This window comes from Neovison vison, chromosome 11 (genome assembly GCF_020171115.1).
Source record: "Neovison vison isolate M4711 chromosome 11, ASM_NN_V1, whole genome shotgun sequence".
Lineage (NCBI taxonomy): Eukaryota > Metazoa > Chordata > Mammalia > Carnivora > Mustelidae > Neogale > Neogale vison.
Genome location: NC_058101.1, coordinates 7772425 through 7916603, shown reverse-complemented (window position 1 = coordinate 7916603; position 144179 = coordinate 7772425). Strand labels below are relative to the sequence as shown.

At 43.9% G+C, this 144179-nt stretch overlaps 1 protein-coding gene across 1 annotated transcript; it reads left to right on the top strand.

Moving 5' to 3' along the window:
* The first annotated feature begins 33503 nt into the window (after nucleotides 1-33503).
* PARM1 (prostate androgen-regulated mucin-like protein 1) lies at nucleotides 33504-133909 on the top strand. Its single transcript, XM_044224292.1, has 4 exons — nucleotides 33504-33620; nucleotides 97019-97738; nucleotides 117551-117629; nucleotides 130037-133909. Exons 1-4 carry the CDS (start codon nucleotides 33578-33580, stop codon nucleotides 130119-130121), a joined length of 927 nt encoding a protein of 308 aa, XP_044080227.1. The 5' UTR covers nucleotides 33504-33577; the 3' UTR covers nucleotides 130122-133909.
* The last annotated feature ends 10270 nt before the right edge of the window (nucleotides 133910-144179 follow it).

Genomic DNA, 144179 nt, shown 5'->3' with positions numbered 1-144179 from the left:
TCTTCTCAACAGGTTTTGGTTAACAATGTTGCTCTACATCACTACGGTATTTTTTTCTGCAACATCAGAATCTAGTTTTTTTATGCTAAACTTTACATTCAGGGAAAGGAAGAATGTTCACAGTGAGCATGAAGCATGTGGAGGCTTTGTCAGTCCTCGGCAAGGATTTTAGAGATTGCCTTTGTGTCTTGTAAGTGAGCATGTGAGAGGGAATATAAATGGGGTCCTCAGAGAATCCAGTGTTCTGTCTAGTTTGTGGATTTTAAGGCTATACTTCCATGATTTACCTCTGAGACAATTTATTAAATATTTTGTTTAAGAGATAATTTGATTTGGAAGGTTCTGCAGAAGAATGAAAAACACTGTCCAGCAGCCCTGAGAAATCTTACTTCCATTCTTTTACGAGGTGCCTCTCAATGAACAATATTGTTTAAGTCAAATGATCCTCAGAGGGGTCATCAAAGGCTCGAATTATTCTTGGTGAAGTAATGCCATTTAGAGATATTGTGGCCTGAATAATGAAGATAAGGACAGTACATATAAGAAATAGGACTTTTCCCTGGAAGAGCAGAGGATTTAGACTTAGAGGATCCAATGAGAACTGACAACAGTAGACCAGAAACAACCCTTACACTCCTTGTGTCTTGGGTCTCTAACCTACTGTGTCTGTCTTCCTTTGAATACAGACCCCAAAATTTTTGTTTCCCCCACCTGCTACTAGCAGGTGGAAAACTAGAGAGAACGCTCTCTCTGAATCAAAACCAAGTTTTCTGAACAAAAGCCAATGCTAAAGGACAAATGTATCAAGTTTCATTGGTGACCAACACCAAAACCTGTCCAAACAGACACTAGACCAGTGAGAACTTCAAATTTCACCCAGCTGTGAGCCTAGCTGGAACTATATATTTGTGGATCTGTGCCTTTTATTCTTTTATTCTCCTTCTTTTATTCTCCTTCTTGTGACAAATAACACTAATAGATAGCACAACACAAAACAGAAGCACGGAGAGAGCAAAAAAGGATGAAAAGAAATGCCTTAATTCTACCAAGGATGCCCAACAAATGGAAACCAATAACAAAACCCATGTACCAATCTGTAAATAAATAACCAAGGCAAAGAAAGCAGTTTCAGACCTTGTACCAACTTAACATTCTGTCACGGACTTGACAAGCCATGAGCAGGGAGGCGTAAGGGGACTTTGTCGTTACTGCACCAGGTAGAAGGCAGGGATCCACAGCTTTGAGCAATGTACACTCATCTTAATGGAAACTCAAAGAAAACACAAATAAAGCTCACCCAATGGGAGCAAACATCGGCTATTTATTCAAAGTCTTCTATATAGCAAAGGAGTCATCCACTTGCGTTTTGGAAAGACTTAAAGATGGGCAAGGGGATATGAAGATTTTATAGTGAAAATAAAAAGGCCTGGCTTCAAGTATGACACGTTTGGAAGGTGTCCGTTTGGGGAAACTAGAGAGAGACTAACTAGAGGGCAGGCATCTTATGTGATTGGTTTGGGAACACATTGTATTTTCTCAGTTGGTCCTGAGATGGAAGCAGGTGCAAAAAAATAGAGAAGTTGTCAGTAATTGACCAAATCCTGACCATTCTGGACTGGTTGATAAAAAGGTTGTGGGTCAAAGTTCGGTGGTCTGGTCATTGTTCATTTGTATAGTTCCTCAAAGCCGACAAAACTATTTTCCCTTCATAAAAGTATTTTATTGTGGCAGAGAGTCTTAATTCAAGCTGCTATAACATAATGCCATAGACTGATGGCTTATAAACAACAGAAATTTCTTTCTCGCAGTTCTGGAGGCTGGGAAGTCCTAGATCAAAATGACAGCAGATTTTACTTCTGGTGAGGGCCACTTTCTGGTTCATAGATGGCTGTCTTCTCTCTGTGTCCTTAAATGGCAGAAGGAAGGAGAGAGCTCTTGGGGTTTCTTTTATATGGCCATTAATCCCCATCTTGAGGTTTCCATCCCAATGATCTAATCACTTCTCAAAGGCCCTACCTTCTAATACCATCACATCAGGCATTAGGATTTAACATAGGAATTTTGGAGTGATGCAAACACTCTGTTAATAGCACACAGACATAACATTTGAGCAGAGAAGACATTTTGTTAAAAAAATTTTTGATAAACCATCAGAAATGAGATGAATTTTTTTTAAATGGAAGATCTTCATCTTTGAGATGTTATTTTCCAGTTACTGCATTAAAAACCAGACTGGTTGACCCTGAAGGCTATAAGTAATTACCTTCAACCAACATGACATTCATTAAGTCAAATTCTTGATTCTTAAATCTCTTGTTATGCTTGCCTTGGGGTAGCCACAGCAAAAAGTAATTTGGAAATATATAATAAAACTTATTAACTGGCTTCTTAAATTCAGAATACTTGATAATTCAGATAAGGAAAATACTGAAGCTATTTGCCCACAAAGAAGTAGTTTGCTAGCTAAGTAAATTATATACACATAAAAGTTTAAAAATCAGCTTTTCCAAAGTGGCGGGGGGGTGGGAGGTTGGGGTACCAGGTGGTGGGTATTATAGAGGGCACGGATTGCATGGAGCACTGGGTGTGGTGAAAAAATAATGAATACTGTTTTTCTGAAAATAAATAAATTGAAAAAAAAATCAGCTTTTCTTATTTATACTTTTCAAGTTTTATCAAAATATAACTGACATGTAATATTGTATTAGTTAAAGGTATAAAACGTAACAATTTGATGTTATGATTACAATTAGTTAACATCCATCACATTTCATAGATGTAATTATTTTTCTTATGTTGAGAATTTTTAAGATCTCCTCTCTAAGCAACTTAAAATATGCTGTAAGTATTATTAACTATGGTCACCAACTGTGTGTCACCTTCAAGAACTTGTTTACCTTATAACTAGAAATTTACACTTTCTGATCCCATTCATTCAGAGCTCTCACCCTTTACCCCATTTCTAGAAACCACCAACTGCTCTCTATTTCTATGAGTTCAAGTTTTTTAGATATCACGTATAAGTGAGATCATACAGTATTTGTCTTTCTCTGTCTTACTTATTCCATAGTATACTGCCCTTAAAGTCCATCCATGTTGTTACAAAAGACAGGATTTCCTTCTTTTTTATGGCTGAATAATATGCACTTATATATTTAATATATCCAGTAATATTCAGTATATCCATTAGGATATTTAGTATATCCATTAGGATATACTGTGTGTGTGTGTGTGTGTGTGTGTGTGTGTGTACACCCTACTTTTTTTCATTGATTAATCATCAATGGACACACCGGTTGTCTCCATATCTTGGCCATTGTAAATGCTGCAATGCATATAAGGGGACAGCTGTCTTTGACATAGTACATCATTCCCTTTGTATATACCCAGAAGTGAAATTGCTGGATCATATGGTAGTTCCATTTTTAATTTTTTGAGGAAACTTCATACTGTTTTCCATAGTAATTCCACCAATTTACATTCCCACCAACAGTGGGCAAAAAACCCGTTTTCTCCACATGCTCCTCAGCTTTTGTTATCTCTTGTCTTTCTGCTGATAGCATCCTGACAGGTGGGATAAAATATCCCATTGTAGTTTTGATTTGCATTTCTCTGATCATTACCATGTTGAGCACCTTTCATGGACGTGTTGGCCACTTGAATATCTACTTAGGAAAAGTGTTACTTTGGATCATTTGCTCATTTATTAATTGGATTATTTGGTTTATGGCTATTGAGTTGTGCAAGTGCTTTATATATTTTGGATATTAACCCCTGATCAAATACATGATTTGCAAATATTTTCTTCCATTTCGTGGATTGCCTTTTGATTTTGTTGACCATTTCTGAGGTTGTGCAGAGCTTCTCAGTTTGATATAGTCACATGTGTGCTTTTCTTGTTTTTTTGTTTGTTTGTTTTGTTTTTTAATTTTGTTGCTTGGGCTTTAGGTGCCATATCTAAAACAAATTGCCAAGAGCATTATCAAGGAGATTTTTCCCCCAAATTTTCTTCTAGAAGTTTTATGGTTTCATGGTCTACATTTAAGTCTTTAATTCATTTAGAGTTAATTCCTGTGAGTGGAGTAGGATAGGGGTTTAGTTTCTTTTTTTCTTTTCTTTTCTTTTTTGTTTTTTTGTTGTTTTGTTTTGTTTTTGAATATCCAACCTTCCTTGCATCATTTAAGGAAAAGCCTTGTCTTTTTTCCTTGAGTATTCTTGTCTCTCTTGTCAAACATTAGCTGGCCACATATACATCAATTTGTTACTAGAATCTAAGTTCTGCTCCATTGGCCTATGTGTCTGTTTTTATGTCAATACCATACTGTTTTGACTCCTGTGGATTTGTAATATAGTTTGAAATCAAGAAGTGTTATGCTTCCAACTTTGTTCTCCTTTGTCAATATTGCTTTAGATTTGGGGGGTCTTTTGTGGTGACAAACACATTTTAGGGTATATTTTCCTATTTCTGAAAAAAAAATCCATTGGAATCATAATAGAGATTGCATCGAATCTAGAGATAACTTTGGATAGTATGGACATTTTGACAATATTAATTCTTCTAGTCTATGAATGCAGAATGTTGTTCTGTTTACTTTGTCTTTCTCAAATTATTTTTCAACGTCTTATAGGTCTCAGTATAGAAAATTTTCACCTACTAAGTTAAATTTATTACCAAATATTTTATTGTTTATGAAGCTGTTGTAAATGGGATTTTATTTGTTCATCAGGTAGTTTGTTGTAAGCATGTAGAAATGCTACTAATTTTTGTATGCTGATTTTTGTATAATGCAGCTACCAAATTAATTAATTATTTCACATAGTTGTTTTTGGTGGAGTCTTTAAAAACTTTCTAAATATAAAATCATGTCTTATTTTTGTTTGTTTATTTATTTATTTATTTTCATTTCTATTTTGATTTTTTACTTAGTTAATATACAGTGCAATATTGGTTTCTGGAGCAGAATTCAGTGATTCAGCACTTACATACTACAACTAGTGCTGCTCACAAAATGTAGCCTCCTTAATACCCTTCACCCATCTATCCCATCATCTGCAAATAGTAAAGTTTGACTTCTTCCTTGCCAGTTTGGATGCCTTTCATTTCTTTTGGTTGTCTGATTGCAGAGGCCTAAGTATTCCACTATATTAAATAGTAATGGTGAGAGTGGACATCCCTTTCTTGTTCCTGACCATAAGGGGTGATATTAGTTTTGTGTCCTTCATATATGGCCTTTGTGATGTTGAGGTCTGTTCTATCTATCCTTACTTTGTTGAGGGTTTTAATCAAGAAAAGATGTTGTATTTTGTCAAATGCCTTTTCTGCATTTATTGAGAAGATCATATGGCTTTTGGGCTTTCTTTTATTAATATGGTGTATCATGTTGATTCATTTGTGAATGTTGAACCACCCCTGCAGCCAAGGAGTAAATCCTACTTCATCATGGTGAATAATCCTTTAACATACTGTTGGATCTGATTAGCTAGTACTAATGTACTGTTGGATCTGATCTTGTTAAGAATTTTTGTATCCATGTTCATCAGGCCATTGGTCTGTAATTTTTTAGTGGGGTCTTTGTCTGGTTTTAGGATCAAGGTAATGCTGTTCTTATCGAATGAGTTTGGATGTTTTCTTTCCGTTTCTATTTTTTGGAACAGTTTCAGAAGAATAGGTATTAATTCTTCTTTAAATGTTTGGTAGAATTGCCCTGGGGAGCCCTGGGCTCTATTTTGTGGGGAAATTTTTGATCACTGATTCAATTTCTTTGCTAGTTATAGGTCTGTTCAGATTTTCTATTTCTTCCTGTTTCAGTTTTTTAGTTTATATATTTGCAGGAATTTATCCATTACTACGAGATTACCTAATTTGTTGACATACGATTGCTCATGATCATCTCTTATAATTGTTTGTATTTCTTTGGTGTTGGTTGTGATCTCTTCTCCTCTATTCATAATCTTACCTTTTGGGTCCTTTCTCTTTTCCTATTGATAATAAATCTAGGAGTTTATCAATTTCATTAATTCTCTGAAAGAACCAGATCCTTGTTTTGTTGATCTGTTCTACTGGTTTTTTTTTTTAATTTCTATATCATTGATTTCTGCTCTGATCTTTATTATTTCCATCCTGCTGGATTTAGGCTTTATTTTCTGTTCTTTATCCAGCTCCTCTAGGTGTAAATTTAGGCTGTGTATTTGAGACTTTTCTTCCTTCTGGAGGTAGGCCTGTATTGCAGTATCTGTCCCTCTTAGGACTGCTTTTCCTGCATTCTGAAGGTTTTGGACTGTTGTGTTTTCATTTTCATCTGCTTCCATGTATTTTTTTAATTTCTTCTTTAATTTCCTAGTTAGCCCATTCATTCATTAGTAGGCTATTCTTTAACCTCCATGTATTTGAAGTCTTTCCAAATTTTATCTTGCAGTTGACTTATGGTTTCATAACATTGTGGTCTGAAAATATGCATGGTATTTTTTCAATCTTTTTGTACTTGTTGAAGCCTGATTTGTGACCCAGTATATGATCTATTCAGGAGAATGTTCCATGTGCACTTGAAAAGACTGTGTACCCTGCTGCTTTAGGATGAAATGTTCTTGAATATATCTGGTAAGTCCATCTGGCCCAGTGTGTCATTCAAAGCCCTTGTTTCTTTGTTGATCTTCTGCTTAGATGGTCTTTCCATTGTCATAAGTGGGGTGTTAAAAATCCCCTACTAATATTATTATTAATGTTTCCTTATGTTTTTTATTAATTGATTTACATTATTTATAATTGTTAGATCTTCTGGATGTATAGACCCTGTAATTATGATATAATGACCTTCTTCAACTCTTGTTTTAGTCTTTCTTTTTTTTAATCTAGTTTATCTAAGTATGGCTACTCCAGCTTTCTTTTGCTGTCCATTTACATGATGGATGCTTCTCCATCCCCTCATTTTCAATCTATGGGTATCTTTATGTCTGAAACAAGTCTCTGGTAAACAGCCTATAGGAATTTTTTTTACCATTCTGAGACCCTATGTCTTTTGATTGGAACATTTAGTCAACTAACATTCAGAGTGATTATTGAAAGATATGAATTTGGTGTCATTTTATTATTTGTAGGGTTGGTGTTTCTGGTGATGTTCACTGTTTTTTTCTAGTATTTGTTGCTTTGGGTCTTTCTTCCCCATTCACAGAATTCCCCTGAATATTTCTTGCAGGGCTGGCTTAGTGGACACAAACTCCTTTAGGTTTTCTTCATCTGGGAAACTCTTCATCTCTCCTTCTATTCTGAATGACATACTTGCTATATAAAGAATTCTTGGTTGCATATTTCCTCATTCAGCACATTGAATATATCCTGCCACTTTCTTCTGTCCTGCCAAGTTTCTGTGGACAGATGTGTTGCAAACCTGATCTGTCTTCTCTGGTGGGTTAAGGACTTTTTTTTTCTCCCCTTGCTGCTTTCAGGATTCTTTCCTTCTCTATGTATTTTTGAATTTAACTATGATATGCCTTGGCAATGGTTGGCTTTTGTTGAATATAATGGGAGTTCTTTGTGGTTCTTGAATTTTGAAGCCTGTATCCTTCCCCCAGATTAAGGAACATTTCAGCTAGAATTTGCTCAAATAAACCCTCTGCCCCTTTTTCTCTCTTCTTCTTCTTCCAGGACTCCTATTATATAAATGTTATTCTGTTTTAATAAGTAGCTTAGCTCCCTAAACCTACCTTTGTGACCCATTACCTTTGTTTCCCTCTTCTTTTCGGCTTCATTGTTTTCCATAATTTTGTCTTCCATATCACTGATTCATCCCTCTACTTTGTCTATCCTTGTTTTTATGGACTCAATTTGTGTTTGCATTTTGGTATAGCATTTTTAATTTCAGCCTCACTAGATTTAGTTCTTTTATCTCTGCTGTAAGGGATTCTCTAGTGTCTTCTATGCTTTCTTTGAGCCCAGCTACTATCCTTATAATTGTTGCTCTAAATTCTAGCTCAGACATTTTACCTATATATGCATTGATTAAATCTCTGGTTGTCATTTCTTCCTGTTCTTTCTTTTGGAATCAATTCCTCTGTGTAGAAAGGGGAAAAAAAGAAAGAAAATAAATTTTAAAAAATGAAAAATGAAACAAATAAAAGAAAAAATTAAAAACACAAGATAAAATAAAAAATATATAGGAAGCTAGATCCTAGGTGTGTTTTGGTCTGCTTGTTATGAGAAGCTTGTTAGGAAAAAAGGTTGAAAGAAAGAAAAGAAAAAAGGAAAAAAGAAAAAAATAGTAAAAATTAAAACCTTATAAAATAAAGTAAAATAATTTTTAAATGCTCTTTCTCTATCTTAAAAACAAAACAACAAAAAGACACAAACAACAAACAAAACCCCAAAGGACATTAGATCTTGTTTCCCTTAGAGCTGAAGCTCTGCAGCACTCTGTGATCAGCAGACTTGGTGTGGGTGAGGAGTTTGTGCTGGTCTTTTGGAGGAGGAACCTGCTGGTTTGATTTCCAAGTGGAATTGCAGTGGACATATGCCTACAGGACGCGGGGCAGGGGGCTGAGTTTGGTGCAGCCACCACATTCTCCACTTGGCGCTGTTTAGCTCACTGAGGTGGACCAAACTCACGGATATGCAGAGAAAATGGCTTCCCCATTCTCTCATCTCTGGAGCAGGAAATGCACGCTACCCCTCTTTAGTGAGCCCTCACAGATGTGCAAACAGTGACCCCTCCTGTGTCCCTGGTTGCCATCAGAGCCCTGCCTTCACCCTGTCTGTGTCCCAGCTCTCTGCCCACCAAATGGTGCAGCACTCCTGTGTTTTTTCTCAGGCACGGCTATGTTTCAAAACCCCACACTTCAGAGACCACTGAGTTGCAGACCCATATTGATCCTCTGAGGGAAGATTTCCTTGCATTGTGGCTGTACTGGCCTGTAGGCAAAGACACTGGCGTGACCACACAGCAGTTCAAAGTTTACAGTGAATCACATCACACAGCTGGCATCAAGGTACACTGCCCACAGCCTTTGTTCCTGGTGGGTGGGCAGCTCGATGGTGCCCACAGAGTTTTTGCCTGTGGACAGGCCATATCATCTCTCCCAAATGCACTCCAAATAGGGGAACCTCATCTTCCCATGTGCCCCTGGGAATCCTCATGCTGCCCCCTGCTAGGGCTTGGCTCTTGTCCCCGACCAGGTCACTGCTCTGTTCCTCAGATGCAAACCTGGCTATACCACAAAACTCCCATACCTCTGACTCTGTCCTCCACTGTGTATAGAAAACTGGTGAAATTGTATCTCTCTCCTTTTCTCCTGTCAGTGGTTTTGAGCAACAGTTTTCTCATTCAGACCCCTGTGTGTGTTTTCACTCTTTTTTTCTTTTTTTCCATGTTTTTTTTGTTTTGTTTTGGGGTTTTTTTGTTTTTGTTTTTGTTTTTTTTTCCTCTCTCCTCTGTCTCCCTCACTAGTCCCTCTTTGTTCAGCGCTCTCTGCCCTGGGGAGCACCCATAACTCTTTTCTTCCATGAATCAACTCTCCATAGTTCCTACCTTCCACAGGTCATTTTTCTGGTTTGTAGACATGGCAGCTTCATTCTCTGAGACTTAGGTATTCAGAAAAATTTGATACTTATCCATCTGTGTTAGAGAGAAGAGGCAGGCTTAGGATTGCCCTACTCCTCCACCATTTTACCTCTCCCCCCTACCCATGTTATCTTTAAATAGAGAAAATTTTACTTCTTTTCTGACTCTGATATATTTTCATTCTTTTTCTTATCTTACTGCCCTGACTAGGACTTCTAGTGCTATATTGAATAGGAATGGCGAGAGTATGCTTGCCTTGTTCCTGATCTTAGATGGAAAGCTTTCAACCTTTCATCATTGAATATGATGTTACCTCTGGCTTGTCATACATGGACTTTATTGCTGTATAAATAAATCTCCCTCCATTGTAACCAACCTAATCTCTGATGGTCAAGTCTAATTCCCTATGATCCCCATGAAGCAAGACCTGGGTGGGCCTCTAGGGAAGCAAGCTACAATGCCAGGGGAGCTGGATATCCACCTTTGGCTCTCTTTTTCCCACCAGAGAAACCATAGGCCCTCTCAGTATGGAGATGTGCCAACCTGGGGGAGGGAAAATGTGGTCAGAGCCCACAATTCCTCTTACCTTCCTAATGCTGTCTCTGGTCTCTGTGGTCCAAGGGGGTGCTCCAGCCTTACCCCATGTTCTGAGATTTTCACAATGGTGTCTTGTGGATGGATAGGTGCTAGCTGGTCTTTCTTTGAGAGGGACAGAAGTCAGGAACAACATATGCTGCCATCTTGATAGCATCATTGCCAAAAAACCTGCTCTTCTGAGCCATTAGTCAGAATTTTTACTAATATTGATCAGTTCCCCCCACCCTCACTAGCCTAAACAAAAGAGGACTTACTAAAATATGATATGTTGTGCTTAAAGTAAAACAACATGACGGTGTAAAATTAAAGATGTGAACAAAGGCATAGTTCCCAATAAGGTGGCTGATTGCTAGTGCACTTATTATAAATGCAAGTTTCACAAGTTGGTAGGAATTTTTTCCTATAAAATGCACACTATTCAACAATATAGGCATTTTCTTAATATATTACTAAATAAAACAGGGAAATACAAGGTGTAGTTAGATTTAAATAATATTTCCCAAAATAATGAAACAGAACTGAACTTGGTAACCTCAAAGATCTCTTTTAGCCCCCAAAGTTTGATTAATATCTCAACTTTGTGTAAAACTTAACATGCTCCAAGCACTTTGAAAAAGTAAAAATTTTTAAATGTGATTATAATATTTATGGAGTGCTTGCTGTGTGCCAGACCCATTTAAACGTATTAACTTTTTAACCTTCTAAGTGGTTTGGTAATGCAGTTATTATTATTATTCTCTTTTTACAAATAAAACAAGTGGAATCCTGGAAAGATTAAGTATCTTGACTCCAAGTTATTCTCCCTTTATTTTGCCAGCCTACTGTTTCTCCCTCACAGGAAAGGGAGTCAGTGGAACTGTAGGGTTGGGATGGTGAGCAGGAGGCCAGATGAGGTAATATCCTGGGGCTGGAGAGTCAGAACTAGGGGTCTTGCCTCCAAGTTATTGGGTGAGGCCGGGTGGCTCAACCCATAAGTGTGTAATCTGTAATCCAAAACCAAAACCAAATCAATCACACCATGGGTTTGAGAACCAAGAAGCTCAAGCAAGAGCTGAGTTGCCAAAACTCATCAAGAGAAACCTAAAACAGCCAAATTGTAAACAAATGATTCACTTAAAAAGCCAGGATTGTTGTGGTCCTGGTGTGCAGCAAAGGGTCCTCCTGGAAAGAGAGGACCATAGCTGGCAAGTGACCAGCTGCCTCAGTTCCTATCAGTTCTTGCAGTGCCAGGTGAGGAGGAATCCAATCAGACTGCAGAAAAAGAAAGCACTCCACAGAGTGAAAGAGACTTGGGGCCATTGGTAAAGGGCAGCTTTAGGAAGCAGCAGCGATTGAGGAAAAAAGTCAGTGCTTAGGAACTTTTTGGACTCTGCCATTCATTGGATGTATGACTTTGGGGAAAGACATTTAAACTCTCTAAGCCTTAGTTTCTTCTTGTATAACCCTGAAATAATAACAACCATACAAGCCATTTGTTATCCAACCTACAATAATCATACTGGCTGAAAATAGTAATTAGAGCAACAGACATCCTCATCCTGTCACTGACCCCAGCCCATTCCTGAGCAGGGCTGCATCAACACAGTGCTATCTAAATGATCTGTTTCGTTGGAGAAAACAAATTTAACAGAACCTGGAACATAATAGGAATGTAATCACCAGTACCTGTTGTAAGTGTTGGGTTTCTTATGCACAAAGGACAAGGGGAAATAGGAGAGACCTCTCTTTAGGGAGTAATTCTCTTGGACTGACAGATATTCAACTGGTTTCTCTCAATTAACTAAAGCCTAATCCGGCTCTAATAAAATTCATCTTGACTGTCTTTTAAGAGACAAATCTTTCAGCTGCTTTGTGCTTTTAGAGGTTTTAAAACTATACAGTAAGATTCAGTACAGATGTTTGCCAAATTGATTTCTTCCCCCTTGAGTTCTGTGCCTGTTTTGTACATGAGGAAATCAATGCCTGGGGAGGGGGTAGCAGGAGAGAGCTCAAGAAGCACTTTTGATATGATAAATATTTCTAGTACACAATTATCCAAGGCTCCTAGACATGAACCACTAGGTGATACAGGGGCTTCCATGGTTCATTGTTAACTGCCTTTTCTTCTTCATGAATTACTAAAGATGTACAGCACAGTGATTTAATATGTTAACTTGCCTATTGTAGTTTTTACCCAAAGAAATATAATAACTGACTTGAGGAAGGAAGGAAGAGAAAGAGAGAGAGGAGGAAAAGGGGAAGAGGAAAACAATTAAGTAGACATGGCCTCATCAACTTTGGTTCTGACTTAAAAGTGCATTCGAAAAAATAATAAGACGAAATATTTAAAACCGATACTCCCGGAGAATCAGAGATGCATCATTTGCCATATCAATAAAGGACAACTGCTAAAAGTCTGCTTATAGTTAGCTGGTTTGTTCCTAGTCTGACACAGCAACAGGACAGCTTACAAAAGCAAAGGAAAGATACAGCTAATCAGGCCATACTAACTACTCTCATTAGTTTCCATTTCAGATAGCACGGAAACCAATTTTTTATGAGAATGAGTGATCATATCAAATTCCTTTGAAAACGTTAGTGCTTTAATTTGTCTGCCTATTAAAAAATAATATACATACAAGAATATATGAGCCATCATCTTCTTTTTGTTCTTAAATTATACGCATTTTTCCTTAGTCTAAAGATTCTCGCATATGATGTTGTGTATGCTTAGAACACTCTCTGAGCTTCCCACCTCTACCTCCATCCTTTACTACTCAGCCTTTGTCTGATTTATTCCTAACAACATTTCCAACTTTATTTTCAGAGTCACTTCACAGAAAGTCCGTCCTGGCTCCCTAGACTGGATGAGGTTCCCCTGCATACCAGTTCTCGCAATAGCCTGTGTCCTTATTTTCACTCATCATACAACTGACTTCTTTTCATTTTTTAAATATTTTTTAAATTCACTAATTTGACGGAGAGAGAGAGAGAGAGCACAAGGAGGGGGAGCATCAGGCAGAGGCAAAGGGAGAAGCAGGTCCCCTGCTGAGGAAGGAGCCCAGCTGGGGCTCAATTCCAGGACCCTGGGATCATGACCTGAATGGAAAGCAGACGTTCAGCCAACTGAGCCACCCAGGCGTCCCTTGGCTTCTTTTAAGTATCTGTATTCCCCTGTTTTTTTTTTCCCCACTCCATTCCAACAAATCCACCCCTCACACTCTAAACATCAGAAGATCCTGCCTATGTTTTCTTTACCATATGCCCAACATACCACCTGTCCTATAATACTCAATAAATATTTGTTGAATGAATGGATCAATAGGGCATTAAAGGAGAGAACGACACAAGTATCCTGATAGAGATACTATATTAGTCAAAATAAAACTAGCTTTGATAACAAAAACATCAAAATTATAATGGTTTAATACAATAGAAGTTCTTCGCTTGCTCACATAATATTTTAATGCAGGTGTTCCTAGTTGGGGAGAGGCTATCTTCTTCATGGTGAGTGAGAAGGTCCCTCTGTCCTGGGAAGGGAAGAGAGGGAGCATTAGAGAAGGCTCATCTGAATCTTAAAAATCTCAGCCTGGAAGGGACACAGATTACTTCTGGTCACACTCCATTCAAAGGGACTAATCATCTGCCATTTCTGGAGGCACAGGTGCTGAGAAATAGAGTCCTCGTCTGGCTTTCTCCTCCCAGTGACAATACCACATATGAAAAAGAGAGTCCAAATTCTCAGTGGACAGCTAACATCTAACTAGCATGAATATACAATGATTGTCTAGGCCAGTCTAGACAATTCAAACTGAAACAACCCTCCCTACCAAAAACACAGAAGCCCAAATTCTCGGGTCCACACATTGCTGGTTAATGACGTAAACTTCTGCTCCATTTTGCACATGAAATCAGGGCCCTATTAAGACCTTTTCCATACTGATATTTCACATTATTAAAAGTAAAGTCCCCAAAGTTCCCTTTAGCCTCCTTGAAGCTGTTGCAGCTTTATTGCGTTATTGTTATAGCTTTATTTAACAGTGTGTCAAAATTCTACATGCAGCAAAAATGACCTTAAGTGTTTTCAACATTGCCTTGGCTGCCAATGTTCTCTTCTAATTGCCAAGCCTGCCCTTATTAAATTGTCAGTGGTATAACCTGGGTATGACTGTATAACCAGAAACAGCTTTGCAATAATATATAAAAGTGTAAATAATTTAAAATAGGATGACACTGGGTTTTAAACTCTAGCTCGGTATATTTTTTATGAGTATCAAGGAGAACTAATACAAGAATCTGTAATTGATTTTAGTGAACTCTTGCCACATCCGAAGACAAGAATTATTAGTTAATGTCTTTGGATGTTTTATAGGCACACAGTGTCAGTTAAATACTAGCAAGTGTACACTCAATGTCAAGTGGAATAAACAGAAAATAACTGCAAGTAATAGTCAAAACAAATGTGCTGAGGATCACAGACTTTCCCTGGATTTACTATAGGGAAATGGATTCCTATTTTAATGCAAATATCAATAAAATCACATTTTCAAAGGAGAATATTCTTGTGAGGTCACATTGATTTAAAAAGTTAACTGTGTGGGGGCGCCTGGGTGGCTCAGCGGGTTAAGCCGCTGCCTTCAGCTCAGGTCATGATCCCAGGGTCCTGGGATGGAGCCCTGCATCGGGCTCTCTGCTCAGCGGGAAGCCTGCTTCCTCCTCTCTCTTCTGCCTGCCTCTCTGCCTACTTGTGATCTCTCTTTGTCAAATAAATAAATAAAATCTTAAAAAAAAAAAAGTTGACTGTGTGGTGTTTACCATCAAAGATAGATGATGCTGATTCTATGACAGTGGCTACCAAGATGACCATTTCTACTCTCCTGAGTTCTCAGGATGCTCCCATCCAATGGTTGCTGATGCCATAAAGAAGTAGTTATTCAGGTCACCACTGGTGACTTGTTATATCCTCTCTATTTCAATGAGTAGACATATTATGCTCTTCAGCCAGAGGCAGCTGAGTTGACATTATTTATGTGGCTTTGTTTTCCTTTCAGACAGATGACTTATTACGACTTTAAAGATTAAGTGAAATGGGAGTCAGTTTTGGTGGAAAAGTTATACTGCTCCAAGTTTGCTCTCTCGCATGAGTTTCGTCTAGAATGTAATAACATCAAACTTGGTTAAATACTGAGGTTAGGTTTATAATAGTGCTGGCATTCCAGTGCTTGCCCAAAAAAGTCTATTTCATTGTCTTGAAAGAGAACAGAGTTATCCAAAGAGTTGTTATCCCAGAAGACGGTAAGGCCATCTTTGTTAGTCTTCTAAGTTTTAGATTTTCACTCCTGAGGTCGTACTGTCTGTTTTTCTTTGGAGACCTCCTTGACCAACAGGCGGCACTTTACACAAATTAAACCAATGAACTCATTTCCCTAAGATTTATAATCCTGTGGGGATAGTCTTAACTAAAAATAGATGAAGAAAAGCCTACTGGAACCTCGTGAGGGTGCTTGCCAAAGAAACAGTTCCTGAGTTCCTGCTGTTCAAGAGGACCCCTGGTTGCTGAGGCCTGATCTATAAATATTCCTTCAATTTCGAGTTGCCAATATCCTTCAAATAAACTGATTTATTGCTTAAGACTTTAAAATTCGTAATCAAATAGTTAGCGCAAGGCACCAGATTTCTGAGATTTGACTGGATGTCATTTTTACAGATTTAAGAGTTGAACAGTTCCACCAAACAGAAGCATATGAAAGAAATTCTGTCAAGTTTAAAGACTTTACAGCTGGGTTAAGAGCCAAAGACTGCAAACGAATATTTTTATGCCAACTTCAGTCAAGCCACCTAGATGACAATAAAGACTTCCATGAGCAGAGCAGAAGGTGGGTTACATGGACTGGAAGACTAAACACTTTGCCTTATGAAGTCCTCCTAATAATTGGTATTGAAACAAGAGTGCTGTCATCACCTTGGCTAATATCTTTAGTCATTACACATGTGAGAAGGTATTCCTAAATAGAATTTGGTAACTGTTTCTATAGTGGGTAAATATTTTAACCCAGGAAGATTTAAAATTAAGAAAAAAAAAACATTTCAGAGAATTATATTTAAAATAAACCAATAATAATAATAATAATATTTGTGGTTTAGGAATTTCCTCATATTTTGACTTTATGTACTACTATTCTAGAAAATTTATCCTATTAATAAAGTTATTTTGTAATTATCTTTTACTTTTTTTCCCATTTTTATAAAAGATTTCTTTATTTCAGAAAGAGATTGCGCGAGCAGGGTTAGGGCGGGTTGGGGGGAAGGGCAGCAGGAGAGGGGAGGCAGACTCTCCGCTGAGCAAGAAGCCCAGGCAGTGGGCCTAATCCCACAACCCCAAAATCAGAACCTGAGCCAAAACCAAGAGTGGTTTTAGAAGAGGGGGGGAAATGGGTGAGCCTAGTGACATAATTTTCTTTTAAAATACACAAATATGTCATTTAAATTGGTGATTTTAAGTAGAAAATTTCTTATTTTATATAGTATTTTAATATTTAAAGGAAGTAAAGAGTCACTGTTTACAAATATAATTTGTTAGACTTAAATACTTAAAAGAATTATTAGACTTAAAAGAATTATTCAAGAATTCAGAGTTTTGTTCACTGAGCCTGACACCAGAAATCCCTAAAAGAGAAATACAAATATTAAATTGATAATTGAAGTTTAAAATGTCATAAGATACTTAACTGGCTTTGTATAAGAACCTGTTACTCCAAAACTTTAAAAATGATACCTAGAATTTGACTAATTAACAAATAGAATAAAATCATAAATTGACATAAAATCATCAGTATTTGTAACTTCAATAAACAGAATATTCCTATGTTCAAAACAACCAAAAACGGTAGGGGAAGGAACATAAGTTTCAAAACCAGTTGGGTTAGCCATGTTCAGAGTGTGACATACAACATATATGTATTATTTAATTGTTTTTGTTTTTGTTTTTTAACTCATCCTCGGAGTTAAATTTCTCCAGTGCTTTCTGAATACATGTTTTTTCTCTGAAGACACACGTAAGGTGATTAGAGCTTAAATCTATTCTCCTGAAGCAATCACTATCAATCTTCATGGATTGCCTACCTTCATAAAGACAAGGAGATGAAACGTGACACTCAGTTAAAGGGTCGGATGAACAAAGCACTGACCCAGAGGTTGTTGGAACTGGGTTTCTCTCTGAAACCAACTATTGTGTTGGTCACATCACTGAACCTCTCTGCTCTGTAGTTTCCTCATCTGCAAAATGAAAAAAGACAATAAAACCACCAAGATTTTTCCACCTTCGACATATCATTAATTGTATTAATCCATTACAGTAATTGTAATTATTCTACTATTCTAACAAGAATTTAGACCAAAGACATTAAATAATATCATAAATTGTGATTAACCCGTAAAAAAAAAATAGTTTTAAAAGGAAAAGTCATGACTCCTAAAATGAATGCCTATAAAACGTTTTACTCAGCTCCCTAGGAAATGAGAGCACCAGCAAGGTGTTACAATGGACTCGAAGAACTCAAAATATCACACATTTCGAGGCAGATGAGGGATGCTGAAGTGGATTTACATATGGATGCAAAATTGGCCAAACTCGTCACTCTCCACAGAGTGAGGTCCCAGTAGAAATCAGAAGTCAGGCTTGATTCCAGCCTCCCCCCTCAACGCCACCATGTTATCAGTTAATAGTCCTATTGCCTTTGCCTCCAAAATATACATCAAGTCTGTTTTTATCCCTCCATCCCCACTGCCAAGTGCCATCAGCTTTCATCTACTATCACCTTTAAAATACGTGGCAGGAGAATATTTTGAACTATTCATCTACTTCTTAAATTGTTGCTGTACTTTTTTTCTTCCTTTGCCCCAATCCAGACAGTCAATCCAGTTTTTATTGCTTGCTGGGTAGGGAGGAGGCAGAGAGAGAAGAACGGTAGCAGAGCGAAAATCAGAAGTAGCTTGGTAACCTCGCAGGGCTTTGTTTCCAAAGACGTAATTCCTACAAGTGGGAGAAAATTAAAGAGAGAACAAAAAAAGTATCTAAGCCGGAATCATCAAAGAAAAATTATTTCCAGGGGCGCTCCAGGCTCAGTCTGTTAAGCATCTGCCTTTGGCTCAGTTCATGATCTTGGGGTCCTGGGATTGAGTCCCTGATCCTTGCTCAGCGGGGGGCCTGCTTTTAGAGTCTGCCTCCCCCTGCTTGTGATTTCTCTCTCTGTGTGTCAAAATAAATAAAATCTTTTTAAAAAAAAAAAAAAGAAAAGAAACGATGAGAAAAATGATTTCCCTAAAACAGGAAAGAAATTCCCAGGATTTTAGGGCATATGCTGCATAAAGAGAACAGAGAAGTCTGAGGGTCTAAATTCAGAGGCAAGACCCTAGGCAAAGTCCAGGGAGGAATGGGGAAGCCTTCAGTCATGAAAAGACTACCCTTGGGCGCCTGGGTGGCTCAGTGGGTTAAAGCCTCTGCCTTGGGCTCGGGTCATGATCCCAGGGTTCTGGGATGGAGCCCCACATTGGGTTCTCTGCTCAGCAGGGAGCCTGCTTCCTCCTCTCTCTCTCTGCTTGCCTCTCTGCCTACTTGTGATCTTTGTCTGTCAAATAAATAAATAAAATCTTAAAAAAAAAAAAAGAGAGAAAGAAAAGACTACCCTTTCAAGAGTCTGGACAGCCTTGCAAAAACTCCTGCGTCCGCACCCTGACAGCGAGCCCCTGGATTTGAACAGCTGTGCTGAAGGGAATGACTGACTCTCAGTAATAACATGGATTTCAAAATAAATGACCCAATAGCCAGAGGCTATCATCTTCACTCCAAACATTAGTATTGCAGAAAATTGGAACAATCCAGAAAGCTGGGGGTAAATCACAGTGACTAGAGTTCAAGTTTTCCACCAGTTTAATGGGATGTGAAGCTTATAACAGAAATCGAGTTAAACAAAGTAAAGAGAATTAAAAAGAGAAAACGGGAGGGGAAACAGAAAATACAAGGAACGTTCGTATCTGTAAATAGGTAAGTCTAGTTATTCTGAAAAAAAAAAAACACCCCCTGCAGCAAACAATTTGGAAGTTGCTGTATAAACGATTGCAAACTTTTCATAAATCTATCACTGGACTCATAAGAAAGCAAAGGCTCCCTTCCCCCAATGACAGTAGAGCTGTGTGTAGAGTGGTCAGCAGTTCCTAAAACTGCAGATGCCCTAGCTTTAACAACCAGCTGGGGAACAAGAGATAAGAGCTTGACTTGCATAAGCTGAAGTAATAGGATTAGATTTCTGACCTCTTGCAGGGGTGATATGTGACCACATATTTTGTTTTCAAAGACGTAATCCCCTTGAAGGGTGACTATAATTTTAATAAAAAGGTAGGCTAGAAAAAACAATATGTCTGTTGGTAAAAGGAAGCAGAAAAGGTAACCCATCAGGGCCTCTGCTCAGCTCCAGGTAAAAAGAAAAGAAAAGAAAAGAAAAAAATTGTAATAAGGAGAAAATAGTCCCTCATGACCAGAACCAGAGCCCTAACCTCACAAGGGTTTGAGGTGTGACTCCACCTTACCAAGTTCAGGAAACTGCAGGCTAATGGTTTGAAGTTGTTATAGGTTAGAACCAATTCCAGGTACCCAGCAGAATCAGATGCAAATGTCTGCTAAAGCAGAGGTTGGTGAACTCTGGTCAGGAGGCCAGATTTGGTTTTGGATAGCCTGTGACCTCAGAATGGCTGAAAAAAAAATCAAAAGATGCTTTCTAAGACATGAAAATCATACGAAGATCAACTTCCAGCTTCTATCACTGACGTTGTATTGGGACATGGCTGGACTCTCTTGTTTACGTGCTGCCTGTAGTCACTTTCACACTAGAGCAGTGTGTTAATTGAGGAATCGTGACAGACTCCTGTCTGGAACACTATCATGGGACACTCTCTGAATCTCTGATACACTCTGGGACACTCTCATGGCTTCACACTGCCACTCAAACCACAAAGATGAAGTCACAGCCAGGCCGAGTTTAGCATATCACACAGACCACCATACCACCACGTTTTGGTTGACTTTTTATTATTATTAAATACCCATCGTGTCAAAACAAATTTAAACAATGAAAAGTAGACTCTAAGCATCATACTGTTAAAGAACAATGAAATGTGGATGATGTTAGCTAATGGAACTGCCAAACATCAGGCTATCGCTGAGCTAAGTTCAATAGTATCAAACTAAATAATCGCCACACTTACCAATACACAGGATCAAACCCCACATTGGGCACCCTGCTCAACAGGGAGTCTGCTTCTCCCTCTCTCACAAATAAATAAAATTTTAAAAAGAAAAAATATAAAATTTAAAACAAATATCTCATTAAAATATAATTTTCCATGAAAATTAAAAACCAAATGAAGCTGCAACCAAAGGAACATTCTCAGTAGCTCATTTGTTAGCCAAGCGAGGAAAACTGTTTACCAATTTTGAGTTAATTAAAGCATATTTGCTTGCAGCAGCCAAAAATAAGTGTCTGGAAAAAGTAAACTAGCTTGGCCTATTAGCCTTTCTGTTGCTGCAAGTGTTGAGGACATTGGGAGCAACAGCAATGGTCAATTTAAAAACCAGGAAAACGATTTCTAATGGTTTTTCCTTGGCTCTTGATGGGTCAGCAGATGCTGCCAATGCTGTTCGGTTGTAGTTATTTGACTAGGTTTGAAATGATGGATAAATTAGCCTCTGTGAATGGACTGAATAAAACTAAAGTCGAGAATATTTTCGAAGAAGATAAAAAAAATCAAAACTCAGTGCAACCTGAGGTAGAATCTACTAAGATGTAATACAACAGTTGGTGGCAAAAGCATACCTAGAGCAGGAAAAAAAAAAGTTTAGTTGCATAAATTTACCAATATTATGAAAATGCGAGGTGTTTACAGCCAAGGTTATTTATTATAGTTTTCATTACAACAATTTGTGGAAATTCCTGGGATTTATCATGTATTTTAAGCCCATCATGTCATTGGTGAACCTCATTTTCTTTTATGAACTTCACCACTTTCAGTTGCATGAATATTTTTTTAATAGAAGCTGAATATCCTAACTTGCTCCATCATACATTGGTTAAATAACTTAGTGTGGTTTTGTGTGATTTTATTTTTTAGCTTAGAGCTGAGAATGGAATTTTCCTGAATCAGAAGACTCCCTTCAATCTCTATTATTGAACACTGAATGACTTTGGAAGTTCGCTTTTGCTGCCCTCTACATGAACAAATTTCTTTTGGTTTCAGGTGACAGAAACCCAATTTAAACTAGCATGACCCAAAGGGGAAATTGACTGAAATGCTCATAGAATGACGAGAAGGGCAAAGGTGTGGTGGCATCACAGAGACAAGTGTGGCTAGGAACCAGAAAGCCCCAGAGAGACCTCATTTCTCCTTTTCTCTGAAAGTCAGTTTTCTGGATCTTACCTCAGACTAGCTTCTTTTCACATGCTAGAGTGGTCCACCAGAATACAAGAACCCCATCATTTCATCTTCAGAGAGCAGCTCTTAATGGCATTCCCTGGTCCCAAGTTTTAAAATTCTGGGAAGTACACTCAGTAAAGCAAACAGAGTCTGATCCACCATATACCAGTTACTGTGGCAAAACAAGCAGGGTACATAGGAAGATGTAGTCAAGGGGAATAAGCATGTCCCTTAAAAAGAAAGAAGAAAAAGGTCTTCTTGGGACAGACAAAACACTTCACATTCTTAGCAAACTTCAAAGTTGTCTGACTACACCAGCACTTCTCAACGAGTGGTCCACTAACTCCTAGGAGTCCCAAGAGCCTGTCAGATCTGCAAAGTCAAAACTATTTTCATAGTAACCCTAAGATGATAGTTACCTTTTTAATTGTATTTATTTATTTATTTATTGGTGGATGTTGACTTATGCATTGGTGCTACAAAAGCAGTTGTAGGTCAAACTTTGGTGTTTTGGAATGCCTAGGTGGCTCAGTCAGTTGTCTGCCTTCGATACAAATCAAAACCACAGTGAGATACTGCTTCACACCAGTTAGAACAGCTGAAGTTAATAAGTTAGGAAATGACAGGTGTTGGCAAGGATACAGAAAAAGGGGAACCCTCCTACACTCTTGGTGGGAATGCAAGCTGGTACAGCCACTCTGGAAAACAGTATGGAGATTCCTCAAAAAGTTGAAAATAGAGTAGTAATCTGTACTACAAAAAATGTAGTAATTTGAAGGGGCATGTGCACCCAAATGTTTATAGCAGCAATGCCCACAATAGCCAAATTATGGAAAGAGCCTAGATGCTTATCAACGGATGAATGGGTAAAGAAGATGTGGTATATATATACAATGGAATACTATGCAGCCATCAAAAAATGAAATCTTGCCATTTGCAATGATGTGGATGGAACTAGACAATACTATGCTAAGTGACATAAGTCAACCAGAGAAAGACAACTATCATATGACCTCACTGCTATGAAGAATTTGAGAAACAAGACACACAGAGGATAATAGGGAAAGGGAAGGGAAAATGAAAAAAAAAAAACAAAAACAAAAACCCAAGACCAGAGAGGGAGAAAAACCATAAAAGATTCTTAATCTCATGAAACAAACTGAGGATTGCTGGTGCAGAGGGGGGTGGAAGGGATGGAGTGGCTGGGTTATGGACATTGGGGAGGGTATGTGCGATGGTGAGTGCTGTGAATTATGTAAGACTGATGAATCACAGACCTGTACTTCTGAAACAAATAATACATTATATGTTAATTTAAAAAAAAAAAAGTATCTGCCTTCGGTTCAAGTCATGATCCCAGGGTCCTGGGATTGAGTCCGCATTGGGCTCCCTGCTCAGCAGGGAGCCTGCTTCTCCCTCTGCCTGCCACTCCCCTTGTTTGTGTGCTCTCTCTCTGACATAAATAAATAAAATCTTCAAAAAAAAAAAAAAGGCAAACTTTGGCATCTTAACATAACTGAAGGCAGCAGCACTGCATTATATGGCTAACCATTATATTCCTCACACTGTGCCTGTTCAGTTTAAAGGTGGAAAAAAAAACAAGTTTCACTTAGGAATGTCCTTAAAGGAGTAGTAAAAATCATTAATTTGATCAAATTTCCATCTTAAGCCCACATCTTTTTATATCCCATGTAATTAAATGGGATGTATGCATAAAGCAAGCTTGTTGCATCCCAAAATGAGATGACTATCCCAAGGAAATGCACTTATGTGATGATTTAAGTTGCAAGATGAACAAACCACTTTTTTGGGGGACACAAATTTTATTTGAAAAAATTACAAAGATAGGCAATGGTTATTCAGACTTGGATATTTACATGACATTTTCTCCATGATGTTAGCCTGTGACTTCAAGGAAGTTGAAGTTGACAGTATTTGGTGCAATGGTAAGATTCAAGCTGTCAAGTGAAAATTAGAATTTGGAGGTACTTGGGTGGTCTAGTCAGTTCAGTATCTGACTCTTGATTTTGGCTCAGGTGATGATCTCAGGGTCATATAATGGAGCCCCTTGTGGAGCTCCCACTGGGTGTGGAGCCTGCTTAATATTCTCTCTCTCCTTCTCCCTCTGCCCTTCCCCTGATCTCTCTTTTTCTCTTGAAAGAAAGACAGAAAGAGATAGAGAAGGAAAGAAGGAAAGAAAGAATGAATGAATGAATGAATGAATGAGAGAAAGGGAAAGGAAATGAAATTAGAATTTGGCCAAACTTGTATCTTCCACCATTAACTTAATAGCTTCCTAATATTTAAAGTTTTTTCTGATGACAGAGGTGGAGATACTAAGAAATGTAACTTTCTGATGTTGTATATAATAAAATGTGTTAAAATTTGGAAGGTCTTCATAACCCTGAACCAGTATTTTCTTTTTTTTTTTAAAGATTTTATTTTATTTATTTGACAGAGAGAGATCACAAGTAGGCAGAGAGGCAGAGAGAGAGAGGAGGAAGCAGCCTCCCCGCTGAGCAGAGAGCCCGATGCGGGACTCGATCCCAGGACCCTGAGATCATGACCTGAGCCGAAGGCAGCGACTTAACCCACTGAGCCACCCAGGCGCCCTGAACCAGTATTTTCTATATGACCAATGCACGATGTTATAAAATCATATGAGTAAAAGATAAAAAGTGCAAGACAGACCAATGGATTTTGATATAATTGAATATGAAAATTTCATTGAGATGTTTTCAGATTCTACATTGCTGCTCATTTATAAGAATATATTGCTTGTTGGGTTTTGGTGCAGAAAAGCCATAATTATCTGAAAGTGTCCTTAAAATGCCCCTCCCACATAAACAAATGGTTTTTGGAATCCTTGGCCCATTTTTAAAATGCAAGCGGGGTCCTGAAACCAAAATGTTTGAGAAATACTTCCTTAAACTCCACTGGCATACATAGACATCTAGAGACAAGCGATCTTGTCAATGCCTCTGAATAGTAAGGAACTTCTAATGCTATAATGCCAATTGGAAAGATTTTACTATTAATAATCATTTTTCATCTTCATTATAACCATTCCTACCAAATAGACAGACTCTGCTCTGTCTAGCGTCTGTTCTAAATGCTTTCTGTGCATTTAATCCTTACAGTAAGTCTTTGAAGCAAGGTATCATTATTTATCATCACCTCCTTTTCATAGGAGGGGAAACTGAGGGTTAGAGAGGTTAGTGAGTTAGTGGAGGGTTAGTGAGGGTCAGAGGCCATGCAGTCAGCAAATCCTAGACTTCTAACTCCTCCACTGTTGGTTAAGAAAGTCCCACAAGCCCTGGTCTGTACTTTCATAGGACGTATCATGAGACAATGCAAAAGATGTGCTTCATTAAGATAGCTGCTAGCCACGTTTGGTTATTGAGTTTTCAAAATGCACCCAGTCTGACTTGAGATGTTATGTAAGTACAAAATATACACTGGGTTTTGAAGGCTTAGAATGAGAAAAAGAATGTAAAATATCTCATCAACATGTTTATATTCATTAAACGTGAAATGGTAAGTATTTTAGAGATATTGGGTTAAAAAACCATATTATTAAATACACTTTAATTGATTTCACCGCTTTTTCCTTTTTTACAATGTGAGTTCCAGAAATTTTTAAATTACATATGCGACTTGTATTTTACTTCTTTTGAACAACACAGGTCTGCAGCATCCATGCAACCAGGTTTCAGGCTTGTTTAAATAAGAGTTTTCATTATGATGCACATAGAGTTTTCATTATGATGCACATTATGATGCACATGGCCTCCAAGAGGCCAGTTTCTTCCTTCCTGACATAGTTTAAGGGCTTCCTTCTTAATTAAAATAAAAATTAGTGACATGTGGTTTTGTGCCCTCAGAGAGCCCATGTAGCTTCAAACAATTTTATTTAAATCAGGGAAGTAATCACATTTTATCACACCCTTTTAAAATTGCTCTTGTTCAAGCAAATACTCCTTGGCTAAGTTCCAAATTTACGCTTTTACACATATCGCATAACTGCTTTTAATCTTTTTTTTTGCCATTAATAGTTAAAAAGAAGGAATCAGAGTTAAGAAGAGAAATGCAAAATGATGGAAGGAAATGTAGCAGAACCCACGGAGACGTTTTCCCAATGCAATGTGAGAAAAGAAATAAAACGAAGACAAAATAGATCAGTGTCTTCAGGCTGCTGCATTCCTGCCTTTGGGGAGGAGAGTAAGGTGGGGAAGGAGCTGTCAGAGCCAGTTTCAAGCCTTCCCCTGCACCTCAGCTGTAGCAGGGGTGGAATTACGGAAGGGCAGAGCCTGAGTCCCATAACCCAATGTGTGAAGAAACAGCTGCAGCAGGCAGGAATGTTTTGCTCCTGTACTTTAGATACAAAAATGCTTTTTTTTTTTTTAAATATACCCCCAAAGTTTCCCCTCTAATAACAGATAGCATTGATTGGCACAGGGAGCATACATATCTAATCCATTTAATCTTCCCAATAATGCCAGGAGGAAAGGGAGATACAGCAGTGCCAAGTAATTAGAGTCATTCAGTGAGTAGATGGTAGAAAGCCGATTCACATCCAGCCTTCAGGGGCCATGGGCGAGACATCAGAAACAGCCTCTAACCACTTCACAATACTGCTTCGCCCAGCTCTCTCCACCAAGTTATTCTGTCTCTCCTAGGCTAGGAAGAGTCCGGAGCCCAAAGGTAATGCTTCTCTATTCTCTAACATACATTATTTGACATTATCTGTAAATTATAATGAATTCAGGATGTTGAAAACGAAGTCAACCAAGGGCAATTTTTTAGAAGCTGGTGGAAGTCTACAACCTTAGAAATTCATTTTGACAGTGATCAAAAAAGAGTGGAAGTCAGCAAAAGGCAGATTTATCTCAGATTTTATCCCAGTGGAGTATCATAAAGGAACTAAGAGAATTCTATGAAGAAACTGGTTTTTGCTATAAGGCGTAACTAAAGAGTAGCATGCAAATTCCATCCCTGGCCCCACTCAGGAGTGTGAATCCCCCTGGTGTAATACATAGAGCATCTTTTGGTTTCCTTCACACTTACAGTTTCTTTAAGTATATCTCAGCTCTTTATTTGTAAAATTAGTATGACCTTATGGGGTACAAAGTTTAAATAGATTACATAAAATGTTTGAAACGATGCCTGATACATAGCAGAAGCCCAATAAATGTTAGTGGGTATTATTATTTCAAGTATTTAATATAATAATTTATTGCATATATTTTAAAACTCTTTACAAATTCAATTTATTTGAAATGCAAAAAGAGTTCACTTATTACTCCCATCCTCCATGTTTAACCTCATAAATTATTGCACATTTTTTTCTGATTGTTCATTCAATGTTTGACTCTCCACTACTCGAATATAAGCTTCCTGATGGCAGAAACAATGAACCACTGTTGTGTACATCACAAATATTCTTGCTCTCTAGCTCTCCTCTCTATCTGGGCAGAGAAAAAGATTGTGCTTCCTTGCTTTCTTGGAGTTGCACATGGCCACTGACTTGCTTTAACCAATGAAATATAAGTGCCACTTCCAAGAAAGAGACATAAAGCCTGCACAGAACTCTCCACTTCTCCTTCCCTGCCTCAGTGAGTGTGGAAGTGGGTTTGGATCTGGAGGTACAACATTGAGTACCTCGACACAGAGGATAGCTACTCTAGGAAATGACCTGGACCCACAGCAGATGTTGGTGAGCAAGGAATAAATCATTATTGCTTAAGTCTCTGAGACTTTGGGGTGTTTTATGACAGCAGCATAACCTAGCCTACCCTGATTATTCCAACCTGTGACACTCCCCCAGCCTAGCATAAGGTCTGGCATTTAGTAGCTGATCAAATATGTTTTTATTAAATTAATAAATTGAAAGTTTTAGGGGCACCTGAGTGGCTCAGTTGGTTAATTCTCTGCCTTCAGCTCAGGTCATGATCTCAGGGTCTTAGGATCGAGTTCCACATTGGGCTTTCTGCTTGACAGGGAGCCTGCTTCCTCCTCTCTCTCTGCTTGCCTCTCTGCCTACTTGTGATCACTCTCTGTCAAATAAATAAATAAAATATTTTTAAAAATAAACAAATAAAATGAAAGTTTTTTTTCTTTGTATGATTTTTATTTATTTTTTATTTATTTTTTTCCAAATTTTTTTCCAATTTATTTATTTTCAGAAAAACAGTATTCATTATTTTTTCACCACACCCAGTGCTCCATGCAAGCTGTGTAAAATGAAAGTTAAAAAAAAAAAAGAAAGTTTTAATCATTAGTAAGATTGAATTATTTCAGTTAAAGAAATCAATCATTTTCAACTCTATTCTGTGTACAGTGAAAAGCTTTGGAAATTTTAACTGATTCAGAAGTGGAGATCACCACCCTTTGGATACCAAACCATCATCTTAGGTATTAAAGTCAGAGTCACATATGCTTTGCACTCCAGGGAGGTTCCATTAAAGTTTTGCTGAATTTCAATTGAATATTTTTTTTCTTTGCAGGGGTTTTGAAAAATCTTTATTTCTGTCATAGACTTACTTACTTAAATGGCCCTTCTTTAAAGGCACCATTACCTTATATAAATTTCACATAGAAATATACAAATTTCAGTTTATATATAAAATTCATCTGTGTGTGGCCCTTGCCCCCATGACAACCAAAACCTAGATACAGAAATTCTTCATAATCATATAGATTATACTAGAAACTGGAAAAACCTCAAGGTCAAAAGCACGTTAAGCACGTTAAACACGTTTAGCAATTAAATTTGCAGTTTCTCTGACCAAGGAGGAGGAAAAGGGAAGAGGTATTTGGTTGTGACATCTTTTACTTTTCATTCCAACAGTGATCAACAAATGAACCAAAACCAAACAACAACAACAACAAACGAACCATCAAAACTATGAACCCATGGGTCACAAATCTTGTCTCAACTAGTACCAAAAGATTGGGATCATTCCCTGCATATTTTCAGACCACAATGCTTTGAAACTAGAAACCAGCCCCAAGAGGAAAGTTGGAAAGAACTCAAATACATGGAGGCTAAAGAGCATCATACTAAAGAATGAATGGGTGAGCCAGGAAATTAAAGAAGAATTTTAAAATTCATGGAAACAAAACACAACTATTCAAAATCTTTGGGACACCGCAAAGGCAGTCCTGAGAAGAAAGTGTATAGCAATACAAGCCTTTCTCAAGAAACAAGAAAGGCCTCAAGTATACAACCTAACCCTACACCTAAAGGGGCCAGAGAAAGAATAGCACAGAAAGCCTAAACCAGCAGGAGAAGAGAAACAATAAAGATTAGAGCAGAAATCAATGAAAGAAACCAAAAGAACAGTAGAACAAATCAACAAAACTAGGAGCTTATTCTTAGAAAGAATTAATAAGTTTGATAAACCCCTGGCCAGACTTACCAAAAGAAAAGAGAAAGGACTCAAATTAATAAAATCATGAATAAAAGAGGAGTGATCACAACCAACACCAAAGAAGTACAATTATAAGAACGTATTATGAGCAACTATATACCAGCAGATTTGATAAACTGGAAGAAATAGATGCATTCCAAGAGAAATATAAACTACCAAAACTGAACCAGGAAGAAATAGAAAATCTGAACAGACCTATAGCCGTAAGGACACTGACCCAGTAATCGAAAATTTCCCAACAAATAAGAACCCAGGGCCAGATGGCTTCCCAAGGGAATTCTACCAAACATTTAAAGAAGAATTAATACCTATTCTCCTGAAACTGTTCCAAAAAATAGAAATGAAAGGAAAACTTCCAAACTCATTTTATGAGGCCAGCACTACCTTGATTTGAAAACCAAAGACCCCACCAAAAAGGAGAATTACAGACCAATATCCTTGGTGAACACAGATGCAAAAATTATCACTAAAATCCTAGCCAATAGGATCCAACAGTACATTAAAAGGATTATTCACCATGACCAAGTGGGAATTATTCCTGGACTGCAAGATTGGTTCAACATCCTCAAATCAATCAATGTGATACAATACATTAATAAAAGGAAGAACAAGAACCATATGATACTCTCAATAGATGCAGAAAAAAGCATTTGACAAAGTACAACATCCTTTCTTGATCAAAATTCTTCACTGTGTAGGGATGAGGGTACATACCTCAATACCATGAAAGCCATCTATGAAAAACGCACAAAGATTATCATTCTCAATGGGGAAAAACTGAGAGCTTTTCCCCTAAAGTCAGGAACATGGCAAGGCTGTCCACTATCACCACTGCTATTCAACATAGTACCAGAAGTCCTTTCCTCAGCAATCAGACAGCAAAAAGAAATAAAAGACATCCGAATTGGCAAAGAAGTCAAACTCTTACTCTTTGCAGATGATATGATACTTTATGTGGAAAACCCAAGGACTCCACTCCAAAACTAATATAGGAGCTCAGTAAAGTGTCAGGATATAAAATCAATGCACAGAAATCAGTTTCATTTCTATACACTAACAACAAGACAGAAGAAAGAGAAAATTAAGGAGTCAATCCCATTTACAATTGTACCCAAAACCATGAGATACCTAGGAATAAACCTAACAAAAGAGGCAAAGAATCTGTACTCAGAAAACTGTAAAGTATTCATAAAAGAAACTAAGGAAGACACAAAGAAATGGAAAAACATTCCATGCTCATGGATTGAGAGAACAAATATTGTGAAAATGTCTATGCTACCTAGAGCAATCTATACATTTAATGTAATCCCATCAAAATATCATCAACTTTTCTCAAAGAAATGTAACAAATAACCCTAAAACTTATATGTAACCAGAAAAGACCCTAATTAGCTACAGCCATGTTGAAAAAGAAAACCAGAGTTGGTAGCATCACAATTCCAGGCTTCAAGCTCTATTAAAAAGCTGTAATCATCAAGACAGTATGGTGCTGGCACAAAACAAACACATAGATCAATGGAACAGAATAGAGAGCCCAGAAATTGACCCTCAACTCTATGGCCAACCAATCTTTGACAAAGCAGGAAAGAATGCCCAATGGAAAAATCACAGTCTCTTCAACAAATGGTGTTGGGAAATTGGACAGCCACATGCAGAAGAATGAAACTAGACCATTTTCTTACATCACACACAAAAATAGACACAAAATGGATGAAAGACCTCAATGTGAGACAGGAATCTATCAAAATCCTTGAGGAGAACACAAGCAGCAACCTCTTTGACCTCAGCTGCAGCAACTTCTCCCTAGAAACAAAGGTAAAGGAAGCGCGGGCACAAATGAACTATTGGGACTTCATCAAGATCAAAAGTTCATTCAAGATCAAAAGGAAACAATCAACAAAACTAAAAGACAACTGACAAAATGGCAAAACGGTAGAAGATATTTGCAAATGACATATCAGATAAAGGGCTAGTACCCAAAATCTATAAAGAACTTATCAAACTCAACACCCAAAGGACAAATAATCTAATCAAGAAATGGGCAGAGGACATGATCAGACATTTCTGCAAAGAAGACATCCAGATGGCCAAAAGACACATGAAAAAGTGCTCCACATCACTCGGTATCAGGGAAATACAAATCAAAAGCACAATGAGATACCACCTCACACCAGTCAGAATGGCTAAAATTAACAAATCAGGAAATGACAGATGCTGGTGAGGATGTGGAGAAAGGGGAACCCTCCTGCGCTGTTGGTGGGAATGCAAGCTGGTGCAGCCACTCTGGAAAACAGCACAAAGCTTCCTCAGAAAGTTGAAAATAGAGCTACCCTATGATTCAGCAACTGCACTACTGGGTATTTACCCTAAAGATACAAATGTAGTGATCCGAAGGGACACATGCACCCGAATGTTTATAGCAGCAATGTCCACAATAGCTGAACTATGGAAAGAACCTAGATGTCCATCAACAGATAAATACATAAAGAAGATGTGGTATATATATATACCTCATATACACACAATGGAATACTATGGAGCCAACAAAAAACCAAAATCTTGCTATTTGCAACCATGTGGATGGAACCCAAGGGGTATTATGCTAAGCGAAATAAGTCAATCAGAGGAAGACAGTTATCATATGATCTCTCTGATATGAGGAATTTGAGAGGCAGGGCGGGGGGTCGTGAGGGACAGGGAGGGAAAAATGAAACAAGATGGGACTGGGGAGGGAGACAAATCTCATGAAACAAACTGAGGGTTGTTGGAGGGGAGTGGGGTGAGGGGAAGGGATAGGGTGGCTGTGTTATGGACACTGGGGAGGGTCTGTGCTATGGGGAGTGCTGTGAATTGTGTAAGACTGATGATTCACAGACCTGTACCCCTGAAGCAAATAACATCTTATATGTTAATTTTTTAAAAGGAAAAAGAGAAGAAACTATGAGTCCAGTTTAATCTGGTTGTGGAAGAGAGACAAACTACACAAGCGGTAATGGTGGGGTCAGGCAGAGGGATGGATGTGGTCACAGGTACAGTGATAAGACCCAAACAAGTGACAAAATGAAACCCGAGGCTCTGGTACAGGAAAAAGAAGCCACAGGAAAAAGAAAGTTGTTCCCAAGGTCTACGAACAGTCCTGAGCTAATTAATTCCTTAAGAAGTCTCGTTAATTCCAGCCACTTCCCAGCTCTGGTGACGAGGGGACCAGCAGGCTCCTACCAGCAGAGAGAGCGCATGTGGATCTGGCATCTGGCCTGAGAGAGGTGTGAGAAATAAGCAAGTGTAAGTTGGTGGGGAGGCCTAAGCGCAAGGTCAGCTTTGATCTGCGTGAATATACAGAAAGCCTGGGCTTTGGAGAGCCAGTACCCTATAGGGATGACCCAGGGTGCCCGGGCAGGCATGCTGTCTGTACCACTGGCTAGTTGCGCGACCTCGGACAAGCAGTTAAACCTTCCTGTGCTTCCACCGAAAATGAAGATAGAATAGTGCCCAGCTCAAAGGATTGCTGTGAGAACTTCACTTGGTTAATACCCGTACAGCACCGTCGCTCAGCGCACAACACTCACTCAGGAAATGTCGGCCCTTGTTTTTATGGCCCTGATACACAAACTGTTCGATTGCGGGGTCCAGTCCTTACCAGCCATGTGACCTAGAGTGCATTACGTATCTTCTCTGTGCCTCGGCCTTCTCATCTATACAATGGAATAGTAGTAATTCTTGTGTCACCAGATTGTTAGAAGGAGTCGTGATATTACACCTAGGAGGTCCCCTGGCTCAGTTACCCCATGATCACTATTACCTGACATTAGTATCATTTCTTCTGGTAAGAAGCTGAAACGGATAAAAGGCATCCTGGCTCAGGCACCAGGAAGTGCAGTGGGGTTGAGTGTGTGGGAGGTTTTGAAGTACACGCAGGAACATTTTGAAGAAATGAAAGGAAATTCCCTGGGAAGTAAAGTGTATTCTCTTTTGCAGTAGTGGGGTCTTGGCTCTTCGAAGGGACGCCTAAGACGGCATATGTTCCCCCGTGGTAAGCTCGCAGAAGACAAGCTGAGATAAATTCCCGGGGGCAGAGATCCGCTCACACTTCTTTGAGTCCCCTGGGTTCCCAGCAGGGTGCTAGACGCCAGGACCTTCGCGGAACCCCGTCCAAACGCGAGTCTCGCGCCCTCTCTGTCCAGCAGAGGCCGCCCTGGGCCGAGGCTCCCGGGACCCGAGCGCCGGGAGAGTGGAGGCCAGGGGGTGGCCTTGTCAGCGCCGCGGGGCCGGGGTGGGAGGGGTTTGGCTGGGGCCGGCGCGGCGGCAGAGGCTGCCCAGGCTCGGGCGGCGGGGATGGAGCAGAAGCGCGCCGGGCGCCGGAGGACACGCCGCTGACGGAGCCGCGCCGCGCTCGTCTCGCTTCTCCGCCCTTCGCCCGAGCAGCCCGAGCCCGAGCGCGCAGAGCCGCCCTCGCCTCCCGGCTCCCACGGCCGCCAGCGCGGCAGAGGAGGAGCCGGACGCGCTCCGAGCGCTCGGTCAGTCGCGGAGCTCGGCACCGCACACCAGGGTACCATGGTCTGCAAGGCTCTCTTCGCTCTCTGCATCTTCACTGCAGGTATTTCGGGGCGCCGTCCTACCGGAGGAGCCCGGTGCGCTTGGGGCCCCGGTGGCCGGCTCCGGGGCTGGGGCTGGGGCTGCCGCGGCGACACCGGGAAGTAAGTCACCGCGCGCGGGTGGCCGGAGTGGGGCGAGCCTCCGGAGTTGCGTGAAGGTATGTGCGCACTTGGATTTGGGGTGGTGCCAGCCTGTCGGGATCCTGGGCCGTGTGGGACCCAGGGGATGGCAGGGTCCCTCCTGCCGCAGCCCGCGCCCACACAAACTCCGGGCGTTGTGGAACAGGTGGCTGCGCGACGCGTTCGAACCCCGGGTGGGCGACACTGCGTGCGACTCGAGGCTTCTCGGGTCTCCGAGCCCACCCGTGCCAGAGTCGGGCAGCACACTTCTAGAGGCGGCCGGACCCGGGGAGGGACGGGAGAAGAGCGGGGAACCGCGTTGGAAGGCTCTCGCCAAACAGTGGCTGCGCGCGCGGCCGGGGCTCGGCGGTCTCCCGGTCTCGGGTCCCCGGCGTCCCTCCGTGGTCGCGCGCTGGGGGCGATGCGGCACTAACAGCCCCGCCGGCCGCTGCCTTCACCCGGCTCCAGCTCGCCTCCTGGGTTTGCAGTTCTACGCTGTGGCCCGCAGCGTCCCCGAAATGTGTGCAGTGGCGGAGACTGCCAAGTTGGCTCAAAGTGCCCCCAGCCTCGACCCTGATTCTGGGCGGCTTCCCCGCGCGCGCCTCGGGTCTCGGGACCGACGGCGGCGGCCGCGGGCAGGGGCTGCGGAGGGAGGAGCAGGAGGACGGAGCTTGGCTGAGTGGGGGCCGGGAGACAGCGCGCTCAGCCTGGTGCTGGGGACCCAGTTTTTCCAGAAAATGCAGCCGCACCAGGACAGCCGACTGTGGATAAGGCGCCAGTGGAACGAGCAGCCCCGAGCGCGCGAAACACGGGTGTTTCGATAAGAATGTTCCAAAGCCGCACAGTACAACCCGGCTTGACTTACGCTTCTGGTCCGTGATTTATTTTTATTTTTATTTTATTTTTCCTCCTGAACTGCCTGGGTTTGTGTTCTTCTGGACACCGGTCGTCTCGGTCCCGTGAAACGAAGCTAGGGGTTTCCCGGCCGCTCAAAAAGGATAATGCAATTTTGAGGAAAAGTTTCCCAACTTAAGACTAGAGCGTGTTCTGTTTCGTTTTTGTTTTCTTCCTTTACTTGCCGAAAAGTCTGAGAAAAAGAAACCGTTTTCGTGTTGGTCTCCGCACTGTTTGCAGTCGCGGCCGCGGACGGTTCCCGAACACTGGGCGGCTTGGCTCGCAGCCTCCCGCGGGATCCCAGCAGGTGTTAGCGGCCGCGTCCCGAACCACGGGACTGTCATGTGAGGCAGAACCAGCAACGCTCCGAGCAAGGGAAACGACAGGAAAGGTGCCTTTACTTTCCCCCTCATAGACCTCTTTTCATGAAGCCCGAGGCGCAGAACTTGAGCGAGCCAGTAGAGCCAGTGGGTAGGTTTCTTTCCTCGTTTTATCCTGCGGCTGGTCTTTTTTTTTTTTTTTTTTTTTTAATCTACAGCTCTGGCAGCTGACAATACCCGGATTAACGCTACCAGGCAGTGTAGTAGCATTTTTTCTAAGGAGCTCATTTTTTTTTCCCCCTTGGTCAATTTTAGAGTTTAGTCCAGCTGTTCTGGGGTGAGAATATTGCCCTTGGGCATCGCTGGAGTGAGCGGGCGGGTGGACCCACTGAACACCTCATCCGTGCACGCATGTTGGGGACTGGTCCAGAACCAAGAGGCTCACAGCCTCCCAGTTCTGGGGCTCTCCTGACCCCGGAAGACATGGCTGTGTTTCTGTGTGCATCTTACAAACAGAGTGATGAAGCTTCAGCCTTCCCTCTTTAAGGATCCTTGTGTTGTTAGAGCTACTTGCAATAAGCTGGGAGAAAATAATATAAAAATTGGCATAAATACCTCATGAGACTCTCTGCATCCTAAAGTTGGGTGTTTTCAGAAACCGAAATAACGTTTTTTCTAGGGAAAAATAATTGCTGTGTTGGTCAAGGAGAGAGGGGGTGAGGGTTCCTGAAATGAAAGTGCCATTCCCCAGCTCCCTGTAAAGCCCTGGTTAGTTTCATGCAGCAATTGCTTCTTTTTTGTCCTCCTGGTCCTCCTCCTCCAACTTTCGGACCCACCCCTCCTCCTTTTCCACCTTCTTTTCCTTCTTCTTTTTAAAAAGAAGTAAAACTCTTAAGGTGATACTTTCTTGAGCCAGGAATGGGGTTTGGCAGGGGACTTTTTTTTAGCTTAATAAATCCACTCATTAAGTACATAGCATTTGCTCCTTCCTGAATAACAGACACTTTCAAATATGTCAGCACTATCAGCAACAATCATCTCTACATTTATTCACTTGTATTTTAAAAAGAAGGAAAGGAGAAAGATCAGACTGTCTTCAGCCCTTTCAAAGTTGATTGTGGTGTAAAACGATCATGGCTGTTTTATAGACCGTTCTCAAACATCTCTGTGTATAAGGCACATTGGAATACTGCCTCCAAATTAAATTATAAGGCAGCACCCCCAAGTTTTGGCTACAGAACTGGTGAGGGAGGGAGGATGGCAGGCTTCAGGAAGCTTCTGTCTTCATCCCTGTCCTCTCTGGGTTCTCTTGTTTTCCCACCATCATCATTGCCCCCCTCTGGTGTTCTATGGCCCCATTTGTTTAAAAACTCCCTCACTGAGACATTGGAGATATACTGGAACTTTCAAAAGGCCTTTTCCAGCACTCAAGGAGGACAATAGGGAAAGAAGCTTAGGTAAAAAGAGGTAAAACCCCATGATCCTACTCTACTGGTACCCTGGATTCTGCCATGTCTGTCCCTACTCTTCCCACAGAGAGACCATGACCTTGGCCATTGGTGATCAAACTCAGGAGAGCTAGACTCCAGCCCGCCACCCAGCTAGAGATCCCATCTGTGGTTCTGGGTTTGTCAGATCGCTCTTCTCTGGCTGACTAACATCTAGAATGTCCCTATCATTGATGGGAGACCCCACCTTACACATTTACAGTTCTGTTGTCACTGCAGATCCTGATATATGTCAACACCTTATCATAAGCATATTAAAGCTTCTTCATGAATCCTATCATAAACATATTTAAAATAAACCAAAAATGCACACACTTTAAGAGAATTGCAAGGTTGCCTGTGGTTGTTTGGGAGCAGGGGTAAAGGGTTACTCCTATTCCTCTGAAATCTGTATCTCAGTCCAAGAAGTGACACTTCCTTCCCATGAAACCTGACCTGAGAAGGTGGAAGGTCTTCATTGTTATCTGATACATGAGCTGAGGCAGTGTTGCAAAGTGGTAAGCGGGTAGTTTCTGCTTCTAGATCATTCTGCTGCTAGATCGCCTAGGTACAAAGCTGAGTTTGACTACTTACTAAAAGTGTAATTTAAGGCAAGTAACTTAACCATTCTCAGTTTTCTCATCCACAACATTGGGGAAATAAAACCTCATAAGATTATTGAAAGTTTTAAATGACTAAATGTACTTGCAGTGCCTGGAACGTAGGAAGCACTCAATAAGCATTAGCTGCCATTGTTTCTATTAATCTTATTAATAATGTTTACTAGTGTTTGGTACCCATTAGGTCATCCTCTCGAAAGTAGGGCTTCTACGTTTGCACTTAAACTATATAAATCAAAGATCTCAACTAATTTACCATCATAGTGCCAGTTGTTTTGGCAAACCTTAATGTGCAAATTAAGAAAATATTCAGCCTAGCCTACTAAATGCCTAATTGGCAAAGGTTAATAATGTGTCAGATTAGATTTAGCACAACAGTCCAAAATAATGCTCTGTAATAAATAGATGGCAAGTCCCATGAAGGACTTTATTTCTTCCACAAAGTCTTTTGTAAACTGGTGTGTTTCAGAAGCCCAACTCAGCTAAACCTTTAAGTCAGGTTTCCAGAGCCACAAATTTTAGATGATTCCAATCAAAGGACTTAGGAAAAGGCAGCTCCTGGTACCTGAATGATCCAGAATGGCTCTCTCGAAAACCCAGAAGCATCAGTAATGGCCAGATCTTTAATTTACCTTGAGCATTTGGGCCAGGTCTAATTGTGTGTGTGTTTTTATAAGGAAAATATTGGCCAACTATTTACCCTGTTTGTTCAGATTTTCTTAAGCAATAATTTTCCCTGTGGGGGTGGGAAGGTGGGGACATGGCTATCACATCCACTGGAAACAATGGAAAGGTACATTTTAGAAATATTTTCAAAAGGGATTGGCTGTCTTAACATCCAAATGAACCGAATCCTGCCATAGTATTTCTATTAATTTGCTTCCTTTCTGAAGTAACTGTCCCTTAACCTGGACATGTTAGTTTAGGAATCAGATATTTGCTTTGCTAATAAGACACTGACTGAAACAGTTGTTTGGAAAAATTAATGTTTCATTAGAAGACATTGGCAGTTCTGAGAAGAGGTGGGCAAGTGGTAAGTGTGTGCCTTAGGCAATACTGGCTTTTTACTTGGAAATGCAAGGCTAATGGGTTATCGTCCAGTTGAGGTGACTATAAAATAAGACTGATTTGCGTGCGGCATTACTTTGCTTTTAGTCATAGCTTAAATTATTCAAATGACAGAATTCATGTAACAGCAGATTTTCTGATGTGTGGATCTTTAAAGGTTCATTATCATCCTTATACCAGCATAGCCCATTTCTTTTACCTGTTTTAATGTCATTTATGAACCTTGAGACCTTTGCCACTTTTAAGTAACAGAAATCTTTACAACAAAATAGACAATTACGTAATTCTTTTTATCCGTGTTTTCCAATGGTACAGGGCAGTATAATGTCAATTGAAAATACGTTGTTTTAATTTTCCTTTGGCTAGTGTTGCCAGATTTAGCAAATAAAAATACAGATTGCCTATTTCAATTTGAATTTCAAATAAAGAGTGAATTCTAAGCATGTCCTATACAATAGTCGGGACAAACTTAAACTAAGTAATTCTTCATGGTTCATCTTGAATCCAAATTTAACTGGGCATCCCGTATTTTATCTAGAAACCCTATGTTTGGCCTTTTATCTACAGCTCATCTATACGATGGGTTTGATATAGGATTCACTTTACTTTGACCCCTGCCCCCAATCTAGGTTAAGTTGCCTGCTCCCTTTCGGTCTGTTCATGGGAAAACTGGGAAATTTCAGGGCAGCTCTCTCTCTAGTCTATGGCAGTTGCCAGGAATGGGGTTCAGAGGCAGCTTTCCAATGAAACATTTTTAATCTGATTGTATTTTTTTTTCAAGATTTATTTGTTTATTTTAAAGAGAGCGTGTGTGCATGCTGGAGTTGGGGTGGGGAGGGTCCGAGGGAGAGGGAGAGAATCTGGAAGCCAACTCCTTGTTGAGTGCTAGAGCCATAGCTGAGCTCAAGTTAAGGCTCAAACCCAGAACACTGAGATCATGACCTGACCCCAAATCAAGAGTCAGACACTTAACCGACTGAGCCACCCAGGCTATCCTCTAATTGCATTTCCATTAACTGTGCATTGTTACATGTTTCTGAACACCTGGGATTTCTATAGGCTTCCTGAGGCTTCCTTACCTTGCCTCTTATGACTTTTCTCTTAAAAAAAAAAAAAAAAAAAAGCATACGTATTTTAAATGGTAGCAATGTTCTTGCCTGGGAGCTGGAACTAGAAGCCCTCTACAATCCAGCTGGCAACTGATTAAAAAAGAAAGTTTTAGAATAGCTTTGGATTTCAATGCTCTTTTCTGTGCCAGGATCTTAATACATCTCACAAATATTAATTATTATAAGGTTTACATAATTCCTGCAGGATAGGTCTATTGGTACACTTGAAATCTGTAGGTATGAAGCCTGAAGCGTCATATTAGAATTTCAAGGCAAATTGGAAAACAGCAACAACAAAAAAAAACCCTTAAGCAATTAGACTGAGGTGGAAATTTGCACTTTTGATGGTATCTATGACAAAATCTGTGAAGTCTCTGAATAGGTAACTGTTAAGTGGGGGGGGGAAATTGTGGCAAGTTACCAGCATGATATTTAGGAAAACACATCTGTTCAATACAAAATAAGATGCATGGTAGACTACAACTTTGATGATAATATCTTCCAATTCCAGTCCACATTCTGCTACCGGATTTTATTTTCTATCAGGGAGGAGATAAGGACATAGAAACTTGAACATAGGTGCTGACCATGAAAAGAACTGGAGCAGAGAAAATTTTGTTTGGTTTTGTGTGTATGTTTTGGCTGTGATTGAATGGGGGTGATCAAAACATGTAGCCTTTTAAATGATGATATTCTTGCCAGTATTGTGTTGTCCAGAAGCATAACTTCATTATGGACAATTTGTTCACTTACTATCATGTCCTGTGATGATGCTTCTGCTTCTTAGGAAATCTTTTCAGTTTCTGTTAGAAAAGCTTTTGTGATCCTACAGATGGACAGCAGACAGATACCTTTCTACTGGTGTTGAACATTTTGTTGATTGTTACACACTCCACACCATGTGATTCTTGCTTTGTACTGTCATTTAGATTCTTTAGGAAGAATGATAACACTTATCTAAGGATAAAAGGATGCGCTCTTTCTTCACTGTACAAAAGCTACAATGCCTTTTCTGTAGGTGTTTAGGGAAATGTTAAAGATGCCATCATTCTATTGAGCTCCTGTAGGGTATCAAATTATGTCAAATTACAGGAAGACTTCAGTATGTCCCAGAATTACAATATAGGGCAGTCCCGATACCCATTTGTTCATCAAAGGGACGTAAAGAAATCTGGGGGACTGAACACCACTTTGTTGGCCTGGGAAAGGGGGCAAGTCATTGGTGAATCACACACTCTGCCAATGGGAAATTCTTGCTCTCCGTGGATCTGCTGCATGAGAGGCAACATCAAGATGAATATGGCCATCACCCAACTGATGAGGAACCCTGGATGTTTTGTCTTAAAAATTACAACTTTGATAGGGACAGCATTCAAGATGAAAGAGCCCTGGAATTCTCCCTTTGAAGGGCTATTCAGACAGGTCTGAGCAAGGACATGATGGTTTTCAAGGACATAAGATCATTCATTATTTACCTTCTAAGAAATGTTGGGGGGGAAGTAAGTGTGATATCAAATTCCGTGTGGAAACTGGTAAGAAATGGTTAGTAGGAAGGAGTCATGGCTGTTCCAGAAATTCTGCATAGGACCATAGGAGAGGTTGGGGGGGGTTGGTCTGTTACATGAGACTGAGTATATGTCAGATGGCTGAATGTGTTGGCTGTGGAAGGATAATTGGGGAGTAATAAGTAAAATTATTGGGGGCTACTAAAGACCAAACCACCCCCTTCCTGCTGCTCCTGCTGGGAATGGAAAATGCATCAAGTTTCGTTTTAGGTGGAGGGGTCGGGGGAGTGGGATAACAGATTCCTTAGAATATAGAGCCTACTTTAGTACACCTTTTTAGGTTTGTGAAAAGTTGCAAATTGAGCCTTTCAGATGAAACTGTGGTGGCCCTTAATGGCAGGTAAGCAAGGTATCCACAGCCTTGTAAAAGGGGACAAAGAATGAGAAAATGCTTCGAAATGTCAAAAGGAATATGCTGCTTAGTTCAGATCCATTAAGGGGGGCTGAGTGGCCTGGGGGTGCTTACTTCAACGCAGCTATCTCAGACCTCCACTTCAAAGAGTTCTATTTTGAGCAGGCCCCCCTCACTTGTTTATAGGATGAGGCACACAGCCCTGATATTTATCAGGTAAGGATGAGATTTTTTTTTTTATTAAAAGATTTTATTTATTCATCAGAGAGAGAAAGAGGGAGAGAGAGAGAGCACAGGCAGACAGAATGGCAGGCAGAGTCAGAGGGAGGAGCAGGCTCCCTGCCAAGCAAGGAGCCCGATGTGGGACTCGATCCCAGGACGCTGGGATCATGACCTGAACCGAAGGCAGCTGCTTAACCAGCTGAGCCACCCAGGCGTCCCAGGATGAGATTTTTTTTAAGAATTTATTTCTTTATTTGAGAGAGAATGAGAGAGAGCATGAGAAACAGGAGGGTCAGAGGGAAAAGCAGCTTCCCACTGAACAGAGAGCCCAAGTGGGTCTCCATCCTGGGACTCTGGGATCATGACCTGAGCTGAAGGCAGATGCTTAACAGACTGAACCACCCAGGCGCCTGAAGATGAGATTTGTGAGAAGCAACAAGGCTGAACCAGGATTTGGCTAAGTCAGGCTGGTATGGAATACCAACTCCAAGATCTCAATCTTCTGCCTTGTTAAGTTATGATATATACATTGATTACCCTGTGAGTAAGCATTCAACAAATGTTTATTAAGCAGGTACACCAACAAATAGAAGAGTTAATTTATTTTACTTCATTTGCTTGCCTGCATACCACTACTAGATTGTAAGGTGCAGGGAGAGCAGAAATTTTAGCTACTTTGTCCCCACTGTGTCCCTAACATGTAGAACAGAGCAAGATACATAACGGGTGCTTAGCAAATATTTGTTAAATTAATTTTTAAATGAGAACCTACATGTACTAAACATTATCCAAGATTCTGGAGAAACAACAATGAAGAAAACAGAACTCTACCCTCAGAGTATTTTCATTCTTTGAGGATGATGAATTTTGACTTGGTCAGAAGGAAATCAATGGTTGACTGTCTAATAGTCATCTTAAACTCAGTATGTCTGAGTCTGAACTCCTGGACCCCCCCACCCCCCGGCCAGGAGGCTAGGCATGAAACCTTCCGCATATCAATTAATGGCAAGTCAACTTTCTCATTGCTCAGGCTGAAAATCATGAGTCCTCTCTGAGTCCCTTTCTCCCAACACCCCTCATCCAATCCTTTCAGATCTCTTTGCCCTACCTTTAAAATAGACTTATATTCAAGCATTATTCGTCGTTTCCACTGTCTTGCTCCAGGTGAACCATGTGTCTTTCCCCTGGAATACAGCAGCGGCCCCCTCTCAGGTCTACCAACTGGACCCTGACCCTACTAATGTCTGTTCTCCTCATGGTAACAATTGATCCAATGGGAATACAGTAGATGATGTCATTGCTCAGTTCACGGCTTTGCAATGGCTTCCTGTTGCATGCAAAGCAAAACCCTGAGTCCTTCATGTGACCATCAAGCCCTACATGAGACCCTGCCCCATTCATTCTTGGACCCGGGCTTCTACCTCTTCTTTGCTCACCCTACACCAGCCACACTGGCTTCCTTAGAGCATACAGCAGCTGGTTCCTCTGTCTAGGACATAATTTTTCAGACAGCTGATTCCCTCACCTCCCTAAAGTCTTTGCTCATTTGTCACCTACCATGAGATTCCTCCTGACCAGCATTTTAAAATTGCAGTCTGTTCCACCTGACAACACCACATTCCCAGTGCCCCTTCACTGCCTTTTGCCTCTACTTTTTTTTTAATGTCAATTTTCCTCCATCCCTTACCCATCCCTGCCCCTGGGATTTTGTCTCTTATTTTCTGTGGTTTCCCCAATGCTAAATACTACATGGCACTTTGGGTATACTCAGAATATATTTGTTGAACCGAATGACTAAAACATATTTTTGAGAGGCACATGTGGCTCAGTGGGTTAAGCCTCTGCCTTTGGCTCAGGCCATGATCCCTGGGTCCTGGGCTCGAGGCCCACCTACTCTCTGCTCAGCAGGAATCTGCTTCTCCCTCCCCCTCTGCCCTTCTTCCTGCTCATGCTCTCTCAAATAAATAAGTAAACTCTTTTTAAAAATAAATTTTTGAAGGTTGGCAAAATGAAGACTCAATTCAAATTTTGCCTTAGATCACCCCAAAATGAGACATTTGCCAACTTGCCTATAATCAGGTGCTTATGCCTAGTGTTTCCAAATAGCTTTTTTAAAAAAATATGAGTCAGCCTTTAGTTTTCTTTGAGGGTTACAAAAGCTAAACTTTAAAATCAGTTTTTTTTTTTTTTGAGCATGCCTTTACAAAACATTTCTTTTAAAAATGTTCATTTTACCCCCCTCCCCCACCCCATGGATATCACTTTGAAATAGCTGAAATGTAGGGAAAAGAAGAAGAAGAAGAAAGAAGAAGAAGAAGAAATAGCTGAAACATTTTAAGTTCTCTGGCCAATTAACAAAATGTCACCTTTGAGCTCAGCTAGAGAAGATAAAGATAAATCTCCACTATTTGAACATTTTTGAGAATTTTCTGAATAAAAATAACCTGATGATAAAAAGTGAATTGAGCTAAATGAAGCATGACGGGCCATTTCCCAGTGATGTTTGAGGACGTTAAGTAAATTCCAGTGCTGAATGTTGAGATGGTAAGAAGAACAAGGCGTTCTCTTGGCCTTAAAGACTGCACTGAGCCCGCACGGGTGATTCTGATGGTGTTGTCGTCCAAGCAGTAGTTCCAAGTGGTGGAAGTGCTGACTGGTATCAGACCCGCATTCCTGTGAATGCTTGTTATCAGCACTGCAGGGCGGCCCCCCTCACGTGGCTGGTGTTACAGTCACCGAGGCTGGCAGGGCTGTCCGCTTCATCATCCAACAAATACTCATGGTACTTTCGGGCTCAAATAGAAACATTTAAGTATTTAGCAGCTGCCAAAAAGAACATGGGTTTAGGAAATAACAACATACTTGTATTGAAGCCTCCGGGACAATGGTATAATTGAAGATAACGCTTGCAGAGCAACCTATAAACAAACTAAAGAACAGAAAAGATGACACTTGTGTGCCTGGGTGACTCAGTTGGTGAAGCGACGGCTTTAGGCTCAGGTCATGATCCTGGGGTCCTGGGATCGAGTCCTGCACTGGGCTTGCTGCTCAGTGGGGAGTCTGCTTCTCCCTGTGACTATACCCCCTCTTGTGCCCTCTCTCTCACTCTCTCAAATAAATAAATAATTTTTTAAAAAAAGAAAATATGACAATTTATATTAAAAACATCTGCCTTGCTTGTTCAGTGAGGTCTGCTTGCCCATTTTTGAGGGTTACAGGTGCTGGGCAGCTTGAAGGAGGACAGCATGGGCTGTACACCGGGAAGTGGCCAAGGGCAGTCAGCCTGTCCTGGTGCTGGGGGGGCCGCATGGGGTGAGATGAGAGCACGACACCAGAGGACTGGGGACCGTTCTGCCACTTCTCCTCTGTGGGAAGGACTGTGTTCCTAAAGGAAATAGAAAGCACGGCTTATGGCAATTCTAGGTTTCATTTTTGAGGAACTGTCAGATGGTTTTCCAAAGTCGCTGCACCGCTTTGTATTTGTGTGCCCTATCTCAATAAAGTGATTCAAGTACATTTTTTTAAGAGAAGAAAGGAAAAGCCACATGCGCTGACAAGAGAAGCCTTCCCAGATCTCAAAGACAAGTGTGGCTACTGAAGGAGGGGAAATTATTACATCACTGAGAACCGTTTGAGTTAGGAGGGATATCAGAAAGTGGAAGATGGGGTTTTTGAAATGAGGAAATTTACAACCAAATTTTGGTTAAAAAAATAAAACGTCATTAAGTGAAAGTCATGTCTTATAACAGTTTTTCAAAGCTTCCCTCAAGCACTTCTTGTTAACCATTATGGAAACTATAGCAGGCACAGAAATTGGCAATAATGTATCTCTCGCCCACCCAGACCTGATTTCAGAGTCTGTTTTGATAAAGAACTTTAAAAATATTAATATATTGGGAATCATATAAATGTCTAACTATAAAGTGCTAGTCAGAAAGACTAGCATACATTCAGTGCTCATTCAAATGGGCAACATCAAGCAGCTGCTTGATGAAGTGTGGGGCAGTTGGTTCATTTATGTACTAACACATTAAGTGGTTACAATATATTGAACTAACAAGTGTGACTTTATATTTCACAATTATATCAGAAAAGCAAGCTACAGAAGAAATGTACATTGTGATGAAATATTCAAAACATTTTTATGTGTGTGCCTGTAGAGAAAATCATTTAGAAGAATACAGTGGTTATTTCTGGCACCTGAGCTTTGGGTTAGTTTCACTTTTTATGACCTTCTCTTTTGTCTGAAATTGTTTAACTAGTTTGTATTGCCTTCACAATTAAAAAAGGAAAGAAAAATGGGATCCAGGTGGTGGGTATTGGAGAGGGCACGGATTGCATGGAGCACTGGGTGTGGTGCAAAAATAATGAATACTGTTACGCTGGAAAAATAAAAAAAATTTTAAAAAAGATTTTAATCCCTCTTTCCCTCTTTATCCACACTTAATGTTGCTATCATAACTGCTGGATAGCTACTTCTAACCTTAAAATCTTGATTCAGAAATCCTTCTGATGGATCCCTCAAAAAATACATCTTAGAAAAGCAAATAACTTCAGAAAGGTTTACAGGATATCACTAAGTAATGGGCGGGGTGGGGGGAGGTTCTGGGAAGAAATTGACTTTAATATTATATTTTATAAAACCAGAGTGCTACAGAAATCATTGATCAGAACAACCGTTTTGGATAGTATTTTAAGAAACTCTGACTTAACTGATCAGTATTTGAGACACTTTGTTTCAATACTTTGGTTGTCATTTATGGGAGCAATTTTTAAATTAAAACATTATTCTAAGCTTTTCTATAATGAAATCTGTCACCTTAGATAACAAATAAGAAGAAATAGCCCTCAGAAGAATATATGATTTGTTTTCCTTTGACAACATTAAATCTGTTATGTTATCTTTTTAATAAAATAATCAATAAAATGTGGTTTAGGCAAATGCTGGAGCATCCGTTACTAATAGTCCATGAGCAGATAGGCCAACCCCTTCATATTCTAGATAAAGCTCAACATGCTGGTATGGGAAGGAGATTCCACATTTGTAACGTTTTGTAGGTATCACACGTTATACGATGTTCATTCCATTTCCAACTTCATTTAATGCCCCTAACAACCCCAAGCGATGGACCATACCAATCCCAAGCGATGGACCATACCAATCCCACAGTGTCACCAAGTCTCGGAAGTAATGAGATGTAGATCACACAGTTGGTAAGTGACTAAGCTAGGCTTTAACCAAGCCTGTCATCTTTTACCCTCCTTCATCCCTACTGTCTTGAATGACCAAATCAGACTATGCAAACTTAGTCTCCAAAGTTTCTCTCAACTCTGATCCATCCCCACACCTACAGACTTGATCGAGAATCTTGTCATCTCTTCCTAGCCTGCCACGGTAACTCCTAAATGGTCACTGGCCACCCTTTCCCTTCTCACAATCTCTCGCCACTCTTTTGGAAGTCATTCAGGCCAAGCCAGACTGCCCGCTCCCCTCCCCCACAAAGGAGCAGAAGCCGACTTAAATCTGCTTCAGAGTTTTCCAGGTGCTTAGACTATGGCTACTAAATCCCATTTCCACCAAAAAAAAAAAAAAAAAAAAAAGAAGACTCCTGGGAGAAGTGGTTACTTCCAGGGGTGGGCTAGAAACCATGTAAGATGAGTCTGAACTCCCTTGTCATACCAGATAGCAAGGAAGCTGTCAAAGACAATGGTGGCTCCGGTGGAAAGGACTCAGAATGCCTTAATGAGGCCCCCAATGGCCAAAGATGGAGCAAACTGAGCAGCAGTGAGGATAACTGCAATGGGCTGAATCACATTGTTCCAACTCACGAGCTAATTATGATACCAAAACAAAGCAATAATAACATGAAACTTCATTTGTCTCCATTAGAGGATACTAACAAACCGACACATTATTTTAAAAAATAATAGATAAATGGGAAGAACTAAAATTCTTGATCGATCGATCCATTGATCTTATTTTTGCCTTTATTTTACGAGGTGTATCCCTGGGCAACCAAATACTAGATGATGGGAGGACCATCTTTATACATGTTTTCCAGCTATAAGTGAAGATGGCCCAGTGGAAGCAGGACAGCATCATACGGCATCACCCAGTGAGTTAGTGGTCTTGGCGTTGACCTCCCGTGACTGCCAACATTATGAAGTGTGACAGCCAGATACCATATCTCCAGATGGGAGGGTGCAATACCCACTGTGAAACAGCCTTGCCACATTGAAAGGAACCCAGATCTGACCAAGCCTCCACATCTAACTATCAAGGCACAGGAAATACAGAGGACCAAAGAAGGTATTAAATAAAACCACAGGAGTGAAATCAGCAAACGCCAGACCACAGAAAACTCTACATGGCAAACAGACCAGCTTCTTCAACAAATAGATTGCAAGGAGAAGAGAGAGATTAAAGAGAAAGATGACAAGGCAGGATTTATTGATGAAAAAGAAACTTCAAGAATCATAGCAACCAATCATAACTGGGGACCTTGTTTGGATCAAACCAAAACTGTGGAAATAAACTGTGATCTTCATGAGACGATTGTGAATTTAATCATTGACTAGACATTTGATGATATTAATGTATTATCATTTTCAGTATGCTAATGACTTAACCTGTATGTTTTCAACGATAGCCCTTATCTTTTAGAGTTACACACTGTTATATTTATATAAGAAGCGCCACTGTGCCTGGGATTTGCTTCAAAATAATATGGGGGTGATATATAGGTGAGGGTATTACAGAAAAGAAATTGTCATGAGTTTATAATTCTTGAAACTGAACAAAGGTACCTAAAGATCCATTATGCTCTCCTCTCCAAATTTATAGATCATTAAATTTTTCCATTATTCAAAGTTTTTAAAAAGAATCTTCTAGAAGCCCCCATTTCTCCAGAAACAAGTCTCAACCCCTTACCAAGGGGCTTACGATCTGAGTTAGGGGCGGAATCAAAGAAAGGTGGTTCAGATAGTCACCATGGGAGAGGCTAGAGAAGCAAATCGATCATTCTTGTTTGGAAGGTCTTTACCAGGACACATAACTTCAGGCCTTTGCCTCTGCCGGTTCCTTGTTCTAGAATGCCATACTCCTTGTTCTAGAATGCCATACTCCTTGTTCTAGAATGCCATACTCCTTGTTCTAGAATGCCATACTCCGTTGTCTGCCGGCCAAAATTCTCTTAGAGAATTTTCACGTTTTGCACGTTCAGTGTTCCCCTCCACTTGTTTGCATAGGTTACCCCTTTAGACTTCTGGCCCTTGGAGAGCAGGGATCTTAGTCTTCGGTTCGTATCCCTCGGGCCCATGTGTGAGTGTGTATACGGCAGAGGCTCCGCACTTACTGAACTGGCCTAAGGAAACAGAAGCTCAAACATGGAGACTGCAAGTTCTCCCAGCGCATTCGTGGCTGAACTTAGATTACACTTCTCATGTATAAAAGAGCAGGAGTCCCCTGAGCTCAAAGACTCCAAACCCCCTTCCCCATTGCTTGCTGGCACGCCAACACTTGAGCGCGACTCGGGAAGGCTCCGTGATCTCGGAGAGAAGATTCGCGTTCACTTAGAGCAGCTGAAAGTGATTTATGGATTGGCAGGTAGAAGGGCAGAGAGCCTTGAAGGGCTGGCGTGTCGGACAAAAACGACCCGAGAGTGGAGAGTGGTCTGGGAGCTGGGATACCACGTGGGGAAGGAGTTGCACAGGGAGAGGCACAGTGGATGCACTAGACACCAAAGGTCCCCGGGAAAGCACAGCAAGGGGAGGAGATCTGGGTAGCCTGCTCATGAAATTTGGAAAGGAATTGTAACCGCTTTCCAAACAAGCCTGCTGTCTTTGGGCAACCATACTTAGCTACACATATTTATGAAATAGAATTTCACTCTAGACCAGGAAATCCAGAAAAGATTGTCCTTTAAATCTTAGAAGGCCTAGGGGGCCTGGGTGGCTCAGTGGGTTAAAGCCTCTGCCTTTGGCTCAGGTCATGATCCCAGGGTCCTGGAATCGAGCCCCGCATCGGGCTCTCTGCTCATCAGGGAGCCTGCTTCCCCCTCTCTCTCTGCCTGTCTCTCTGCCTACTCGTGATCTCTGTCAAATAAATAAATAAAATCTTTAAAAAAAAAATCTTAGAAGGCCTAAGTAGAGGAATTCAAAAGAAAGTGTGCCCTCCTGGGTAGAAGCGGGAACAGGCCCCTGCCCTCTCTGTTACCCAGCAGCAGAGGACACCAGCAAGTGTCCTGCCCCAAACACCACTCCCCCCTTCTGCCGAAGACTGCTTGCTCCCTTGGGCTCTGCCCCACTGCCAAGCTGGGGATAAATATAGATTAGCTATTGTCTTAGTTTCCTAGGGCTGTCACAACAAATTACCACAAACTTGGATGGCTTTAAAAAACAGAAATTTATTCTCTTACTGTTCTGGAAGCTGAAAGTCTGAAGTCAAGGTTTCAGCAAGGCCATGCTCCCTCCGAAGCCTCGAAGGGAGGACCTTTCTTGCTTCTTCTGGTTCTTGGTAGCCCCAGGCGTTCCTCGGCTTGCGGAAGCATTAACCTCAGTCTCTGCCTCCGACGTCACAGGACCTTCTTCTCTTGGAGTCTGTCTCTGTCCAGATCCCCTTCCTGTAAGAACACCAGCCATCCAGTCATACTGGATTAGGGCCCGCCCTAGTCAGTGTGACCTCATCATAAATTGATTCTTTCTGCCAAGACCAGATCTCCAACTAAGGTCCTGTTCACAGGTCCCTAGAGGTTGGGGCTTCATTATATATTTTTGTGAGGACACAGTTGAACCCAAGTCAGATATATTGTTCTCACATTTAAGCCATGTTTATGAAAGACCCACCTGATAAAAGCAGTTAATAACTTAATCAATTATAAGTTACTTTTATTCAAGATAACAGCTGCAATCATTTCAAGTATTTTTTTGGTTAACTTGTTTGCTTTTTTACTTTTTTATTGCTCTCGATGATAGAAGAATGGTTGATACCCTTTAAATCCGGCATTTCTCAGCTAGAGTGCCATGGGCATTTGGAGGGGATGAAGCGTGCAGAGACTGCGTCCCTGGTCCCTGACCACCAAGCAACAGTAGTATCCTACAGACATTGTGACAAGCAACATAGAAGAAAAATGGTGGGGTGCGGGGAATAAAAGGAAATGCCTTGGCATATTTCTAAAGTTATCAGCCTCATTGAAAACCAATGGTGTAAATTAATGAGATTTTTATTGGCTCTCCTTAGGACACAGAGCGGGTTGCACTAATCAATAGCAGTTCTGCTTATGTAGCCAGAATAACTTCAAGAATCCTCTGGATGCTTCCGGAACTTTCTGATACTGGCATGATTTGTAACATGTGTGCTTTGGGGCGGCATGGGGCAAATTTGAGGGCATTGTTTCACTTCTTCTCAGCCGTGGTTAATACAGTATTTTTTCTAACTTTTTGCCTGAGGTAGAGTCAGAAAGAGAGTAGTAACGAGCAAAAAGTTGCAAGGGATAAAAATAGCCTCTGCTCTTTTTTAGTGTTGCTCGTTGCCTGTAGATATGATGCCTTTCCTCTATGAGGAGGGAAAGCTAAAAAAGAAAAAAAAAAAAGCCTCTTTTCCTCTTTCTAGGTAATGCGTTATTGGATGTGGGGCATAGGTCACAGAAATCTTTCATGGGAAACTTGAGAAATTGTGACATTCCAGAACAGTTGATTATTGTCTGCCAGTGTGAAGTGTGTGTGCTTGTGTATGTAACATATGTATATGCATATGCGTGGGTAGCATGTGTGTTTCCCTCCTTTCTCACCTACATCATTCCTTACCAAAGTAATTAGAAGAATTTTAAGAGGAGGAGGCCAGGTAACATGGGGAATAAATTTTTTTTCAGGGAAAATTAATATTCAAGGAATTCTTACATTTTCTATAGTATCTGAAATTCAACTCTTCCTCTCCATAAGAAGCTGAGTATTCTCTATATATTTAATTATCCATAATCATATGCATCCACATCTTCTGATTAGTAACTAGGATATTGGGTAGAATTTGGTTCTATAGCTATTTGGTTTATTTATTTGGTTCTATTTATTTGGCTCTATAGCTACCTAGTCATTTATTTGGTTCTATAGCTACCTAGTCATTTGTTTCGGAATTATAGATTTCCTTACAAGTCAGAGTGAAAAATCAACACTCGAAATTCTTTTCCCTGGAAAAAATACAATTTCTCTTATAGGAGATTTAATTACTCAGATAGTTTTGCTTATATAGGCAAGAGAAATATTCTAAGAGTGAGAGGTGTGCTGTCTAAAGTCATTACTGATTTGGGTTATTCTCAAAGGAATAAAAAATTTAAAGCTATAAACAAAGCTCCTTGATGAGAACTGAGTTCATGCTGAGATAAAAAGTTACAAAGCAAGAGAACGGCCTCATTATATTTTTAAAATCCCAGGGAAAGCCATTGTTTTGCTAAAGCAATGTAGTAAAGCAGCCTGGGACCCAACATCCGTGCCCAGGAGACTAGGAGTAAAGAGCTTTAGAAGCTTTGAATTTTTTTCTAAAACAATTAAGATTAAAGGAGTTAATCAGGAAATCTGAGGTTATATAAGGGTTGAGCAAGTCAAGCAGCTCATATATCTGGTTTGGGGCACATGCTTGGGATGACCAAACTTTTCCATGGAAGATTGTTCTTTATGATAATTCTTCCAGAATGAAAGGAGTGACAAGAAACATTAAAGTCTGAAAAACGATCCCCACCGCTGACATCCGAGAACATCCTGGTCTCTCCAGAGACATCTGACCGAGGAAAGCAGATGAGCCAGCTGGGGCTCGAACCCCCAAGGGCCTGACAGGAAGAGGAAGGAAAGTGGGTCAGGTCTGGTGAAACAGCTTGTCTCCCTTGGCAAGTCAAGCTGGCCACTTTGGAGGCTACCAATCCCATCGTGACTGGCCTGGCCACCCCCTGACCTCCTCTCCAGACTGGACGTGGCAGCTGTATAGGACTGCGAGGCACTTGAGGCAGAAACTGAGAGCAGATCTGGAATGGAAACTCTGAATGTCTAAGGCTCAGTCCCCACAAAAAATTCTTCTCGGGAGAGACGAGATCATTCACTATTTTTACAGGAACTACCCCAGAAACATTAAAAAGCCTTCAGAGATGGTGCATGAAGAGACAGGAGTTCTTGGGGAAAGACCCAGTTTCTCCTTGACCGCATTGTTGTTGGGTTTCTAGGAAGGCACAGAAAACTTGAACTACAGACACAGGCTCCACGACATGTGCCAGGTAGGACTTCACCAGGTCGGTGCTAGCTAGAGTGACCTCCTTTCTCTTCTTTCTTCAGCTATGCCTAGTCTGGTCAGACTATTAACAGTGGCAACTTGGATTCAAAAGGGCACCTGTGTTTTTTGATTACTGCAAAGATTTGTTTTTGTTTTGTTTTGTTTTTCCTTCCAATTTTTAAAAATCCTGGTATGGTTAACATACAGTGCTATATTGGTTTCAGGCATACGATATAGTGATTCAGCAATTCTACACATTACTCAGAGCTCATCACAGTACGTGTACCCTTAATCCCCTTCACCTATCTCACCCATCTCCCCACTCACCTCCTCTCTGTGACCATCTGTTCTCTGTAGAGTCTATTTCTTGGTTTGTCATCTTCTGTTTGTTTTGTTTCTTAAGTTGCCCATTTGAGTGAAACCATATGGTATTTGTCTTTCTCTGGCTGGCTTATTTCACTTAGCATTACACCCTCTAGATCCATCCATGTGGTTTGCAAATGTCAGGATATCATTCTTTTTATGGCTGAGTAATATTCCACTGTGTACATACACCACACCTTCTTTGTCCATTCATCTCTCGATGGACCCTTGGGCTGCTTCCATAATTCGGCTATGGTAAATACTGCTGCAATAAACCTAATAAGGGTGCATGTAACTTTTTGAATTCATGTTTTCATTTTCTTTGTGGGCGGGGAGTGGTTTCCATAGTGGCTGCACCAGGTTGCGTTCTCACCTGCAGTGCACAAGGGTTGCTTTTCCTCCACTCCTTGCCAACACTTGTTTCTTATGTTTTTGATTTTAGCCATTCTGACAGATGTGATATCTCATTGTGGTTTTAATTTGCGTTTCCCTGAGGGTGAGTGCTGTTGAGCACCTTTTCATGTACCTTTCAGCCATCTGTATATCTTCTGTATATCTTCTGGTGAGAAATGTCTGTTCGTGTCTTCTGCCCATTTTTAATTAAAAACTATTTGGATTTTTTGGTGTTAAGTTGTATATGTTCTTTCTGTATTTTGGATACTGACCCTTTATCAGATATGTCATTTGCAAATAACCTTCTCCCATTCAGTACGTTGTCTTTTCTTTCTTTCGTTCATTCTTTTTTTTTTTCATTTCATTTTATTTTATTTCTTTTCAGTGTTCCAGCATTCATTGTTTATGCACCACACCCAGTGCTCCATGCAATACGTGCCCTCCTTAATACCCACCACCAGGCTTACCCAACCTCCCACTGCCCACCCTCCAAAACCCTCAGTTTGTTTCTCAGAGTCCATAGTCTCTCACGGTGTGTCTCCCCCTCCAGTTTCCCCCAACTCACTTCTCCTCTCCATCTCCCCATGTCCTCCATGTTACTCCTTATACTCCCCAAGTAGGTTGTCTTTTACACACTACAAGGTTTTTAATAACCCAAATTTGGCCTGTGTTTGATCCATAATGACTGACAAAATTTTTAAAATTTTGCTGCTATTTTGAAATGGTCCAGTGAGCAATGTGTAGATCAGACTTTGCTGTAAACTCAGTGTTCTAAACCAGCTCATTTGCTTTTCACTTTTGACACTGATGGTATATTCTGGCATCATGTTCAGGAAACATGAGCCAACCCACTGTACCCCAAGAGAGAAATTTCTGTTGGTTGTGATGACAGTGAACAAGTAACAAGCACCAGATCCCCATCTGAGAGTGAAATGTTAGCCTTCATCACCTGGACTCCTTAATGTGGAAATTATATTGTTCACAAATTTTCTTCATTTAATTTTATAAGAATACACTTTTTTAGCATCAGACTTAAGCAACACTCGATTTTTCTTTTTGATGAGGAATCAGGCAAAACATAAGCAATTAGCTAGGTGCTATGCAAATTCAGAAAGCCTGATTAATACTTAGATCAAAATTCATCTAAGAATTTATGTTTAAGCCCTGGTAGATAAAGTATCCTTCTAAAAGCATTACCAGTTTGGCTTTAAATGGGACATTGGATTAATTCAATCTATCCTTCCTTGAGACACAACATCCTTTCAAGGTATAAATTCAATTTATGGTATGGAAAATGGATGAGATATGCATAAGCTTGACTTGCTTAACAGGGATGACGAATTCGATATTTGGGTAAATAAAATACTCCAAATAACTGAGCTTTCTCTTTGCAATACGGGTTGTCGGTTTTTAAAAATGGAAGAACAGTGTTTTTCAAACTATATTTAACATCTGTGGCCAGGTCCCTGATAAGCTCCATGCGTCCATGTGTCATCTTTTAAATAAGTCTTAAATGCAATGACATTTGGCATCTGCTCTTTACGATCTGCAACAGACTTAACCTGAGGTCCACCAAAGCCTAGATGATCCATGAATGAGTACGAGGAAGTCCATGAAATGCCTAAAATTGTACCCAACATTGCATGCTTGGGATTTATGTGTCTTTTTCTCTTGGGAGAAGCTCCATGGATTATATCCACTACTTGAACTCTGGGTCGCAAACAAGGAGAAGGAACATCTGCCGTTCATTCTATGATTCATTTTACACTTTGGTGATTTACTCTTTCTTTGAAGATTCTTAGGCCTCCTTAGGATGGTCTGGTGCTAGAGATCCTAGCCTAACGCCAGAGGATGGCCCTAGCCTAACGCTAGTGCTGCCTCATGTTGACATGGCTTCCAATGTGCAGACTGCTGTTGCATGTATCCATGTCACCCTCGGATCACCCACAAAGGCAGAGATTGCCCTTTCTGATTACAGAGAAGGAAGTCATGGTGGGTCGGGGCAGAAGAGTTCAGAGACGTGTCCCTGAAGTGGTGGGTTGTTGAGAGCCCTGGGAGTAAGTCATGGGTATTCTGACTTCTCGGCTCTGGGCTCTTTCCATGGTGGTCTGTTCTATAGAATGACATAAAAGCCACATTTTAATGCACAGTGTAGTATTTTCAAAACCACTTACATTAGTTGAAGTCTTTAAACTCTAAGCTTCCCAGATACCTGATCCAAAATAAATCAGAGTAGTGGCAAGTATGAAATTCAATTTAAAAATGGAAAATACTACCCTAAGCATATAGGTCTTTCAGACTTTTGATCCTTAACTTCTGATAAACACGTTTCCACAGAGCTTTCTGGTGCAAAACGACAGTCCATCCTCACAAGTTCTCAGCAGTTGGCTCACACCCCCATTATATGGATGAGATAAATCAAGACTCAAAGAAATGAGGCGACATGTCCGAAGTCCCAGTGAAGGTCATGGAGCCAGAATTCATTGCCAATCTCACGACTCCAACTTTGCACCTTCTCATTGTACCGCAGCTGTCTTTACAGTGTCTGAGAGCACTGAGCATAGGGAAGGGATGGGCAGGCTGGGTAATACGATGTCACATGACAACATCTGTGAAAATGTGAGACCACATTTGCGGAGACTCATGCATTGGACAGGAAGCTTTCTGCGGAAGAAATTCCATGGCAGCATCAGCAGTGCATTCCCCAAAGTCTAGATTTGAAGAATTTTTCTAAAAGTCTAGAATCTTCCACCACACCAAGTGAAGAACAATTTTATCTCCAGCCAGCAAGAAAACTACTGAAACTGAAACCCTCTCCAGTCCTCAATGCAGCCTACAACTTTTTACCAAAAAAAATAATATTTTTTTTTCCCAGAAGAATACATAGCCTACTTCAAAGCAGGGGGACTACAAGAGAGATTTAGGGCAGAAAAGCTATTGTCCTCCTGCCATGTCTTACTGGCTTTTAGCAAATTCCGTAGGAACGGAAACCCAATGATTACTCTATTATCTTTTGCCGACATTAAACCTTTTTCCTAAGTAGTTTTATGACATTAAGTGGCTGGCAAAGACATTTTTATGAGCAGGCTGTGCTGAAGGTACCTTAAAATGTAGTGGGAGACGCATGACTTACGTATTTTGATTTTGACTTCTGGAAGACTTACAACTGGGCATAGATATATCAAATAATGGAGAGAGAATGTTTGCCAGACCACTCAAGTTCAGCTAGTGGTAGAGAAGCACCTCGGTCAAGTTCTTATTCCAGGTCTGCAAAGAACTTCGGGTTTGGAGCCCATGACCCTGCGTTTGAACTCCAACTCAGCCATGTAGCAGACAAGGGAAGGGGGAACTAACCTTAAATCTATAAGGTGCCAGATACCACATTAGGCCTTTTACAGAGATTTTCTTGCCCAGCTCTACAGCTGCCGTGGAAGGTTAGTTCTACTGGTCTCTATTTCCAAATGAGAAAACAGAGACGTAAGGAGATCCAACAATTTGTTCAAAACCAAAGAGCTAGTGACACCCAAATTTGAGCCCATTTCCCTCTGCCATGAAGTCCTGCCTCCTTTAATTAAGCATTCTTGTAATGAATAATTGTAATTATTTTAATTATTTAACTATTTAATTATACAGCCCAGCGCCTATATCCTGGGCTTCAGTGTCTCCATCTGTAAAATGTGATCATTGGACATGACCTTTCAGCATTGTTGGGTTACAAGAGATTGATTCACCCCAAAACAATGCTGCTATGCAGGAGGTCTTCAATAGATAATATTTCTCTTCCTACACCTTGTTGTGTCCATAGCTCTGCTTTGTTTTTGTTTGCTAGGTTAATCAGTTAGGGGTTTTGTTTTGTTTTGAAGATCTGGATCTAGCTCAGTTCTTTTTAAAATGCAGAAGCAAATGGTAACTCCAAATGCAGGGGCGTGGGTGACCTTAGAGGAAAGGAGGGCAAGCAGGGCTAAATTTTGGTTCTCCTGCTTTCTTTAGTGGGGAAGAGCTGCAGGGCAGGGAGACCCACGGCAGGGAGTGGGGTCATGCTGTTCTGTTCCTGCAGAGATTGTGTGGGGTTACCAGGTAACTTTATAACTGTGCACTGTGAATAACTTTAACATCCTTCAGAAAGCGCTGCCACCCGTTGCTCTGGAAAGGGTGTGGAGCAAGACAGCAGCCACGCTGCACCCTGAGAGGCCTGCAGGGTTTCTGCATATCCTGGGTCACTGTAGGCACTTAGTCCAGAACAGTGCCCAGGCCTGGGGCCTGGTGGAAAATGTGGATAGGACCTCACCAGCATTGGTAGGAAGCGGGAACATCTCCTTGTCTATAAATGACAGCTTGTTTGCAGAGAGATTCGTCTCCAAAATAATGATCGTGTATGTATGTGTACACGTATTGAACTTTGCACCCTGTCCGAAAGCCCCAGAGCCCCCTGCTTGTCTCTAACCAAATGCATCTAACCTGCAAGTTCCAGGAAAATGGAAAGCATCTCGGTAAGCTGGAGTACTTGGAAAAGGTGGTGACTCTTGTCATCTTAGAAAGATATTTGGTATTTTTGTTCAGAAAACATTGACTCAGCACCTTTCCTGAACTGAGGACATAAAAATGATTGAGGCACAGACTTCATCTTGAATGCACTGACAGTCTAGTAGGAAACCAGACTTGCAAACAGATGTCCTCACAGAACCTCGTGGGCTCTGTGCTTGAGGCATGAATGGAGTGTATCGGAAACCGAAAGCCGACAGGGTGACAGTTTTGCCTGATGGACAAGTGATATTTAAGAAGGATAAACAAGAAGTTGCCAAGCAAAGGAGAAAAGGAGAGGAAGGGCATCGTACATACAGCATGTGGAAAGGCCCCATGTCCACCCCAGGAGAGACTATGAGGAGTCCAAGAGGCTTGGTTTTAAGACAGTGAGACGAGAAATCAAGCTTAGGGCCAGGGTGAAATCATCAGGGGCTCTAGACTGTGACAGTCAGTGGGCTCAAGACCTCCCCCTGCCACTTCCAGGGTGTGGCTCTGAACAACTGACATAGTCACTCCGAATCTTGTTTTCCTCATTTATAAATAGGGAAAATAACAGCCCCTACCTCTAAGGGCTGTTGTGAGGATCAAAGCAAAATAGCTCATTGCACAATTCTAGCAATAGGAGTGCTCAAAAAACGTCAGCTCTTCATTGGTAGCAATAGTTTGTGGTAGCCATTGTTAATTTTACAATAAAATCAATCACTAGGAACATGAATAGTGTTACATTAGACTCCTCAAGAGTCTCCTTCAAAGAAAACGGTCTAGAACGGTGCGTCCAAAAAAGCTTTCTGTAGTGATGGAAACGTTGTCTTTCTGCCCTAGCTATCACCTGCATGGACTGCTGAGCATTTGAAATGTGACTAGTGCAACTGGGAAACCAGCATTTTCATTTAATTGTATTTCATTCAAATGGCCACGCGTGCGTAGCAGCCACTGTATTACACAGTGGAGGTCCAGCATCATGGAATCACAGAAAACTCGAGTTTTTAGGGACCCTAGAGATTGATGTAAACATTCTTCAGACTTCCCCCTCCACACATCATTATCCTAATGTGGAGATAGAGGCTCAGAGAGGGACATTGACTTGCCCAGGGTCACGCAGATCGTTAATGACAAACTTAGTGTTAAAACCCAGCAGGTCTTCGTGCTCCCTGGTTAAGGCTCTTATTATCCTAAAGTTTGGTTGGATTATCTTTTCCACACCACAAAGTTCCTGGTGCATAAGCCTTGTGGGATCAGAGCCTTGGGCCACCTCTCCTTCCCTCACCATAAACATTTCTGCTCTTTTTGTTTCTCAGACACATGCTGCGTCCAGTAGATCCCCAGTAATCCCCAACTCACTGACATATGATATTTAGTCCCTGGTTTTGACAAACGATAATGGGGGCATTAGGTATCAGCAGCAGCTCATTTGGTACAAAATGCTGACCACCACTATCTTTATAACTAGTGATGTGTTGTTGTGGTTGTTATACCATTATGATTTTTTTTGTGTTTTGCCTGGTTATTAATCAAAACCATGGACAAAAACATGGACCTTATTATACTATTTACAAAACACGAGCCTGGACTATCATTGGAAAACTGAGGCTGTTGAACCGTTCATCGGAGTCACGGCTTGAGGAGGGATGATAGGGGGTAGACATGGGGCCTTTGCACATGCTGTATGTAGGATGCCCTTCCTCTCCTTTTACAAGTGGTCTTTTACAAGAACCACTGTGGTTTGTTATCCTTGAATTCAGAGGCAGGCGTGCTCAGGGGACCAGTATGGTGCCAGGTACACATGTAGCTCTTTCCTTCTTCGGAGAGGGCGACGTCTCCCTTTAACTATATCAGATGCTGGTTGGGAATGGTGTCAGGGAGCTGACCTTCGGGTTTCCTGCCTTGCTGTCCTTCCTGAGATGTGGGTGTGGGAAGGAGCAGGGTGGTCAGTAAGGGAGGGAGGGCCAGATGTGTTAGCGTGGACCTACAGTTCACAGGGCTCTTCCACCTGATAACAATTTGAGTGGCGCCTATACTATCAGCTTGACTCCTACCCAGGTGATTTCGTCTCACCCGTCCTCTTGGCATGTTACAGGCTGGCAGCAGAGTCCCCTGTGATTTCCCATCCAGCAGCTGGATCGTGGCTACTGGCATGACTGGGTTGATATTCTATGAGCCAATTTCCTCCCAGATTGATTGGCTTTGGGGTTTGGTAACAGCAAGCTTTGAGGATTTGGAATGCAATTTTGCAAATGCTTTGGTACCCAGATTCTACCCAGCAGTTCTTTCCCAGGGCAGAAGTCCTTTTTCCAAGCAAAAATCCTTATGCAGTCGTAAGAACTTTGGATATAGTACAAACACGAATTCCACAAATCTTCTAGTTTAGGTCAAGAAGATGAACTATAGGAGGCTTTTATTTCCCTCTGTGCCAGTCCAACACATTCATTTGCATTAGCATACCCAGGTGTGCAAGGCTTTGCAAAAATTGATAAGCTCAGTCTCCACTTTGCGTTGCTTTTGGTGGAGAATGTCAGGGTTGTTTGTCATTTGGTAAGTCCCGGAGTGGTGTCTCTCCCTGCAGAGCCAAGCGATGAAAGGGGGACAGCCAGGCCATTTCGAGCAGAACCAGTTTTTGGTTTTGGCCTGCACTCTGACCTAAAATTATCTTCACAACAGTCCCATTTCTCCAGCTGGCTTTAGCTATGGGAACACTGAAGAGCCCAGCCTACGGAGAGACAGACTGGGTCATGGGGATCTCGAGGCGGGACAACCTGTCGTGGGGACTGGCAGAGGTTGACCTTGGCATGTGGGCCACGCAGGTGAAAACTCAAGTTCAAAGTTGTTTTCTTTTTTTTGTTTGTTTGTTTGTTTCAGTTCCAAAAATAATTTCATAAGCTAACACATTCTGACTCTCCCAATGCCTTAAATAAATTCTGAAAGGACATAAAAGAAGGTCATGAAATCCAGCCAAACCCATGTCTACCTGTAAAGTCCTCTTGTTCTGTTATTTAACTTGTGGTTTTTCCTTGGGGAATATTTTAAGATACCAAGAGGGTGAACCAGTGGCTAGAATATTGGGCAAAATGTAGCCATTATTAAGCAACACAGTGATGGGTCGTCAGCTAGTAACCCCAGCACTTGGGTGGGTTACTTAAGTATCTGAACCAGCACAGTGGGCAAGGCAGCAAACACAGGATTCTGATATCCTGGAAGAGGCCAGGGAGGATGTCTAGCTGTTTCCTTATTTCTGAAGTCTTCCCAGGATTTCTTCCTGCTTTTTATTTTCCTTCTTGCAGAACTCTTTACTTTTAACGTCATCTCTTAGCCGGCTTTCAAAATAAAACTCATCTATGTCTATGACTTCATTTCTCTTCAGCAGTTTATGAAGTTTAAAGACAAGCCAACCATAATTTATTTATAGAATGTGATCCCATTTCTGTTTCTCTATTTTGTCTCCTAGAAAGCAGAGGAAAATAGCTCTAAATATATCAGAAAAATTAGACATTGAACTTTCCTTTCCCCCAAATACTACAAGTAAAATTAGAGCATTTGTCTCAAGAAAAATTAAGGAAAAGAACATTGCATCATTTGGAAATCAGATTACTGAAACATCAGGTCTAGATAATTAAGTTTGTACAGGTCAGGAAATAAGAAAGTCGATTTATTCTGGTTTTATGCCTCACCCTTTATGTGGGTATTGTTTTCTGTAATAAGACTTCTGTGCTTCCTGAATTCTATACCATCTCAACCTCAAAAGATATTTGAAATTTTCATATGTCATACTCTAATTATTTGTCAGTGTGCAGAGAAGAAGGAAAAGGAGGGAAAGATAATGCTGGCACTTAAATGAACTGAAATAGTAATTAATTGTGAAATCAGACTCTGTCCCCCTGACATGGTCCTGCCGACTCCAGAGAGAAAAGGCAGTTTAGGATCAGTCATCCATTGTGCGTTCTTTGACCAGTTTTGCATCCAGTTTCTTTCTTCTTCTTTTTTTAAAAGTAACTTTTCCTTTTGATCATTTACTTCTGCCTTCCCATTACTGAAAGGTAGTGAAATACATGATGTGATTTCAGCAGGCTGAATTAAACCAAAGCCGAAGTTTGGAGGGTGTCAAAATCGTATCCTAGAAATACAGGCAGATCTGCAGGATTTGGGTTTCTGCTCCTTCTGAGAGGAGCAGTGTGTTCCCGTAGGAAGCAAGAAGGTCTCCAAGGACACGATTAATGTCTGGAGGTGTGACGCTCATGCCTTCCCGCCCTCCCTGCCCCACGCCAGAACACTTCATCCTGAAACTCTGGGAGTTTGGATCCTGGTACTTTCAGAAAGCCAAACTCAGAGAGCTTGGATCCTGGTACTTTCACAGCATCACCACGTGCCTCTGATGCATACCTCAAGTGAAAAACCACAATTGTAAAAATATTTCTTTGCAAAAGAAGAGGAAGGAAATGCTGCAAAAGACAAGAGTAGATTATGAGCTAGTTTGCCTGAGCTGTTCATGTTCAAAAATAGAAATAACCTTCCAGACAGAGAACAGGACTGGATGGAATTCTGGCCGGAAGTCAACGGCATGTGGCTGCGGGCTCTCAGGACAGGAGGCTGTGCTCAAGGTGGCCTCAGGGGATGCACATAGGGCTTCGGCTGGTGACGAGGTGGAGGGTAGGGAGGAGCGGCCCATAGCCTCCCACTGCTCCGGCTCACCTTCGGGACTACCCAGAGAGAGACCAGCTCACAGGCCCCTTGTGGTCACGTTGGGGGTACAGGGCCCCTTCCTGGCTATTAAGTAGCTTAAAGAGGGTCTGTCAGCGGCATTAGGAAGGAAAGCACAAACCTGAGCTCCTACAGAACATACTAGAAGGCACTTAAACCAGGCCCTCCAGAATGCTGTGTTATCCAACTTGCTGCCGTGCACACATCAGATCTGAACGCCATTGCCACCCCACCTTCTCCAGGTTGGCCCACGTGGCCTGCCTTCCCGAGTCCCGCAGCAGTCCTATAGAGAAGACGGGGGTGGGGGGCGGGGCAGATGACCTCCCATGCCATCCCGGAGCTGAAGGGGCTGCCTTGCTTGTGAAAACAGCGTCTCCAGAGGAATGATACATCTGCTCCAGCAACGGGTAGAAGGCGAGGCTCCGAGGGTGTTTCCTTTCTTCCCTAGGCAGGGAGCACCAAGAAGACAAAGGCCAAAATGCCTGGGGTCGGCTTGATGGGAGCCAATACCGCGGGGAGGCAGGGCCTCGGTTCCTGTCCCGGCAAAGGCCGCCTAGCCGCTCCGTCTCTTTTCGGTGCTCTGGGACCCCTTTCTGTCAGGCCAGGCAACCAGAGAGTGGCCAGGGTCCAGCAGGGTTTTGTTTCCTGGGCTTTTGAGATCACAGTGCACCGCGCTCCCATCTGGAGATCTGTGGGCTCAGCTCCCAGGGCTCCGAACCAGGGGCCAAGTGAATCTGGGTGCGACCTTTTTTTCCTTTCTTGTCTAAGGCCTTGGCATACTCAGGAAAGCACGGTGGTTCACGGCCACATGACCAGCCCTGGGCACAAGGGTGGGGCATGGGGAGGGGGTGAGAGGGACATTATGCACAGTCTCCTGCAGTCCAGGTCTTGGAATGCTCCGAGTTCAAGAAGGCTTGCGCCCCACCCCACCCACCATGAGGAATTAGAGGCCATGCCTCTGGGAGCTAAACTTAGAAATGACAGTATGTAGTTAAGAGGTACACAGAGGTTCTTGGGTACCAGCCAGATGAGACATTCCAGATCATTCTCTTCCAAGCCTAATTTGTGCCTTGATGCCAGCCTGCCCAGAGGAGGCACTGAAGAGGGGGCCATCCCCCCATGTGGCCTTGGCCCTATTACCTGAAAATGAAGAGCTTGGGGAGGCCAGCTCTGAGGTTCTGAGTGCCGCTTCGCTGAATCATACATCAACCCCCGTCCCCTGCCTTCCTCTACAGGTGGGAAGAAGGAGGGGCTGGCTTCACCTTTTAATAACCTTATACGTGACCCTAACTTTCTCCCATCTGGGATTGCCCTCTTCATTGCAGAAGAAAGTCTTCAGGGAGTCCCAGAAGTCAGAGATATCAGAACACGTTCTTCCTGCAGCACAGGTTGGCGGGGCGGCACTCCTCCCTGCTAGGACCCGAGGACAGCCACCAGCAGAATGGTTTCTTGTCACAGATCCTTCTTTATTGACCTACGGCTCCTTGGCGTCAGAAGTCGTAGGGCCTGGGCTGGGGTGTGCAAGGGTGAGCAAGCATGAACGGGGGGTCTTGATGATATCACGCCCCTGTCTCTGAGCAGGTCGGGGGCGGAAACGTTGAAATTCCCGAGTCCTGCCCTGCGGCCTGCCTCCCCTTCCTGAGGAACCATAGAGCCGAGGAGGGATAAGCTAAGGCTGTTCCCTCAGCTCTGGACTCTGCCGACCATCCACATCTTGTGCTCCTGTGAGGGATCCCTGCCCTTTGTCCTAAATATCAGATTTGTGTGCTCTGTTTTTTTACAATGTTAACAAAAACATGTGTGAGGAACACCGTGTTCATCCTCTTGGTTTTCAAACCACACGGTTTCCTTCAGAGCTGCTCTGTGTATCATTGAGTTGTATGTTTAACTGTCTGACCCTGATAAGATACTTTTGGGGCGCCTGGGTGGCTCAGTAGGTTAAGCCTCTGCCTTCGGCTCAGGTCACGATCCCGGGGTCCTGGGATCGAGTCCCGCATCAGGCTCTCTGCTCAACAGGGGGCCTGCATCCCTCTCTCTCTGTCTGCCTCTCTGCCTACTTATGATCTGTCTTCTCTGTCAAATAAATAAATAAAATCTTTTTAAAAAAAAAATAAAATAAGATACCTTCGGAAAGAAGCACAAATCTAAGTTAAAACCTTTTTGAAATCTTTGCCTGTTTAAACAGCGCAGTGGAATCCAAATGGTCTCAGAATTCATAGCGCGGCTCTTCCATACTGGCGTTACTGGGGCTCTGACTTTCTGCTGTAAGTAGCTTCTCAGGAACAAGTGTTATGTTTGAGGGACTTATCTTCCCCTTTTACACCCTTGTGGAAACTCTCCTGAGAAGCATCCAGAGTAGTTGTCCACAATTCCGTCTTCAGATCGGCAGAAACTCTAAGAAAGTGATGCACTCAGGCTGAGCCTCGTCACGTGACCGGTCCTCTGTGACCTCTGGATGACTGCATTTTAAATATAAAGTCCTTGATGATGTAATTTTGATGATGCACTGTGTTTCCAGGCAGAGAGATGAAATGAAAATGTACAGTTTAGGCTTAGGAGAATTGAGGGGCATCTGGGAGCTGGTCCAGAGTCGCAGAGAAGACATGGGTTTTGCTTTCAGGCAGGTGATGGTTGAAAACGCTGGCTCTGCCCCTTATCGGCTAATTGGTCTTTGTTTCTCTGAGCCTCATTTTCCTCATTTGTAAATGACACAATAATGCCTCAGAGTGTTATTCTCTCTCTCTTTTTAAGATTTTATTTATTAATTTGACAGAAAGTGCTTAAGCCTGGGGAGCGGCAGGCAGAGGGAGAGGAGAAGCAGGCTCCCCGCAGAACAGCATCCCCCCCCCACGAGATCATGACCTGAGACGAAGGCAGAGACTTAAGCGACTAAGGCACCCAGGTGAACCTCTCAGAATGTTAGCCTTTTTTTTTTTTTAAAGATTTTATTTATTTGACAGTGAGAGAACACAGAGAGAGGCAGAGGGAGAGGCAGAGGGAGAAGCAGACTCCCCGCTGAGCAGGGAGCCCCCTGTAAGTCTCCATTCCAGGACTCCAGGATCATGACCTGAACTGAAAGCCGATGCTTAACTGACTGAGCCACCCAGGTGCCCCCTCAGAGTGTTATTCTTAAGGTTAAGCAAAGAGTCTACAAATGTACCTGCCACAATCCCATCCCACAGCAGGTACTTAAATTTACTCCTTCTTTCCCATTTCCACTATGCTTTTAGAAGCTTTTAGTCAGTGTTTTTGTTGGTTTGAATTTTGGTTTTGTCTTTGTATTTCAGTCGGCAGAGTGTAAAATCTGGGTATTCTCACAGCAGTACACGTGTATGCAACATAACCTTGAAAGAGAATAAGTAGCAAAACCTGCCATTTAGGCGATGCTGGGGAATATATGTGGAAGAAAGTAACACATTTTTCCAATAAATGTGAACAGACTTTTAAAGAGTATAAAAGAGTAAATGATCTCAGCATATAAAATATCTCTGTTTCCCGCATAAAATTCTCAGCATCTTGAAAGCAGTCAAGTTATTTCCCGGCATTAAACCACAGTGCAGGGGTAGCGCTGGGGACACTGTCTCTTCTGGAGGACACTGGAGGAGAGTCAGGTCTCCTCGTCTGTATCTGAGTCCTGAAAGGGAGGATGAGTTGAAGACAAAGTCCTGCTGTGGCGTCTGGGTCACCTCAGATCCTCCCACAGACCTTCTTGCAGTGGCATAAGCTGGCATAAGTGGCATAGGGGACATTGAGTTGAACATACATTTTTCAGGTGTAGAAAACCCATAGTGTCCACACACTGTGGATTCTGGCTCTGTCCTCTGTCCTGGTGCAAGGGAGACCTGGCCACGTCCCTCAGGTTTCAGGACCCTGAGACCCCCAGCTCCCTCCTGACCTAGCAAAGAAGTGCTGGGAGAAAGACCCCTGGGAAGTGTGGAATAGCATCCAAGAGAGGTCATGTCCAGCTTTCTAGACTTCCACATCTGTGCCGGTCGGGCTCTGTCTGTCCCATTGCAGGAGACGTGGAGACGTAGAAGACGTTCATTGGCCATACCAGCCTGTCAGAAGCTTTTCACTTCCTGTTTGGGTATATCAACAGACACCGTGGAGGTGCCTGCATCCACAGCAGAGTCTCCCGATTTGGTCCCCTGAAGGGGATGCATTTGGGGGCAGCACCGGACACAGCAACGACTCTCTCACCCCACTGCGCCTGTCAGTAAGGCTCTGTCCAGCACTACCCTGAAAGCTGCGTCCCAGCTCATGTTCCTCAGGAAACAACTTGCACATTTCTCCCGTCCCCACCCCACCTTTGACTGTCAGCACAGCTTCTGAAAAGCCAGAACAGGTGAACCATAGCATCCAGTTTTTGAAAGATTTTACAGCCTCTAGCAGAAGCACTAAATCTGGATGTATCATTTTTCTTAAAAGCATCTTTAGCCCAGCGTTAGAGTTCAGTGAGCTCTAATTAGACATGACCAGACAATGTAGTTAATGAGAGCTTGGCACGTCCCAGTCAAGCTAGATTATGATTTTGTTTTTGTTTCTGGAAAATAAAATAAAACAAAAATATGGGATACAAAGCTCCAAGAGCAGTAGTTCACTGATCTCGATTTCCTTGACCTAGTCTGGGAGTTTTGAGGACGTCGAAAGACATAAGCCTGTCTGGGAATACAAAGGAAGGATGTGCCTTACTAGGTTTTGACCCTTACCAGACATTTTATAGGCGTCCAGGTGCCAAAGTTTGGGAAACACTGGTATCAAGTCACCTTTGACTCCATTCATTGTATTGATTAGATTAGTATAGTTAGGAGAGGCAAATGAATTGGTAGTTTACCAAACCCTGTAAAATCAACCTTTCCGCAATGGCTTGGACATAGTTTTTTTTTTCTTTCTTTCTTTCTTTCTTTTTTTTTTTTTAAATGAGCTTTGCATTATTATAGTTGCAGTATATATGTTTTATAGAAAATTAGAAAATTCAGGGGTGCCTGGGTGGCTCAGTCATCTGCCTTTAGCTCAAGTCATGATCTTGGGGTCCTGGAATCAAGTCTCACATTGGGCACCCTGTTCAGTGGGGAGCCTGCTTCTCCCTCTCCCTCTGCCCTTCCCCACCGCTCATGCATGCTCTCTTTCTCCCTCAATCTCTCTCAAATAAATAAAATTTTTTTAAAAAATAAAATTAGAAAATTCAAACCAGCAAACTTTAAAAAAAAAGTTAACTTCCTCTTCCAACCACCCATAGATCACCCCTGTTCAATTTTAATACATGAGTATATTTTTCAAATAAAGTCACTGTGACCTGGAATTAAGGTTTCAAACCTGGCCACCACTGGTGAATGTGAACTTTGGTCCAGAAGCAATGGCCATCCATTTCCAGGGACTTTCAGAAAAACTTCTTTCAGGAATATTTTCAGAGAAGTTCAGTAGAGCTTTAAAAGAAAAAAATTCTAAAGTAATTTCCCCAATGATATGCCTGAATTAAGTTGCCATTATTCCAAGGAGTAGAGTTTAGTTCTAATTCTTTTTATACAGAAAATCATTATCACCTCTGGAGTCAATCAGCTCACTATTCAGAGGAGTCCGGGCCCTGACCCCATAAAGGGTGCTTCCTAGTCTCATGCATATTTTCCTACTTTTCCACTAACACTTTAACGGGAAAAAATAAATTAGGTCTCCCTTGCCCTACCTCACCCTCATTAAAAAAATTGTTCCAGGGACCAGATACTGTCATGTTCTTACCATGACAGCTCAGAATCTTATACTCCGTGGGAGGAAAACCAGAGAAGCCAATGGCAGGTAGGCACCAGGACCGGTTTGTGGAGGGGGATCTGCACGGCCTCTCACATGCTGGGAGAGTCATAGCAGAGCGTGGCTTTTGTTACTGGTGATGGTCTGGAACAAGGTAGTTCAGAAGATGGATATCTCTACCCTTTTCTGGAGGGATGTGTTTGAAATCTTAACCCCTAACTCTTTTATGGGGAAATCGTTCTGAAATGGATGGTTTCCTGACTCCGCAAACAAAGCAGACTGTATGTACATCATTTTCGCATCCCCAGGTGACACGAGGTCATTGTTACTGGAGTGCCGAGATGCAGCAATGCCGTGGGATGTGGGCGTGTCCAGCCAGAGACCCCAGTGGGAGTGTCCTCGCGTGTGCTGGGGGCCATGCCACAGCTGAGGGCTAGTGTCCCTTGTCACGCATCTGCTTCTGTTCCCCCCTTTCCCCCTCTCCTTCCCATTTACTCTTCTCTCCCACTACTTTTCCTCTCTTCTTTTCATACCTTAGGCTCCAGAGAGCTTGCCTTTAGAACCAGTGCCTGGAAAATCGTGGAAACTAAGCTATTGCTTCCCTCTGACTATCCTTTCTCCACCGACCCTTCACCTTCCTGTCTAGCCATCTTCCAAGACTTACCTTGTCTTCAGTCTTTATGTCCCTGATGTCTTCCTGGCTGTTTGAGGCCATCCTTCTCCTCAGAGGCCATCTGGGGCATTAAGTTAAGCAGGTAGTGAGACTTACCTCAGCTCCTGTCCTGTGGGAAAAACTGTCCCCTAGTCACCTGGGGTCAGTAAAGAGAACTGTGAGCCCCTCTGAGTCCCAGGCTCCCTACTCTAGTCACAAATAGTGATTTGAAAATGTAAACCCCCCACCCCCGTAGACCAGAGCTGTATTTTAATCAAACAATAACTTACTGGCTTGACACAGAGCTTAACAACCTTGATCATGTTAAAAATGATAACGTTTGCCCAGCACATGGGGTAAACAGAAGAGAATGTCCAAGCCTGGTTGCCCAGCTGCCCTAAGAGCTGAGGGGTTATATGTCTACACCCACACTTGTAATGTACTCTTTTTTTTTTAACCTGTAATCTATTCCTGGCTCTGCATCGGGAAGCCTGATAATAAAGAATTTTCCTGTAACCAGAAGCAGAACTCACTTGCGGGAATGGAAAAAAGTGGTCCCCATGCATTACATGTATACCAGAAAGTTCTTCATTATTTGGGAACATTATTTTGAGTACTAAAAGGGTTGCCTTGGGTTTAGAGATGAACAAGTGAAGAGCATGAAGTGTAGGAAGAACTAATGTTTTCTGCATTTTCACTAATCCAGTACAGATTGTTTTAAGTGCTTTAGGTGGGTATTAGGGAAGAACGCCAGCTTCATAAAAGCAGGGGTCCTATCCAGCTTTCACTGTTTTTGTTCAACATGTGAGTTGAAAATGGTTCTCACATTTTGAAAGGTCGTTAAAAGAAATTCACAAAGAAGAATATGCCGTGTAAATCATATGTGGCCCCAGAGCCTAAAGTACTGACCGCCCCTACCGAAAACGTTTGTCGACTCCCGTCACAGAGGATGGCAAGGGGTAAAAAGCCTCCCCTGCCCCCAAAATCCAAAGGATATGAGTAAGCAAACAGGAAGACTGGCTTGCCAAAACTCCATAGTTGCTAAAAGTAGACAATGAGCCTCAACGGATTCCAGCAAGACAATTTTTCCTTACACTGTGATGAACAGTAGGGGCGTCGCGTGATGGTGCCGGCACAGATGCCACGAAGACCCACATGACAGGATGGAACCAGATTGTGCCTCTGCAGGCAGGTGTGCTCGAGCCGAGGGATCCAGGGCAAAGGACTCAGCACCTCTTAGAGCAAGTAGCGAACAAGCCAGATTCCCCCTGGGAGCTCAGAGTCTGAAGGCGGTCACTCTGTGTCACCCTCACTTACTTAATTGGCTGCATGACTAGCTACAGAGGACGGTTGGGCCTTGCAGCTGGGCACACTCAGTAGGGAAGTTTCCAGATGTTTGGGTCTGGGACACACTGTCTTTTCCAGCAGTGGATCGGTGGATCGTCTGTTTCGTCCTCACCACAATCCTGTAAAGAAACAAATACTGCAGATCTCCCATTTTACAGATGAAGACACAGGCTCAGAGGAAGGAACGCAACAAAGTAACCTGCCCAAGGTCAAAAGTAACTTGCTCCAGATTATATAGCTCATAGGTGATTTAACCGTGATCTGTCTGAATGCAGAGCCCTGAGCACACTTGCCTCGTTTAATTCAGCAGGAAACTAAGACCACAAGGACTAGGCGTACTTTATATATCCGATAAAGTAATTCATTGTTTTGCCTTCTTGCTGAGATGGCATTTTAAATGCATAGGGCCTGCCATGCATAACCGCTTAAAGATTTACACGTGTTTAGATGCCAGCAAAAGTTTGCCACAAACTTTCCTGGTTTTAAAAAAAAAATGGATTTGGCTAGGTTTTACTTTTCTCAGTTGTTTTGAAAGGTTTCCTTTGCACTATGAAAAGCAAAACACGGATTTAATTACCCTTCTCTAGCTAATGTTGGAACTGCCTAATTACACTAAAAACATTAATTGCAGATATATTACAGACAGCAACTCACAATAAAATGTTTTCTCCTAATTTATCCAGGCCCATCAATTAAGCAAAGTCCCAGGCATCTTCTTCCAAAACCCTTTGCATTACTCTCATTACATTTCCACAAACAAGTAACCGATTTGTATGTATAGCATAGAAGCAGGTGCAAAGATGGCATGCGTGTGTTGAGTATGCGCATAAAATAACACAGCAGCAGGGGAGGTTGCAGGAAGTGGGGATGGGAATGCATGCACGTGAAATTCAATGACAGAACTAGGTCTGACTTGGGGTGTCAATGAAGGGGGCAGGGCTGTTGTATATGACTTTCACATAGCACATAACAGAAACCTCTTCAATTGTTTAATCAAAAGTGGGAAATTTAATAAAAGAATTTGGTCTTGGGTGCCTGGGTGGCTTCAGCTCAGGTCATGAGCCCAGGGTCCTGGGACCAAGCCCCATGTTGGGCTCCCTGCTCAGTGGAGAGACTGCTTCTCCACTACTCCCTTTCCCTTTGCCACTCTCCATGCATGTGCTCTCTCTCTGTCAAGTAAATAAATAAAATCCTCAAAAAAAAAAAAAAAGAAAGAAAGAAAAAGGAGAATAAAGAAATTGGTCTTCCTTATAATATCCACAGGCAGAAAGTTCAGACAAGTCTCAGGTTAAGATGAGGAAATCTGATGAAGGAGCCAGCAGCTCTGCTCCCTGGGGTCTTGGGGCCCCCGCCCCATCTCTGGTGCTGGGGAGCAGTCTAAGGTCACGCTAACAAGCCCAGTTCTGGATTCTGACTGCTGGATTCACATCACAACACAGCCATTCCCATTAACCTCTCTTTGCCTCAGTTTCCTTGACTATAAATGCTTGAGTTTAATTGAGTTCTCTGAGAATTAAATGAGATAGTACTTGGTCACCTACTAAATGCTCAGTATTATTTGTGTTTCTTTTTGATGTTTGCTTCTTTCTGTTCCATCTGAAAATCTATCTCCCTTTCCTTCTTCTTTATGCATATGGGATGATGTCATCCCAATGTAAACACTAATTCTGACAAACTGCCTAATGTTTCAGTCCCAAATACAATTAATTTTCAGGAGGAAGGGGTTGATTGGTCCAACTTGAGTCACATGTTTACCCCTGGTCTGGTCAGCTGTGCTGGAGGACAGGACCAGTGTTTGGGTGTGACTACAGGGCCCATTCCATTGTTCGTTCTTAGAAGAGAAGGCACAACATTTTCATAACACCTTTGTATTCCTTTTAATATTAACAGTTAAAAGTTAGAGGTAGAGAATATTCTCAGAGCCCTATCTATAAACCATAATTATATTAAGAAAGGGTGTGTGTAAAGCAAACCCTATTTAAAATGTATGCAAGAGGACCATGAAGTAAGATTATTTTTATGTAAAGATTTCTTTTAAATTTGAAATAAAAGCTTCACTGAATATCTATTCTGTAAATTAAAAATTAAAATATCTGAGGGTTATTTAAGCCAGATGTTGTCAAGGTCAACAGATGAAATTGAAGTTTTAATGTCTGCCATTCAATTAGCTTAATTTCCTTTTGAAGAAACTAAACTTGACAGATTTTATGTTGCTTGTGGTATTCCCTTATGTTGATCACTAAGGACAGGATCCTTTCTGTTTTGAAAGGGATTAACATCAAATAAAAAGAAGTAAGGGGCTACTGGGTAGCTCAGTCAGTTGAGTGGCTGGCTCTTGGTTTTGGCTCAGGTCACAACCTTGGGGTCCTGGGATCCCTGGGTCAGACTCCGTGCTCAGCGGGGAGTTTGCTTGAGATTCTCTCTCCTCTCCCCCTCCTGCTTGTGTGCGTGCTCTCTCTCTCTCTTTCTCTCTGAAATAAATAAATCTTAAAAAGAAGGAGTAAGTCATCATCTACCTCCTTCCAGGATATTAAATGACCTTTGTCCTCCTTTCAATTATTTAAGATATAAGCAGATTATCAATATCCTGACTTTTGTTTGAGCTACATTTATTTCATTAATTCAGAAGTCATTCAAAGGTTCCATGAAAGAAGCCAGGAGGAAGAAGATTTGGTCTTTCCTTTGGGAACCTTGTTGGGGGAAAAAATGGCCATGTATGCAATGGACACATTCACAGAGCCATGGAAAAGAGATGACCACTTGGGCAGTGGCCAGTTCACATTGCTATGAGAGAGACAGACATATATACTTTGACAGGACCATACTGTGGTGGGAAAGATAGCCAGGTGTGCACTGGACACATTCACACTATTGTGGAAGAGACAGCCACATATACAGCAGACATTCACACTGCTATGGAGAAATGGATGTGTGTACAGTGCACACATTCACACTGCTGTGGGAGAGATAACCATGTATACAGTGGACACATTCACACTGTGGGAGAGATAACTGTGTATACAATGGACATATTCACACTGCTCTGAGAGAGATAGCCATGTACACAGTAGACACATTCACACTGCTTTGAGAGAAATGGACCATTGTTCAGTGGACTCTCTAGCATGGAACCTTGCACATCATGGGTGCTCAGTCATTTCTTGTTGAAAGGATAAACTAATTGGTGCATCAAGGCAGAATAATAAAAGTGCCTTTGGACAAGTACAAAATGTTACAAAAGCATATAAAAGAAAGAGTCATTCATTCATCAGATAAAGACTTCATTTGTGCCTTCTGTGTGCCAGGCACTGTTCTAAGCATAAGCTCATGGCTATTACTTCTGGCTAGAAACTTTGAGAAAATGACATGAAAGAGTTGGCATACGTGCTGGACTTTGAAGTTCAGACTCATATGTTTAAAGAGGTGTAGTTGGGCCAAGAGAATTCCAAGAGAAGAAACAAGTGAAGTTTGGACATGGCAGCTATGGGGTGAGTCACAATGGCTAAGATCATAACAGTGGTATAAGCCAGAGTCACAGAGGAAAGAGCCTCTGGTGCTGGAGGATGTAGAACGGACTTGTGATGGAGAGGCCGGGTGTCAGGGATGAGGCCTTGAAGGAAAAGAGTGATAATGGGACTGTAGAGAAAAAATGAACAAGAGGAACACTGGAGGGTGAGAATCTATGGCATACAGAAGACATCATAAATATGAAACTGCTGGAACTAGCAAACAGATCAGATGAAAACAGAGCCCTGAGCTTCAAGCTTACCTAATTAGGAGACTGAAGGTAACATTAATGAAAATAGGAACCACAGGGAGGGATCAGAAAGGCAAGAGACATGAAAAAGTGAATTGTGGACAGAGTGGGCTCGAGGTGATGGCAGAGTTTCCACATGGTTGACAGAGTTTCTAAATCAAGTAAGCAAGGCCTGGGAGTCACTGCAGTAGGTCCTTAAGGGAATGACTTTCACCTATGAGATAGTAATTTCATTGATATCTTCATCTACAAAACCAGTTTTTCTGGCTGGAAGAATTTTGCAACTGCAGTATAAATAGGGATTATTGAGCTCCTTCAGATTATTTTTGGCCTCAGCACAAAACAGATCTAGCCAAAGATGAAATTTAAAACAGTACCAGAAACAGCAAATGGACCTTAGGCTCTGTCTGTGCTCCAAGGGACAGAGACTTAGGATCACCCGGGCAAAATCTTGGAAAGCCACAGTTTGCAACCATCTTAGTTGGGAAGACATTGAAAATCACAGCAGAGAGCTGGAGCTCAGGATCAGAAGGCAGGGAGATGGCCAAAATAATGGGAGTCAACCAAGTGTAGTAATTAAGATAATCAGACTAATTTTTTTCCAGATGGCAGGTTTTTTTGGCTGTGTTCCTCTTTAAGATGTTTGGCACATAAATTCAAATTTGGGGCCCTCTGGTGTTGTAAAGCTGCCACTTAGGATTTAACAGAGATAATCATTGAAGCCATCAGATTCAATGGCATTATACAGAGGAGCTCCTGTCTCTTTGCAGGAGTAAGAAAAACTAAATGTGGAGAAAACAGAGATAAGAGAAGGACCACAAGGATGCACTATTACAGAGCAAACAGAAGATACTTCAGTCAGCCCTTCCAGGAAACTGTAAAAAGAAACATCCTTTCCAACATTTGCATAGCACAGTATTAGGTACAAAAGAAGTAAAACGATACATGTTCTGTCCTCTGGGAGCATTTTTTCATGAGCATAAGGGATATATGAAAATTGAAGGAAGGAGGGTAAACTGTGTTATAGGTTACTAAATAAAGTGTATGGAACAGATTTCTACTTCTTTCTTTTTTAAAGATTTTATTTATTTATTTGAGAGACAGAGATCATGAGTAGGCAGAGAGGCAGGCAGAGAGAAAAGAAGGGAAGCAGGCTCCCTGCTGAGCAGAGAGCCTGATGCAGGGCTTGATCCCAGGATCCTGGGATCATGACCTGAGCTGAAGGCAGAGGCTTTAACCCACTGAGCCACCCAGATGCCCCAAGATTTCTACTTCTGAACATAATGGAGTAACAGAGACCAGATTTAACTTTCTGCCTTAAACAACTAAAAAACAAAAACAAACAGACTAATTATATAAATCAATGGTTTCCCAATATTGGACAATAGGCAGGAATCTCTAAGAGAAGGGAAGCAAACAGGATGAGCCCCACAATTGCCTCAGTTTGATACCTAGACAGAGTGTGAGGCTGGGGTACAGAGAAAAAGAACTTAGGGAAAACCAAGCAATCTACCTTAGTTGAAGAGATAGAATTGAGAATCTTAGAGGACAAAGCAGCTAAAATTCCCAAGGCAGTGTACCAGAAATACACACAAAGAGAGCTCCAGAACCTGAAGAGGTTTCCTTTCAAGTCCTGAGCTGAGTACTAAGAACCACATACTTGCATGGAAACTGCTTAAAGTTGAGGTAAGAATCACCACACATGAACATGATTTGACAGAAAAATTTCTGACATTCATTCAAGACTGGAACTAATTCACGTTCCCAGGAGCCAGAGAAGAGAAACTCCACAATACATGGGGCATTAGACTTAGTACTCAAAAGGATATTGCCTAAATAGAGGGGCCAAGTTAACCTTAGCCTAAAGCCAGCTGTGGTTCCACCCAACAAAGCTTAAAGGTAACCTGTGAAAAGATCAAAATGATTCCAAGTAACCATGTTACAGAACAAAGTTTATAAACAGTTTCAATAATGCAAAAATAAATAGATATATAAATAAACACCCAACATGATAAGATACACTGCCTGCCGCCTAATCAGAAATCACCAGACACATAAAGAGGCAATAAAATACAACTTATAAGGAAGAGAAAATTAATGAATGGCATTTTAAGGAGACATGTGGGAATTTTTAAAAGAGCCAAATCAAATATATAGAGAAGAAAATTACAATGTTGAAAAACCAAACCAAACCAAAAAATAAAAGCAAAGCAAAATAGCACCGAAGGGAACGAATAGAACTTAGACCTGGCACAAGATAAATTAGTAAATTTAAGGACAAGATGATAGAAATTTTCCAAAATAAGATAGTGAGAAAAAAGAGCTAAAAAATAATAATTGAAAAAGGCAGCAGTAAGTGATGAGGCCTCTCTGTGTGGCCTCCCCTACATGTCCTTGAGGGAAATGGGGAGTTCAAGAAAAAATATTTGAGGACCTTATGGCTGAAATTTGTCCAAACTTGATTAAAAACTATAAACTTAGAAATCCAAGAAATTCCAACAAACTCCAAACAAAAAAAACATGAAGGAAACTACTCAGACCACATCTTAATTGAATTGTTTAAAGCCAGTGAAAAAGAGAAAGTTTTTAAAGCAGCCAGAAAAAAAAATACAATGAAAAACAAAGATAAAAATCATAGCAGATTCCTCATCAGAAGCAGTGCGAATCAGAAGAAAGTGAAGTAACAACATTAAAATACTTGAAAAAAATACTACCAATCTAGAATTCTGTACCTAGCAAAAACAAACAAACTAACTTTAATAAACAAAGATGAAATAAAGATTCCTTCAGACATGTAAAAGCTAAAAGATTGTGTGTGCAGCAGCAAACAAGCAATGTGAGAAATGTTAAAGGAACTCCAGAAGGAAAATGATGCCATGTGGAAATCTGGATCTAACCAAAGGAATGAACCACTCTAGGAACTCTTTCTAAAACAAACGTGGTAACAGCATGTTGTGCGCTCTACAACATAGGTACTGAAAAAACAAAACAACAACAACAAAAACAAAAATTAGTAGTCCAGTTCTAAAATGGCTCCCAGTTATCCCCAATGCCTGGTATAATCCCTTTCCCTGTGTGTGAGATAGATCTGGAAACTTGCTTCTGGTGAATGGAATAGAGCAGGAGTGCTGGGATCTCACTTCCATTTTGCTGACACTCTCTGTTTCTTCTTTCTTGCCCACTTGGATGAAGCAACCCACCATGTTGTGCTGCACTATAGAGAAACACATGTGTCAGGGAACTGAGGGTGACTTCTCGCCAAAGCCCATGACAGAATTAAAGTGTTCAGTCTAAACACTCTTCGGGACCTGAATCCTGCCAACCACCAGATGAATGAAATTAGAAGCAGGTCCTTCCTCGGTTGAATCTTGAGCTAACTGAAGCTCTAGATACTTTGTTTACAGCTTTGTGAGAGACCTGGAGACAGGGGACCCAACCAAGTCCCATGCTAATTCCCGACCCACAGAAACTGTAAAATAATACGTGTTGTTTTAAGATACTCAGTTTTGGGGTGATATGCCAGGAGAAGGGAAATGGGATATATACAGGGATAAATGTAAAATATTTTGCCCTATTTTTTTTACATATCTTTATAAGATAATTGAGTATTTAAGGCAAAATAATTTTATAACTAATGAAGAAATGAAATGTTTGGCAATTTTTTTTTAATTTTTGTGACAGAAAAAAGATCAGCGGTTGTTTAGAAACAAGACGAGATACAAAGAGGGATGGGATTTCAAGGGGCCACAGGGAAACTTGGAGGCAAAGGATATATTCATTCTCTCGATTGTGGTGAGGGTTTCATAAGAGTACATATTTGCTAAATCTCATTGATTTTGTATAATTTAGGTATGTGCTGTTCATTGTGCGTTATTTATATGTTCAAAAAGATGTGAATAAAAGAATAAAAAACAAATAATAGAAGTTTGGAGAAGGAAAAAGTCCATGTAGGTTGTAATTATTACCAAAAAAAAGTCACAGAGGACAGAAGGCTTAGCAACAGAGTCAGGCTTTGGTAGAGTGGTAGAAGGAAAGAGAGGAAGCAGTAAGGCAGAAGGTAGAGTACTCAAGACCAAGAAGCAGGAAGTGGTATTGGTGTGCGGACAGGAGATTTAGCCAGAAAACCACCTTCCTCAATCTTTCAAGGGTAATTTCTTCCTGAATATCTCCATGGGGCAAATTCCTATAAGTCTAAGACATAGATAGATCCTATTAATTTCAAGAAATGCTGATACTTCCTGAACCCAGAAATTAAGCTGCTTATACTAAAACAATATCGAATCCCCTTGAAACGGACACTGTCACTTAAGTAAATGACATTAGTTATCACGGTGTGGCCTTCCAAGGCAATTTCCTCTCATCAGTTCCTCTGTGACAAGGCTGAATGCTTTAGTTCAGCTCATTTATGGCTATTGTTGTCCCATACATTCAAAGGTTTACTATTCTATTTTAGCCAACAAAAGACAAAATCGATCAATAAAAGCAATGTAAATAGTGGATCAGATTGTCCTACTGTAGATTTGCAAACCAAAATTACTGGGACTCTTGCCACTGAGAAGATGACATCATAGGGGATCTTGTTTCCTGGCGCTTGGCAACTTGGGAAGTACCCACCATCCAAAGCAGTTCTCATAAATATGAATAAAAGCATCATCAAACCAAAAGCCAATATTACATGAAACTCCTGCAAATTTAAATTCTTGTAAGCCAGAAGGGCATACTCTGGGATATAAATATAATGGGAAATAAGCTTAAGGAAGAGCAAATAAGACCAGGTTACGGAAGGGTTTTATTGTTAGACTAAGAATTTGGGACTTACCTGGGAGGCCTCTTCTGTCTGGAAAAGAGGAGGGACAAGCTGCCAGGTGTGCTGATGGTCACATAGATGGCATGAGCAGAGTAGAGTTAGGCAAGGAAGGAGCAAGACGGGAGGACTGAGATGTCACCACAGGGTAGATGACGAGCATGAATAAAGCAGGTGGCAGCGTAATACCAAAGACATGTCATACTAATAATTAATATCAATCACTTCTTATGTGCCTGGCCCTCTTCTAAGTGCTGATTTATATGAGCTCTACATTGACTGTGTACTTACTACGGGGTGTATACTGTTATTATTTCTAGTTTACATCTGAGAAAACCAAGACACCACGAGAAGAAGTAACTCCCCTCATGGTCAGAGAGCTAATGAGCTGAGCTGAGATTTGAAGAGGGTGGTCTGGCCCTGCCATGCCATGTTGGCTCTGCAGACCCTCGGATGTTCAGGGTGTATGGGCCCCATGATGGTACCAAGAATGACATGAAAGGAGCCCAGTCCACAAGACTCTGAGTGCACTCACTGCTCTCCATGCCCATGGCCCCCGCCTTTGCCCAGGACAGTGCTTTTTGTTTTTATTTTTTTTTTCCCTGAAACAGCCTCCAGCTGTCTTCCCCAGCTCCAGACTTGTCAGCCTCCATTCAATTCTCTGCCCACCTCAGAGCGATCTTCCAGAAGCCATACGCTGATCACCCCCACCCACCCCCCCAGTTCAAATCACAGGGATGAAGTCCAAAGCTCATCCGTGCCTTCTAAGGCCCTACATGATCTGGTCCCAGATCCTTTGATGTTCTGGGTTCCAGACATGACATGAGACTTCAAGTTCTCTCATTCCTGGGATTTGGTACATGATGCTCTTTCCATCCAAAATACTGCTCCCCCTTCTTCCCACCCTCACCATTCTTCATGGACGAATTTCCACCCATCCCTTACATCCAACCTGAGCCAGAATTTCCCTTGGAAATTTTATACCGACACCCTGAGCCGCGTGTGCCTGAGGCCATTCCTCTGATGTGTCTGATGAGCGCCCTGTGCCTTCACTAATTACACAGCCGTCTAACCGCACACTTCATCATTGGCTCACTCCCCTGAATAAAAGCTCTATGAGGGCAGTGACCTGGGTCGTTATTATATCCCCAGCACTTAGCATGGGACCTGGGACATAGTGGGCTCCAAATAACGTTTTAAATTGGAGGATTAACAAGGATTGAGTTTCACAGGATATAGAAAACAAAACTGAGAGAGAAATCAACCTTTCTTCTAATACGCTGGACCTAACCAGTGCCACTGGCAGCACCAAGGGGGGATTTAGGAAAATTGTTTGGGAATTGCTCAGGTTAGACTGGGGCCTGCTGAATCTGGTAATAAAATGTCATCCCCAGAAGAACTGGTCTCTGTGCAGCTGGAATGATGGAACCAGGACTCATTTGTGAGTCTGGAGAGCCAAGCTGGCTACTGTTACCGTCTGAACATTTCCCCGCCTTTTTAAAAAAGAGAATCTTGCCTTCCCTGTCTTTGCGTGGTACTTTTTACTTAGACTGATTGTGGCTTTAGTACATTGAAACAGACACTGAAGTATCAATATCAGGCATATTCCTCTCTTGGTTGTGTGTACAACCATACACAGGAAGGAGAATTAATTTTCTCTGCACGGTTCACAAAGTTTGCTTTCTGCTCTTCTTTGCTTAGGTCGTAAATGAAAGGGCAGATTTCGGAGAGAGACGCCAAAGCCGAAATGCTCTTGATTCAATTACACAGCAAATAGAAAGGCTATTCCTGATCTGGCAAAGAATAATTTGGCTTTTCTATAGATCATCACTTGAGAAGGACTTAGTAAAAGGTAGATTTTCTGGATGAAGACTTGTGACTGCGATTCCAGGCCCGTAGCCATACCAAGTCGAAGTGGTTCTGCTTCTGCCTGCAGAAACCCAGCTAAGAGTTGATAAGTGCTTTTAGGATGAGATGTGAATCTGTCATGTTCAAAGCAGCGTCTGAGCTGGAGAGAAGGCGTGTCGATAGTCTGGCTGGCGGACAACCCCTGCCAAAGTGTATGTGCGCATCTGTCCTCTAATCTAAGAATGACCCACACATTTCCTTCTAGTTAAATAGACAAGGAATTTCTATGTTTGGCTGGACTCTCTGTGTGTGTGTGTGTGTGTGTGTGTGTGCGCGCGCGCGCGCGCGTGCGCACATGTGTGCACGTGTGGGTGCGTGTGTGTGCGTGTGTGTGCAGTCAGGTGTAGCTTAATATTTCACCAGAGTGCAAACAAAATGCTTCCCTTTAAGCCTCCACAGCCACAGAAATACAATTTTCCTTACAAAAAGACCTGAAGGATTACTTGAAATAATTAGACACATGAGGACCCAAAGCCCTGCTTTGCCTCTTGTGAGCCGTGTGACTTTGCATGAATGCTAAAGAAATTATAGCATATGTATTTATATTTTTAATCATTAAAAGAGCTCCTGCCATTTGCAATTACATGGATGAACCTGGAGGACATTATGCTAAATGAAATAAGCCAACAAAGAAAGAAAAAACAACTTAGTGATCTCACTTATATGTGGATTCTAAAAAAGTCAAATATATAGAAGCAGTATATAGAATAGTAGAAGTGTGGTTACCAAGGGGCTGGAGGTGGGGAAATGGGAGATGTGGTTTAAATGATACAAAGTTGCAGATACATAAGATAAATAAGTCTAGAGATCTGATGGATGGCACCGTGACTAGCCCAGTTGGCTAGTCGGCTACACATCTGCCTTTGGCTCGGGTCAGTATCCCAGGGTCCTGGGATGGAGTCCTGCATGGAGTTCCCTGCTCAGTGCAGAGCCTGCTTCTCCCTGTGCCTGCTTTCCCCCTTCTTGTGCTCTCTCTCTCTCTGACAAATAAATAAATCTTTGAAAAGAATACTTACTGAATATTGGAAATTTGCTAAAAGAGTAGATTTCGGGTGCTGTCATCCTATACCCAAAAAATGGTAACTTACATGAGGAGATAATATTCAAATTAGCTTGACTATAGTAATCATATCACTATATATATATATATATATATATATATATATATATAAAATCATCATGCTCCTTAAATATATACCACATTTTTTAAGAATAAAATAAAAGGAACTTGCATAAAGGGAAGGGTGATGACAGGAATAAGGGAAGCCTGGAGGAACTGGTTTGATGGGGAAAGATAAACCAGTTGCTGGACTTACTGAATTTGAATGCAGAGCCCAAAAGGACCAGAACGAGCCCAGGAACCCAGGAGAGCACAGCAGCCTGGATAGGTAGACCTGGGAATTGCTTTTAAAGTAAAGCCACGAGGTAGAGCTGCCTCTGCCCCAGAGGATGCATGTTCCGGGCATCACCACGTGTTCCAACCTTGCTGGAGGGGATTTAGGAATATATTAAAGAATATATTCAGAAGGTGTCAGAAGGTTCAGAAGGTATTAGATGGCAGAGTCACTTTTTGAATAACTCTTTTTCTGAGCCGCCGCACTTACAGATGCATTCTAAGTAAGTATACCGAAAGCAGAACGACCCGTCAGGTTGAGCTACCGATTTTGAATCATCTTCCACAATTCATCCACGTTAGCTCACGTCGCCAGCTGCTGTCCTTCCAGATCGATGCGTTCAGTAGCCCCTGTCAGCCAGTGGCTGCAGGGCAGCATTTTAACGGATCCCAAAGACTTTCCTTGGAATTCGCCGGCCGCCGCTCACAGGGCCAGGACGCTGGTCGCCGTGGCGTTGCTGATGCTCTTCCCAGCCGAGGTGGCCTGGCTGCTGAGATACTGAGGAGCAACTGTTGCAAGTCGGTTAACAAATGAAAGCCTGAAACCCATGTTTATGTGGCTGTGTGTTCCCAACTAGTGATTTATGGTATTTTAAGCAGAGACGTAAACTCTGTGATTAAGGGGAGTCAGCTAATTCTTTCTGGAGTAGTGAATGTGTTCAGGAGCAAAAGCCTAAGAGAGTCTGGATTTTTAGGCAAATTAAAAATCAGAAAGCTTTCTTTACACAAGCAACAAATTAGGAGGTAATTAATCACATTAAATGAGGATTCACCGTGGAATTCCTTCAAACCACCAGTTTCCCCGCATCAGTTAAAGAATTTGATTAACATTCATCACCCTCTTCTATCGAGCATGGCTCTTCATACTGATTTCAACTCATTTAGTTCCTTGCAAGGAACGTTTCCGCAGAGAAGAGTCACTCCCGCAAAGTGAACAGCATGTGAACTGGAAGTAAGATCTGTTCTCACTTAGCTTCCGTTCTTCGTACCTTCACGTGAGCCATGAGCCCGCACATGTGACTGCAACTCCTCCTGACTGCAGAACCCTTCTCTTTCCTCCGGGAAAGAGCAGGCGCTTGGTTCTCTCTCCCCCTGGGATGGTGGACCTCTCTTTGTTCCCACTGCTCATTTGTTTCGTTTCTTAAATTCCACAGGAGTGAAATCATATGGTATTTGTCTTTCTCTGATTTATTTCATTTAGCACAACACACTCTAGTTTCATCCACGTCGTTGCAAATGGCAAGATTTCATTCTTTTCTATGGCTGAGTAATATTCCACTGTGTGTATGTTTGTGTGTGTGTGTGTATACACATATATATGCATATATATGTCTATATATCTTCTTTATCCATTCATCTGTCGATAGACACTGGGGCTGCTGCCACAGTTTTTCTATTGTAGATAACGCTGCTATGAACATCAGGGAGCATGTATACCTTTGAATGAGTCGTTTTGTATTCTTTGGGTTAATATCTGGTAGTGCAGTTGCTGGGTCACGGGGTAGTTCTATTTCTCAGTCTTGGAGGAAACTCCAGACTGTTTTCCAGAGAGGCTCCACCAGTTTGCGTGCCCACCAACAGTGCAAAAGCTTCCCCTCTCTCTGCATCCACATGAACACCTATTGTTTCTCATGTTGTTGAATTTAGCCATTCCGACAGGTGTGGGGGGATATACCTCAATGTGGTCTTCATTTGCATTTCCCTAATGATGAGTGACATTGAGCATCTTCTCATGGTGACACTGTAATTTTTTAAACCTGTTGTTTAGGAGAAAGCTAAAGCACAGAAATTACAATGAATTAATTTGGTGTGTCATTTAATAGTCTACCGATCCCTTTCACCTCGTTGTTTATCTGCTTCTGTCTTAGTCTGTCCAGACTGCTGCAACAAAATCCCACAGACTGGGTACTTAGAAATAGCAGAAATTTCTTTCTCCCAATTCTGGAGGCTGGGAAGCCAAAGGTTGTGGCACAGGCATTGTCTCGTTCTGTCGAAAGTCCTCTTCCTGGTTCACAGCGGGTGTCTTCTCTGTGTCCTCACATGGTGGAAGGGACTGGAAGCTCTTTGGGGATCTGTTTTATAAAAGCACCGATCCCATTCGTGAGGGCCCACCCTCGTGACACAAGCACCTCCCAGAGGCCCCACCCCCCAGAGCTTTCAGGTTGAGGGTTAGGACTCCACATGCGAGTTTGGGGGGAAGCAGACATTCAGACCACAGTGTCAAGCTTTCGGCATACTTGGCAAAACAGATGATCCGTGGGGAGAAAAAGCGGTCAAGGGGCCATCGCGACTGCACCAGTATCAGAGGTCTTTGTTCAGAAGGGTCAGGTGCAGAAGGCATTAAGCATCAACATACCCGAGGGAAAATAGAGCCACCCTGCCACGGTCAGTGGAAAGCCTGTGTGAGACACAAAACCCACTTACATCGCTTGCAGTACGTCCTCTTCCTGAGCAGGCACTTGACAGGGCCTTGTCATGTTGGACCTAAACAAACAAAAGTCTAACTGTGTTTTTAGAAAGTAAACTGCTGAGCGAAGTCTACAATTGGAAAATAACAGGAGAGTGCCGTTCTGGCGAGGGTGCTCTTGCTTATCCCTGCCGGCGCCGAGGAGGGCAGGCCAGCCGGTCTGGGAGTAAGGAGAGGAGGTCCCTGGTGGCCATTCGGCGCTGCTTTCTCAGCAACCAAAGCCCGTCAGCCTCCTTCATGTCAGATCAAGATTCATGGTGCAGCTGCCCTGGAAGTTTCTGATTTTTTTTTCTTTTCAATAAAGTGGAAAAACACACATCACCTTTAGCTGGGTTTTGGTTTGGATATTGTTCCCTTTCTGCAGCATTCTCTAGGTATGGGAGGCAGCTCAGTCTCACACGCATCAGCCTAGCAAATGCCTCCAGGAACGCTGACAGGTCTCGCTGCCTGTTGCTTCCTGGAAGGACGTGGGGAGCTCTCTGTCCGCGAGGCTCACAGCCGATGCCATGGAGAGTGATCGTCTCCCTCGGATTGTGCCTACGAAGTGCCTTTTGCAGATTATTAGCAGATTAAAGGAGGTGAAGTCATGTGGGCCCACTTTCCAATTAAACAGAGGTCAGCACAATAGCCTAATATTTATTGATCTCTTACTCTGTACAAAGCACATTGTGACAGGCCTTTGGACATGGTCTGTCATCTATATTGCAAAGAATGGAATACCTGGCCAATGGTGCCTTAATCCCCAAAGGCATTTATGATTTATATGGCGGGAGGTCTGGAGGTGGGCAAACCAGTCTTGGCTTGGCAAGATCTACAATGTTGTCAAGGAGAAAGGCTCTTTCTTTCACTCTCATCCCTACTGGATTGACTTACATCCTTAGCTTCAGAAGATGCTGTCCCTCAGCCAGACATCACATCTGCATTAAAGTAAGGAAGGGGGAAAGAGTAGATACCTTGGGAATTTCCCTTTCTTACATATCTCTTTTATAAGGAAACAAAATTTTTCCAAAATCCCCTTAACCTACCTCCCAACAATCTCACTGTGCAGAACTGGGGCTCACAGATATCTCTAGCTGCAAAGGAGGCCAGGGAGGGAGCATTTAACTTTCATAGCCTTTATAGGGAGGCAGGCAAGAGGGAATGGGGAGTGGATGTTAGCATAGTCAAGCAACAGTGTCTGCCTTATATGGTTTATTGATTTCATCCTCACAATAGCTCTGTGAAAGGAGTACTGTCGTTACCCCAGTGTGCAGGCGAGAAGACAGAAATTAAGAGACTTTCCCGAGATCAAGCAGCTGATAAAGTGTTTGGCTTATAACTTTCACCATCGCAGTCAAACCTCCAGTAAGACGGTTAGGAAGGCAAGTCGCTGAAATGGATTACCTTCTAGACTCTGAATCCAAACTCTCCTTCCTTCTAGTTACGTGTCTTGAGCAGCTATTTAACCTCTTTTCACCTTGGATTGCTCGCCTGGAAAACAGGGGTAACCTCCCACTTATGGTGAAGATTAAGTGACTTAATGCTTGTAAGGTACCCAGAAAATTTGGCTTGGAAAAGGGCACTAGCAACATGTTAACTAAGAAGTTATGAAGCGGGCTCATTTATAACAGCCCTAAACTGGAAAGAACCAAATGTCCACCATTGGCAGAAGGGATCCATAAGTCGTGGTATAATCGCACGGTTGAATACCATGCAGCAATGAAGAAGAGTGGGTTATTAACACACATGACAACACAAGACAGTGTTACAGGGAGTGAAAGAATGCGGACATGAAAGAGTACTCACTAAAGGATCCCACGTACATGAAGTTCAAAAACAGGCAAAACTGGTCTATTGTGATGAAAGTCAGAAGAAGAGTTACCTTCGGAGAGTTCTGCCTGCGAGAGGGCATGAGGGAACTTTCTGGGCTGCCGGAGAGATTCTGTATCTTGATCTGGGTGGTGATTATGCCAGTATACACACAGGTGAAAATTCATTGATTTGTACACTTAAGATGTGTGCCTTATCCTACGTGTATGTTATATTTCTATTTTAAGAATACATTAAAAAATGTTAAAAAGAAGAAAACAGAGATGATGACGCATCGCTGTTTGCGCTGACTGGCACTTCTGGAGGACAGTCTTAGAAAGAAAATGGCGGCAGGAAGAGGAAGGAGGGTTATGGGTCTTCTCTCAGAAAGCCTCTCCTGCCCACCCCCCTCCCTTCAGTGGAAGCTTCCTCTGAGTCATTTGCCCAGTCATGGAGCTATGTTTGCTCTGGAGCCCTCCTTGCCCTCTTGCCTGACCCCTGGGTGGTCAGGGGTGACCCTCAGTGGCGAGGCAAACAGAAGTGCAGCGTCTGATTGCATTTCTCGGCATTATCCTGTGATGAGTCAGATTGCCTACTAACTGACTGCTACGAATGCCCGGACACATCAGCCTGGGATGACCCCAAGGACTGCCCTTCCAAAGGCAGGCTGCCACGCAGCTGACCCTCTGAAGAGCTCCAGCTCTTTGTGTGGAACGAGGGGTCATGGATGGTGCCCTCAGCTGTCCTGGTAGCAATGTGGGGGAAGACGGCAAGGGCATGCAGGCTGAGCGGGCCGTGGTGCTCATGGCCCTGGGCTGCCTCGGCCATTTGAGCAGTTTGAAGCCTGAAGGGAGATCCTCTGAAGGAAGAGGTTCAGGGTCAGACCAGGACAGTATTAGGGGCTCTCTTACATTTATGGTTTGCAAGGGCTACAGGGGATGAGAAAGAGCTCGTTTGTGATTTGAGCTTATCAGGGGAAGGGGGGAAGGAAGGATATGCTGCCCCCCAACCACGCAAGAGACGCAGCATCTTACAAACACCCAAACACAAAGATCTTCTCTTCTCCTCAATCCCATGAAGATTTTCTTTTTCTTTTGGTATTTCAGTAATTGGGAGAGCAAACAGGAGAGGGACGGGGTTGCTGAATTGCGCCCCCAGGCTGGAAAGTATGACCAGCAAGCACTCCAAGGGGTGAGGGGAAGAGAGATTCAAAGCCTCGGGTCTGGGTAATTGGAGGAGTGGTGGCCTCTGCTTAAATTTGGTCACTACAAGTCACCCAAAGTGCTGCCTGCGCTCCGTCCGTCCCCTGTGCTTGAGAATGCCTGGAAATCCTGCCGTGAGAGTGAGGCCCAGGGAGGGGGAGCCTGCCCACCAAGGCTGCCCGTGGAATGTGTCTGGGGCCGTCTCCATCCTGGCTTTGGGTGGGCCCAGGCCCGGTGCTGGCCTGCAGTGCTCCAGCAGATCCCCGGGGGGTGGGACACGTGTTCCCAGGGCACCGAGGGATCCCCTCGTTGTAGGCTGCAGGGCCCTGGATGGAACGCAGACTGGGCCACAGACACAAAGTGACGTATAGCAGGTACATACTGAGACGTTCTCTGTGCGGACCTTTGCATGTGCTCTCGTCCCAGATCCCACAAATGCTGGGACTGGACCTGAGGAAGAGAAGAACAGAAGAACCTGACGCTTGTTCAGAAATTCCCCCCCACACACACCTCACGGAGGTGATGGATTGCCTCTTTCTTCCAGCCTACTACTCACGGCACACACCCATGTTCCCCGCGACCACAGAGCAGCCATCAAGAAGGGTCTCGCCCTCCCTCCACTGTCTCTTTCTCTCCAGTGCTCCCCCCTGCGGAACCCCTATATGGTACCTTTGGAATTTCAGGTACCAGTGGGCATCCGAGCTCAGCACAGCCGCTGCCTGAGCCAAGCACCACAGTCCCCACACAACCAAGGGTAATGAGTTGTGGGAGGACATCCTGCTGACAAAAAACAGTTGTTGCTTCTGGAGGGAAGAAAGAAAAATCTCACATTTTTTTCCTCCAGGAAACCCAACCTTCATCCCAAATGTTATTCTGTCATTAGCCTTCCCAGCAGTCTCAGGAAAGGCCGGTGATACCGTGAGCCCTGACTTTATGGAGAGAGAAATTGAGTCACACACTACGTCTGTAGGTTCACATTTGTGGCTCAAAAACAGAAGCGTTTTTCCTCTTTTTGGACTAGGATTGCATCTCATTTCCATAAACAAAACACTCTGGAGAATAGAGCTTTTCTACTTCAAACAAGTGTCTTAAACACAGTTTGATGGCTTTGGGACATACACATTCTGTCTAGGCATATGATAGCTGTCGAATACCATATGGTCGGACCAGCCTCTGATTAGTGGTGGTTTTGCAGATGTTAGAGGAATCTTCTGGAGCGGTGGGTGCCCTCAGTTGGGCATTTTTGCGAGTCCGTATCAGTGGCTTCACTCAACTAAAGAACGCAGAAGCCCAGTTTTGATGTTAAAAAATATTTATCACCGTAAGATTATTTTTACTCTCTCTTTTTCTGTCCCTTGAACAGAAGGGTAGCCCATTGAGTAAAGAAAAAGTAAGGCCTGCCTGTGTTTGGACCAACTGATGGATGGCCAACCTCTCCAGGGCTGGTGACTCTGGTCTGTATCACGCCCAGAGAGAGGAAATTCTTGCAGTCTCCAGAGTGGAAATGAGCACGCAAAAATAGCAAACGTCTGCTTGGAGACCCATCTCCAGTTTCGTATTAGCTGATGGTTTTTATGGAACTTACAGACAGATCAAAGGGAAGATGCGTTTGTGCTCTCAGGGCCCAGCCTATAAGCCAGAGAACATTTCTGTCTTTCAAAGGGTAGAGAATCCGTGTTTTCATTCAATGAATATTTATTGAGTCCCTTATCTGTGCCAGGCACTAAGACACAAAAACCAAGCTGCACCCCTATGATTAAGGCTCCCAGACCGATGGGAGACAAGCATGGAGAGAAAGCATGGCTCGGGATAATGTGTGCTACAGTTAAAATCTGTGCGAAGCGCTGTGACCCCCATCAGTTTGGAGAATACTTTACAGTGGGGATAAGGCTCTCAGAATCGGGCCGGGGAGGGGGATTTGGGGTGGAAAGAACAGCACAGGCAGAGGCAAGGAGGCAGAGAGTCGGGCATCGTTCAGTTTGCTCAAATACGTTTATTTTAGGAATTGCTTGAATTCCTATTATGAGCCAGGCAAGGAGGATGCGTGGTGAGCAGATCCAATACGGCCCATGATGTGCATTTTGGAGGATGGAGAGGGAGGCATGCGTTAAACAAAGCTTCTTGGAAGCAATCACATAGTAACACTCAGATGTCAGACGTCAGTGCTATGCGGTTAAGGTAGGGGATGCTCTGAGCCCAGGAGGGCTTGGCTGGGGAGGGATTTAATGGGAGAATCTGCAAAGGCCCTTCAGCGAACACTGGCGTGATGAATAGGAGTAACCCAGGCAGAGAAAAGAGAGCGCACTGTTTAGGCAGAAATGCCTGGTGTGTTTGAGGACCTGGTGGGGAGCAAGGCTGGACGGACGGAATGGGGCTGGATTGTGGAGAGCCTTCCAGGCCTTGCTGATGAGGGAGCCAAAGGCTAGCTGAAGACAAAGCGTAAAGAAGCTGACACCCGTCCTGGGTAGGACACGTGTGACATTCTTCCAGGAGTCTCCCACTACATTAGTGTTAATACCTTGCTGGAGAGGAAAACAAGCTTAACTTCACAACGGCAAGGCCTCTGGTACCTTGTAGGTATCTGGGGGATGCCTGGGGGTGGCTCAGTCAGTTAACCGTGTGCCTTTGGCTCAGGTCAGGATTCCGGGGTCATGGGATCGGGTCTGTCATTGGGCTCCCTGCTCAGTGGGGAGCCTGCTTCTCCCTCTGCCTGCCGCTCCCCCTGCTTGTGCTGGCATCTGCTTGCTCTCTCTCACTTTCTGTGTCAAATAAAAAAAAAAAAAAAAAAAAAAAAAAAAAAAAAACACCTTTATTTAAAAAAAAAAAAAAAAAAAAGCATATGAAACCTCCCTTTTCCTTACTTCTCCCAACTCTGGAGCATATAATCACTGTTCCTCAAGACCCCAGTGCAGAAGCTCTTTCTGTCCAAGGGTCCCATCCCTGGGCTTTAATAAACCACCTTTTTGCATCGAAGACCTCTCAAGAATTCTTCCTTGGCCATTGGCTCCGGACCTCACCCATATTCCAAAACGGCATTGTTGCGGGGGATTTGCAGTTTTTGCCTTCGGTCAGGGGAAAACCAGCGCGGCTGCCCATCCTCCTCTCAAGCCTCAGGGGGTGTGGTGTGGCCCCGCTGGCCTTTCAGGAAGCTCACGGTGGCCGTCTAGCTGACCTCAGCGGTCATTTAGCGTGCAGCCCTTCAGCAGCCCTGGGGGCCCCTGTCAGGCAGGCCTGGGGTGAGCCGCGAGACCACAGGCAACGGCAACACTCAGCCTGACTTGGCAGCAACGGGAAAGGGCCCGACTGCATTTTGATCGAGTTTCACTGAATTTGCCAAAGCTTTGTCATGTGTTTCCTCAGGTACTTGACAAGCGAAGGGCAGGAAAGGACATGTGGGGGCTGGGGGTGGGGGATGGGTAAGCAACACCCAGACAACCTGGGACTCTGGCACCGGCCCATGTTGCTGTTCATGAAACCCGGGAAAAGGTGACAGTTCAGGGCGTTCATTGTCCACTGGCGGCCAGCCTGGCCGGATGCCGCGTTCGCCCCGTGAGGCCGAGAGGTGGAGCACGAGGCAGAATGCAGGCTTCCCACCGGGAGTACCTCCACCTGGGGAGAACTCGCCTACCCAAACCGGGCAACCCCCCGGAAGGCAAGGCAAGAAACTGGGGATCTGGCTTGATCCTTTCTTTCATACACCAAAGAGATAGAAACTCCGATACTGGTCTCTCCCATAATAATGGACAATGTACACGGAAACGAACGCTTTTCTTTCCAACTAAGAATCCTCTCTTCTTCTGAGCAGCAATCTGCTCCTCTTGCAACAGAAAAGCTCCAAACTTCTGACCAAAGTTCAGGAAAGACTGCCATCTGTAAGCCTACACAGAGGAATTTCGGCTTAGGTGAAGTTGACCATCATTCCTCTAGAACTCTCCTCTGGGCCAAGTCTAAGAGATTTCCTTCCTTGAGTCAGCCCCTTCCAGGCACAGAGGCCTGTCACTGCCGAGGCCGGGCATGCCACATCTGGCAATGTCACTGTTTTGGAACAAAGCACATTCACCTCTAAATTGAAAGTAATGGGTTCAATTTCTTCATTCTAATTTTTCTGCCATTTCCTCAAGGAAATATGAAAGCTAATTCTTTTCTTCCAGGGAAAGTGGCTCTGTTTGGAACGGGAAGGTATACGGGGCATTATTTCAATTATTTCAGCTTATTCAGCTGCCTGGCCTCCCGTGGACCCTCCCCCTCCCCTGCTTATCCCATAATGGCAGTTGCTACAGTACATTTTACCACTCTTTGCAAGTCAAGGACACACTGTATGTGTATTGGGGGGGGTGCAGGGTCAGACGTGGAAGCTCTAAGTCAGATTCTGACCCTGTAGGATTCTCTCTGGGCCACATAGCCCAGCTCCTGCTCTTAGAAGTACGAGTTCACGTATACCACTCCACCTTCCACGTCTGTCCTCCACGTATCAAATGAGGAGCTGTCCTCACACAGCATACTCCCTTTCTAGCTCTAAAACAAATTTTTTTAATCCTGAGAAAGTATACATCCTTATATGTTCGACTTATTTAGTTTGGTATTCCTCTGGAAACACAAATCCATCATGAGAAAGTAGAAATTTATTTCCTCAGACCATCTCTGTGATTCTGAACCGTTGAGATCCTAGTGTGATGGTATTTGGAGATGGGGTTTTGGGGAAGTGATTAGTATTGGATGAGATCATGAGGGTGGGGCCCTCAGGATAGGATTAGTGCCTTTCTGAGAAGAGATAGCAGAGAGCTTGCCATCTCTCTCTCTCTCTCTCTCCACCTCTCTCTCCACGAGCACACGTGAGGAAAGTTCATGTGAGGACACAGAGAGAAGGTGGCCACCGAAACCGAATGTTCCCACACCTTGCTTGGACTTCCTAGCCTTCAAACTGTGAGAAGTAGACTTGTGTTAAAGCCACCCAGTCTGCATGGTATTTTGACCTGGCAGCCTGAGCAGATGAAGACAGCAGGCATTCCCTAGGATAGTCTTAATGGGCCTTGGAAGTCTTCATGCTGAGAGAAGACCCAGAGAGGGAGAAGTAGGCTCCCCACTGAGCAGGGAGCCTGATGCAGGGCTCGATCCCCGGATCCTGGGGTCATAACCTGAGCCAAAGGCAGTCACTTAACCAACTGAGCCACCCAGGTGTCCCTAGACTTTAAAGTATTGTAAATAAGTACTCAGAAGGTAGCCATGGGAGATGAATGACCACCTCTGGTCTTCTTTGGAAGCAGGAAGGATAAAAGCTATAAAAGTATATCAGTCAGAGTTAAACAAGGAAATAGGTATTTCTAGCAACAAAACCAATTACCAGGCATGTTCCTTTCAGCACTGTAATGATTTCCATGGTCCAGCTTTTAGCTCCACTGGAAATGACAATGCAGCTGTCACCCTGAACATCATACACCATAAGTGGCATCATATGTGTTCTCATTCTTTCAGAACCAACTCAAATGTCATCTCTTCTGTAGCTTTTCTAAATGTCATTTGAAAATGACATTTGTATACTTTTGCATTTCATGGCCCCCATACAGAATGTATCCCTCGTACTTCAGGGTTCCCACTATAACCCACTTTTACTTCAGTGAGGCACTTATCACATCATATGACAGGAAGTTGGGGGTCCTTTCTGTCCTGCTGGATATTGAACTCTCTGAGGGCAAAGCCACGGGTATAGAAGCTACTCAATAAATGAATGAATGAATGAATGAATGCTCTTTTGTGTACAGCTCATTTCTCAGGTATCCCAGGTTCCTAAAGGCTCTGACTTGGCTATCAGATTGCAATAGTCTCTGCCCCCTTCTGTCTCCGATACTATCAATAGTAGTTCAACATTGCCATTTTGGGGTTTTAGCCACAGAATAATGAGCCATGGGAGTTACTAGGATGCAGAACCAATAAGCTCCAAAGGTTGCATGTGAAGATCCAGCATTTTAATAATATTGTCCCAACCGTTGTTCTGTCCATATTTTAAAGATCTCTTGCTCTGTATTTGTTCTGAAATCGTTGGCACTTCAGAGATGCCAGAACTCCACTACAGCAACATGGACTGTTATATGACCTAATTTAGAAGGTGTGCCCTCCTATTTACTAGGAGAGTAACTCTCTTATAGTTTATGGCTTTGACCGATTCCTTTTCAATAAGATAAAACTAAGGACTTCTATAACAATTCAAATGTTAAATTCAGTTAAATATGAGAAAACTGCCTTCAGGATAGATTCTGTAGCACAATTTGTCATCAGCTATGGTGTCTACTGTGTGCCAGAATGAAGAAGTAAACAATTTTCCCCCGAAAGCCTGAATGCCTCCAAATACATCTCTTGCCCTGTCCTCTGGGCTGGAATCTAACCTATGTTTCATTCCTTATGAATTTTGTCATGGTTGGCCATTTCTTGGATGCTATCTCCAAGGAAATCTCCTCAGAATATGGAGACTTAAAGAGTTGAAGACCTAACATGACAACAGGCATAGGTATGTGTTGTGGTAGAATGACAGAGAGTGAGGTTGGCTTTGAAAGCAAGGTTCCCGTGCTCATGTCACACCAGGCAGGCAGCCATTCCCGAGGTGGCTTTGGTGGATATGGCCATACTAAGTGAGATGTAGAATTCTGGAGTATTTTTGGATAAACTTCTTAAGTTAATCCATCCTCCCTCCTTCCCTCCTTTCCTTCCTTCCTTCCTTCATTCTTTCCCTCCACAAGGATTTACTGAGCACTTACCATGATCTAGGCACTGTCCTAGGCTTGGGGGAAAACATTAATGATTAAGACCAGGTCCCTGTGCCATCATGGAGCTTACGTTCTGATAGAAGAGAGAGATAACAAGTAAATAAATAGTGATGTGATTTCAGGAAGAAACTTCTATTTTATGAAAAAAAAATGAGCAAAGGATATGGTGGTTCCTCAAGAAATCAAAAATTGAATTACCATACGATCCACTACTTCTATTTCTGGATATATACCCAAAAGAACTGAAGGCAGGGTCTCAAATGGATCCTTGCACACTCAGACTCATAGCATTATTCATAGTCACCAAAAGGTGGCAACAACCCATAGAAGTCCATCAGTGAGTGGATGGATGGATACAATGTGGCTTATGTGTATAAAAGTCTATTATTCAGCCTTTAAAGGAAGGAAATTCTGACACATGTTACAGTATAGATGAACCTTGAAGACATTAGGTTAAGTGAAATAACCCATTCACAAAAGGACAATTATAATATGACTCTACTTACATGCATTACCTAAAGTCATCAAATCCACAGAGACAAAAAGTGTAATAGTGGTCTCCACCGAATAAAGGAGAGTTACTATTATTTAATGGTACAGAGTTTCAGTTTGGGAAGATGAGAAAGTTCTGGAGATGGGTTAGTGGTGATGGCACTGAGTTCCACTGAGCTTAAAAATGGTTAAAATGGGGCACCTGGGTGGCTCAGTGGGTTAAGCCTCTGCCTTCGGCTCAGGTCATGATCTCAGGGTCCTGGGATTGAGCCCCGCATCGGGCTCTCTGGTCAGCGGGGAGCCTGCTTCCCCCCTCTCTCTGCCTGCCTCTCTGCCTACTTGTGATCTCTCTGTCAAATAAATAAATATTTTTTTTTAAATGGTTAAAATGGGGCACCTGGGTGGCACAGTCAGACCTCCAACTCTTGGTTTGGGCTCAGGTCATGATTTCAGGGTTGTGAGATGGAGCCCTGACCAAGCCCACCATCAGGCTCTATGCTCAGCGTGGAGTCTGCTTGAGACTCTCTCTCCCTCTTGCTCTACCCCTTCCCCCCAGCCCTGCACTTCTTCTCTCTCTTTCAAAGAAATAAGCCGGTTTTAAAACGGTTAAAATGGTAAATGTTACATGCACTTTAACAATTAAAAAATTCATCTTTTAAAAATGAAACAAGGAGCTGGAGTGGGAATGATTTCAGTTGGGATCATCTGGGAAGGCTCCTCTGAGAAGGAGGTGACATTTGAGTAGAGACCAACCTGAATGATGAGGAGAGCACGGAGCGACATAGGGGATTAGTTTGGAATTTTGTTCTAAGTGCAGAAGAATGGCTTTGGAGGGTTTTGACCAATTAAAGAACATACTCTGTTATACCAATAAAAGATCATACCAGCTGCTCTGTGAAAACAAACTGAAAGGGAGAAAATCCAAAGGGCAGAAGACCCATGAAGAGATTATGGCAGTTGTCTCGGCAAGTGACTGGTGGCGCAGGTGATCTTGAGATGATGGAGGAGGTGGAGAAACGTGCTTGGGTTGGGATGTATTTTCGAGGTAGAGTCATCCTGATTCACCAATGGATTTGATATGGGGTGGGAGTTAAAGGGGTGCATTAAGGGTGAGGTCTCCATTTTAACTGAGCAACTGACTGAAAGAAGATGTCAACCACTGAATGGAAATGACTAGAGGAAAAGCTCGTTGGGGGATGGTGAGGGGCATGGGGACTCAATCTGAAGGTGGTCAACATAAAAAGTGAAATAAAAATTCAAGACTGGGTGAGTGATAGCACTCAGTGATAGAAGCCATTTATTAAGTACTTGAATAAATGAACGAATTAGTTAATTAAACGGAATATGTAAATGGAGGGAGGGAGGACGGAAGGAAGGAAGAACAGAAACTAATTCTAAATGTTAGAAAATGTGAAGGGGAACCATTTTGCAAAATGATATGATTGTAAAGACCCGAGGCTAGAATTTGAAAGAACTACGTTCCAGTCCCAGATAATAGTTCCAAAGCATATTCCTCCCGTCAGGTTTTCTTCCAGGACCTCCTGCCTTTCCCCCTTCACAGAGAATGTGTTCACATCTTGACTCAACCCAGCAGCAAGCCCACAGCCCTAGTATCCCTGTGCATAAACACACAAAAAGCGCACGCACACACACACACACACACACACACACACATAGCAGAGCTCACAACCTCTGGGCCAGGGAACAGCCCACAGAGGAGCTCCTCCAGCTCTGCACTCACCAACCACAACCGTCAGCGCAGGTACTGGGGTACAGCCCCCCCCCCCAAAACAATCCAGAAAGTTCCTGGTGAAGGTCAGTTCCCCAGTTAAGGGCAGTTTCAAGCAAGCAGGGGACAAGATGAGCTCCTTCCACGTGTTGGCTACACGTGTGTTGACGGACCCACGGTCTCCCCGGGCCTTCAGGCTGGTTCCCACTGAGAGACACAGCGGGAGGAGGGAGCAGGGAGTGGGGAGAAGAGAGGCACAGGTCACCTTCCCAGCTGGGAGGGCGCCGCGCAAAGCGAGAGAGGCCGGTGGAAGTGCGGGGCGCAGCCGGCCCCCAGGCGTGCGCGCTAACCGCGTCTGTGCTGGCTCTTCCACAGGACTGCGGGTGCAGAGCCTGCCGTCGTCGGCCCCCTTCCCCGTGTCTCTTCCGGCCAACGCCCTCCCGTCCACGGCCGGCTGGACCAGCGCGCCCCGCAGCCCTCCTGCCTCCCCGACCAGCGGCGCCACCGGCCACGCGGTCCTCCCGGCTCCGGCCTCGGCCCCGGCGCCCACACGCCCCAGGAACGTTTCCGCAGAGCCCGGAGAAGCGGGCCCGAGCAGCCCAGCCTCTCCCTGGGGAGGCCCGAGCGCGGCGGCCTCCCCCGCCAGCGGCGGGGCGCCCTTAACACCCACACCCTCGGAGCGCGGCCCGAGCACTCCCGAGGAGCCAAGCGCGCCCCCGACGGGGTCCCGGGCCCCCTCCGAGGCCCCCGCCGGGTCTCCCACGCTCCCCTCCCCTCAGGCTCCGGCCTCCTCGCCCCCACCCCTGTCGACCTCTCCAGCCGCGGAGGTTTCATCCGCCTCCCCCACCAGCGCCAATCACAGCTCTGCGGACACCAGCACCGAGCCCACGGGGGCCCCGACCGCACCGGGGTCCCCGACGGAAGAGCCGAGCTCTGCGCACACACCCACTTCCCATGCCACAGCCCAGCCCAGACCCGCGGACACGACGCCCCAAGCCACGGCGCCGGCCAAAGTGACCTGTCTGATGGTGGACACGGAGACCACCGCCTCCCCGGGCGTGATCATGCAGGAAGTGGAGCACGCGCTCAGTTCAGGTGAGTCTGGGTCCCGGAACCCCGAGGTGCGAAGAAAGCAGCCCCGTTAACCCCGCGCCATTGACCTCGGCTTGAATCATGGGGGGCCAAGCCGGAGGTCCATCCGCAAGAACTTCCAGCGAGGGGCCAACGTGGCTTTCAGTCCCTTGGTTAATTCCCACATGCTGTCTCACTGATTGCTCGGGTCCTTATGATTGCACTTCACATATGTCCCCCGACAATGTCAGCAGGGGAGACAGCATCAACAGAGGGGCGATCTGTGTGGCTTTTGGCCCAGCTTTCTGGGTTTAAAACTGGCGCCTGCCCTTGGGCAAGTGACTTCATCTTTCTGTATCGTTACTGTTCTTCGTCTGTAAAATGGGAACGAAATAGGTTCTGTCGGACGTGATTCTTGTGGGGCTTCAGTGAGAAGACCTGTGAAGTGCTTAGAACAGTTCCCAGCGGGGAGGGAGCACTCAGGAAAGGTCAGTTATTAGAATTTTGCTTGGTGTATTAACGGAGTGCTTACCTCATGGAAACCAGTCAAGCCAAGTAGGATGGGGGGAGCGTAGAGAACTGGCTTATTCTTTAAAGTCACTGATATATTTCATGAGAAAGACAATAAATTTTACAGGCCATTGCATTTGTTTGAATTCTCCCAGTGGTCCTCTGAAGTCAGTATGATTCTTATCTTGGTTTTGCAATCTTGGAATCATGGTGAAGAGAGATTTAGGGTCTCTTCTGAGGTCACATTCCTTTGGCATTGACGTAAAGATGGTCAACTTCAGGGTATTGAGCAGGAAAAGGCCTTAGTGGGAGTGTTTGGACTTTCGAGTGAGAAACAGTGAGGTGGGAACAGCCAGAAGGTGAAGGGGGAAACGGAGCTCCGGCCCCTTCCCTGGGGAATGCTCAGAACACAGCCACACGACCAGCTGGGGTCGGACGCACGGCATGGCTATGACTGAGGAGAAATGAACATCTTTTAACAATCAGTAAGGAACCCGCATGAACAGAAGCTCCCGTAGACAGTAGAAGTGGAGAGAGACGGCTGAGATGAGCAAGACCTGATTCCTCAGGGAAGAGCTCACAGTTTACTGGGAGATAAAGTCCCAAAGAAGCAGGTATTCTTATTTAAAAGGCCCAGTATATTACTGACAGTCCCAACGAGAGAGAGAGAGAGAGAGAGATTGATTCAGTCACACTGAGATAAAGGAATTAATCACAAAGGTCTTGGCTGGGGTCTGGGGGAACAACAGGGGAGCATAATAGCAGAACCGTTATGAGTCAGGCCTAGGAGGAGGGAACGATCAACAGGACCCAGAAGAAGAGTCTTGTGGAACAGACTACCTTGACAGAAGCAGTGACTCTTGGCTGAGACACTGCTAACCCAAGGTTCATCTCCTGGGAGTGAAGGAGGTAAATCTTCCGCTCTCCCCGTCTCCCCTCTGCTATGCAGCCAGAAGCCAAGAAGAGGGAAAGCCACAGCGCTGTCCATCCAGCTCAGCCCCCCGGAGGGCTCATCAGAAGGTTGGAGAGGGACACAGCCAGTTCGAATGTTGATTTCCTCTGTGCAGACCCCGAACCCACTAGCACCCTGTTTACACGTCCAACCAATACTCATCCCACAGCATTTCGATGTGCACTTTCCACACCAAGCCCACGCCCCCACTTGCTGCCTGCTACTCACCATGGCCCCAATGTGCAGGGACCATCTTAGCATGGACATGGTTCCTGGAACAGGGTGGGTGTGGACTGGACCTGGCATCTTAAGGCATCTTAAGGACTGTCCCTAGCAAAGGAGCCAGCAAGATACAGGCTCGAAGAGGTCCTGATCTCTTCTCTCTGTCCCAGAGATCTCTTCCAGATCTCTGTCCAGATCTCTTCTCTCTGTGTCCCAGGGCGGCCCTCCCTGCCACCCCACTGTGACATAGTTTCTGCAATTTTCCAGTTGATTTCCCTTTCTCCACTTGCTGCCCCTCCAGGATAGTCCAGACATGGTAGATTCATATTCCAGAGCACAGGCTCTTAGCTTGGAAGCAAGACTCTCCATAATCTGACACTACCTGCTACTTCCTGCAAGCACACTCCTTCCACGGGCCAGGTTAGCGAAGGCAGTCCAGTCCCAGCATTCTGGCCTGTGTTGTAGAACCTGTGTCTTGATTTCCTTAAATCTGAGCCAGCAGGGTCAAGAAGCACAAAATCAGTGATAGACCTGGGTCATGAGCCGTGATAGTTCTAGGGGTACCGCACCCAGGGAACCTCAGGGTGAGTTAAGGAAGGATTGAGGGACTGACTCGAGAAGAGATCTGGGGGTAGGCTGCAGAGAGATCGGTCCAGGGTACATTTCATAAATCAAGAAGGATTCATCCTGTGACCTAGTAAATCAAAAGATATTTACTCTGTATCTACCAGTACCCTGTGCTCAAGGCAAAGAAGGAGAAGACCAGTCTTTGAGATTTCATAGCTTCAGTAGAGAGAAAGGGCCCGAGTCACTCCTCATACCACTAGCATGACCGCATGAGTTTCTAATCTGAGAAGGAACTGGAGTGGGCACAAGGATCTTTGAGCAGATGGGATACAATCTGCTCATTTCAAAGGTGAGGAAATTATGCCACACAAGTTTGGAGTACCTCGCCCAAGGTCACACCGCCCAGTGGCAGAACTGGGCCCAGAGCCCAGATCCCGGAAATCACAATCAAGCCTTCTTTGACCGGGCGGGGATCGCTGAGCTGCTCCTTCCCCAGCCCCTCCGGCCAGCAGCACCCAGAGCCGGTGCTGACAGATTACCATTCGGGGGTCTCATTTAGAGATCCTTGAGCTGCCTTCCATAGTGTCGATAATTATACCACACTTCTGATTAGTGTTTTTATCTTGTTCTTGATGGAGTTCACATGGCATATTCTTATTCATCCAAGGACTTGTCCACTCAGCAGATACCCAGACATGGTCACCAGTGAATAATGCTAAAACCAGGTGAATGTCATGGCAGGGCGACGTGACTAGGGTCTGAGGGAAGGTTCCAGGATGGAGGGAGCCCATGAGCTGAGTCCACGGAGGGGAAGGGAATTTGGACCTAAAGAGAGACAGGGCCAGGGAGTTTCAGGGAACTGATGGCAAAGTAGCTGAGAACCCAGCCAGCACTGCAGGCACCAGAACCGGTCTTGCGGAGGGGCCCAGTGCCCTCCTCAGCTGCCGTTTGTTTCAATGTAACTGAAGATGTGTGTATCCAGCTGTCAACCAACATGGCTCTTGGTCATCTGCTGTGGCTCGTAGTCATCTCGCACTGGATAGGTGTATGGTGAGTTCCTGATTCCCTCAGTCCTCCGTCTGCTCCTCCCTCACCTTCCAGAAACCCTGGGCTAGCCCTGGGCTCCTCCTTTCCTCACAGACTCCTCGTGCAGACCATCCGAGCCCGGGCTTCTCCCAGCTCTGTCCCTCTTCTCACCAGCATGACTTTAGTAGTCCTATCACGGATCCCCACCAGCTCTCCCTTGCCAGAGAGATCCTTTCAACACTGAGGACAGACCCTGTTGCTCCATCGCTTCCCCTCCAGAAGCACAGCCAAAGCCAAGTCTGCGTCACACCTGCAGTGCTCCCACGGTCTAACCCATGCGGTGTCTGCTCTCCTCTCCTTTTCCACTTTTACCTGCAAGCACAAGGGAAGCCGTACTGTTTCTGGAAGACACTAAAGACAATCTTGCCTCTGGTCCTTTGTATTTGCCGTTCCCTCTGCCTGAAGTATTTTCCCTCTAGGACTTCAATGGCGCTCACTCCTTTTCACCTGTCGAGACTTTGTAAGATCGTCTTCCCGTCACTGCTGCTTCCGTTACCCTGACTTATTTTCCTTATGAGTGCTTACCCCTTCTGACTTTATCTCATTTATTTAGCAAGTGGGTGTCTGTTTTCGGACACTAGACTGTCAGCGCCATGAAAGCAAGGAATTTGTTCACCAAGAGGAGGATGCAGGTTACATCCTGGATCCCTAGAACAGAGCCTGATATGTAGGAGACCCTCATTAACGTTTGCTGAATATGTGAATCAAAGAGTCAGTCAACCAGTAGCAGAGGTTGTAACCTCTCTGAGCATTGGTCATCTCATCAGTAAGGTGAGATAAGGAGAGTATCCCCGTGACAGGATTACTGTAAGGTTTAATTAAGAAATTTACAGCTTAACAGCTATTGACCAGTGGCTCAGTGTCTACGATTGTTATTGCACTATGATTTTTCATCATCATCATCACAATTTGCATTTTACTATTTTTACTGTTATTTTTGTTGTTGTATTTATCATAATGAAGAATGCCCACCGTCTTCAACAAACTTCTACTGAGCTTTGGCTGTGAGGCTGGGTACGAGGGGTTCGGCCATGAATAAGGCATCACTGTTCTTGCAGAGCCTACAAGGTAGCATGTGCCCAGCATGGCGAGTAGCCTAGGTTGGTGAATCCCAGACTGCACTGAAGGGGAACTTGTAGAAGCAAGAAACAAGGTTTCAGGACAAGTGTTAGAGGACCTTAGTAACAGGAGGAGGTGGTTTACTTTACTTGACAGACCATTGAGAGTCATCACAAGTTTCCACAGAGAGAAGAAAATGCTGAGAATTTTATTTTAGAGATAGTCCTGTGGGAGGAATAGGTATGGTAAGTAGCAAGGTGTTCAGTACCAGAAACATGGACCAGTTTCTACCTGGTTTCCAGTTTTCCATTGCCACTGATAGACCATGTCACTTCATTACTTTGACTTTAAGGGCTCTTAACTATAAACCAAATGCAAGAAGGGCAGTCTTTTGGGTCTTTCTGGCTTACCATGCCAGGAAATTGTATAGTACAATTATCCTATGCTGAAGAAGTGAGATTCATATTCATATGAGTCTCAGAATATATGTGTTCTGAGAGTCTGGTTATCAGTGGACACAGGGAAGACCCTGGGTGATCCCCAGAACATTCCAGTTAGGTGAACTTGATGGTATCTGTTCTGCCAAAGAGTTAGGGTTAGGATTAGGTTTCGTTGACTGATATTGCACATCAAGTTATATTGGAGATATTTTCAATTCTTGAAAATGCAAACTTTAAAATTATAGTGACTTTGCTTGTTGCAGAGTGAATATTCTCCTTTGTCTGTAAAATCCAAGTGTCCGCTGCCTTACTGTGCCACTCACACTTCTCAGGACAAGGGGAAGGCCATGTAATTGTGAAAATTGATGAAGGTCTTTGAACTTTAGATTACTAGTCTGAACGCCAGTCTTTCTTTGGTAGGAACTGCGCTAATAAATCCCCTTCCATAAAGGGCATTTGGCAGACAGAGACATCTAGACAGCCCTGCCACCATACCTGCAAGGGACTTTTAGCTCCACACAACATTTCCTTATTCCATGATTAACTCTAGGGAGGAGCCATAGATCTGAAAAAGAATGAAGTCCTAAAAAAGTGGAAGACTACTTTTTAAAGTACACATGGAAAACTTCTAGGGAAAAAATGTGTATATTTTTAATACACTGTTAATGACCACAATAGTTAAATGATGTATTGTTAAAAATATATATGACCTATTGAAAACACAGAGGTGGGAAGATCATCTAAAAGAATGTTAGGGCACCTGGGTGGCTCAGTGGGTTAAAGCCTCCACCTTTGGCTCAGATCATGATCCCAGGGTCCTGGGATCGAGTCCCACATCGGGCTCTCTGTTCAGTAGGGAGCCTGCTTCCCTCTCTCTCTGCCTGCCTCTCTGCATGCTTGTGATCTCTCTCTGTCAAATAAATAAATAAAATATTTTTAAATAAATAATAAAAGAAAAGAATGTTAAACATGGGCGCCTGGGTGGATCCGTTGCTTAAGCAGCTCCGGGCATAATCCCAGAGTCCCGAGATCGAGTCCTGCATCCGGCTCAGTGGGGAATCTGCTTCTCTTTCTCACCCTCTCCCCTCTCGTGCTCTCTCTCTCACTCTCTTTCTCTCAATTAAATAAAGAAAATCTTTTTAAAAAAAAATGTTAAACATTTACCGATCAGATTCTTTCAGAATGCCCAGAATGTGTCAGGAAGCAGTAATCCTAAAATGCATTCTATGCATCTTGGGCTCGGTGGTACAGACATCCCATCGTCTTGCATGCCCAGGCCTGACCTCTTACCCTAAATGGTGCCGTCACCTTTCCGCGTCGCTCCTTCTTTACTCCCTGTGTCCTCGCCATCACCAAAGTCTTAGCAGCTGCCAAACGCATCCACTTCTCTTCATTCTCCTTCTCGCGTCCAGGCTCCCATAATCCCTTTATGTGATCATCTGCCACATGCTCCCCTGCCCCAGCCTCATCCTGCCCATTCTCCACACAGCAGCAGAGGGACAATTATACACAGATCTGCTCAGGTCGCACATCACCTCACTACGACCTGCATCCCAGCCCCTCTGGGGCCTCCCACTGCCCTGAGGATGACACCCACCAGCCCAAAGAGCCCTGTAGGGCTGGGCTGTGCCTGCCATCCCTGCTTCATTCCACCCTCTACCCTTAGGTCTTCGTACCTTCCACACTGTGCTCCCTCTGTCCCATGAATATGCTGATCTCTCTCTCTCTCTCTCTCTTTCTCTCTCTCAACACAGGGCCTTTCCTCATTAGAATGCTTCTCCTGGGAACCCAAAACACATCCCTTCACCGTTAATTCTAACTTATTCCAGCTCAAAGATCACCTGCTCAGGACACATGTCCTGGCCCCCAGCCCCGCTCTGGTCTTCGGGTACAAACTGTCACAGTTCGGTTGTATCTCTTCTTCACATATACTCCTGTGGCTTTTTATTCACTGTTTATGCTGTGTTTCCAGGTACATGAGAGTGTGGCCTTGTCTGTGTGGGCGCACAGATATATTCCTAGCACCCGAAGGTCTGGTTTAATGACTAAATATCAAACTTTAGATAATAAACCCACATATTTTTTTAGCCTCAAAAACGATGACTTTTGATCGAGAATGAAGAAAACACTTTCCCCTATTGTCTTAATCAGTCTGGGCTATGAGGACAAAAATCCCATTGCGGGTGGGTGGCCTGAACTACAGGGTGGTTCTGAGAGTTCTGGAGGCTAGAAAGCACAAGATGAAGGCACCTGCCGATTTAGTGCCTGGCAAGGCCCCCTGCTTCTTGGTTCACACACAGAGGTCTTCTTAACTGTGTTCTCCCATGGCAGAAGACGCACGGGCGCTCTCTGGGGTCTCTTTTATAAGGACACTAATCCCACTCATGAAGACTCCACCTTCACAGCCTAATCATCTCCCAATAGCCCCGCCTCCTGCCTCCTAATATTACCATATTGGGGGTAAGATCCAACGTATGAGTTGGGGATTGGGTGCAGACATTCAATTCATAATACCTGCGCACACAGATATCCCCTAATACACAGCCATCATTATAGACTGTCTGAAGCTCGCTCTGCTGCCCCTGTGGGTTTCAGGGCATCCCCCTTTCCACCACAATGCCCCTCCTACCCTGTTGACCCCCTCCTGCTTTTGGTTCCCAAAGACTTCAGAGATGATGAAGTTATGGATTGCTATAAACCCTCACTCACAATTTTTAAATTTTGGGCCCACTTTTTGACACTTAGCCTAAACCTCAAAGCTTGTGAATCCCAAGTAAATTCCCATTAAGAAGCTCCAATGATCATATTTTATTTTAGGTAAAAATTATTCTGAATTCTTGTCTCTACTACTTTTATTTCTCCTTTGATTTACTTTTACTACCTAAATCTTAATCTGAATCTAACGATGAAATATTTCCAAATTATCCTTTGAAAAATATATGTCAAGGTAATAAAACCAGCTAGTTACCATTTCTGTTGTTACCTGGTAACGGTTCTACTCCATCCCATATTTTAATTGTCTCGGTATCACCTTTCATTCCATTTGAATAGTTTCGGTCTCGGTGGAACACTTTTCTTATTTTCTGTCTCAAATACTTTCACCAGTCATATATGACTAAAGTGATTCTGGAAATGCTTCGCTGAGAGAGTGGGATTTCGCTCATGAGCACAGCTGATATCATTAATGAATCTATGGCTTGCTGAATCGCTGGAGACACCGACTGGAGGAGACTCAATTCTATATCCAGACCCTTTACCGTAATCTTCTCACTCTAAAGATCGTGTCTTTTCATCATCAAATGATAACAGGGAAGTGAAAATGGATCAGCACCAGCCATCGTCTTGATCAGATAAGAGCCTAAATATGCCCCCCCCTCCCCCCGCCGCGAGTACTGACCCGGGAGCATTGTACTAGGAGAACACATAATGGGTGCTTAATTAATACTGCCCTCGGCATGCCTTGTGCCTCAGGTCTTATGAAAGAAAAATACTGGCCGATAAGAGACATCATTTCATTGAACAGTACCTTGCTTTTATCATCAGACTCGTGGTCTTCGGGTGGGAACCACAGTCTCAAAAATGAAGGTGCGGCGTGCCTGGGTGGCTCAGCCGGTTACGTGTGGGACTCTTGGTTTCGGCGCAGGTTGTGATCTTAGACTGATGAGATCGAGCCCCCTGTCCGGCTCCACACTCAGCGAGGTCTTCTGGAGATTCTCTCTCTCTCTGCCTTTGCCCTTCCTCCCCCCCGCTTGTGCGTGCTCTCTCTCTCACACACACAAATAAATAAAATCTCTGAGAAAAATAAAGTAAATTTAAAAATGAATGTGAATTTAGGTTAAGATCATAAAATCTCAGTCAGTCCATGGAAGTAGGCCATCAAAAACACTTTACCATATTTCTGTTTGGAGAGATGGTGGGGTCGTTTTAAAGCCCGGCTCTAGAAGGACTAGAAGTAATATTCTTCTATTGCTTAATTAATAATCCAAACTCTGGCCTCAGACTGCCGCGTTCAGATCTCACCCACACCACTTGCTGGATGGGAGACGTGGGCAAGTGTGTTCTTCACTGGGCGTCACATCTTCCTCATCTCTAAAACGAAGGCCGTAGAGTTGCTGTCCTTGCCTCAGAGGCTGCTCCTTAGGATTAATGGAGACGAGGGTATGCGGGGTGTCCTGCAGAATCCGCACTAAAGTACATATTAGCAATTATTATTACAGTGCTAGCCAGCTCTTCGCACAGATACCCACACAGGCTTGACTCTTCTAGACTTTAATCTTCTTAACCTGGAAAATCAGAATGTTTGTAAAACACTTGCAGACTCCCAAAAGGATTTTTACTGTAAATCTTAGGGAATAAGGATCCATTTAAGTACCTGTCTATAACCCAAAACAGAAAATGGTGTACGAAAGGGGAAAATAACTCCATTCACCCGTGTTCCGTGATAAAAATAATAAATTTGCACACTGCGTGGCACACGGGGTTAGGACTCTGTTTCCGGCTCTGAGATTCCTTCCTTCTCACTCACGGCCTTGGAACCGAAGACATAGCCCTGTGGAAGGTCTTACTTGCTAAGGCTGGTGAACCCTGAAGGAACCTGAGCTTCACCTGCCTGGCTTAGTCTCAAAAAGGCATATGCCAACTTCTCTGGTTTATTTTACCCTCAGGATTGTTTTATCCATGGTCACGCCTCACTGTCATCATTGAAATACTAAAGAAACAACAACGAAAAACCTCTCCTTCGGTGTCCATGGAGATAAATGAGAGCTCTTAAGCAAGACGGTGGCTTGTTTCCCGCCATCCATTATTTTTCCCCTCTGAGTCATTCACAAAGGGATGATTCCCAGCCTGGTCCTTCAGGTCTTAAGTCTGAGGCTACAAAAGGCGGACTTGCCAGCCTACACTTTCCTCCTCCTGCCCCCTGCCATGCATCTAGTTGTCCCCAGAAGAAAAGAAGCCCCAGGAAATTCTTTTGGATCATTTCAATGCTAATTGCATTAAGGATGCTCTGGTGGCAGAGAAGTTTAGGGATTTCTTTTCCTTTTTCTGGTTGACTCCTAAACCGAAATACCTATGTCCCCAGTGGAGGAATTTGGTGAGCCAACATGACACAGACGACCCACTCACACTGACAGATCAGAATTTTCAGAAGAGAGTTCTTCTCACCCAGGGCAAACAATAGAAGGGATTCTCTGTTCTTTTTTTTTTTTTTTTTTTCTCCAGAAATCACTCCAAGCCGCACCCCCCTTCTTTATGCCCCCAGGAGTCTGAGCTGAGATTCCCACCCATGGCAAGTCCTGATGCTCTCAGCTCCTTAGAAGTTCTAACTCCCAGCCCAAGCTCAATTATGTTCATTGTATAAAGTAATTTATACTTTTATAGCAGTGTCTGCACTGCTCCTGGGAGAGGCTGAGCAGGACTGCTGTCCCCCTATGTCACATTTCCACCAACTCTGGCCTCCACCAAGCAGCAGTATTCATGAAGCTGCCGCATTCCCTAGAGCAGTAGCAGGAGATGACACAGGAGCTATTGGCCCCAACTTTCAACGTCCATTCTCTGTGGCCTCTTCCAGGGGCCTGAGGGCAGCTGCTTTCCCCCCAGCCCGACATCTCCTCCCTGAGCCCGTTTGAGAAACGGGTGGTCATGGGAGCCGTGTTCCCAAAGTATGGTCCCTACATGGGTAGCATGCAAGGTGCTGAGTATTTTTTTATCCTAATAAAACCTGCTTTGTTTTCATGTGAATTTTAAAAAAAAAAAAGAATAAAATAGCGCTGAACTCATGACTCCATAGCTTTTATCGTTAAACAATATGTAGTAAGTATCTAAAGAAAAAAAAAGTGACTTGATCTAAAGACCTATATTAAGAAAATTAGAGTGTGGGTGATGTGCAGATGGCAGAAGAAAAGCCATGAGCGTGGTACGGAGATGTTTGAACTTCGGAAAAAATATGCCGTGAGGTAGAGGCCAGGATCTTATTATCCTCATTATTGTCTTAGCTACCAGCTTCACTGGGGATCAGTCCAAGAACTAGAGAATTTAAAAGACTGCAAACCAGAAATCAAAAGCTAACTAGTCCCAGCTCTGCAGTTGATGGAGTCTGATCTCAACCAAATCCCTTAATTTCTATAACCTTCCATTTTATCATCTGTAAAATGAAGACGTTAGATTCAATGAGCCTTCTTAGAATTTCCTTTCAGCAATAAAATGACATTATCCCATTGGATATGTCAAAGTAAAACAAATGTCAAAGTAAAATAATGTCAAAGTAAATAATGTCAAAGTAAAACAAAACCTGAATTTGAGATCCGTAGTCATTTCTGAGATACCCAGCTTGGCTCACATCTCCTCACATCAAGCTTTCTTATTGGTTTTGGGATTTTATGGATAAGAGGTGCCCAGAGACTGTGGAACCCTTGTATTGCACTTCCTGATGAAAAAAAAAAAAAAAAAAAAAAACATTTTAAATACACTATTTAATTTGGAAAGATGCTCTGAGAGGAAGAGTGTGTTTCCTCAAAGTCTGACACCTCGTAAACAATTAACATCAGCTGTGGGAATGATGGAATGAATCTTCATTTTACAGGCAGAGATAGAGACACAACTGAGGCCAGGAAGGCGGGGAGGAGTAAAGTGACTTGCCCAAGACTATTCAACTCATGGGAGCGCCTGGGTGGTTCAGTCAGCTGAGCCTCCAACTCTTGGCTTCAGCCCAGGTTTTGCTGTCAGGGTGGTGAGATTGAGACCCCCGTCAGGCTCCTTGCTCAGGGCAGAGTCTGCTTACCCCTTTGCTTTCCCCTCTGCCTGCTCTCTAGGATAATTCAATAAAATCTTAAAAAAAAAAAAAAAAAGACTATTGAGCTTGTGTCTTATGAGGCCAATCTCTGTGCCAGATCTTCTGATCATATGAAGTAGAAACGCAAGTGTTCGCGGGATCCAGCCTTAAAGGGTGAATCCCGTTTCTGCCCACTAACCGATTGAGCTGGTAACTTCTCGAGTTACTACATTACTTGAGTAACTACTTGAGTTTTGGGGAACCTCTTGGAGTCTCTATTTCCTAAACGCCCAAACGGAGATTGACACACCCGTGCCAGGCGAGGGCCCGGCCCAGGGAAGCTCGAGGAAACAATGGCGGCTCTGACTTGGATGACCAGGGCTGCTTTCCTTTATGATTTCTTTACTGTTCTTGGCACAATACTACACATGTCCCCTGAGAACAGTGGAGCCAAGAATGAACTCGGGGCAGTCTCTAAGGAGACTCTGTGACTGGCATTCAGATGGAGGCTCAGCCACGTTTTTAGGAGATTCTCATTCCCCACAGGCCCCTTTGGTCTGGGGAGTGCTGAGCAAGAGGAATGCTGCGTGACATTGGCTGGAGTCTGCCCTGGGACCTTTGAAATGCTGTGGGAAAGGAGGATGGGGAGCGCCATTTGCTGTTCCTAGAAGCCCAGTAGTTCACATTGCAAGTGTCAAAGGAGAGTTGGGATCGGGGGACCTGAACACGTAGCTCCAACAATTCCAGCTGGGAAAGAGGCTTCATTTGTGTTGGGAGAGACTATAATTGTGAGTAAAATCAAGAGACTTTAAAACCATGACTAACAGGGACAGTGCCCATTTGTGTGGCCTGGGTTATGTTCACTGCAAACCCTGGCTCCCTAAAGTATAGCCCCTTTGCCCACATGAGAGGGCCATGAGGAAGAGGAAAGGAGCGTTTGCTGGATTAATATTAAAATTAGTTAATATTCATGTTTCCAGGACACATCTTTAAAGAGATTAATATTTTCAGAATACATTCTTAACTATATGCTACCTAAGTAGGTCAAACGCTTAGATAAAAGGGAAGCCAGTCCCCAAACTAGGTCTTCTGTTTATAAGAGGCAAAGGGTAGGTTTTGGCTGTCCCGCCCCAAAGATTGGATCCCCGATCTGCCCACTAACCAATTCTGCCTGTGAACGAGCATCTAAATAAGCAAATAAACATGAAATAAAAGGTCCCAGTTGTGATAATATTTGGCCAAATTTGATAAAGTTGACCTCTGCCACTCTGTGGAAAGGAATGAGTAAGCAATCATTTAATGATTTAAAGATTTGGGGATGTGGGGCAGTAAGGAGAAAGACTAACTTACTGAGACAAATTTAGGTTTTGCTAATTAAAAACATTTCTGTGGCTTATTTGCATGCAAGCTGTATGCCTTATAAAGGAGCTCCATATTTGCATCATAACTACTAATAAAGTCCAATTTTAAAAATAGCTACACTTTCAGAAGAAATTGTATATCCTATGAATTTTTACTTTGGGCCTAGACAGATGAAGAAGTATGTTTGTGTCCCTCGATTTAAGGGACTCTCAATCGAGAGAGAGCTGACATAAAGTCATGAGACGGCTCACATAAAACCATTAGTGTAACAGCATGTATTGTCTTTATCTTGTACATTGTGTATAACTATCTATAGCTACATGTGTCAATATTAGCTATATACTAGAATAAGTTTACTAAATTGTGCCATGCTAAGGAAAAGGGCAAACTTCTAGAAAAATGATCTTTGGCAGCCCGCTGCTCAAGATGAACAGGCATCATTGTGGATGAGTTCTAAGAGGAGACTGGGTTTGAGAAGGTTGCATATCAGCCCTCTGCCCAAAACCGTCCCATGGTCCCCATTCCCCACACTGTCATAATGTCCTCAAACACATGTCTGGCTTTGAGACTACTCCCATGGTCCCTACTCATTTCCATCACATTCTTCTATGTAAACTGTGGCCTTGGTTTTGTCAGCTCTGTGAATTGGGTGACCTTGGGTTAGTTGCTCAGCAAATCCCTCAGTATTAAGGTCTCTTGAATCCTAAAGTGGGTTATGCAGAGATCTCAAGAGTCCCCTCAATCTGTGCTAATTTACAAAGCACTTGGTCTCATTGGGTCCTCCCAATATTCCTGTGAAATGAAGAAGATAAGGATTATCCCACTTTTTAGAGAAGGACAAGGACACCAGTTGAGGGTGCTTATATCTCTAGACCCAGTGCTGAATATTCAGTTCTGCAAATGTGAGGTATCTGTTCTTTGTCTTGCTCACTCCAGCCTCACAGCTTCATTGCTGTCCAAGGCCTGCCCATCCTTCGAAGAACACCTGCATCCCTGAGATTCTAGCTTTTATGGACACCCCCCCCCAAGTTAGAGGCAGAAATACAGAGTTTGGTACCATCTACCTCCCACATTAAGTATCTACTTATCTGTCCCCGTAGTCCTGCACTGCTGGATGGTTCCGGAACCTGACAACTGTCTCTGCAACTTGGTGGTGAAACCTGGGAGCCCCACTAGTTGCTTCTCCAAGCCTGCACTGTCCTAGCTCAAGGAACCATGCAGTTTATTCAGGAGAAGTTCATGGGACTAATTCGGGATCAGAGCAAGATAAGCTCAGCTTCTTCCCTTGTTGTGGGGGAGAGTGGGAGGAGAACCAGGAGTGAAATCCAAACAGAATTCAAGGCAAGAAGTCCAAGTATACTGAAATAATGGTAAAATTAGGATCAACCTAGGTGACAGCATCCAAAAGCTGAGATGTCCTTTTTCACTTTGTCTCCCCCATACCACATCCTACATACATGGAGGGACACACACATGCCCCAAAGCGAGTTGCAGCTAGCGTCTACCCCAGCTCACTTCATACACTGCAATGAATAACCCTGGGCAGGGTTCTCAGTGGTCCTTTTGGACCACAACTCATGCTGGAAACCAGTGACATGGGCCCGATTAGCACGCTGTTCTGTGATTATTGTCCACCTCTAACAAGTCCTGCCTACAGTTACTCTGAATTAATAGAGTCTTAACCAACCTTCACCAGGACCTACAGGAAGACCCAAACCACCGCACAGCCCCAAGTTAGGCAGTGCATCCCAGACAACAAAGAGAAAGCAGATAGGGGAGGGGCTGGGCCGCAGGATTCATCCCTGGGCAGACTCGCATGGACCCCTACAGCCCAGGGCGGCGGGAGAGCATATCGAGGCCCCACGTGGACCCAGGAACCTGTGCTGGGGTCCCAGCAGTTCCGGCCATCAACTCTGTGCTTCCCAGCCCTTAGTTTCTCTGTGCCTTGGTGTCTTCATCTGTAAAATGGAGATACTGAGAGTCCCTACCTTACAAAGTTCTCATGAGCAGGACATGAATTCGAAGAAGTGAAACTCACAGAACAGACCCAGGTCCAGAGTAAGTAACGAGAAAGTGTCGGTTGCAATTATTTTTGTCATCGTTGTTAATGCTATTATTAACGTTGTTGTTTGGAGGACGGAGATGTGATCTGAGACTATGACTGTAAGGATGGGAGGGGCTTTTCCTAGTGTCAGAGGCAGAGATCCAGGCCCCGTGGAGGTCTAACCTCCAGACCCCCCCCCTCCCACCCCCTGCTCTCGCCTCTCCTCCAGCCCACACACAGACCATACTGTTAGGAAGAATTCCTTTGAAACAGAGGTTCCTTTTCTCTCTGCAACCTTGACTGAAGGAGCAGCCACGCACTCTAAAGTGGTCCCCTGCTCCTCTTTTCCATTTCTTACCTCCTTTCTGGAGCAGGGAGAGGAAAGAAAAGAACAAGACGTGTCTGTTCTGTGAGAGGCAGGTGTGGGGAAAGAGACTCCTTAGCTGCATGCCATCCTTTATTCCAGGCCAGGCCAGGGCACAGAACAGACTCAAAGCATGGGGTAGACTCAAAGGGATGACCTCTAGGGCAGCCACCTGTCACCTGGGGGTACCAGGTCTGACCAGGAGCGCAGTCTTATAGGAGTTGACTGTGGCACCTCAAAGATTGTTAGCTGACTCCGTTCGGACAGTTATTCCCAAACTAACTCTCCTCCAGTTCCATCATCTGTGGGAACTCGCAGGCACGTGGGGCAGGGGTTGGACCATCGCTGTAGAGTCATAGAAGTAGCTGCTCCGGTGAGACTAGAGCAGGGGATTCCAAGATGGAAAGATGGGAAATCTGCTGCTCGGGAAATTTCTCAGCACAGCGACTGGGCTCAAAAATTGCCAGTACTCACTTTTCTTTCTTTCTTTCTTTTCTTCTTTTCTCTCTTGCTCTCTTTCTTTCTCTCTTTATTTTTCTTTCTTTCTTTCTTTTTGCCAGTATCGCATTTACTATTCTGACATTAAATAAATGAGTCAAGTGCCCACGAGGAACTAGAGACTGTGCCTGGGGTTTAGAGCGCAGGAAGCAGGGGAAGAGAAGTGGACGAAAATGGTCAGAGCCTGCGGGGGGGCGGGGTGCTCATAACACAGCAGGGAGCGTCAGAAAGAAGCAAGCACAAAGAGCTGAGAACCCACAGTAATGCGATCATTTGCATGGGGGTGTCAGGAAAGCTGATCAGAAGGGCTGGTATGTAGTTAGGTCAAGAAGAAAGAGCAGGAGTTGGCCAAGCTGAGCAAAGGGCCAGTGGAAGTAACTTGCCGGTGCGTGATTACAAGTGCCAAGCCTGGAACGAAGTGGTCTCGGGTTTGAACGTCAGCTCGGCCGTTTATCAGACTGTAAAGCCTGAATCAAGTTCTTTTCTCTGAGCCTTAGCTTTCTCATCCATAAAATGGGAATCAATCCACTCATCTTGTAAAGAGAGTCAAGTGACGTGATCGCTGTAAGGCTCTTGGCATGGTACGAGCCCAAAGCACCCACAGGTAGAGGTAACTACGGTTGTTCTTTAGTCTGCTTCTTTTTGTCCTGCATTGTTGTGAAGCTGGAAAAGTGGCCCCCTGAGAAACCCCAGCTTCTGGAGAGGCCCAGTGTTCCAGCAGGCTTTGCATGGATCTTTGGCAGCCCGCTGGTCAGGCAGAGCACGTTGGCATGGTGGAATGTGCGAGCACAGTAGAATTTTCTTGCATCTCAGCTTATAAGATATACAGATAGGTTTCCTCCGATTCTCTCTAATTCCTTCTGGCTCCAGGGCTTTTCAGCGTGAGTCACACCCAGTGTGTAACGGGCAAATCCCACTGAGGAGGAACTGAAATGCCAGCCATCTTCCCCTTCCCCGCTCTCAGCCTCCTGCCCACTAAGGGTCCATACCTTCCTCACAGGGCAGAGCCTTCCCTGCCCCAGCCACACCTTCCTCATTCTCTGTCTCCCTGATCTTCCTTGAAAAAAGAGTAAGTAGAAGGAGAAGGGGAATTCCAGTTTAGTTTAAACAGAACTCAGGGGGGAAATGACATTTGTTTTCACAAGGAGGAAATCAAGCTTTTTCAGTTACCATAAAAATTGTGTTAATGTGGCTCAGCAACCCCCTCATATGCTCGAACCATTATGCCCTGAGGTGTGGAACTTCCCAGGATGAGGTTCCTGGCTGCCTCTGTAGGCAGCAGCTGCTCTGGGGGTCAGAGCAGGCTCAGCCCACAAGACCTCCTAGGCTCAGGGCCTGATAGAGATCGGCCTCCAGGGGACCCTGGCTCCCTTGGTTGGCACCGGATGAGAAGAGCCAGTGGCTGGCAGAATAATTAAGATGTCCTGAATATTTAAGCATAGCCTATTTTACCCCACACCTCTTAGCTTCATATCAAGCAGTACCAACCCTCAGAATTGCCCCTTTGCTCAGTTGCCCTCAGGAGCCCATCAGGGGGAAATCACCTGCTAATCTCAGCTCTGAGGATGGAGGCTGCCCACTGTGAACCAGGAAGGACGGCCTGGAGAGCCCCACTGGAGGGCTCGGGTTACATCCAGAGCTAGACAGACAGCCACCAGCCACTGAGAGGGGCAGCGGGTCACTCCGTCACTTACCATGCTTTGAAAAAGAGGAGCACTTTAGTTAGGGAACTGCCGGATTTATCTTTAGGAAGAGGCGATGTATAAATATATCCAGTAAATAGCATAATTGGAGGCGATCCAACTGCCTAGGGTTAGGAAAGAAACTTTGAAAAAGGTCAAACCTACAGTTTCCTGCATTAAACTCTGCCGGAGCAAGAAAGAAGAGTCTTACAGAGAAATCAACTCTAGTCTGTCTCTTCTCCCCGTTTTTGTGGGGGGTTTTTTGTATTTTTTTTGAAGGGGCAAATTAAATGTAAAGGTCAGTTTTTAAATGGCTCCTAATTACAAGCACTGTATCTCTGACTCTCGACAGACCCCCGTCATCTTTCCTTGCAGTCATAATCCTCATGTCACAAGCTCTTAAAAGAGCTTTTAAGAGGCTTCAGTGAACTGAATTTTCTCATTTTAGTACAGCTGGAGGCTGTGAAGCCGAGTGCAGCCTTTCCAAGCAGGGGTGGATGTTTTCCACGAGGGGATCTGACCTTGAACTTTTCCTACTTGATCAGATCTGCACATCTGAGCATTCCATGCCATAATTCTGTCTTTACCGTGGTATAAAGGGGAAGACAATTAACCTGGTAATTATATGAATCTGGCTCTGAAGGGTTCCGGGTACGAGGAGGTGAGCAGTGAGCGTCAACGTGTGTGGCAGTTCCGAAATGGTGGAACGTGGTCAGTCCGTGTGGACACATCAGGTTCTGGTCTTCCCCTCAGTGTGGGTTAGCAGTGGACCTCTTTGGCTCTCTTTTAGACATTCTCATCAGCAGAGAGAGCCTTCTTTCAATCAGAACTTTTGTGGAGTTACTACAGAGTTAATAACTAGACTGATTTGCTTCTTAGCACTGCTCTAATTCCCTTGGTGGAAGCACTAAGGGGAACAATATACAAAAGCGGTTCCTAAGAGAGGGAAAGAAAGAAAAGGAGAAATGACAAATAACCTACAGATCTCCAGATAACTTATAAATCTCCAAAAATGTGGGGGAGATCCATCACCCTTAAGATCCAGTACACGACAGGTGAGCACTGGTCCAGGACGGTATATTTTGGATAAGACTTTCACTTGGTGTGCATGGCACCTCATTTAATCCCTCCTAAAGTCATGGGGGGGGGGGTGTGCAGCTCTTCCTCCTCGGTTGCCGCAGGTGATTGGTGTGCGAGTCAGCGTTACATAAGTAACCCATACCACACACGCAGCTAATGACATGGGTTCACATATCTGGACTCCAGACCCCTGATGTTCCTTCCAGTGTGGCTGAGTCCAGTCCACTCGCTGAAGTAGTAACACAGTTTCCCAGTAGCCTAGGAGAGCACATGGAGTCCCCCACACCAGCCTTAGTGCCAAGAAGGTCACTCCCACCATTAGGAGACAAGAGCCCAATTGATTCTTTGCATTTCTCAGGTGAAATATAGCCAAAGTATATACATTATTAGCCCAAAACTCACACAGAAAAGAGTGTTGTGCTTCTAAGTGGTAATCTTTGGAAGCTGTATGGTTATTCTTACAAGCCTACGTGCTCGAAGGGTTTTCAACTGCCCGTTAATAGTTGTCTTTGGAGCCAGATTTCAGATTGCACAATAAAACATTCATGTTACTTTGTAATTACACCTGGTTATTTCCATTCACAGAAAATAGTATTACCTCTCAGAGCAGCCCTTGGTTGTACAGCAAGCTTGACTTTATTCTCTGCTAAAGCAAACTCACCTCTCAAGGGTGGAAACTCAACACACTCCCCAATAAGGAGTTTTTTTTAAAAAGTGCTTTGATTTGATGGCGTCATTAAAATGAGTGCATCTCCAACCAGGATGGTCCTTTTGAAGTGGACACTACTGATACAGCTGTGCGATTCTGGTTTATTTAAAAACCAGCCGTAGTGCTTTGCAGTGACCCTTGAATAAAACATCCTAAGCCTCTCAAGATCTCATGAGTGGTAGAAAGAGGAGCCAGGGCCTGTAACAGAAGAAAATAAGATGTCGGGAGATTTGAAACCCCCTACCAGCAGCAGCAGCAACAGATCGCTCTCTCTCCTAGAACAATAAATGTTACTGGAGGCTGTTTTCTGAACTCCAGGCAGGCCCAAAGGTCTTAATAATTTTGGCCATTTACCCAAACTCTTAGAGGCTGAGAGGAGTACTGGAAACAGAATGAAGAGCCTGGTTTCGTCCTAGCTCTGACTTGTGTGCAGACTGATCAGCAGTGAATGCCCTTCCCTCAACTTCTCCCTGTGCCTCTCCTCCTCCGCAGGCAGCATCGCCGCCATTACGGTGACAGTCATTGCCGTGGTGTTGTTGGTGTTCGGGGTGGCAGCGTATCTGAAGATCAGGTGAGTCACACCTTACTCTTCCTTACGGGGAAAAGATTCCATTTTTCAGGTTCCAGGCCGAGAGCTGGTTTGCCCAGTGCTGGTGTCCTGATACGTGTGTTAGCTCTTGGAAACGCTGGTCGGGATGGAATGAGGGCCACGGTACTGGGCACTGGACGGGAACCCACGGTGCGGTATTTGAACTTGGCCGCGCTGGAGAAGTATACAGCAGGAGGGTGAAGGAACATGCAGTCGGGAGATGGAAGCCTTGGCCCCCTGCCCGTAAGGCCCCTCCTCACCTCACGAAAGCCACATGCCTCCCGAACCTCAGGTTCTTCATCTGGGAGATGGGGTAGAGGCGGGAGCTCAGTGGGTTACAAATACCAATGTTTGAAATACCACTGTGGATGTGTGTCCAGTCTGCAAGGAGGTTTTCACTGATGCTAAAGCAAAATGTTGAAAATACAAAGGAAAGTGTAGTGTCTTCAGGGCGCCTGAGTGGCTCAGTTGGTGAATCGGATGCCTTCAGCTCAGGTCCTGGCATGAAGCAGGTAACCCGCTTCTCCCTCTCCCTCTGCTTCTCCCCTCTGCCTGTGCTCTCTTTCCCTGTTTCTCAAATTTAAAAAATCTTGAAAGGAAGGAAGAAAGAAAGAAAGGAAGGAGTAGTGTTTTCTGTAAAATTAGATTTTTCCCCCCTGAGATTATGTCCTTATATTTTTGGCTTTAAAATATCTCATCTCTTTGAAATGAAGGTGATCACGGATGGCAGCTGAGTTTTTATTTGCTTTAGCCAAATAGAAAGTTGCCATAGTCTGTGAGCCCCCAATTTTGTGGTCTACTGCTTTGTGAAATCCCAAAGTCTCCAAAACCACATTACTTACCCCGAACATGCCTAATGGCAAGTGGCAGTCTTATGTGCCAGTCTGTGGAGCGCCTCTAACAAGGGACAGAAGCCCACGTGCCACCATGATGAGCACAGCCTCCCTCTGACCTCCGACCCATTCTCTTGTCAACTGCTGGGGGCATCTTCATGGTAACTCTGGGCAGACCCTGTCACTCCATCCCTTAAAAGCCCTGGTGACTTCCCTCTGTACTTAGAACTAAATTCCAACCCCACATCTTGGCCCTCAAGATCACTCATGGAGTCTGTAACTCCACATCTTGGCCCTCAAGATCACTCATGGAGCCTGTAACCCCGCAGCGTGGCCCTCAAGATCACTCATGGAGCCTGTAACCCCGCAGCTTGGCCCTCAAGATCACTCATGGACCCTGTAACCCCGCATCTTGGCCCTCAAGATCACTCATGGAGCCTGTAACCCCGCAGCTTGGCCCTCAAGATCACCCATGGAGCCTGTAACCCCGCAGCTTGGCCCTCAAGATCACCCATGGAGCCTGTAACCCCGCAGCTTGGCCCTCAAGATCACCCATGGAGCCTGTAATCCCGCAGCTTGGCCCTCAAGATCACTCATGGAGCCTGTAACCCCACAGCTTGGCCCTCAAGATCACTCATGGACCCTGTAACCCCGCATCTTGGCCCTCAAGATCACTCATGGAGCCTGTAACCCCGCAACGTGGCCCTCAAGATCACTCATGGAGCCTGTAACCCCACAGCTTGGCCCTCAAGATCACTCATGGACCCTGTAACCCCGCAGCTTGGCCCTCAAGATCACTCATGGAGCCTGTAACCCCGCAGCTTGGCCCTCAAGATCATTCATGGAGCCTGCCCTTCCTCATCTCACTCGTCACTTCTCCCTCTTGCTCAGCAACAAGCCACAGTCACACTGGCTTTCCACCTGATTCTTAGAATGCACCAGGCTCCTTTCCTCTCCACATTCTTGTGTCTTGCCCGACCCTCTCTGAAGGCTTTTTTTGTACCTCTTGCTCATGCAAGGTTTTCACATCACGTTCTCCAGAAGACTTCTCTTCCAGTTTGGTGCCTCATTACTTTTGTCCTGGCTATGACCACTGTTTATTATTTTATTCATTGTTTTATATATTTGTTTACTCCTTTATTGTCCCTTTCCCCCTCACAAAAAAATGTTAAGCTCCATGAGGACCCAGACTTGGTGAGCACAGCACTGGGTGCAAAGAAGATACTCAATAAACTGAATAAGTAAACAACATACTTAATTTTATCATCCCTATCACACATTCCCTTTGCTGCCCTCTCTCATTTCCTCTGCTCACCCCGGCCCAAACCAAGACCCACCAGGAACCTCTCCCATCCTCTTTCCCTTTTCCTCCCTCCGTCTTTTGTTCTAAATCGTGCCCCAGATCAACCTAATGATGGTGTCAATTATGAGATTGCCTCGTATTATCACCTCTATCTAAGGTACAAAGAACTGGAAAGCCAGATTTCTAAGAGAAGTTGGAATTAAAGGGCCAGCCTTACCTGGGTCTAAAAGCCTTTCTGGAAGCATCCTTGCTCCTTCATAGCTTAAAATAATCTCTTTTCTTCACTAAGTCTGTATTTCCTTGACCAGTAAACGTAATTTTATGAATTTTATCTTACTAAATGATACACTTTTCCATCCATTTTGTTATTAGTTGATCACTGCAGATATGCTGTTTTCATTAGGAGTTAAATTGGCTTTTATGAGCTAGTCTGGGACCCTCGTTCCCACCTGCAGTGGTGTGTCTTTGTGTCAGGGTGCAAGGAGGCAAAAACGGAACTTACCGATAAACTTCGGAATCACTTTGCAGTCACAGTGGTGAGTTTCTGAAGGGCCAGGTCACAAAAAATATGGAGTGTGGAGTGGAATAGAAATGCTTTCCTCTTGCCACACACTTGCCAAAAATGATCTTCATCCTGACTCCAGGCAAGAATTCAGGTTCACCATCTTAAAGCACCGACTCTAGACAGGCAGTCTAGAACACTAAGAACTCAGACTCCAGAGGCAAGGAGACCTTAGTTGGAATCCAAGCTCTACCAGTTTTTAGTGGGTTCTAGCGGGACCTGAGCCTGTCTTGGAGCCTTACTAACTAACCCTCACTTCTCCTTCCCCTGTAAGATGAGGGCCGTGATGTTACTTGGTAACGCTGTTGGGCTTCCCAAGTACCCAGCACTGCCATCATCATCACCAGAGTGGTCAAATGGAAATAAGGGCCCCCAGTAAAACAGTTGCTTGACAGTTCCTGAGCAATAGCAGTGTGCCAGGCCCCCCTCTAAGTACTGGGGGCCCACCAGTGATGAGACACGATCCTGCCATCACAGAACGCACTGCACTTGGAATGTTCTGTTAGCAGGTCATTAAAATCGGTTCTAATGAGTGCTGATTAAAATTGCATAACGTTTTATTTTAAAAATTTAAAGAGTGTTTTCTCCAGACATTCTCAACACCAGATTAATTCAGTGGATGATTAAAATGAAGCAGTCACTGTTTCTCTCCCCCATGTAGGTCCTCCTTTTTCAATGCAGGAAGGCCCCAGTGGGATGAGTTTAAGATGGTTATTTATCTTTGGGATTATAAATTTAAGGACGGATCAAGCGATTAGACCCCTGTTTAGAAAGCCCCCAAGGAAAGCCCCTTTCTGCCGCTCTGTTAATTATTTTGGCAAAATGATAACATAAGGAGGTGAAGAGCCCTCACGAATTTTAAGGCTGTGCCACAGTCCTTTTAAGTGTTATTTTGCCAGATTCTTGGAAAGCCCCACTTGTATCATTCACCAGAAGTACACGCGGGTCAGCTGACAAGTGCGTGTGTGCGCGTGCGTATGCAGAGACACACACGTGGGCGTGTGTACCTGAGGTGATGTTTCCCCTTGGCTGGAAGTTTATTCCCTTCCTATGATCCCAGTTTCTGAGGAGAATCACATGACAAGAGGTCTGTCTCCTGTGGTCCTTCAGCTCACTTGGCTGGAGCAGGAAGAGACTGACAGCCCAGCCCGCGGGGAACCATTCGCTCTGGCCTGCAGCCAGTGGGCCGTGAGCCTGGCCCAGCCTGGGACCCTGCAAACGCCAAAGAAGAATCTGCTTCCAAGGGCAGCCCCACAGGCAGGAGAAGGGCATGTTGTGAGCTCTGCTGCCGGCTCAGTAATCTCACCTTTTCCCAAACCCTGATTCCCTCAGAAGGCGTCGGCCACCTCCGCCCACCATCTCTTTCCATGCTCCTCTTCTTCAGGGACACGTGACCCCTAGTCCTGTCACAGTGTCCCCTGCCTACAGGGCCGATTCCTTCTGTCACTAAGCCGCTGGTGGAAGTGACTTATAAACACGAACTGCCCCTGAGCCTGGCGGCTGTTCTCCATCACCGACGCGGCATCTTTGCTGGCAGTTGGGGGTGGGGGGAGGGAGGAGCGTGGCTTTGTGGTCAGGTTCAACACGGACCCTTCCCCTTCCTGCTGACGTGGACTTGGGTGAATGATAATCTCCCTGAGCCTTCATGTCTTCATCTGTAAAAATAGAGTGGATAACACCCACCTCTCAAAGTTGTTCGGAAGATGAAACGAAGTAATAAATGTGGAGCCCTTGGTGCCTAAGAATACGTCCTCTAGGCAAACTGATTAGTCACTCCATGATCAGTTTTATAGTTCTGTGACCATACAAGGTTGTGTTCGTATTATGGCACTGGTGTCTAACTCAGGTCAGGTAATACTATACATGACTAATATAAGGCCTAATACCTAACTCAGAACTGTTACAAGGATTAAATTATAATACAGAGAAACATTCCATGCCGGTGGACAGGGTAAGTCCTGTCATCGTGATTGCTGTTACAAGGGTGCTTACCACCGCGGTGCTCAGTTAGGTGGTCGCCGCCGACAGTGCCATGCAGTAGGCACCAGGGATTCAGAGAAGGGAGAGGAGGGCAGGGGAGCAGACGACGCAGCAGCTCAGTTTTCTAGTTATGCACTGAGGGGCAGATGTCCAGGTTCCATTTGATGGTTTCAGGTATGTTGCACCTGGGAGGCCGCACCCCTGTTATAGGTTCATCAGCAGAAACTACTTGTAAGCAGTCTTGATTCCAAGGCTTGCCTGCCAAAAAGAACGCAAGAGCCCTGTGTGCCTCTTGCAGAAGGGTGCCTTTAGTGAGCGCTGATGGAAGTCCGAGGGAAGTCGTTTTGTTTTTGTGGAAATTGGCTCAAAACTCTTCTGCCACGAGATAATCCCCTGCTCAGGAGACCGTATCTGCTGTCGCCAGCAATGAGGACGCTGCTATAATTAGGGGTGAGTAACCCGGGCGGACAACACGGGCTGTTCCCTTCTCAAAAATAAATGTGATCGTGATTTATAGACACAACAGGGCCTGGCTTGGAAGGCGTTTTGTCAGAAGTCACCTGTTCTGCTTTCAGTCTTCCAGCGATTCTCTGTTATACAGCTGGATGCCTTTCAGTGGTTGGTGGCTTTCAAGATTTGGTCCAGGCAGCCGTAAGGTCCAAGACTGTCTAGAATTTGTTACTGACAGGTTGGCTTTTTAAGATCTGCTTTCGGCGTTCTCTGGGTCCGGCTGACTCGATTCTCCAGCTCAGTAGTTCTGAAACGTTAATGTGCATAAGAATCGATAGGGGAACCAGGTGGTGGGTATTATAGAGGGCACAGCTTGCATGGAGCACTGGGTGTGGTGAAAAAATAATGAATACTGTTTTTCTGAAAATAAATAAATTGGGAAAAAAAAAAAAAAAAAAAAAAAGAATCGATAGGGGAGCTCATTAAAAACACAGTTTCCTTCCAGGTGATAACTGGGCAATGTTAGCAGTTCTTCCTGAATGTTCTCCTAAACCCAGTTGAGTCAAGTCTTAACGTATTTTGACAAAAATCAAAAAACAGAGGAAGATGCTTAGAGGTGATACTATACAAAGTCTTCAGGAAGTAGGTCTTAAAAGAAATTAAATGAAGATGAAATTTAACTTAGTATCCTGTATTGTAGCTTCAGGACGTGCCCGTGGTTCATCCAAGCAAAGTTAGGTGCTTAACATTGGAAAACAGCTTCGACGGGTATTGGACAGCTCATCGTCATGTTCCAACTAAATATACCTATGCTTAGCAAACAATTCTATCCACCTAGAGGCCGATACCAGTCTATGAAAATGTGGGATTAGCAAATACCGGTCAATAAAAATGTTTATGATTGGAAAATCTGTATTTATATCTGAACTCACTCATACAACCCTTTCATCACTCTGTCTCCTTCAAGGGTCTAGTGCGTTCCTTATAACCATTGTCTCTGTTCCCGTATCTATCATCGTGGGTCTTTAGAAGAAATACATTTCAAGACATGTCCCCCCAAATTCCCCCAAAATCAAAAACAAAAACATACCAGCACAGTTTCCTGGGTCTGGTCCCCATAGGTGCTGAAGCAGTGTGGCGGCTCACAGATGAGGCCAGTGCTGCTCTCTGGGAGAACCCCCCTTTGAGTAACCCTGATCTACCCGTTTCCCGACACTCCACACACATGTTCTAGATGCGGTGCTCCCACTGTTCCGTGTCTTAGTGACTTTGCACGTGCGGATCTCCCAGCGGGAGGTGTTTGAGTCATCTCTTTTTCTATCTGGCTAATTCCAAATTGTCTAGCTTGAAAGAGATGCTCTCTGGGAAGCCTCCTCTCCACCATCTCCATGGGATGCCCCTTACCGCATGTGTGTCCTTTGTAGGACTCAATTCCTTATCCTGGAATCACCTCCGCCTTTGTCAGTCTGCTCCACCAGAAGGATCGCGAGCCCCGTACCCGACATACAGTAATTGTTTTACACTTACACTTCCTGGAGGAGTGAATGATTCTGGGTAGCAAAATTTGGGGTACAGCAGCAGTCTTCGTTTATTCCAAATATGGCGAAACAGGGTTTAGAGAAGGGGAAGCTTGCGGGAATCCGTTAAAACCATATACTCGTCAGTACTTACTCGTGACTCTGAACTTCTTTACTAATAAGTGTTTCGATATATGGGCCTTTTCTGTGGTGAGCGTCTGCCAGGATGATACCAGCAGATAATTTTAAAAGAGAAAACAAACAAATTCTATCGACTCCTTCAAAGGAAACGTGATTATTTAAAGATAAATTCAAAAGTAACTGCTCTTTAAAAGAAACGCAGACGGTGGGCAGAACTCCTTGAAAATGAGTGATTGGAAGCTTTCCAACATTGGGATTTGGGCAGAAAGACAGCACTGATAGGTTTCCTAAATTATGATACTCATCCTGCCACTTTGTTGTTACAGTAGCTGTAAATTCGCCCCTAATGGTCACGGCTTTCTTAGCCTCAACACCGTCACTGGCCATGTTCCTTTCCTACTTTGGACAGTTGTGACATGGCTATACACCATGTCACTAACAAGGGAAGCAGGGGAAGGGCACACCCCAATTCTTTGTACCATCTTTGCGATGTTTCTATAAATCTAAAATCATTCCAATAATTGAATAATTTATTTTGAAACAATTATAGTTTGGTAGCAGCCACACAGAGATGTTGTTTGCCGCTTCCTCAGAGCCTCTGCACTTTCTGTCCTCTCTGCATGGTTTACCTCAGGCATCCACGTGCCTCACTCCACACCTCATTCACCTGCTGTTCACCCGTCATTTTAGTGAGACTGTTTTCCGATCGCCATATTCCTAATGACCGTCCCCACCTCGCACTGGAACTCCTCATTCCCCTCGGTTGCTCTGCTGTCCTCCATGGCACATATTACCATCCACCATATTATTTTTCATGACTTGTTTGTTGTGCCTGCCCCCCACCGGAGTGGAAGTTTCCTTAGGACAGGGGTTTTGGTCAGTTTAGCTCACTGAGGCATCTCCCGGCCTCCAAATAGGGCCTAATGGGTCATAAGGTTTCACTGAATCTTTAAATGAAAGGAGCCAGGCAGAAAAAGGACAATCAGAGAAAGCAAGAAGCCCCCAATGGAAGCAAAGGAGACAGTGGCAGCTAAACCAAACTGGCTTTGCAAGTGGATGTAAGAGTCTGAGGCTTAATTACCGGCAACTAATGAGCTATAAGTTAGGCTGTGCTTTCCCAGCTCTAAGCCATATTTTTTCCATCTTTATACCCTTCCTTCTTAGCACATGATGAGCACTCAGGTTTGAATGACAGAACTCACTTGACTCGAGAAGAGAGAACTTGGCGGGGGGTGGGGGTATGATAGTAAGCAAAGCTGGAACCCGGAGGGAGCCCTGAGCTTGACCCTTAGAAAAGAGAAGGCGTTTTCACCAACAACTATGTGTCCACACAAGGGAAGGAAAACACTTCATTCATTTTCAAAGACAATTGGGTTCCATTAAGTATTGCCGCTGCAGTTATCTTAAAAGAGGTACCACAGGGACGCCTGGGTGGCGCAGCTGATGAAGCATCTGCCTTCAGCTCAGGTCATGATCCCAGGGTCCTGGGATCGAGCCCCGCCTCAGGCTCGATGCCCCTTCCCCATGCTCATGCTGTCTCTCTCTCTCTTTCTCTGTCTCTCTCTCCAATAAATAAATAAATAAATAAATAAAGTTAAAAAAAAAAATAGGTACCACAGAGAAGTTGCGGAGAAAAACTCCAAATGCAGATGTCATCGCTGCACGTACCAGTTGTCACAGGGCATCAGCAATTAGGGACGTGGGGAGAAGGCAGGGCTGCTTCCTCTTAGAGCAAGCCATTTGAGAAGGAAGCTGTGAGACCAGGACTTGACATAAATCATGCCCTGTTTTGTCCCCCGTGGGTTCTGCTTTCAGCTCACTAAGCCGCACAGTAGCAGCAACACGGGGCTCACAGCACAGGGCCATTGATTCACAGGGACCGTGAGCTCTGTGCTGAGTGCTTTAAAGCTACATCCTTGCCTCAGAGAAATTTAGGTAGAATTCTCTTTCCTCTTCTCACAATTACGGTCAAAATGGTGGCTCTGACCCGTTGGCTTGGTTAATAGTATTTCCCCTCTGCTCCGGTTATATTACACTAGGAATTTCCCCGGACTGTACAAGTCCCTGCTGGTGCTGATGGAGCAAACTCCGTCTATACTGTTCATGTGTACCTGGTGGGAGCCCTCGGCATCGGGCATTGGTGAAAGAACCGCTGCCTCGAGAGCAACGTGTGAGATGTGCAGAAAAGTCAAAGAAAAGTAAGAGGTGGTCTGCCCCCAAGAGGTGTACCGTCTGAGGGAGCCGAGGCACGGCGAGGCTGCGCTGGCTGAGTGGGACGGCACCAGGCTCGACGAAGAAATTGAGGAAACCAAGCTGCTGTGCCCTGGCGAAGATGCCGTTGGTACCCACTGCTCCTCCGGGTGAGAAGAGCTGAAGGAGTTCTGCACAAGAGAGCCAGGAGACCCAGATTTCAGCACCGGCTCTGCCACTAAGTCACATGGACACGGCATCTGGATTCCTCAAGCCCCACGTTCCCTAACTCGAAGGCGAGGTTGTTCCCCATCGTGGGCTCCCCGAGGACCCATATGAAAACCTCCCCTTCGCCATCTAAGACGTGCGTGATTGAAGAAGTTCTGACCTAGAGAGAGAGTTTAAAAGGATCATTAGTTATTCTTGTCTTATCTCACACACACGTACACACGCACAAACATGTTCGTCTTCCTCTCTCTACAGTATTAGAGGATTGATCCAAACCTGGCTTGCGTCCCAGCACGCCCAGTGCTTCTTGCTCAGACACATTAATATATTAAAACAAGCCCTCCAGCTTCAGCACATTCCCCAATATGGCTTATCTATATCTCTGGCTTCACGTTCCTTGGCTGTCGGTATTTCGCTTAACTCCCTGTTCATTCCAACAAGAGGGCAAAGAAAAATGAAAGTAAAGATCCATCCTTTGCTTTTATTTTTCTGATATTCGCGTAGGGAGTGTTTCTTATAATACAGCAGATTCAGGCAGAACTCTGATCAAATAGTCTTGCCTGGACTAACTATAAGCAGGAAAACCTGATGACCAAGAGATTGTTAATCCTCTGACCGCCCCCCCCCAGCATAATGCTTTTTTTAAAAAATGCCAATAATCAAATAAGAAACCGGTTTTATAACTGTGCCCAGAGTGTGTTTTAGCAGTTCCTGACAGGAAGGAGGCTTGCTTTTCCCTCCATGCCCTTTTCCACTGTTTGCAGGTTTGCCATGTGCTTTTGTAAGTTTCATTATAATAAACATCAAAAAGCGGTACTGGCCAACACTTACTGTGCATTTACTATGTGCCAGGGCTTTATATGCATTACCTCATTCCATCCTCCTGCCAGCAATAACACATTTTAAGTTTCTCCAATTTATAGGTGAAGAAACATGGGATTAAAAAAATAGCCGAGGACATACATCTGTTGACCTAACTGATACTTCATGGGAATAAAATTATATGATAGATATAAAACACTGTGAGAAGTTATATTACCATACAAAGGTGAGGCAGGAGCATCCTATCAATAAAGGAGCAGGTTTATTAGGTAGATGTTGGCCAGGCTTGCAACAGTAAGTCATACTAAAATTTAGGCTTGGCTCCACTCGAGCAATCCCCGGGTTTTTACTTGTTCATTGAGCTCCCATTGCTCAACCATCCCATCCTGTTGAAGGATTTGGTTGAGGCCGGAGGTGTTAAATGTGGGGGAGGGGTTGGCGATGTGTGGCCAGTGACCTTGTTTACCAAAACTGGCCTCCCCTCTTCCCGGGGATCAGAAAATCACTGGTGTGTTATCTGCGGTCTCTGTCCTTCTCACACCCACAGAAATGAGTGGGCCTTTAGGGTGAAGAAAGGGTCTTGTGGAACATCCTCAAATTTGCAGGTGCCCAGGCTGGGTCAGCTGAGCGAGTCTGCAGAATCCAGAGGACTAAGAATCTGAAACCAAGTCTGCAGGGGCCTGGTGCTTTGCAACAGATCGTCTCTTTTCAGATGTCTGGCATACGTAAATAACTGCAGACGAGTGACAGCAGTGATTTTAGCAACAGATAGAAGTATAACAAATGCCTCTTGTGCCTTTCAGATTGTATTTTCATTTTGTTCAGTTTTCCTGTCGAGCTAAGAAAAAAATTAGGGGGAGCGGCCCATGTGTCGGTACTCTATACAGCCAGTGTGATTTCCAGTGGCCGGGTGTAATCATTCATGCACGAACATGAACCTGAAAGCCAGTCTATGCTCATTTTGAGATGTTCTAATCCTGATCACACTTTTAGCCATACAATGTCTGTAATCCTCTCTGGGAAGCTCCCTTCTTGTGAACAGATTGGCTTTCAGAGATTTTTTTTTTTCCCAATCACTGTTTCTTCTGCAAACATTTATTAAGGACTTACTATGCGCTGGATATTTTTCTGGGCATTGGAGATAGTGCCAAGGACAAACAAAGCGGGCAGATCATCCGTACATACAGTTTCATCAGGGAAGGTGACAATAACAAAATAAATGAGTAAATTACATAGTATGTTAGGAGGTGATGAGTACTTTGAGAAAATTAAGCCAGGAAAGCTGGGAGAGGGGGGTGGGAGTTGCAAGTTGGGGTTCTTAAGAAAGGCCTCACTGAGAAGGTGACACTTGTGCAAAGACTTGACAGAGGTGAAGGAAGGAGATCCGGAGGCCAGCTGCTCCAAGCGGAGGGAACGGTGTGTGCAAAGACCCTGAGGCAAGAGTGTGCCAGACGTGATAGGGAGGAGCCAGGAGGCATGGTTGGAGCAGAGGGAACAAGAAGGACTGGAATGGCAGCTGATGTGCTCAGAAAAGTAACAGAGGCCGGATCCCAGACGGTTTTGCAAACCAAGCTAATGATGTTGGCTTTCACTCTGTGAGATAAGGAGCCACTCTAAGGTTTTAAACAGAGGAGTGAGAACTAGCTGATTTCAGTTTCTTACAGAAATAATATTGTGAGACGGGTTCCCAAAATGACCAATCAAAGCCTATTAAACCCAAGGTGCCATTGAACTAACGATGTTAATCACACTCTAGGAAGCTCAGAGCATGGGATCTAGACCCAGGAGGTGAGAATCTGACTCATAGCTCAGTTGGGTACCTTCGTGCCCATCAATCAAGAGCTCGGAGAGAGAAATCTTTCCCTCTCAGAGAAACAAGCAATACTGGCCCCGTGGCCTTATTTTGAGGATCAAGTGAAAATGGAACACAGAAACATGGTGTAGATTGTAAAACGTGATCCGGTGAGAGCCGTAGGGGTTGTGGTGGCGTCCTCATGACTCCTGGGAAAATTCGGTCCAGGACCAAAGTCAAATCCCAGGAACGCAACCTTCCCTTTGCTACTACTTCTTACTCAGTAGCCAGAGCCAGAGGAACGGGTCCTCGTCCTTCTCCAACACTAGAGATCCCATACAGAGACCAGGACCCGGGTGATCTCAAAGGGAGGTGCCAGCCGGGCTCCCCCGTGAGCAGTCCTAACTTCCAGGAGTTTGTAGACTGAGGCCTCCAGGGCTGGTGGGTGGAGAAACCACGCGTCCCCTCCTGTGGGCCCTGAAAGCTTCCCCCATGCGGGCTGCTGGGCCTTCGGCTCCCCTAAGACAGGCAACTGCTCCAAATAACCGCAGCTCTCTCCTCCCCCCACCAGGCATTCCTCCTACGGGAGGCTTCTGGACGATCATGACTACGGATCCTGGGGAAACTACAACAACCCTCTGTACGACGACTCCTAACGAAGGAGCGAGGCTGGGGCGAGGAGGAACTGTTTATTTATAAGCGCTTTCCCAGTAGAATTAATACAAGTTCCTGACACGCATCGAGCGACAATCTCTTAAGCCCTGTTTTGTTGGTTTGGTTGTTTTGTTTTCCTCCCTCTCCTCTGGCTGCTATCACTTCCCCTTTCTGGTACAAAAAGAATCCTTGTTTAAAGGTGAGCGGAGGCTTCTCTGCAGCTGAATGAAGAAGGCAGACCCGGAGCCAGACCGCTGTGGTGGAAGCCTCCGTGCCTGCCGCGATTTCCACTGTAAGAGGGACCGAGGGCCAGGGAGTGAGTCCTTGCATCGGGGGTTACTTTTAGGGGAACTTTTTGCTGGTGGTACTTCTCAAACTTTTGAGTTAGGAAATTGCATGAAATCTTGGTGCAGGGAAAGGAAATGCACCCTGGGAGTGTTTTACCCTGCAGGTGAGGAAGCAGGGGGCTGCTCCAATTTTTTAATCTCTGTTTCTACCTGGTGTATCTGACAGGTTGCCTGCTTGGCTCTGTGAGCTGGATCCCGGCTTCTTAACGGCCTAATTAGTGGAGGAGGAAGCTAGGAGGTGCCCCGGAGGAGGCCAGCAGGCCGAGGGACAGCCTGGCATGTTGCTGTCAGATCGCAGCGTGCCTTCTACCTGTTCCGCCCTCCAGGCCGCCCAGCTCTGCCCGAGATGCCCATTGTGGTCAGCCGCAGCAGGCTGTTCCCAGGAGAGGAGCTGAGTTAGAGAAGAGAAAGGGGGGGGTAGCGTGCAGTGGGCAGTGGAGGGGGCTGGGTCGGGAGGGAAGGGGTGACCCTCACAGAGACCCCCTGGAGGGAACAAGGAATCAGGCCCCAATAACTAACAGAGACATCCACTGCTCGAAGGAACCTCTAGAAAGAACCCTTGCTTTATAGGCACAAAACAGCTGGCTCACTGCCTTCTGTCTGTTGGGAAACGGCTGCAGACCGTTTTGTAAAAAACTGTAAAGGATTAGTCTATCTGCAGTAGCTCAGTGAGGCGTTTCCACGGGAAACAGACACCACGATTAATCCATTTATTCTTCCCATACACTTACCTTCCTAATTCTGCCCTCAAATTAATGAACACTCCTGGGTACATGGCCTTACGCTCCTCAATCTCAAATTTCGAAGAACTGGTATGGTTTGCAGATGTCCAGATACAACCGTGGTTACCAAAAAGCAGACAATTTTGCTCCCCCCGCGTGAACCTTTTAAAAATGTCTCATGACATTTTTGAGAGTCTCGACTTGGGGGTGCCACTAGGAGGTCGATGTCACAGATGCTCTAAACATCCTGCAAGGCACAAGACAGCCCACCGCAGCCAACAATCTCCTGGCCCAAGAGGTCGGGAGTGCTGAGTTTGAGAAACCCTGGTTTATTGAAATGCCTGTGGTGGACAAAACAAGACACTCCCAGATTAGTAACATTTCTTACTTTTAACTAAATGAAATGATTTGTTAAATTGTTCCCTAAAAAGTATTCAGTGTGTGGGCGGATGGATTGTTTTGGCATGTGTGGTTGCCTTTTTATTTCTGTGTGTTCTCTAGCTAGCTTTATTTCATGGTGAGGACTCTGTCCTCCGGAAGCACCTGATGTCAGTGACCCGCCATCTTGTGTCCTGATTGCAGGAGGAAACTTCATGGATTAGGAAGCATCCATGAGGTCCTGATTCAGAATGCGTCCTGTTGTCCTACAGTGACCTAGTGCCATAAAGAACTTAAAACTGATCAATTTTTATTTCTAAACTTGAACCTGCTGCCTTGCTGTTTCCAGAATTTGACCCTCAGTTCGACCTGTCACTTACTGTGGTCCAGTAAAGTGCCAACAGGAAAATCGCTGTGGCCACGCTCTTCCGAGATGCTCGGAGCTGTGCCACTCTCCACAGCCTGCCTTCCCACACTCTGAATTTATCCCTAAATTCCTTACATATCAGAGGAGAATGAGCAAGCCCCAGAGGTATTTTACAATAGGACTACATAATAAGAAGCAGGCCGCCAGGAATTCTGATAGCCCTGATTATTTAAAAAAAAAAAAAAAGGACATTCCCAGAAAAATGCCCAGGGATGATCCATTGTGCCCCCTGTGGCCATGCTGGGCCTGAATAATTGTCTCTCTTCTCTACCCTCACTCCCTTGATAAAGCCTGTACGCCTTCAGTTTAGCAAAGGACAATTCGATAAAAACAGGACATCCCTTTTATTCCTCCCTCGGCCAGAAACATTTTGGCAAAATGTCCATGAAACACCTTCAGAGTGGTTCTCTCCTAGATGCTGTTCCAGTCCTAAGTACTGGGTCAGAGGGACCGGCGTCTTCACGGGGTACACTGACTGATTATGACCACAGACTCAGTAAGCATCTCCCCTTACCAGAGTCTTCTATTGCGCAAGAGCATTTGATGGGTTTGTTGTGCCTATTAACTTCCAAATCCTTACGGCAAAGACAGGGATCTGGACCTAAAGGAAATATATTCAGCAAGGTGACAGCTCCCCATAAAAAACTCTAACTTTCCTTGTTATGTCAGTTTAAAATACCTATAGGTTGAACCTTTTTTTGCCAAGTCCTTTTTTTCTGAGTTGGCCAAAGAATTTGAACTGTATTCAACACATGTTGCTTGAAACACACACACACACACCCCAGAAATACACGCTGATAGTTAATGTCCTCTACATCGGGGAGAGATTCTGTCCAGGTCTGTCCAAGGGAAATTGCTCCAGGAGGTCTAAAACTACCGTATTTCATCCAGGAATAGGACTAGTCATAAAGTGATAGACTGTCAGAGCAGGAAGGAGGCAAGCAGATTCTTCTAGACCGTAGACTGCAAATGATGAAGAGTGGGATTCGACTTTGTTTTCTTTGCTTTTTGCCGCCGTGAGGTCTCCTGCCCTCCCTGGATGTCTGTCTTCATTTCTTAAATGAGGGGGATGCTTCCCTATTGACCTCACCCCACGCTACCTCACAGATGTGTTGTGAGGATTCACGAAATGACATCTACAGTGTTTTCAGTTTCTGGAGAAAAATATTTATAGGCATCTTAAGTATTACCTAGATATATAAGTGATCTCAGTTTCAGTTTCTTATTTGTTGTTACACTGGTGTATTGTTTCGACTTAAATCTATAAAACGACAGCTGTATCTTGGCCACAGCAGGCAGCTGGCCCAGCTCTGAGCGACCCCCCCCAGTGCGGCTGACTGCGGGGGAACTGTGCCTGGGACCAGGAGAATGGTTCCTGTCTCCAAATAGAAAGACAGCCCCAGAACTGGGTCTCCCAGTTAGGAGACTCTTGAGTTAGGATCCAGGAGGTTAGGGGAACAGAAGATGAACACCTGAGTGCTGAGAGCAGTTGGCCTCTGGCCTTCACCATCCTGAAGCCTTCTGAGGCCTTGGTGGAATTGGTTTTGGTTTGATGTCCTCCGTTTGCCCTTCATCTTGCTTGCAAGGATGCATGGTTCGATCCCTCGTGTGTGGGAAATGAATTTTGCAACTGGGCCATGTTGATTTGCACGTTGATTCACCTTCTTTGCCTTTAACCTCTTTTTGGCAAATGAATGTACCATTTCAACTTTGATTTTTAAAGTGCTGGTTGGTACTGGTAATAGTGCTAACCAAGAGACCAATGCCAGATTGCTTTCTTGGGGTGAGTTAGCCAACATCATTTAAAGATGGATGTGCAACTTCTTTGATATTTGATGTAATTGTACCTACATTTGTTGTAAGACATCTTGCATACTAATTATAATTATATCAATTAAAGTTGTTAAAAGCCTGCATCTGACAGTGGTGATTCACATTTTGATATGTTTTGTTATTCCGGCCATTCAACTGATATGCTCATATTAAGTAGCCTTGACATGTTCTTAAAAAAAAATTTATCCCACATCAATAAATAGTATTTTCTGCACAGCAGGAAGGTCTCTCTGATCTCGAAACAGAATTGAAGGGTGTCAGAAATGAAGAAACTCTCCAAGCAGTGATTTTGCTTTTAACAATACACCATGTCTTCTAAAATCGATGTAAAAATAAACACGTCGATTGAATAAGTAGGCAGCGATACAAAATCAAGTCAGATTAAGGCAAATCAGCATTAGCAGTACATTTGATACCTGCTTGTTTCATCCTCCTTCAAAAAAATTAAGTTCATCATACGCATCCTGACAGTTAAAATAGCAAGTAATTTCAATCATTCAGAATATAGTATCAACCCTCGGGAGCTAAGCAAAGATTATCCTGACTCAGAAGAAAAGAGCAACAATAAAACCCATGCATTTTGCAACATAAGAGAGGAATGGAAGCACCTGCAAGCTAAAGCGAGGTGATCTGATGGTTTGAAAACTTGGGGTCAGATTTAGTAAGTTTAGGTGCCCGGTGTCCAGTGGCATAGCATGGAGGATGGACTGGATAGAGTCAGGAGGAAGAAAGAGGACCAAACACGAAACAGACCCTTTCCTGTTGGTAAATCAGCCATCTCTGGAGGCCCTGTGTGGGCACAAAAGCAAGTACCAACTCCATTATTCCAGGCTTGCCTGAATACCATCGCTCAGAAAGCACTTCAAATGTGCATGGAAAGGAAAGGCCTAATGGTAATGTGTAGTGTTGACCTATTACGGATTATTGAGTCCAAACGATATGTTTTCGTACATTATAGCTCTTCCAAGTCAGATCATACTACCCTTCGACTATTTAGTAACCTGTCTGCCACCTCTTACTCTTCTAAAGGTCAGCGGTACTTACCAATAGCTGGCTATATTTTTATTTTCCTCAGAAAGCATGGAGCTTGAAAAGTAACGATCAGATTGAGGAAAAAAGCCTGAAAGAGGTATGCTCTCTTCTCTGAAAGGATCTAAACTTGGGCAAGTGTAGAACCGACTCCATTTACTGCACTAAAGCAGCATTTATCAGTTTGACTCAAGAAACATATTGCATTTCTATTTTAAGCAAGATACCGAATATTTACTATAAAACAGAAGGAACATAGTTTCCAGTAGTGACTTTGGGTGCCTGTGGGCATTGTCTGATGCCATCCTGCATCAAGGTCGTGGTCACTGCGCTCTCCATGTTACAAATGGGGAACCCGAGGTTCCAGGACACAGCATACAGTCCTGCAAGTACTGACTCCTTCTATGGACTCTGGATCGGGAAAGAGGGCCCCTGCTCACCACATATTTACAGTTTAGTCGATGGCAGGGCTGGGATTCCAAACAGGTCTGTCACCAAAGCCCTAGATTATTTTCCACTCAAGACACTGGTTTCTGATCTAAGTATAACCCAGCGCTCACACCTTCTACTAAAATGGGACCTTCCACCTCTTGCCAAGTCGCCCCTCAGCTATTTTAGGTGATCTCAAGGGGGTCTGGCATGTGGCCCAGAGCAAGCCCGGTCAGCTGTCGGGCTCTGTCACCTCCCTGCTGGTTCACGCTGCCCTACTGCGCTGTGTTCTCTGCTAAGGAAGAGGCTGCCTCGGCCACTCCAACTCTGTTCGAGCGCCAACACAGGCCCCTTTGCCTCCCAGAGTTGAGTGAGAAGCTTCCCCTCGTTTCCACCTGCAGCCTCCCCGCTCCCCAGCAGAAACTGGCGTGAGTCCACAGCAGCCTGGACAAGAGATTCCATCCTCAGACTCTCTTCCCCTCTTTCCCTAAGGCTCCATTATTTCCAGAACTTGTCTTTCCTTGGTATCGTAATAATAGCTTATTCTCACCTAACATTCAATGAGACAGATCCTGTTCCAAGTACATTACCTGGATTAACATCCCTAGGAGGTAGATATTATAAATGCAGTGTGCCCATTGTACAGATGAGAAAACTAAGGGCCAAGGCTGTAGAAACTTGACCATGGTCCCGCAGCTCCTAATTGCCAGCAGTGGAACTCTGGAGTCCATGCTCTCCATCCCTTCCACGGAAGCCCCCACTCAGTGCCAGGGGTTCCTGCGTAGCCGCTTCAGTCACCATCAAGATGCTTGTCTGTGTCTAGACCCGGTGTGGTCAAGGCTGGGCACCTACGGCAGAAGCGAGGTCCCTTCCATCAGAAGGGCTCTGGCCTCACAGACTCTGGGCCGCCTCTGTCTAGATTCTGGTGCTTCTGGGCAAGGTCGCCCACCTGACAACCCCCAGCTCAACAGCAGGTGACTGACTCCAGGCTGACCCTTCCCTTGTCACCAGACGCACACGGTGGCTGTGGTGAGACAGTACAGAACAGTCTCGTGTTCTCCCACTCACCGTGCCTGCCTGGGCATGGGGACGGAATTCACCACAGCAAACACTGCTGGGCAAAGTGCTGAGAAGTTCAAGCCCATCAGAAGCAGGGATGGGCAGGTGGTAGGAGAGACAGATGCGTGCCCCCACACCAGGACACTGAGGCTGGGAACAGGCAGTCATCAGAGAAAACAAAAAACAATTGTCCATGTATTCCTGGAATATTAAAATTTTAATACAAAGCTAAGGATTTCACATAGAAATCAGTCTCACCCAGACTTTTCGAGAGCGGGAAGAGAAGTGGTTAGGGGAGCCATAGCAGGTAATGGCTGAAATTCTTGGGTGTCTGGGAGTCTGCCCCCATCTCTGGCTCCAGCAGGAAGGTAGTGGGGGTGGGGAAGAGGTGGGGTCCTCAAGACTCACTGGGGAGCCCCAGCTGCCCCCACACCTGATTGCAGTGGTTTCTGGGGAACAGCTTTCCCTTTTTTCCATCTTTCTTATCTCACCTGAGAACCTCTCATGGACAACCTCCAGCCAAACCCTGCAGGAAAGGGAATTGGAAGAAATGCAATTCTGGCTTTCCCCCTGGCCTGTCAAGGAGACCTTAGACAATGTGGGAAGGATGCTGAGCAGTGAATAAGTGAGCACAGTCCACCCTCTCTCCTCCAAGATTAGAACTTCCCCAAAAGGAAAATAAACAACATCATTTGATCCCAAAGGTGATGCAACTGTCCCTTACACAACTAAGGGTACACTCACCTGCTCCCCAAAAAGAAAGAGAAAGATATAGAATATGCCATGTGTGACTTGAGCTTTGGGAACATTCACTCCTAGTCAAGATGCGATCTTCCTTTGATATCTAATAACTTTAATGCCCAATTATGGGGTTAACCACCTTACATTGGATAAAGGTGGGGAGGATGAAGAAAGAGAAGAGGAACTGATGAATACACACACACACACACACACACACACGTATAAAATTGAGGAAGAGAATATGCATAGTTACAAAAAGACTTCCTTGCTGCAACTGATCACGAGACAGACAATGCAGGTATTGAGAACTTCCTTCTTCGGACAGCCTTTTCGTGTTCTTTTGTCCAGAGCCACATCTCATCTGGATGTGGTTCTTTTCGTGGCAGGGGGACTCAGACCTTCTGCTGAAATGTGAGGAAACCTAGGGACTGGAAAAGCAAAGGAGCTCCTGAACTGGGTACTACAAACAAATGAACATGAGAGAGAGAGAGAGAGGCCCACATGGTCCCCAAGTGCCCAGGACTCTCCTTCCCCACTTTCATTGCTCTTTCCTCTCTCCACCCCAACCCTCCAGCCCACCTCATCCACCCCCATGAAACAGAAAAAAAAAAAAAAGATAGGGTAGAGAAGAGGTTCAAAACCATTCTCAGCACTTACCTTGCTGCGTGCAGAGCCCTGGGTCATTCCACACCCCATCCCCACCCACCCACTCCTCCCAGCCCCTCATCTCTGCTTGGGGCCTTCTAAGGACAACGATGTGTGGTTCAGAAAGCCAGAACTTGATAAAAGGCCTGCTGGGAAGAGTTGGGGGGTGCGGGGGGCAGTAAGAGCGAAGGTTTCCTTTCATGAATTCACTTACAACATAGTTGTTCCATGGCCACTCTGCCCTCCAGCACCCCTAATCCCGATAAATGCTGCTTTAGTGCAGTAAATGCAGTCTGTTCTACACTTGCCAAAGTTTATATCCTTTCAGGATCTAAGCTCTGGAGCTTATATGCAATGAATTGAAATACTTTTAACCTACAGGATGAGTGACCCCCAATGGCAATTCATCTCAAGTCCTGAGGCCCCAGGCCTGCTTGAGGGACTGTGCTCTGTCCTTCTGAACAGCCATTTCTGGAAAGCAGCCAAACTCACTAAGCAGCCCTAACCATGGGCGCACAGCATTGAAGCCTTTGCCTGGCCCCTGCCAAGGGTTCCTGGCAATACCTGGCTGCTGGACTCTTCTCCTCCAGAGTGGAGAGGCTGGCTTCCACGTCTGTCTCCCGCAGGCCAATTTCAATACACCCATGAGTTCACGTAAAGCCTGAACTAGTGCCTCAGGGACTGACATCCTGAGCTATCCAGGGAGCTGACAGGTGACTCTTCAACTTAAAGAAAGGCAAGTCATTAAGGACACTTGTGTGGCACAGCAGGTTAAGCATCTGTCCTCAGCTCAGGTCACTATCTCAGGGTCCTGTGATCAAGTCCTGCATCAGGCTCTAAGGAGCCTGCTTCTCCATCTGCCTGTTGCTCTCCCTGCTTATGCTCTTTCTCACTCATAAATAAATAAACAAACAAATATACTCTTAAAAAAAAAGGCAAATCCTTCTTTCCTAGCCCCCACAATCTCCTGGAAACTGAGGCAGCTGGTCCCCAGGGGAGTAACCGGCTCTCAGTCCAACCATAGTCAAAACCATGGACAAAGGAGAAGTGGTAGGCTAGGGATCCTGTCCTGCTTTGTATCCTTCCCCTCTCTGTGTCTTCTCAATGCTTAGGACACTAGCTGTAGGAAGGGAGGGGGCAGCAGGAAAGCCAGGGTGCTACCTGCCGGAGGCATTACAGGACTAGGAGCCAACTGGGAGGCACTTGTTCTTGGAGAGCCTCACTGCTCGATTAAAGGCCCCATGGATTCCAGTAAGGAGTACACTGTGGTGGAATGTACCATTGGAAGCAAAATTTTCATTGATTCACCATTCAACAAACAGTACTGATTTATATATTCTAGATATATAAACAAGTGAAACAAAACATAGTCCTCAAGAGAATATTCATCCTCAAAATGCTTACAGTCTAAGAATAGAACAGTCTAAAAATAAAACAGGGACTCCGCACAGAATCACGGGTCACTAGGTAATGTGTAGAGACACAGAGAGCACAGGATTAGGATGTAGTAAAAAGAGCAGACAGTGTCCTGACAAGCTGAGTTTCATCTTCCTTATTCCCAGATGTCTCACTGATGCTCATTCCCCCACCATCGGCTTAATCAATTTCCTGGAACTGAACTTGCCCTCTAGGCTATGCCTTTGAAGATCTGTCCTTTGCCATCAGTCCCAGATTTTATCTTAGAAATTTAATTTGTTCCTCCTGACTGACATTTGAGCCACGGGTCCTGGCTTCTCGCTACCCTGGTCACAGCCAGGTCAGCCCTTGCTCCCAGGGTTTGTCATGGCCCAGGATGCCTCAGCTGGAACGTGGTAAGTATTGTGTCTCTCAACAGAGAAAGGAAGGAGGAGTGAGGAGGGGCCAGGGAGAGAGAATATCATCCTCTCTTCATCTTGCCACATTTTCTATGATCATAATTCCCTAAGGATCACCAGGAAGTTTAACTGGTTTTCCTCACTGTGTCCTCTGATGGAAGAGAGACAGGGAGAAAGGAAATGACATTTGTTGAAGGCTTGTGCTGTGCCCACTACCCCAGGAGGAAGATTGTTAGGTCTTTTTAGAGACCAGAAAACTGAGGCTCGGGAAAGTTAGGTGGCCTTCCCATTGCTATAGAGCCAGTAAGAGACGAAGTCTTGATTTCAACACTAGACTCTCTTACTCCAAAGCCCGTATTCTATCTAGAATGATGATGCTTCTCAAACTTTAATGCGCACACAAATCATTGGGGAATCTCATTAAAATGCAGGTTCTGATTCACAGGTGGGGGATCGGGGATGAGAATCTGCCTTTGTAACAAGCTCCCAGCTGGTGCTGATGCCAGGGGTTCCCCGCTGCCCCCTTGATTTTGAGAAGTAAGGGAGCTTTCTACGCACAACTCCAGGTACGCCCTAGCGAGCCCTCCTCAGTAGGATTGATAACACCACCTCTTACCCAAGGGCAGCAAGGTGTGGTGGCATGTTTTGGTTTGGGGTCTTAGTTGTTGCTATGACCGGCAGAGTTACCAGCGTTTCATATCTGGGAGTTAAGGATGCCTCAAATCCTTCAGTGCATGAAATAATACGGAGTTGATTTTCTTGGGACAGTCTTACACAGTACAGGCCGTCTCACCTGAAATTCCTAAAGCATCATCATCAAGGAACCCTGAGCAGCAGCTGGCCGGGGGAGAAGGGCACACTACTGTCAGATGCAATCCCTTTGGCTGCCTTACCTTGTTCTTGGCCATTGGAAACATCAGCTCTGCCCTCCAGCTGCTCAGGTCCAAACTGTCATCACTGACAGCTGCTCTACAGCCTATCACTGCACACATGAGTGCAGGTGGTTGTCTTGCTTCCTGGAAATCCAGCGTTTCAACAGAAAAGATGACCCAAGAGGGGTCTCATCAGAGAGAGGTATGTTCACATATTTCTTGGCACCCCCAAAGACCACAGGGGTGCCAAAAATGTCCAAACATGGATATTTTAGGAAAGCATGTTGGCCGACTGATAAATTCACATTTTGCCTCCCACGACAATTTCCAAAGCTATTGCTTGAGAAGATGGGAAAGGAACTGACTTCTACTCGGCCTTTGCCATGTACTGCAAGCAGGAAGGGTGCTTTGTGGCATGGAATAGACATTACAGACTCTGGAGCTCAAGGATCTGGATTTGAATCTCACCTCAGCTACTTACCAGTTGTGTCACCTTGAAAACAATACTTAATCTCTCATTCTCTCAGTTACTTTATAAAATGGGGATCAGAATGGTATCTGCTTCATTAGCCTATTACAAAAGTTCGAGGAATTAATACCTGAAGAACACAGAGCACAGATCAAAGACTATAAAAGCATACGCTTGCTAAATAGAACCACCATGTAAGACAATTTATTTTTACAGATTTTAAGGATGGGGAAACTGTAGCTTACTCAAGATCACATAGCTACAATGTGATACAAACTGACCAATCATAATAAAAAAAACTACTATTCACCAAGGGGCACCTGGGTGGCTCAGTCAGTTAAGTGTCTGACTCTTGGTTTCCACTCAGGTCATGATTTCCGGGTTGTGAGATCAAACCCCACATTGGGCTGCACACTGAGCATGGAGCCTGCTTAAGAGTCTTTCTCGCCCTCTCCCTCTGCCCCTCCCCCATGGCTTGCATGCTCTCTCTTTTTCTCTAAAAACTAAAAATAAAAAATAATAATAAAATGCCAAATACTAATCATGAAAAGAAAAACCTCTCACTTTAGATGCATACATTGACAAACATATATTTAAAATACAACCAAACACAACGTATAAATCTATATTTGAAAATATCTTGATTGGCATAAGCTAACTTTTGTTCCTGAAAATTTGATTCAAGCAAAATGTGGACTGAAGGGGTCTCCTTTCCCAGTAGGTTTCTTTATAATCAGAATCAACAGTTGTCATTGCTCTAAGGACCCTACATATGTTCAATATTTGGTTCACCTCAGGAAAAATTTCCCACGGATGAGTTACTGAGCATAAATGGTCACTTCTCAGGGAGGAGCATCAAAGGTAGCCTCTCTTACAATATCTCCTATTCCCTTTTCAAAAACATGAAACACAGATCTTGAACAGTAACCTTCATTGTCGAAGATATCAGCCAACTTCTCCAGAGAAGCCGTCCATGTCTTTAGATCAGCCCCTTCAGCTTCCCCTGAAATCTCAAATTTACCAGCCAGTTGTCCTCTTCCTAATGATTAAACCATTCTTTTTTTTTTTTTAGATTTTATTTATTTATTTGACAGACAGAGATCACAAGTAGGCAGAGAGGCAGGCAGAGAGAGAAGGGAAACAGGCTCCCCAGTGAGCAGAGAGCCTGATGCGGGGCTCCATCCCAGGACCCTGAGATCATGACCTGAGCCGAAGGCAGAGGCTTAACCACTGAGCCATCCAGGTGCCCCGAGATTAAACCATTCTTTATAGCATTAATTATCTTTTTTGATGGTTTCCCAATCTCTGTCCATAAGAGTTTCAAAAGGTGACAACCAGTACCTATTAATAAACCAAGAATTCATAGCTTAGTTGAGGAACTTGCTCCTTAGCCAACCAGGAATTCACACCTTTCAATGTTTTTTTTTTTTTTCACCTTTCAAACCAGCACACCACGTGGTCAACACTAATAATCTGCATTGACTAAAGTCTACTCTAAAAACACATCAGGTTCAGCTGGTGGGTACACATAAACACAAAGCCTGTTCAGCATGGTTAAAGCGTTATTTACGATAAGCCTACAAAGATTGCACATCTCAACTTAAGCTATCCCAAGTCAGGTGGTGTCTGTTTCCAAATATTCTGTTAAGTACATATGATGTCTTTGCTCAAAATGGGGATTCTGCTCTGTTAACTAATCCTACTAACATTGCCTCTCTCTGAGCTGGAAAAAGATGAGTTATTTTTGGCAGTAGGTAATTCCATGTCCCAGAGATGAAGTTCTTTGCATAATCAAGTTTTTAAATGTCAGTAGCAGTTTGGAGTGTTATTGAAGCATTTCTGGTTTCTGAAAAGGTTTCCAAATATCCTTCACTGTGTTTAATCTTTCCTAATGAAGTCAGATAAAAGCTGAAGTTTTTGTCAGTCTGAAGTGTGATCCCAGTTCATGGCCATGGATGCTAAGTGCTCTGTCTGCACATTTTGTCCCAAAATATGTACCCCTGCGTCCAGAGAAAATAGCCCAGCCTTGGAAAATTTGAAGTCACAAGCTTGAAAAGCTTAAACAAACAAAGGGAAGTCATGAAGCATGTTTACAGTCCTCTAATAAAATACCTATTTATATCTAGCCCGTTTCCAACCCAGTTTTATTAATTGGCCCTTCTAGGAATCTGGGAGATTGAAGGGCAGACCAGTATCTTATTTGATGGTAAACAAGACCAGCATACTTCAAAATCTTCTGCCATGAGGCACGTAAAAAAAAAAAAGGAGGAAAGGCAAAAAGAAATGGCTAGATGACATGTAAAGACCAGGACTGGCAATATTTGTGCCTCATACATTTTAAGATTATTTTCAACCTTGTTAGTAAAAATTCCAAATAAAACTAGCACACCATTTTGCATTATAAATTTAGAATATGAAAACTGAATCCCCAACTTTAAAAAACAAAGGCATCCAATAGCAGAAATTCTGGGATGAAACTATTATTTCATACATTTCTAGTGGGATATAATTTGGTGCAAACCTTCTGTCGTAGGTCATAAAGCCAAAAATCAGGCTCCAAGATAGAGATTCATGTGCAAGAGTTTTATGGGGGGGGATTTACATAAAGACCAACACCTGAGAAGGAAAGAAAGAATCAGGAATGGACAGAGGGTGAACTGGGGCTTTAATACCATTGCGGAAAGGTCTTGGTCAATCCTAAAGGGAGCTCTGGGGCTGAAATGGTCTCTCAGCGTTGTCTCAAATTGGGGTGTTAATTGCAGGTTTACCCTCTGTATAACTTTAGGCCAGGAAGCTCTCTCCAGCCTATAGAAAGTTCCAGAAGAGGAACTCAGCTAGAGCCACCTGCCACCACACACCTACCAGATGGAGAAATGAATGAACCAACCTAGAGGGGATCTGGGTGGCAGACAACAGCCTCATCCTTTGTGGACAACTCCTTGCTCCACTTAGATCCACTAACTTCATATAATAAATTCTAAGAGAAGCTCTTCTGGTAGTCTGTATTCTATTCTTGGAAGAATCTTACAGAAGGAAGCTTAGTGGGAAAAACTAGCCATCCCTGCCATTTCCCCTGATCTTGAGGAAGTAAAAAGCTCATCCTATCTTTCCCCATCTATTCTGAAGTCTCTTTGTCCTCAGCTAGCATCTCTGCTGGTCTAGGAGGCTAGGCTGCTGAGAAGACAAAGACACCTATTGCCATGACCTTCCCGGGCTGTGGTTGCTGCCATGCTTATCATTAGAATTGGGCAGTTACCAAGAGCAGCCCGAGTGGAACCCCTGAGTGCCAAATATA

Excerpts from the sequence above, each read along its gene's own strand:
- PARM1 (XM_044224292.1), top strand. The coding sequence starts at position 33,578 with ATGGTCTGCAAGGCTCTCTTCGCTCTCTGCATCTTCACTGCAG. Across the intron at positions 97,739-117,550 it reads GGAGCACGCGCTCAGTTCAG|GCAGCATCGCCGCCATTACG; the intron begins GTGAGTCTGGGT and ends CCTCCTCCGCAG. Across the intron at positions 117,630-130,036 it reads GCAGCGTATCTGAAGATCAG|GCATTCCTCCTACGGGAGGC; the intron begins GTGAGTCACACC and ends TCCCCCCACCAG.